Source organism: Clupea harengus, chromosome 1 (assembly GCF_900700415.2).
Source record: "Clupea harengus chromosome 1, Ch_v2.0.2, whole genome shotgun sequence".
In the NCBI taxonomy this organism is placed as follows: Eukaryota; Metazoa; Chordata; class Actinopteri; order Clupeiformes; family Clupeidae; genus Clupea; species Clupea harengus.
Genome location: NC_045152.1, coordinates 28,308,478 through 28,442,586, shown reverse-complemented (window position 1 = coordinate 28,442,586; position 134,109 = coordinate 28,308,478). Strand labels below are relative to the sequence as shown.

At 42.2% G+C, this 134,109-nt stretch overlaps 4 protein-coding genes across 8 annotated transcripts; 3 read left to right on the top strand and 1 right to left on the bottom strand.

Moving 5' to 3' along the window:
- The first annotated feature begins 12,483 nt into the window (after positions 1 to 12,483).
- On the top strand, positions 12,484 to 22,473 carry prr15la (proline rich 15 like a). Its single transcript, XM_012841852.3, has 2 exons — positions 12,484 to 12,756; positions 20,803 to 22,473. Exon 2 carries the CDS (start codon positions 20,835 to 20,837, stop codon positions 21,156 to 21,158), a length of 324 nt encoding a protein of 107 aa, XP_012697306.1. The 5' UTR covers positions 12,484 to 12,756; positions 20,803 to 20,834; the 3' UTR covers positions 21,159 to 22,473.
- Positions 22,474 to 31,043: 8,570 nt separating this feature from the next.
- Positions 31,044 to 48,351, top strand: LOC105912841 (oxysterol-binding protein-related protein 7-like). Of its 4 annotated transcripts, none has more exons than XM_031574843.1 (22): positions 31,044 to 31,164; positions 34,479 to 34,688; positions 35,634 to 35,774; positions 36,174 to 36,227; positions 36,405 to 36,518; positions 36,814 to 36,990; positions 37,439 to 37,574; positions 38,045 to 38,163; positions 38,736 to 38,810; positions 39,080 to 39,233; positions 41,485 to 41,618; positions 42,584 to 42,676; positions 43,288 to 43,462; positions 43,704 to 43,993; positions 44,265 to 44,402; positions 45,019 to 45,082; positions 45,251 to 45,329; positions 45,622 to 45,766; positions 46,104 to 46,254; positions 46,743 to 46,869; positions 47,249 to 47,371; positions 47,606 to 48,351. In XM_031574843.1, the coding sequence occupies exons 2-22, from the start codon at positions 34,557 to 34,559 to the stop codon at positions 47,712 to 47,714; spliced, it is 2,730 nt and encodes a 909-aa protein (XP_031430703.1). In that variant the 5' UTR covers positions 31,044 to 31,164; positions 34,479 to 34,556; the 3' UTR covers positions 47,715 to 48,351. The 4 variants fall into 4 exon arrangements, with proteins under 4 accessions (XP_031430703.1, XP_031430713.1, XP_031430719.1 ...); XM_031574846.1 differs by lacking the exon at positions 31,044 to 31,164 and adding an exon at positions 31,286 to 31,451; XM_031574853.1 differs by lacking the exon at positions 38,736 to 38,810.
- A 1,506-nt stretch (positions 48,352 to 49,857) lies between these two features.
- LOC105912824 (TANK-binding kinase 1-binding protein 1-like) lies at positions 49,858 to 65,647 on the bottom strand. Of its 2 annotated transcripts, none has more exons than XM_012841827.3 (11): positions 65,283 to 65,647; positions 58,648 to 58,882; positions 57,962 to 58,087; positions 56,656 to 56,760; positions 55,734 to 55,856; positions 55,122 to 55,197; positions 54,158 to 54,351; positions 54,005 to 54,066; positions 52,913 to 53,028; positions 51,406 to 52,100; positions 49,858 to 51,124 (listed from the first exon to the last, which is right to left on the bottom strand). In XM_012841827.3, the coding sequence occupies exons 2-11, from the start codon at positions 58,870 to 58,872 to the stop codon at positions 50,996 to 50,998; spliced, it is 1,851 nt and encodes a 616-aa protein (XP_012697281.1). In that variant the 5' UTR covers positions 58,873 to 58,882; positions 65,283 to 65,647; the 3' UTR covers positions 49,858 to 50,995. The 2 variants fall into 2 exon arrangements, with proteins under 2 accessions (XP_012697281.1, XP_031430694.1); XM_031574834.2 differs by having other exon boundaries at positions 58,654 to 58,882.
- A 9,611-nt stretch (positions 65,648 to 75,258) lies between these two features.
- Positions 75,259 to 84,261, top strand: LOC105912862 (pyruvate dehydrogenase (acetyl-transferring) kinase isozyme 2, mitochondrial-like). Its single transcript, XM_012841866.3, has 11 exons — positions 75,259 to 75,566; positions 75,922 to 76,063; positions 79,643 to 79,714; positions 79,839 to 80,023; positions 80,638 to 80,727; positions 80,849 to 80,926; positions 81,119 to 81,195; positions 81,290 to 81,388; positions 82,186 to 82,296; positions 82,614 to 82,727; positions 82,877 to 84,261. The coding sequence occupies exons 1-11, from the start codon at positions 75,449 to 75,451 to the stop codon at positions 83,018 to 83,020; spliced, it is 1,230 nt and encodes a 409-aa protein (XP_012697320.2). The 5' UTR covers positions 75,259 to 75,448; the 3' UTR covers positions 83,021 to 84,261.
- The last annotated feature ends 49,848 nt before the right edge of the window (positions 84,262 to 134,109 follow it).

The following is a 134,109-nucleotide window of genomic DNA, read 5'->3' as shown; positions in this document are numbered from 1 at the left end:
AAATGATTAATGCCGTTGACATTTCACAACTGACTACATTAATGCCATCTGTGACTCCCCCCCCCCCTTACCCCCACACAACACACAAAACTAAATGAAAAGTCAGAACACACAGAGATATAAAGATAGGAAATACACACAACCAAACTCTCAGTCAAACATGTGCATCAACCCGTGACAAACATACACGCACACACACACACACACACACACACACACACACTTACAAAGACATGCAGATCCTCACAGTACACACAAACACACTCCAACTCTAAAAGATACACAAACCAAAACACACACATGATGTCCTGTCTTTCGTACACGATCACACCCACAGGCACTTCCTCTCTGTAATCAGCCACCCAGGTAACTCTCTCTCTCTCTCGCTCTCTCTCTCTCTCTCTCTCCCTCTCTCTCTCCCTCTCTCTCTCTCTCCCTGTCTCTCTCTCTCTCCCTTTCTCTCTCTCTCACACACACACACACACACACACACACAAAGAGAGAGTGAAAGAGAGGTATGCATAAACATACACACAGACACTTATGCACACACACACATGCACGCCCCAACATACATTCACATACCTATGCTCACAATGCATTTACACACAAACATCAATACATATCCATGCACAAATGCATGCTCCCACATAACACACACATACTGTGTTCACACACACACACACACACACACACACACACACACACACCCTACAGACCGCTCCAGTCTGTAATCAGCAGCCCAGGTGTTGTGGGGTATCGTGTGACTCCGCTGCGTTGCCAGACCTGGGGCATGGGAATCCCCCCAATCAACACATGTCAGGCAGCGGGGTGACACAGCACACATGGCGCCTTACACTGGCACCTCCATCTATTACCGACGACCCGCCATTACGCCCATTACAACCGCTTGTGTGAGGGAGCTGCAGGGATGTGAAAGACATGACATGACACAGGACAAGTGTGTGTGTGTGTGTGTGTGTGTGTGTGTGAGAGAGAAAGAGAGAAAGAGAAAGAGAGAAAGAGAAAGAGAGTGAGAGAGAGAGGTTGTGTGTGTGATTTAAAGCTTTATAATGATATTTCTAGTGCACAAATACACAAAAATATACATTCTCACTGACACACACAGACATATGCACACCTCTCTCTCACATGCTCTCTTTCTCAAACACATACACGCACTCTCACACATGCGAACACACACACACACGCACACACACAGGAGTAAACTTACCGACAGCCTGATCGCTGTCAAATTAAATCCAATATCCTGTAAGACAGCCATACGGGATGTTGTATTTTAATTAGCCATTAATTAATGCAGCTGTTACTTCGTAGCCTGGTTTGAAGACACAACTGCAGCATAGCAAACCAAAGCCTCTGACCAGAATACAAAACTACCTCTCTGCCTAATCAGGTGGACCCTGGAGAAATTTCCAGAACATTAATCCAACAACTGCTGAGATGTTTAAATCCTATCTAGAAAGTCGAGAAATAAATTAGTCAAGAAATAAATCAGGAAATAACCTAATTTCACATGAATTCTTAAGGAACAATACACAATCTAAATAAAATGCCATTCAAATTGAACAACTTTTTTCTGTGCTTGAATGGTGTCTGACAAATATCAAATATCACTAATAAATTCAGACTGGGCTTTTTCTCCTGAGATGAACTCATGCATGTTTTCTATATTAATTTAGTCTAATTGTCTAATAATGTCTGTTTTGCACTGCAATAACAATGTTCTGACTCATTTCTTTTGAGTCAGTGGGACAGTATTTTTACACTTTGAAATATTTTTTAAATATCCATGAATAGAGACTTGTTCAAAGACTGAAGTGCAATGCTTTGAATCATTTCTCATTGAGGTAACAACATTACATTTCTTAAGACTATCATCACAGGAATTGATTCAGCACTTAAACACAAATACTTATAAGACGACATATGACTCAACATTAAGGTGACAAATGGCATATAGTAGATCCATGCTTTATTTCAAATACTCCAATAAATGTTTAAAGGCATGATTTTTTTACAGACAGCAATTCATATTTTATAGCTATGCCATTTTACAAATTAAATCCAAGATAAGTCTTTATCTAGTCATTTTTTCGCTGTATTTTGAATATGTAAAGACTTTCCATACTGCCATGTTTAAGGAACATTTATATTGATTCTAGGAGACAAAGACAGTCAGTTGCCACGACGTCTAATAGATTTTTCAAGAGAGGGAGGCACCGCAACGCGGTGAGTAATGTCACCAGAATACCCTATCTGCATCGCACTCGATCTGTGCAGACATACTCTACCTGTCTCCCGAAGCCGTGGGAGGCTATGATATTATTGTTTTAAGAGCCACTGACACTGGGTTTTAATATAAATGACGGATGAAGTGTTTTCCTGCCGCAGATAGATTCACACCACTTGCTGCTGATTGCCCAGATAGTGCGTTAACCCTGTCACTCGGCAGCTCTGTTATTAAACGTTACTGACGAGAGATGAACCGGCAGTGGAATGCACAGGATTATGTTTTTACCTCTCAAGCCACGTATCAATCTCCATGTATTAATATTTCAGCACGTGATTATATTTCTTTTAGCGGGTGAGTGTGTGGTCCGCGTTGAAGCTCCACGAATGGGATTGGGCCTCCGTTTATAGATATGGTATGGCACACACACAGGCCATAGTTTTGATTTAATGTATTACCCACACCCCCTCAATTATATTATAATATGTTATATCATATTACACTATATTATATTATAGTATAGTATAGATAATTTCTCACCATACAATAAATAGGCACTAGTAGGTGCCCAGTTGAGTGAATTTGTGAGAACACACCTCAAGGCTGCCTGATGTATGCCTAGGGCATTATCATGGTAATGGTGTCAGATAGCATGTAATGAATTCATTATGCTGCTTCATTGCTTTTTCATCTATATTTACATACAAAGGGACGTTGAAAGTGTGGCAAACATGATTATCACGTGTGACCAGTTTCCTAATAGTGGATATGTGCGGATCCATCTGTAGCTGTTTGTTCCTCTGTGTGTGTGTGTGTTTTCCTGAAGGGAGCGAATACGTGCTTGTATTTTAGTGTGTGTGTGTAATAAAATGCAAAGACGCAAATGCCCAAGTAATTTTAAAGAAACCCCTGCTATAGCCCTGTAAAATATGGCGTTTTACAAGCATGTCCTCCTTACATCACTTATACAGAAGACCGCTCTCTCTCTTTCTTTCTTTATTCTAATGACACACCCCACCCACTCCAGCGTCGATTACAAGAGATTTATCACATTTACATTAAGAGCTACGCAATATCATGGTATGTGAAGTTGGCAAGATGGCGGCCTCATTTTCTGCATATGAATGGTTAGCCTACTCACCTGAGGAACTGGTTGATGCCGTACAGGCTACAGCTCACCTGAGATGCAGGTGGCCATCACGTCACACGGCTGATGGGTAAGGACAAGCCTTAACCTCAACGTGGAAGTAGTTTCATATTTCTATTCAGAGCCTTATCTGTCAGAAGTGGCAGGTCGTCGTGCATCAGTATTGATTACCCTCTTCGTGTGGCCAGTAATGTGCCATTCATCTCCAAAAGAAATGTTTATTATCAGAATTGATCAGCTACACCAAACAAGTTGCGAGAACAATCTCACAGGCAGCAACAAATTATGGCGAAAGTAATTTGGTTTTAAACCCAAGTCAATCGTATCTGAAGGCATTGATTCAGTAAGAAAACACAGTGACCTTGCCAGCAAATCACAAGAAACTAATTCATTATATATCCTATCCTTTATTAAACTGACGCTTCCACGTCAGTAACATTTTTAACCTACTGGTTTAAAGTGGGGATTTGCCTGGACAAAGTGAGCTGTAATGTGTGAATGTTTATTTCTCGTCCAACTTTCTGCATCATGCAGCTTTTCTGCTGCAGCGCACCACGGTTCTACCGAATTTCTCGAGTTACAGCGGCACAGAGCGAGAAGGCAAAGGGTTAACGGCGATGGGCAGCCATCAGTTTAATCATAATCAGCCGGTTAAAGAGGAGTAATGGAACTCGAGGCCCGGGCGCGCTTGTGTTCCGCTGCAGATTAGCCCGCAATTTGCATAGCGCCTTCCTTCATCCTCGTCGCCGCGGAGACAGCTTGTCCTCCTCGGACACAGTCAAGCGTAGCCTCCGGGGCCGGTTTGACAAATGGATCCGCGCGCCGCTGTCTTTGGGCCTGGGACGGGGCAGCGCCTTGACAGTGATTGATAACCGACGTGGTAAATAGTGCAGAACTTTTTCTAATAGGAGTACAAGAGGTGTTTAAAAATCTACGTAATGGAGAAATATGAAGCCGCAGGATGGAGAAAAGGTGCTTGCGGGAAGAGTGGGAGGGGGGCTGGGCAGGATAGCGGGAAGAAGGGAGGAAGGAAGGAAGGAAGGAAGCGGTGACGCGGTGACGCGCGGCCACGGCCGAAATGAGATTGATTTGATATAAAAGGCATAGCTCTGCTCCCTAGCCAATCCATTCCATTTTACCTGGACAGACACACACATATACACCACATTAGGCTACTTACATCCCAGAAAAATGATTCTGATTTGCTGAAGAATGGTGACATGGTGTTTGCACCTTACCAAAGGCTATTACAGCCGTGTTGAGCTTCAAGAGTGAAGGAAAAAGGACTAAATATTTCTGGCTCATCTCAGGTATACATATACATGCTGACTATGACAAGACAACATACAGAATTCATGGAGAACCTGGTCAGTATTTAAGACCCACTTGAAGGTGGATGTGAGGGTGTGGTTTAGGTAAATGATACAGACAAAAAAAAAAAGGATGTTATTGGAGGGAGCTGTGCCGAGTGGGAGGAGCTTCCGAAGGAACCAATTAAATCCCAGGACTTCATTTTGAGCTCTCCCATCCAAGCCTTAATTATTTGTGTCAATGATGACATAGTTGTTCCTACATGTACACCTTTGATCAGCCATTTTAATGATGAGTTTAGTTATGTGTTATGCTGATATACTGTATGTCACTAGACAAAGAAGGGAGGAGAAGAGAAGAGAAGAGAAAAGAAGAGAAGAAGAGAAGAGAAGAGAAGAGAAGAGAACTGAAGCTCAGGGATGAGAAGTAACTTCTTTAGAACTAACTTTTTTAGTTACTGAGATGGAAATCTCCACAGCAGGGAACTAGGTTCTTTATAGACTCTACAGTGTGTAGATGACATCACATTGTGGATCATTAAATTGTAAGTTTTTGTCTTCCTCCTCCTCTTCGTCTTCCACTTCATCATCGTCGTCGTCATCATCTTCTTCTTCCCCTTGCTGTTAGCTTCTCGTCTGTAGAGTAAGCTCTGTGTCATCCACCCACTTGACCATGGTCATCACAACCCACACATAGGTGTGGTTCACATCGCAGTCTTGTGGTTTGTCATCAGCTCTGACCCATCTCACACACAGACTGTTACCAAAACACTAAATATGAACCCTTTTCTTTTTTTTCCTATCATATCCAAGATGCTGAGGCGGTAACCCAGGGAACAGGGGTTTATTTGTGGAAGCACAGTTTGACTGGGTGACACAGAGAGAGGAGAGGAGGATATAATCTGACTGACACCCTGTCCCCTTCATAACAGAGAACTTGAATGGAAATGGAAACGGAAACGCAACGTAACGTAAGCAAAACAGTGACATGGAAGATGCCTTATCAGAGAAAGAGAGAGTGAGGTGTGTGTGTGTGTGTGTGTGTGTGTGTGTGTGTTTTGGAGGGGGTGTGGTTTTGATGGATAGCTCCCATCACTCAGTGTCCCTCCTCCGCCGCACTTGATAACGAGTGGCTAGAGTGATGGGGGCTGGCGTATGTGAGAGAGAAAGCATGTATCTGTGTGTGTTTATGTGTGTGTGTGTGTGTGTTTATGTGTGTGTGTGTGGTGGGGATTTTTCAGCGACCAGTGTTGCCATGGCTGGGGGTCACAAGCGTCATGAATCAAGCCCTCTCTGCTGTGAAATTAAAATGGAGCCAGAGAGAGAGAGAGAGAGAGAGAGAGAGAGAGAGAGAGAGAGAGAGAGGAGTACTCAGCTTGAAGGGGCAGGCCAGTCTTTTAGCTCGTGTTTACAGGGCACATCACTCTCTCCTGTCTTCTTTTCCTGTCGTCTTTCCGGCACCCTCGTCCTGTCATCCCCTCTTGACATCCCTTCGCTCCTGTCTCTGCTCCATTTCTCCCTCCTTCCTTTTTGTCAAAGCCAATCAAACACCTCCATTCTCCTTTAAAAGGCCATGTGCTAATATCGTCACGGCGATGTGTTAATATGTGATGTATTAAGACAAACACGTGTGTTAACATACAAAACATTGTCTTGGTGACTGAATGTTTAGGACTCGTCCATACTGGCAGACATATGAATACAAATTTTGAGAACATACACACAGGGATAAGACCAACACTGACCACATAAATATATACATTTATTTTTTGAATCGCCATCACTCACTGTCTTCTTTGCAGCTACCTGAGTGTAAGTGCCTCGAGAGTGCCCCCTGCTGGTCTGGCATCTGTTTGGGTTCACTGTAGGCCTGGTGAGGTTCTCTTGAAACTGATCACTTGCTAGTGCTTCTCGAGAACGACCACAGGGTGGCGACCCTATGACTGACTGAGGGAGAAACAGCCAGGGTCAGCGCTGCAGGCAGGGCCTTGAATAAAGACCCATCAGAGCTGAATCGTGTCCCATTGAACCGCTGGCATGAACTGTGTAATGCATTTACTTCAATGGCAAATGAAGGAGTGGAAAATGAAAGCAGGAACGGAAATAATGAACTACTCTGCTTTGATTAGAGCACCAGGCCTGAATTAGAGTAAATATATACAATTTTCCAGTTTGTCTAAATGACTAAACAATCTTCCCACATAATTACCCATTTCGTGAACACATCACTGCACCCCATCCCTGAGAACTGTTTGTCAGTCGCTGTAACAAAAAGCATTTTTAAACCCTCAGTTGTCATGACTACCACTGACAATCTACATTTCGTGGGAACACACACACAGTCAGAGACACACACAGACACACAAAGACACACACACACACACACACACGCAGACGCCGTTCTCCAAAATTCCCTTTAATCAACTGATTGCTGGCCTGTAAAGGAAAGTGCCAGAAGCTGTGTCTCTCCAGGACTTGGGTGACCCTGTGTTACCCTACCCTACTCTCTGTTACCCTCGCTCACTGCCCCTGAGCCTGCCAGGTAGCGGCATGGGGCAGGGTGGGCATCTGTGCCAGGGTGCTGGTCAGCCTAATCGCTTTAGTGCCCAGTCTGGCACCAGCAAGGGCACCGGCTGCCGTCCCAGGCGAACGTCTCTCTATTTGCCAGGGCAGTGGGCCAACTGTGGCAGTGGAACTACCGGCCTACAAAGGGGGAGCAGTGGGGATCACTCTGCCATCTGGTGGAAAGATTGGGTATAAACATCACAGTGACATTCCATTTTGAGAGTTATTTAATTTTACTATGTGTTTCCTTTGGAATATATAATTAAATCAGCATTTCAATAAAAAAAACGAAACAATATAGAAATGGGTATTGTATTATTTTTTCAGTTCAGAGTGTAGGTATGTGTTAACTGGTCTGTATTTGACCAACAGAAGTGAAGACAAGCAACCTGAGTCCTTTAAACCCATGTCAAATCACAATGGAGCAGAACTAACATTTCCCATCTTAGATGACAATGGGGTCATTGTGTGTCTAGTTCATATTTCCCTAGTTCTTCAAATTTCATTAGCAAAATTGAGCATTAAAAAAAATTCATAATATATGTGGGTATTATTAGTTGTTTGGCACAAGACAAAGCACACTGACGGCGCACACAGCTATAGCTGGACACGTAGAATATTCTCCATTCAGGGAAATACTGAGAGAATCAGATTCAGTTCTTGTTTAGCATTGGATTGACCTGTGATTAATACAAGTATTATTTTTAATCTTTTTTTGGTTAATTCAGTTTATTGTAGTTTTAAATATATTTGAAATATAATTGTTCATACTTTCTGAATACAAAAAGCCAGAATCCTTAAATGATGAGGATGAAGTTACTGTTTGGTTTCTCTTTTTTTTAGTAGGAGTGTATTTCCATCCCAATCCAGCAGAGGGCGGTGTTAGGTCTATTAAACAGGTCATTTTACTATCTTAACTTTCAGCTGAATTCATAATAATATAGCTAGTAGGTTAACAGAGAGACAAAACTGCACTAATGATTTTAATTTCTTTTAATTCTTTTATCCACAGAGCACTGACATATAGCTGCTGTCTTTCGGGCTTCTGAAGTTAAAACCAAGAATCAAATGAACTCATTGCTTTTTTTTTGGTAACTATATCTCCAGACCAGTCCTCACTATCTGGAAGACATTTGCCTATCCAACTCCCCCTGGTGAGTCCTGCTTTGAATGGGAGTTTGGTTATGCCTGCTCAGTCTGGGCTGCACCAGGCTGGCTCGTGCGGTCTGGACAGAGGCTGTGGGCAGTAACGAACAGTGCTTTGCTTATGACACAGAAGGCACTGCTTGTATGATCTCAGGCTTATTACTGTAGAGCACAGTGCTTTGAGTTTGCTGTATTAGACAGTGTCTATAGCTCCAGTAATCAGTTCTTACGTATCTGCGTAGAAATGAGTGCCCACTGCTGTGGTTGTCTGCACTATGCTTTAGCAGCAGTAGTCTGCACTTCTTGCCATAGTTGATGGCAGTTTGGACTTGTAGGTATAGTATCTGTTGCATTGCTTGCAGTGTAGTAGTCATCGCAGGTCAGGGGTTACTGTTGTGGTAGGTTAGCGGTCACTGATCTGGTCCGTAGTGGTGCTCAGTGCTCTTGGTGCTAACACTAGTGATGTTCCTGGAGCTCAGCTGCTGGAGTAATGTGCTAACAAGACCAAGGTTATGGGTTTGATACATTATGAGTACACAGCCTGGTAGAAAATGTTTAATTGTGCAATACCGTAAGGTTTTTTTGGGACAAAAGCATCTTGCAAATGTAGTAAGTGCCTATTGCAAGTGCTTTGCTTTTATAACAGTGCTCAGTGCTTCGATCTGGCCACTTTTGAAAATACCCATGGTCCACCCATTAGAGAGTGTGTGTGTGTGTGTGTGTGTGTGTGTGTGTATGTGTGTGTGTGTGTGTGTGTGTGTATGTGTGTGTGTGTGTATGTGTGTGTGTGTGTGTGCATTAGTGTACTCTACACGCAAGCTGTTGGCCAGGAAGTCACTGACCTAGAGCAGGACACACACACAGGGTAGTGCACAGATGGCTCAGCCATTATGCCACTGGGTTCACTTTGACAGTCAGGAGCCGCTCATGTGGACATGATGGGAATAGAGAGAGAAAGTCAGACGCTCTGGCATGTGGACATGACGGGAATAGAGAGAGAAAGTCAGACGCTCTGGCATGTGGACTCGCATACAAGGATCTAAATTCACAAGGTGTATACAAATGGGATGACTCATTGTTTAAATGTTAGACTGGTCTAAGTTAAACAAGCTTTTCTGACCGTAAGAATTTACTGTAAAGATACCTTCTTGTTATTTCTTGTTATGATAGGTGTGAATATCCAGAGTCATGAGGATTTGTCATACAATGCAAAATAATGCATGTTCTTTATCTGTATAATGATCTGAACTGAAACTGAGACATTATCGAAGTAAATGATGTACGATGAGGTAAAGCTGCAGTATATGTCATGTTTGAGCAGCTGATGAAAGTTTGATGAATCAGAGGTTGTCAGGTTGGCCACCGATATCTGTTATGAAGTGTTAGTTTTGTTGCCACAGTCTGAATATCCTGGTTGAAAACATAAAACTGATGTAGCAGGTGGTCAAGTGTACCTTTGCATTCCACCTATTCAAACACACACACACACACACACACACACACACACACACACACACACACACACACACACACACACACACACACACACACACGCACCCTCACTGTCTCTGGCATGCACACTCACACATGGCATATTCAAACACACACACACACACACATGCACACACACACACACACACACACACACACACACACACACACACACGCACACACACATGCACACACACACACACACACACACTGTCTCTGGCATGCACACTCACACATGGCATATTCAAACACGCACACACACACTACACACACATCTATCTACATATCAATCTATCAATCTATCCATCTATCTATCTATCACACAAACACACACACACACCCTCACTTCTACACACACGCCTATGAGTGTTGTAGCCTTGGGAGTGTGAGTGCGTGGTCACGTGTGTTTGTGCAGGGTGGAGAGGATGCAGTAGGAACACTCTCGGAGTTTGTTTATCACCCAGGAAGTGGCCCAGACACCGCAGGAGGGTGAAACGGTGGCCATGAAGGGACACAGCCTCGGGCTCACACCTGTGGACATATCCCACACACTCTCTCTCTCTCTCTCACACACACACACACACACACACACACACACACACACATACACACACACACACACTCAAAGCTGCCCTATCCGAATATTCAGCTCCTCTCCGTCACTCATGGGCTTATCAAGATGTTCCAGCTGAACTCCTGAGCTGTTTTTCCCCTCAACGAACTACCTTGATATTTTAAACCACATAGTGCTAGAGTTTAGAGTTCAGTAAGCAAGTATATTTGACAGTGGTCAGCAATGGGTTGAAGAGGTACAATAACAACCATCACACTTATCTCTTTCTCTCTCTCTCTCTCTCTCTCTCTCTCTCTGTTTTTTGAGCAAAGAGGCCCCTTTTGTTCCACTGGAAGTCATTACGAGAGAAATGGTTATTATTGAACAACTCATAATCACCTCCATACCAAGGTATATCAAAGCATGTCCGCCAGCGATGCTTCTTCATTCGTAGAGCAGTAAAATGTAAAAACATGGAGATGTCAAATAAATATTGTGCTCACAAATCTGTTTCTGCCGTTTAACTACTGCCATGGCTCCTGCTCATTCTGTCATCTGTGCTCTGGAATCTGTTTATCCCAGGGTTATGGCAGGTGGTGCGTGACCATAATCAGCGACCAGGAAGAACACTGTGACATTTTTCCAGAGAGGTAAACGTGCACAACGGATGTGGAGACAGAGAGGTCAAACTGTGTCTGCCATAGTAGTCTGATGGTGATGGCAAATGAACAAAATCATTAACATTCAGTGTGTTATGGCTGCTTGTTTTCTTAGACAAGTGTGTGTGTGTGTGTGTGTGTGTGTGTGTGTGTGTGTGTGTGCGTGCGTGCGTGCGTGCGTGTGTGTGTGTGTGTGTGTGTGTGTGTGTGTGTGTGTGTGTGTGTCCGTTTTGTGTATCTGTGGTTCTATTGGCACTGGCAAAATAGTTGACTGACGCAGACATATTGCCAGGAGAAATAATTCAACCTATACTTATTACTTGGTCAATTAGGACTGCAGTGTAAACATATTGAGCACACGTGTCCCTTATTTTGCGTGTGTGAATCTGCTATATGTGTGCGCCTGGTAAACTGAACACGAGGAAGCGTCAGTGTGTGATGAGAGCTAAGGAGGAAGTCCGTCTTAAGGGGCAATAAAAGTCTACATGATGGAGATTAACAGCTATAATCACATTCCAGATGTAAGAGGCCCAATTACTTATTAACAAATGCCCTAGATATGAAGCGAAATGACCACAGCACGCCAATGATAAGGACAGAGACTGACGACAAATCATCTCACACAGGCAAACAATAACTTAGGGTTTCAGTGAGGGTTAGTTATTATTCTGGCCATGAATCACATGTGAGGTTTATCGCTAGCAGGGATTTCCGTTAATATGAACTTTGAATCAAAGCCATTTTAGTTTAAAAAAGAAGGGTTTATTATGTCTTTAATTATCTTGGATTAATTTAGGGTTAGGGTTAAATAATTGTCGAATGAATTCATATGTACGTCTTTTCAACAGAATAGCATACTAATGTAAAGAAATGTAATTCATGTCAAATGACATGTTAGGAAAGTGGTGTGAGTTTTTAGATGAAGTGAACACTATTCGGTTGCTATAAGCTATAGGTTGCCAATCTTGCTGTTTAATGTTTATGCATACAAACTAATTGCTCACCAGTAAACCAGCTTAATGAATGCATTTTAGTATGATTTACCGCATTAAGCTGTTTAAAAAAAAAAAAAAAAAAAAAAAACGTTTTTACTTATCTTGCAGTGGCATTAAGTTGTTCTCTGTACAACAGACATTGAGATGGATATAATAATGTGGTTGTTTACTGATCTCCCAGTGATGTTTGTTGGAGAACTGACACCGTTTTGTGTGTGCTCACATCAGCTCCAATGAGAAGGCAGATCTAGCTGGAGTATATCTATGGTACTGTTGCTCCTCAGTCAGCTCCAATGAGAAGGCAGATCTAGCTGGAGTGTATCTATGGCTACTGTTGCTCCTCAGTCGTGTTTATTGGAGCCAAGGTAGAGGCGGGGCCTGTGAGTTTGGGGAAGAACACCTGTGGCACCTCCACCTGACAGAGCCACAGAGAGAGCAGGAGCTGACCATTACTGTCGCTGCATGCAGGGAGGACAGGAACCACTGAGATACGGAAAAGACTGTTATTAAATTGGGAGAGGAGGATTTTGGGGAAATGGTCTGACCTTGTTTTGGAAGGGGTTTATTGCGTTTTGGACCACAGAAATCTCCTCCTGAAACGAAGACTGCCCTGCACTCTGTAAGACACATCCACAGGTGAGCCCATCAGCAGACACACATACTTTCAGTCATTTCCCCGTATTCAGTTTGCTTTGTCTTTGTTCGCCTAGCTATTCTTTGCCATCTGATCACGTAGAACACATCATTTATACATCAAACAACATACAACAGTCAATATAACAGTCTAGTCGGTGGTTCAACACACATTTAAACTGACCAAGTGTCTTGGTCATTGGTTTGTTCATTCTGCATACCACTTTGTAAATGCCTGCAATTGCTATGAAACACTGGGCTCTTCTTGCTGAAGTTGATCAATCTAAGTATTATACCTCTGCAAAACATAGAGCTGACATCAGTGTGTGAGGAGACTCTGTGGATCGATGGGAAATGCATTCGAAATGACCGACCATTACTGCTGTGGTCAGAGTGTGGGCAAAGGTAACACACCATTAGCTTAGCAGGGTAGATTTCGAGAGCTGATGTATTATATCTCAGGATACCTTTATTCAAATGTAGCAAAGTTAAGGCGTATATAACTAAACAATATAGCACTGAAAACTCCTAAATTCATACGTAAACATAACATGTAAACTCCACAATGTATGCTTAATTCAACAGTCAATTTATTCCAAACCTCTTACAAACGTGGCTATTTTAGTGAACTAAAATAAAATAAAAATCCTTTATGTATGTTTTCAGGTTTTACACAATTGTGCCAAATGTAAGTTAAGGAATGTTGAACATTCTCCTAAGAATTGTTTGCATTGGGATTTCTCTGCGTACTCCTAGTTAGGTGCGTGTAGCAGCCATGTTGCCACGATGGCAACTCATGAAAAGCAATGAAAAGCTTAAGGTGCATGTTCAGCTAATACAGAATTTCACAAGGAGTCCCATCTTACCTGAGTAGATAATACACATATTCAAATTTGCATTAGCAGAGCAGATGGACTGTAACCAAGAGACCACATGAGTCACATGGTTTCTTAATGTATTTAGGTGTATGTAGAGGTGTACAATAAGCATACACCTCTGTGAATGTTTTTATTCCATTGAGCAGTTTATGACCTCATGGAGGACTGTAAAAAAGGAGTTAAGTGACAACCGGATGGTAACTATGAGAGCCATTTTTCTTTGGTTTTGTTGCCATGGTGGCTCAGCCCAGTCATTATTGACACATAGACTTTTATGAGCTGGAGAGCTGCTGTTTAGGCATCATCTGTTGGATGTCAAGGGCCAGCCCATCCGCAATCTCTATGCACAATGAAAAGAAAATGTGTGTGTGTGTGTGTGTGTGTGTGTTTGTTTCCTGCTAAAGTTACTCTAAAAGAAAGCTATTGAATGTAGGTTAAGCGAAACAACACAGTTCAGAGTCAATATTTGTCTGAGAATTCTTTCAGTAATCAACCACTGTAAACTCAATGTTTATCAAACTAAAACGTTCCGATATCAGGGCTGGGTTGAAACTGCAATTGTAGCAACGTCAGTGTAGCATGATGACTGATGATGTTTTGCAAAACCACAGAAACTCTCATGTTACTGATATAGTTCAGGTGTATTTCAAATGCACTATGCCTCGGGAATACGCACCCTTTGAATCCATATATGTTTGCCTAGTGGGCTTTCATTGCATAACTCTGTGAATGCAAACATGTTGCATGAAAGCTCAGGTTACTCCATAACTTCTGTTTGCCAAGGCGGTTAGTTGTGAAAAGGTAGCAAAGAAGCCCCAGCTCTTAGTTTAGAGGCCTTTGCACTTACGTCCATAGCGAGGCAACAGCTCTTTTCGCATCTGCCCAGGCAGACCCACACAGACCAAGCTGATCCAACATACAGTGTGTTTAATATCATATGTGTTAATATGTGACTGAAAACTGTGATATACCCTACCTCTGAGTTGACCTGGCACTGACTTGCAGAGGTGTTGGATGCACCCTAGTCCTTTTGTTGGTGTCTGGCATTAAATGTATGTGACCGGCCACATGTTCTGCACATTTGCAATCTGGTTCCACACAGCTTTGAAGGGACTTTGCCTAAGCAAATGAAGGAGAGCTAGCGTTGCACAGTTATGCAATCTGTTCAGTCTTTCTTCATTCAGTCACCCAACGTGGACCCTTTTTTTTGGGCCCCACTTTCAGTAAATATTTGACTGAGACAAGTGAGGGTATCAGACGAGATAAGGGAAAACCCAAGAAGAAAACAGGCCGGAGAAATATTTCGTGCTCCTTATGTGTATGAGGACAAACACTGCTATCAAGGGTGAACGTAACCACACTGGCGCTTGGCAAAAACAAGTGCACAAGTGCACTAGCTTGAGTAAACACTCTTCAGGACACTCTTGAGTGATTCTTGGATGATTCTATGCCAAAACTGAGGCAGATCGTGGAGATGGAGAGTGGTCTTATGAGGAGGACCTTCTCAAGCGTCTGAGAACAGAAACATGCCTTAAATAATCCTCACACAGAATATTTAATGTGCATGGGGTCCACATGCGTGGACAGTTAATTAAACTCCATTTTATTCTGGATTATCATAGTAATATTCTCCAAACCACATAGGGGCAGAGTCAGTAGACTCAGAGCAATATAATAACAATATGTATCATCTTGTATTTGGAATGTTAACTGTGTAATGACATCATTAAGACAAAATGGCTGACGGTGCTGGGCATGTGCTGAATACTCCAGGCATATCTGTTAAAACCTTCTACCCAAGAAGGAAAAATCAGGCAAAAAAATATTAGTATGTAAGGGAAAGTGTGTTGAACAAATCTGTGTTTAAAAAAAATGAAATTTGATGTAAAATATAGTTTGTACACCCTAAAAACCAACTGTCCACATACGTGGACGCATGCATTAGAGGAATCGGATACCGTCCACATATGTGGACGTCATGCATCAGAGGAATCGGATGACATTAAATCTGATTATAAAAACCTGGTATTTTTTTTTATTTGCATTGTTCAAATGAAAGAAACAATCATACAACAAACATATCAACATAAATAATTACTAAATTACGTGAAAATAATGATTTTTAACCTTGGGTAAGTATTCGTTACCATCCCTTTGTTGCATGGTGTCCACGTATGTGGACAGTAAAATATATTTTTAATAAAACCATATTTTTTAAAAATTCAAAATGAATTTCAAGTTTAGGTTCATTTTGAGTAATAAAATCAATACAAAAAAAATCTAGATCATTTTTTTCATAATTCATGCATGAAAGGGTTAAACTAGAGATACATTTTCGCCAGAAAATGCAAAGTGTGATTGCACTGCAGCATCAGAGGATGGTGATTTTTCTTTTTTTTTGCTATGCAAGCTGTAGATGTGAATGCTTCAACCTACAGAAGATTTGATTATCACTAGTACCCTCTGTTGGACTGCAGGGCAGTCTCCTGTTCGCTTTGTATTAAAAATGCTTGCATGAGCCTTATGTTTACAATTGTGTCACAAGATACACAGCAACCATCCATTCAGCAAAGGTACAAGTTCACCATGAACTCAACCTATAGTTAACACAGATCATTATTTCAAAGGACATATTTGCATGCATGCAGCAGAGAGATATGTCAGAGCTGTATTGACAGAAAGTTTAACCACTCTTGTTGACTTAAATGGAACAATTGCTTTTCCAGTTTATGGCAGCCGGGGTGTTTTTTTGTGTGCACTGCTAATATGATAATATGTAATGTTACAACCTCAATTGTAACTTATCTTGCTAGCTAACTCACAAGTGAGCGTATTCACTTTTTCGAGTTGAATCACCATAAGCAAAATATTTAGGCTGTAAATAATTCATAGAGGTTTCTTAATTTCTTTAAAAATTACAGCAGATGAGTAACCATGAACTCAAAATGATAGGTGGATTTGCGGCAGCCATATTTTATGCTTTTGAATCTTGACAGTTGTCTGAAGCATTTCCCCATTCATTTCACTGGGAAAAAATGGGAACAAAAACGACTGTGGGGAGCACTGCACTGGATCTGGACGGACGTGTCAGAGTTGAAGGTGTTGATATGTCAAAAGCGCTAGGAGCCATAGATGTTGTACATCACCATTCTTTAGAGCAGCATTTGCTTCATGTCTTTCTGAACATAGACTTTCTGTGCACTCACAATACATTGGTCAGCAACATAATGGTATTTTTCTGCACATTGGCATTCAGTTGGTCACCAATATGATGCCATTCTTTGCATATTTATAAAATTATTTGATACGCTTTGGGTGTACATTGGCTGCGTTTTGTATGGAAAATAATGAACGCGCAGGAGTCAACTTTGGCTTTTTCATATCTGAGCTGAAGAGTTCAACTCCCACACAATATAAAGTGATAAAGTGAAGGTAGTTTACATGTGACTGAAGAACATATTTGAAGCCTGTTTGTGTGTAAAAGTTAATTTAGTATATTATGACCTGTTATTTTCTCACTAAAGTGTGATTGTGTGTGAGGCCCTGTAGGTGTGTCTGTGTTTGATTTGCATGATTTGAAAAACGTGACTAGGAAGTATTGTGGTCGAAACTCGAGCCGGAAACAGTGATTCTTTCAAAGTTCATCCAAACATCATTCATCTATATCAGCTATATCAGATTGTAGTGATATCAGGAGTTTCCCTCTCTAATGGACCTTAGAGAAGCTTCCTCCTCGGCCAAGGAGCTTCGGTTGTGAAAGAGCACGTTTCTTTCGCCCTTTGAGACAGACAAATAGCCTCCTGAGGCTTTATCTCAAAACCATTAAACTAGGTTAATGTGACAGGGGATTACACAGTAGATTGCCCTGTGTGTGTGTGTGTGTGTGTGTGTGTGTGTGTGTGTGTGTGTGTGTGTGTGTGTGTGTGTGTGTGTGTGTGTGTGTGTGTGTGTGTGTGTGTGTGTGTGTGTGAATCTGTGTGAGGATGTGTGCGTATGAGAGAGCTAGTATGAGTATGTGTCCAAACATGTGTGTGTGTGTCTGTCTGTGTGTGTGTCTGTCTGTGTGTGTGTGTGTGTGTGTGTGTGTGTGTGTGTGTGTGTGCCTGTGCCTGCTAGTTTTGTGTTAATATGGTGGCTTAGTGTCATAAATTAATACGTTTCTGCTGTTCTGCATCCTGGAACAGCACAGCACTATTCCTGTCATCATCCATGAGTCCACAGGCCCCACATACATCCGCATGATTAAATGGTGGTTTGCTGTAGTTAATCATCAGCTCATGTCCTGTGATGCAGTGATGGACTGTACTGGTTTTACAGACAGCTGATTCGCTGCATCAGCAAGAATATTGGAACATTTCTACATGACACAGACTTTAGGTAGCTATTACTTATATCTAGTCATCCCAATCCAAATGAATTATGGTTAATTGTTTGCTTCCATGTCAATATGCTCTTTTCCACATAGCTTGACTTGCACACATAAGTGCCCTTTATTCCATATGACAATCTTCTCCTGACTGCTGTTTTATATGACTGAGACCTTGGCTTAAGCCCGGTGTTATTTTCAGTCGCAGCTTGGCCTCTGGTCTGTGTTTGCTGATGCATGAGCCCGGAGCCCGTCCCAAAGGGACCAAAAGTCATCAGCAGAGACTAGTGCCATTAGCATATTGTATGGAAATGTCAACACTGTTGCCTGGTAACCAGAGGGAAACAGCCCACTCCTTCCTAGTGAAAAGAGGCACAATGCCATGGCCTTTGTGTGTGTGTGTGTGTGTGTGTGTGTGTGTGTGTGTGTGTGTGTGTGTGTGTGTGTGTGTGTGTGTGTGTGTGTTTGTGTGTGTGTGTGTGTGTGTGTGTGTGTGTGTGTGTGTGTGTGACAGGGAGGGGTTGAGACAAAAGGAACAAGTAATGTTGTGTGTGTGTATGTGTGTGTGTGTGTGTGTGTGTGGTGTGTGTGTGTGTGTGTGTGTGTGTGTGTGTGTGCGTGTGCGTGTGTGTGTGTGCGTGTGTGTGTGTGCGCGAGTGTGTGTGCGCGAGTGCGCGCGCGTGTGTGTGTGACATGAATCTTTGAGTAAATGTGTCTGTCCCTGAATATTGTGTGAATCCCTTTATTTGCACAGCTATGCTTTCTTTGTACTTCTGAACATGCAGTGAAAGAGGAAAGATGGTGAAAGAGGTTGTGTGTGTGTGTGTGTGTGTATGTGTGTGTGTGTGGGTGGTGGGGGGTTAATTAATTTGCTTAATTAAATACCAGCATGTGTTAGTATTAAACTGCTTTGGGTCTGCAACTCATCAGTCTCATTTTCTGTGGTAAAAACACATAGAAGTGAGAAACTGAGTTTCTCTCAGTGTGAAAGTGATCTGTAGAAGTAAATTACTATTCTTAATTACTAGTTATTTTGCTAATAGCCTTATCCCTTTGGTACTTAGTACTCATTAGCTCACCTACTTATTGGATAAAAATGGATCAACAAAGAATCCTGAATTACATGGGAACTTTAAATTATTCTTTAGATGACCAAAAAAACACACAGTTCCATAATATTTCTGCAAAAAGCCTTCCTCAAAATCGTTCCAGATTTTAGAAGCTATTCCATTTGGACCATCTGGACCTGGATAGAGCTATTTCCTAATGGTCCGTGTATGGCACAGGATTGATAGAAACTTCTGTACAGCGCTCACACTGAAATACTAACATAGCTGAGCTGTTCAAAAGGTAACTTTACCTGTACATTCATCGCCAACTAATGTCCACTAATCAGACAAAATACCATTTTGAATCTCTCTGAACTCTTCACATTGACAAAATAAAAAATGATAATGGTATAAATTAAAGTAATATTGTAACGGTTGTCTAAGAGTTTTGTGTGTACGTCTATTGGTGACTTGATTATGACCTGTCACTGGCCACTTCCCCTCACTGAATGGCAGGAGCTCCAACCCATCCTTGACCTCACACCTTGCATTTCTGTCTCAGGGAACAAGCCTCATCTTCCCACTCGCTAACGAGGATTAGCCATTAGGTCATCTGGCTAACTGATTCGGCTGCTTAGGAGGTTTTGTGAAATACAAGGCCGGCCTGAAATCCAACTCCTGCTCGGCCGCCATATGGTGCCTATTAAGTGACACTGAAAAATGTAGGAGCCCTCACCACCCCCTGGTGCAGATCTGTATGTCTAAGCCGTGTTAGCTTCTCCACGTTAGCTTCTCTGCGCTATCTCAAGTTTCACACATGTAATACAGTATTCCAGAGGCTCAATCCCCCCCATACACATTCTATTATCTATGAGGCCACACTGGCCTACTGCGGAATAGATATGACCCGCATCACTAGTTCATTTGAGGGTTTATATCAGCTTAATATGAGATGAGATGATGTCATTATTCTAGCTGACTAACTGTCCAATCCATGTTTAGCTATGGCATCATGTCAGAACTGATCGACTAACAGACCAATCCAAGCACAGCATGCTAACATGTTGTTTCACAGCTACTATAGCTACTACAAGGAAGCCAAAGAGCATTCTACGACTGTTATAATGGTTAAATGATCAAATAAAGGGACACAGTAATGCAAGGCTATGCCTTTCAAAGCTGTGCTAACTATTCCCAGTCACATTAACCCAGTTTAAACAACTCTCATTCGTGGCTCGAGGAAAGATTGTGTTTTATTTAGACATCAAACCTTTTCCTATTTACACATCTTACAATTCCCACACTGTTCATTCATATCACTCTCTGTTCCCTCTCTTTGACTGTTACAGTAAAGGTTAAATAAATTAGTAATGCATGGCTATGCCTTTTGAACTTTCATTAGCGACTCTAGGAAAGTTTATGTTTTACCTCGAGCTTCTCTATGCCTATTTACACATCCTACTATTCATATACTGCCTCTCATTAACACACACTCACACACGCACACACGCACACACGCACGCACGCGCGCACACGCGCACACGCGCACACGCGCACACACGCACACACTCACACACACACTCACGCACACACGCACACACTCACACACTCACACACTCACACATGCACGCACACACACACACACACACACACACACACACACACACACACACACACACACACAGACAGACACACACACACAGTCTATGTATCTTCTCACACGCTCTTTCTCTCTCTCTCTCTTTCTTCTCCATAGATCTCTGCTCTGCTCCGTCCCGGTGTGTGGAGATGACTGAACCGGCCCCCAGCTGGTGGAAGCTCACCTTCCTGAGGAAGAAGAAGTCCGAGCCCAAAGTCCTGTATGAGATCCCCACTGACTATGGCAGCAACACGGGCCTTGGGCCAGATGGCGACCTCCTGCCCAATGACAGTCAGTTCAACGCCCGCCTTGAGAAGATTGTGGACAAGACGGCCACCAAAGGCCGCCACGTGAAGGTGTCCCACTCCGGCCGCTTCAAGGAGAAGAAGAGGATCCGTGCCACACTTGCCGAGAACCCAGAACTGTTCCCCAGCACGCAGGCCAGCGATGAGAACCAGCAGAGATCCCAATAAGGGAGACTACAACGCACAGTGGACTGTCATGTCCTCACTTGTCCGCAGATATACACATACATATATGCAGAGATTGAAGAGAAACACAAACTACTCGGAGAAAGATAACTGGCAGATATACAAGCAGATCTGCTCCACACACACACACACACACACACACACACACACACACACACACACACACACACACACACAGGAAATGTGAGGGTGTAATACATGAAAAACCTTGCACAATTAAAATCCATTGAAGCCATTACAAACCAGAGGCACTATGTGTGTAGTCGATTTCAGCAGGCAAGATGCATCTAATATTCCATTACTGAGATTAGAACCTCCAGCTCTCAGAAGGATAAGTGACACACAAGCACGCACGCACGCACGCACGCACGCACGCACGCACGCACGCACGCACGCACGCACGCACGCACGCACGCACACACACACACACACACACACACACACACACACTACTTCATGTAGTACAGAGTGAAGGGTAAGTTCCATACATAATCAATGTCCCTCTGAAAGAAGATATATCCAGTTCTCAGAAGGCACCCCATGGTCCACTATATCCCACATAAACAGTTAAATAATTAATACCTATAGTCAGCGCAAGCATTTAGTGTTTTAACTAATCATAAGACCGGTGATTTCCACATACTCAGGCCTATTGTCAGCCATATGCAACTGGTGTGTTTTTGTAAAAAGTAAATAGTTTACATATAAAGTTTCCACTTCATGACAAAGATGGTACAATTACCTTGATAGCTTTTGTTGGACTGTGATTGGTTGGATGGTCTCTATGGTAACCATGGCCCATTATGGTTGAATCATACTGGTGCTCAGATCAAGGGAGTGTAAACATGAAAATTATATTAAAAATGTTAAAGAAAATAAAAAGCGAGCTATAATGTATGTTTTATCATTAAATTGTATTTGGTATGTCAGGGATTTTTTAACACTTCAACACTTTAACACTTCAATTTTTGAAGACCATTTGGACTGTAACAAGGAAAAAACCCATATACTCCAGTATTTTAATTTTGTATCATCTTATATTTGTGTACATACGAAATAAATGTTTAAGACTATATTTAGAGCTATACTTTCATAGCGTGGAGCTAACAGTAGTCAGTTAATCTTCAGAGTTGAATTGTTACTCTGATTTCCTTTCAAGATAAATGTCCAAATTGTTTTGTGTGTTATATAAAAGAAAACAGCTTTATATTCAACTGTACATTTTGGTTAATTTTGTAAAATATGAAAGAACTAAAGAAGTTTTGATATGTGTAAGAAAATAAACATGTTTGATTTATTTGCTTGGTCCTTTTCTGTTTTAATATAAAAAAAAACCCATTATAATTGCCTTTAGATATGTTGATGTTCGTGACAATACTTCAGTCTGTGACTTACCATAGAAGTCCACCCTATAGTGCTACAGTAGTATAGTGTATTAGTATAGTATAGTATAGAATGCACTATAATGCATTTGTTATTCTATAGGTAAGAAGCAGCCCAGCCATTTAGAGGCACTATAATGTAGTCAAAGTCTGAAAGGATCTATTTGGTTAGTAGCTACAAGCTGGGACTTTTCGTTGAAAGGCTCAGCAGTTGCGGAATGAGAGTTTTATACATGTAGTGGCCAAGGCTACTTCAGGGTGTCCATAGACCATGCCAGAACATAACGTAACCCTGACCTGGCATCTAAGGAGCATGAATGAATCATCTGACTGCTGATTGGAGGTAGAAGTGATAATAGCAAGTGTCTCTATCTCTGAACTGCAGCTCAATTTCTCTCTCTTTCTCTTTCTCTTTCTCTCTCTCTTTCTCTCTCTCTCTCTCTCTCTCACTCACACACACACACACACACACACACACACACACACACACAGACTTGGGTAACTCTGCTTTCATGAATATGTAATCAGGGTCTATGTTAGACTAGGTCTGACCATACTGACTCTGTCAAGCCTCAGGTAGGGAGCTGCTCTGGGGTCCGGTGGTGATGCAAGGGCTGGCGTCTGTTTACACCTGATCTGCCTGTTTGTTCTACTTCAAAAAGAGTCTGGTATCTCTCCATTTCTTTTCATGATTGTTTTAAGTGACCCTATGCAAAAATAAGACATATACAAGCACCCAATTACCACATTTTAGTCCAAATTACAAATCCCCATTATCATAGCTGTACCTTAAAATCAACTACCAGACTAAGTTACTTGTTAGATCATGGCCCTAGTCTGCATTTCTTACAGCTGAACAATAGCAGAATCCTTTGAATAATAACAGATTGATTACAACAATTGTTCATTCAATTAAGAATCTAACTGAGTTAATGGATTTGAAATTGCTAAATGTTTAGTTGCTGAACACTAGTTACCCCATATTAGCTAAACACTTTTATACTGTAACTAACAAAACTGGACTGAATATGCATGGCATATATTACTAGCACAGATGTAAACATAATGTTAGCCTCAATTGGGAACACCACACTAAAACCGCAAAATGGCTATACAACGTCTCAGTGCCTGTAGTCGATTATCGAAGGGAGGCGCTCTCCCTTGAGTGCCCACTCCAGCACTACACAGTAGGCCAGTCAACTAGAGGCACTGAATACGTCACAGACCAAAGAGAAAGGTACAAACAGTCATTTTCTACAGTTTCTTTACAGTTACTTAAGTAAACAGACACAGGAGTATCTCTGTAGGGATCCTTTCCATCTTGTCAGACCCTTATAATAACATTTATGAGCCTCTCAGTGGCTTAAACAAGCGGTTTATAGGATTCCAACAGTCGTTTAGCAGTTGCCAGTCTTAGCATTTTAACTCAGTACTGGACCGATTTTGAAGTTTTTAAGTTTCCCTTTAAAACACTTCAAAATGGCTTTATGCTGAAGGTTTTCCATAGTTGTGTCATTCACTCACATGACTCGTGAGCTGTGGAAATACTCTCTCTTCCTCATCCTCAATTTGAAAAAGGCGCCACCAGATGTCAAAATAAACACTCCTTTCAACAGTAGGCGAGTCAATCGGCCTTAAACTGGCAGTGATAGTAAATTAAATTTCAGGGTGGAATCCCTGGTAGCCAATCAGATATCAGGGGTATCCACTGAGGCACAGACCTCTGGCACATCCTTCCTGGCTAAAGCCCAAAATAAACTAAATGGGTGAGCCAACTTCTACTTCTCGTCTAGCTGACCTCATTTGATCATGATATGAAGCCAAAAGCTCCTACCCTTTCACCATCAGAATCATGATGCCCACTTCATTCGGATATTTTTAATTTTATTTTATTTACTGCTGCAACAGGCAAGCATCTGGCTGAAAATATTTTTTTTTGTTATTTGAAGAATTGATCCAAGAGTCACTACATTCTAAACAAAATTGCTCTGATACTATGCTACATAAGTCTGATATGTAATTCCCCCAAGGAAGCTAGAATCATCTTTACATATGAACGAGTATTTATGAGAATAGGGAACAATCTTTATGGCTCGGTGGGCTTTTACCCAATGACTTACCAACAGGAAACAGACCCTTCATGTACCACTTTTAGTGTGTTACTGCCACCTGTTGGACACTTATCTTACTGCCATGAAGACCTCAGACACAGGGACGTAGTGTATATCTCGCCATTACATGTTATCACCAGCAGAGGACAGTTCATTCCAACTCTCCAAATTCACTTCCTGTCTTCACATTCAGAAATGGACCTTTCATGACTGAACCACGTTCCAAATAGCAGAGAGAAGACAAAAACAAAGAACTTGAGGAATGTTGCTGTTAAAAAACTCTTAACCTTTTAAAGGTTTTTAAAAAACTTAAAATATTTTTTTTCAAGGCACCTTTACCCAGAGGTGAAATTTTCACAGTATACCTTGAGGGGACTGTTAAAGTGCCCTTTTGTCCCTTTATCGCAAAGGTGACAGAGGTGACAGGTGACCCTGGGCCTGGTGAGTGTGTGTGTGTGTGTGTGTGTGTGTGTGTGTGTGTGTCTGTGTCTGTGTGTGTGTGTGTGTGTGTGTGTGTGTGTGTGTGTGTGTGTGTGTGTGTGTGTGTGTGTGTGTGTGTGTCTGTGTGTGTGTGTGTGTGTGTGTGTGTGTGTGTGTGTGTGTGTGTGTCCTGCTGTAAGTGCTGAAGTCACCAGAGGTCAGGGTTTAAATAGTCACTTCTAACCTCATGTTCACGGTCAGGTGAGGGGAGAGATCTTGACCTCTGGTGTGACCTTGCATGGGCTCATCAGCTTGAACCTTAGCTTCAAGGATGAGTTCTACCATTACTCCTGTGGTCATAATGTGGGCAATGTTAACACACTATTAGCTTAGCTGGGTAGATTTTGAGAGCTGATGTATTATAACTCAGGATACCTTTACTAAAGTTTAGCTGGTGGTGTACATAAAGGAGTTAAGGTGTATAACTTAACAATATAGCACTGAAAAATGTAAACTTCAAAATGTATGCTTTTTAAAGAGTGGGTCAATGTATTTCAAACCTCTTACAAACGTGGATATTTTAGTGGAATTTATTTAAAAAAAATGCTTTATGTATGTTTTGAGGTTTTACAAATTTTTTTCAGTCATTCAGAAAGGTCCAACTCTGACAGGTTGTATAGCTCAGTCAATCACTTAACACACAACAAAAGAGGCGTAAAAGTAAGAGTGTGCGTAAGTGCATAGGGAAGGAGATTGACTCATTATGTAATGATCTGGCGAATGCTGCCATTCATCATGATTCATCAAGACCAAGCATACCTGTTGGCGTCAGTGACTCTGATGTGGGAGGCCCTGCTGGGATTCATGGCAGTGGCTGGTTGGTATCTGCAAGAGGAAATACAATGCCATGTAACATGCTACAGTTTACAAAATGTCTGAATTGTTAGTATGACACATTTTCAAATAAACATGTTTGGTTCAATCACTGGCCTTGTTGTGTGTGTGTGTGTGTGTGTGTGTGCGTGTGTGTGTGTGTGCGTGCGTGCGTGCGTGCGTGCGTGCGTGCGTGCGTGCGTGCGTGCGTGCGTGCGTGCGTGCGTGCGTGCGTGCGTGCGTGCGTGTGTGTGTGTGTGTGTGTGTGTGTGTGTGTGTTCAATAATTTCCAAATATAGCAATAACCTGATGGGATTCTTCATATTTAGCCATTCTACAAGAGAGAATAAAAAATGTAAATGCTACTATTTACATATTAACTGTGAATACTGTCATTTTAAAGAAACACTAATACCCTTCAAATGTAGAGAGAGATAGGGAGGGAGACGGGGAAAGACAGACAAAATATATTTCCTCAGTTCATAGATTTCCCTAGAGCTGACCTTGCGTAATGGTCATTCTGCAGGACAGTGAAGCCAAAGTCAGAGTGGAGGCCATGGAGATTCAGAAGGTCATATCTGACTTTCATTAACCTTTGACCCCCTTAACTATCCACCCATTATCCACTCACTTAAGATACAATGGGGAAAATAAGTATTTGACCCCCTAGCGATTTCGCAAGTTTGGCCACTTGCAAATAAATGCGTGATCTATAATTGTAATGGTAGGTCTATTTTAACAGTGAGAGACAGAATATCAACAAAAACAGCCAGAAAACAAACTGCATTTTATAACAGTTATGAATTGATTTGCCCGAAGAAAATAAGTATTTGAACCCCTACCAAACAGCAAGAATTCTGGCTCCTACAGACCAGTTATGTGCCCACGAAGCACACAGATTAGTCCTCATTAGGCCTGACAAGGTACACCTGATCTCAACTGGTGACCATGTATAAAAGAAACCTGGACAAAGAATCATACTTCACACCTTCAACCTCACCACCATGGGCAAGACCAAAGAGTTGTCCAAGGACGTCAGAGATAAGATTGTAGACCTGCACAAGGCTGGAATGGGCTACAAAACCATCGGCAAGCAGCTTGGAGAAGCAGACAACTATTGGTGCGATTATTCGCAAATGGAAGCAACACCAAACAACTGTCAATCGCCCTCGGTCTGGGGCTCCATGCAAGATCTCGCCTCATGTAGTATCGGTGATCATCCGAAACGTGCAGGATAACCCCAGAACTACACAGGGGGAGCTTATGAATGATCTCAAGGCAGCTGGGACCACAGTCACCAAGAAGACCATTGGCAACACACTACGCCGCAATGGTTTGAAGTACTGCAGCACTCGCAAGGTCCCCCTGCTCAAGAAAGCACATGTACAGGGCCGTCTGAAGTTTGCCAATGGACACTTGAATGATTCTAAGGAGGATTGGGAGAACGTGATGTGGTCAGATGAGACCAAATCAAGCTCTTTGGCATCAACTCGACTCGCTGCGTTTGGAGTGGGAAGAATGCTGAATATGACCCCAAGAACACTATCCCCACGTGGCATGGAGGTGGAAACATTATGCTTTGGGGCTGTTTCTCTGCCAAGGGTACAGGACGACTCAAATCGCATCGAGGGCCCAATGGATGGGGCCATGTACCGTGGAATCTTGGGCGGGAACCTCCTTCCCTCAGCCAGGACATTAAAAACGCAACCTTAAGGATTTGGAGAGGATCTGCAAAGAGGAGTGGACCAACATCCCTCCTGAGATGTTTGTAAACCCGGTGACCAACTACAAGAAACGTCTGACGTCTGTGCTTGCCAACAAGGGTTATTCCACCAAGTACTAAGTCATGTTTTGCTAGGGGATCAAATACTTATTTTCCGCAATCAAAATGCATTTTTCTGGATGTTTTTGTTGATATTCTGTCTCTCACTGTTAAAATAGACCTACCATTACAATTATAGATCACACATTTCTTTGCAAGTGGCCAAATTTGCCAAATCGGCAGGGGGTCAAATACTTATTTTCCCCACTGTAGTATGTCCCGAGGCAATTGCTCAGGTGACTTCACTATTTTAGCAGGTGCTAAACCTCTGACCTTTCAGAGGCCATTTTGGTTGTCACTATGATGAGCTCCTCTTCAACCTTTTAACAATACAAGGTTTTAAAAACATGCCTCCGATCAGCCCAAAAGTGCTTTGCATCTTAACAGCAGTGCTGTTATGTAAAGTGATTTCTCTGCCAAATAGATGCAATGTGAGCAGGCATATCACTCTAAATGGGCAGTTAAACTAAGTAAACTGGCATGCCGTGTAGATAATATAAATCGTCCCTGATTGGAGGAGGAGGAGGAGTCCAGATCCCCTCTTCTGGCTGCAGGAGGGCTAAAGTTGCATTCCATTCGTGTTTTTTCTCTGACTCTGCCACTGTCTCCCTCTCTGTTCATGCACGTCTCACAGACCTTATGCAACGTGGAGGCATGCAGAAAAACACATCAGGATGTGCAGACTGAAGATTTACCCCCTCAAGCAGGAGTGTAGAACGAGGGAGAAGCCCTGAAAGACACATGGGGCCCAGTAGGGCAATGGGAACATGTCAGGTAGTGTAGATTGTTGATATTTAGGCTCTAGTAGTTGGGATTTTTCAGGGATTGCACACTTGATAGCTACACTTATGCCTGAAAATCATCTGGTGCTTTCTTCTTAATGGAAAGGAATGATCCCCAACTAGGTGGAGATGTGGAATGACTGTCTGGTATTGTGATGAATTTTCCAGAGAACAATGGAACCCAAGAGAGCACTTCTGTCAAATCCGTCTCACATGAAGTATTCATTCTTTCCCCTTTTGACACTTTGACAATTTGAACAGTTCTTGCTGACAGATTTGAAATAGGTTCTCGTTATCTCTAACATCGATATCTCTGGGATATCGCACGGCAAGGAGACTCCCAGATTGACTTTTCCTGTTAGGTACTATAGACATAGGAACTATAGGAGTTTTGGTCTGAAACAAGTAAGCTAACAACCTTAAAGGCATGGTGGTAGTATATTCATCCTGAAACAGTTCCATCTTCAGAAAGTGGCTCATAATTCTTGGAAATACTTGTGGGATCTTTTGTCATATTGCTCTCAATATCAGTAAGTGGAATATTTCTACTCTTAGTACATTAAGTAACTCTCTGTCCTGTTATGGGAAAATATACTAGATGTGCATCTCTCTGTCCATTCCTTTCTTACCATTCTTTCTGCCAATCACTGTACAGGCTACCTGGCATACCACACATCTTAGTCACCCTGGAAAACTGCCAGGGGTTGTTCTTTCACTGTTCCCTCAAAGTGATGTGATGGTATTGTGCTTGAATTTGAAATATTCCGTCAGTATCATCTACAATACACCCTGCCGTCAACACAAATTAACCTTGAATAGTTTAGCTTAGTTGCACTCTCTCAAAATGAAACAAAATTTAAAGTCATATTAATGGTTCTATGGTTCTAGGTAGCTGTGGAAAAAAAGGGAAAGTTAGCATTATTGACATAAATTGACAGCAAGCTGCATATCTGTTGACATGTGAAACTGCAATAAAAAAAATCAAGTATTTGTTAGTGTTATACAATATTTTCTGTCCAAAACTTGAATAGATAAAAATGATTAATTTGATTAGATTAATTAACTTTTACTAATAGAAAGTGACAAAAATGTAGAGTGCAGGGCTGGAGTTGAATCTCTGAAAGTATAAACACACAAAGAAAGAGGAAAAAATAAATGTATCAACATGTCAACCAATGCTATGGATATGACCTACATGGTTTTGTTTTGGGATGTATTTCTTCAGCTTGTTTTCATGTGCAGCAGTCATGGAGGTGTGCCTTGGTAACCATGTGTGACCTCCTACATTACAGTGTGTGTTTACATGTTGCGGTTCACCTTCACCCTGAAGCCAGGCGGTCGTCCAGGGCTATGTGGCTCAAGGCCATCGATACCCGCATCACTGGCTCAACCAGAAATAGGGGTGAGAGAGAGAGCTTAAAAGATTCCTACCATTCTTAAGATGGCAGAGGTAGTTCTCATCGGTCTAGCCTTGACAGTTTCCTTAACTGAGTACAGATGATTGGGAGGGGAAGTGTGTCATACCAGTTTGGCGACGTGGCCTAATTCCATTCTGGACAGTGAAGTTGGAGCCTTGGACAAGATCATGGCTGTGTGGGTATGCTGTGTCTCTCCTCACGTTGTCCAGCTGGATTGATGCCTGTGGCTCCCTCGGGAGGAGTGATGGACAGAGTGGGGATCTGACATAAGAGTGTGATTCGGAGAAGGGGTCTGCTTGTTTGTTTGTTTTGTTGGTGTGTGTTTGTGTGAGAGTGAGAGAGCAAGAGAGAGAGAGAGAGAGTGAGTGAGTGACAGAGATGTTTTCAACCTAATGGTGTGCAAAGGTCTACATTCCAAATGTACTTCTGTGAACCACTAACTGAACAATGCAAATGAACTGCTCCAGTGCTTTCAACAACAGAGGACAAAAAAACACTGTGTTATACAAGCACAATTCTGATGCCACAAAAAGAGACCTAAATCAATCCTAAAACCCAAATCAGTGAATACTATGATTTCAGCATGATCATAGTTCTGCTGAAATCTACCATTAAATCAACTTTTTTCTGTGTAGGTTTATGTTATGATGGGGTAGATTAATGAAAGGAGGCATTCATTCATTACCTAGATTTAAAGAACACTCTATGTTCTATCTATACACACAGTGAGGTTTGGTTAGGGTAATTAAGAGGTTTGCTCAGGGCAGAGCCAAATTGCTTGGATGAAAAGAAAATAGCAGGCAGATCATAAATCTTTCAAACGACTGGATAGAATTACCAATATATGAAGCTACTTACTGAGTAGGCTACTTCTTAACAGTTATGTAAAATATTTAACCAATTATTGTTTACATCCATTGTTAGTTAAGTCTGCAGTTTAGAGAGCTCATCGGTATATCGGCACATCTGTAAACGTGGGGGAAGGGGTGGGGTTGAGAAATCACGCTTTGGTCTCAAAAACGAGATAGAGTCACACCTCCCCAACCAACAGGTGTGCAACCTGAAGTTTAGTGACGTGGGCGTTCAATTTCACACCGAGGGAAGACAATTGGTGGCTTGCACCTTGAATAGTTAGTTTCTCAGACTCACGATACAACAACACGTCAGGAATACAGATCAGGTAGTGCATTTTTTGAAATACTAAATGCTATAGATAATTGTTTAGTAAAGGCATACAACGCTTTTGGACTATTAATTATTATTTCGAAATGAAATGACTAAATAACGTTTTTCTAGTGATGTGCTCTCGGTTTGATGGGATTCGTTTGTGTTTGAATCCAATATTTTGAGGAGAAATTGCTAGACCCAAACTAAATTTGGTCTGTTTCGAGATGTTTTTCTGAAAATGGCAAACGGAGCATCCATCTTTTTCGTTCTTGGTGGCACAATGTCTGAACTACTAACCAGGTGATAAGAATTTCAAAGCGATGTAACTTGAACAACTATTTTAAGATATAATTGAATCAAACAGATTGTGAGATTCGTTTAAATATTGAGCACAAATTTGATCTAGTAGTTTGCTTTTTAATTGATTTGTTATTCCGTTTGAGTAGTCTGCACCACGTGTAGGCTAATCTTCATCTATAGGAGAGGGAGGACATGGACATGATGCTGGGGAACTTTATCATGTTTGTATACTGAATCTTACCTCAAAGGTCAACAACGTGTTCAACTCAAGACCACAGAGTTTTCTGCGCAGTTTGTTAACGTTACTTCATGAGTTGTGCAGTTGAAAATGATGTAGGCTTGTAGATACTCTCAACTTGTTTTTAACAAACTTTTAGAGGGCGTTAACAACTTGTCCAGCAGGTTTGGTGTGGCATGTAGTGAATTCGATGAGATTCATGCAAGTTTTGTCTTGTTGAGTGTATTGACCTGAAGTTAAAAATGACTAAATGTTATATGTTCGATTAGTCGGCCTAGCTCTGTGCCAACATAAAGAAACTCATAGCCTGCATTGAAAACTGGATACAGATTAAAATGTATCCAACGTCCCCGTCTGGTGTTTTAATTGCATTCAACCACCCCCCCCATAATAACAGAGGCTTTTCTGTGACCGTCGTAGGATATTTGTTGTTTAAATGGAACAGCAGTTCAGGCCAGATTTACACATGTGGGGGATGCAGGGAGTTCAAGTTCGTCATCGGATGTTACAGGGGGTAGCCTACAAAGATTCAGAGGCGGGAAGTAAGATTAGGCTAAACGTGCTTGGTAAGGAGTTGTGTTGATAATGTAAAAACGTGGGGCATGTATGAGCCTGACCGAAACTAGTCTGATAACTCACCACGGCTCCCGCTGCCGTCGTTGTTTACTTTCTTTAGCCGAAGTCAATGGCTGTGGAGCCCCAGTGTAACTTCCTCTCGGATATCTGCTTGGGATGTTTTACCATGGGTCATGTTTTGAGCTATATTTCCTTGACTGCTTCACCAAAGAAGTCTTGTTTGCGAGGGTCAATAGATTACACACGACAAGAATATGAGTTTCTAAGGAGGCCTCACATAGTCTGTCACCGTGTATGAAAATGTATGATCTTTGTGCAGTGTTTATCCTCTTTGCACCTCTCTTCTAGTTCCAAAAATAATTTAATCTGAAGTTCATGGCGTCAAACCAGCAGCTGACTGAACTGCTTTTGTTATGTAATTGCAGTTTATGTCAAGGTGTGGTGAAGGAATGATCACAGACCAATTCTTCTTCAAGTACTATGTAAAATTCCTTTTGAACCACACTCCTGAAGACCATAGAGATGGTAAATCACTGAACTCAGTGGCATTTTACAAAGCAAGATTTAAAAAGTTAAGCATATAAATGCAGATAAAAACCTGCCATCCATTTCCTGCCTTGAAATCCAAAATAAATTCCATCTTACTAGTGTTTTGTTTTTTTACTATGTTTGTTTTGCGCTGTAGTTATCTGGGTAACTCCTTCTAATCCTGCATTGCGTGGTACTCGAATATAGACATGTATGGTGTTTGTTGTATTCTTCCCAGTTTACTAGTAAACAATTTAGCGAGGGTATTCTGATAATTTACAAGAGCACCACCCCTTACACACACACACACACACACACACACACATGCATAAGCACACATCTCCATCACACCTCCAGCATTTGTATGTGTGACCTTTTCTTTAAATAGGTCTTACCTGGTTGCATATGACATGTAGCGATATAGCTCTTGTCAAAGTGGGATCAATGTACAGTCATCTTCCCTGCTTGAATAAGGTTTTGGTACTAAAAACATTTGAACCCTTTTTACCTCTAAAAGTGAACATGTTTTCCCAAATAATTCAAATTATGCTCACAGACATTCTGTTTTGATTGTGAGAGATGATCAATGGTTTCTAATGACACTGTGGCAAATGGACTGCATGTATGTGAGAGTCTCAGCACGCATCTAACTACAAACAGCGGTGGCTTCCATGCAAGGGACTCTATACTACCTTTGGTAGTAGTTGTAGTTTATTGTCCTGCTCAAGGAGACACAGCCAGAAAGTGTTTGACTTAAACCAGCCGCCTCCAATGCTTGGGTGACTTTAGTATGCTTTAGTTAAAACATTCTGTCTTTCTCTGGAAGTCATTTAAGGCAACATTATTGGCCCTATCTTATCTTTTATAAAGGTCTGACCTGAATGCCTTATGTAACAATGATTAATAGATTGGCTGTTAGCCTACTGCCGAGACAGTTGAGTCACACTGTACCCTCTGTGCAAGGCTCCTAAAGTGTTGTCTTTGTTTGGCATCATTTTAGCATCACCGGTTGGACCACATACCAGATCTAGATAATATGTCATTGAACTGGACATGTTTTACAACTTCTATGTGAAGCAGAGCGGTACTACAGTGTTGACTTGGCACGTACAAAGTATCTTCAATTACTCAGTGGTCTTTTTTATTTAGGCTACAGACCAGTATTGGGAAAGGGCACTCCTTATAGGTGGAGGTTATTAACACCACAGATTATTTATGGTATGTATTGTTACGTACATACTTCCACCATTTTCAAGTTCAGTTTCTTACCATAACATCTAGCTCAACTCAGTTTTACATAAGTGTTGAATTGTTGATCAAGTGAAAAATGAGGGTCTGATGTTGTTGGATGTTTTCATATGTTGTGAAGAGGATTGCTCTGATTTAGTTTCTCCTTCTGTAGAAGAGAGATTCACAATTTATGATCTACAAATACTGATTTATCAAATACAGCAAAGTTGTTTACTTTGGGTGATGGAACTAGCAGTAAAGCCCACCCACTGGTGTGGAATCAAATCATCAAATCGAACTTTATTTATAAGGTGCATTTCATACCAGGAGGTAACACAATGCGCCTGGAAAATGCAAGGAATGTTACAATCAGTTGTTTTGTTTTGTCTTCATACAGGTCTTTTCTTTTGGTCCCACGCTAATACTTCATTGACATTCTCCATTTGAATTCACAGATTTCTGTTCCCTGCAATGAGAAGCAGCTGACAGAGAGGATAGCTACCTGTCTAGAAAGCCATTGTCCAATCACAACCATGGAGTACCAGGGCGGAACCCTCAACAGCAGCCAATCGGTGATCAGTGGCCTGGAAACGCCTGGGCTAGCTGCGTTTAAGCCCACCCACTCCCGGAGCGGCAGCACTGGCTCCTCTCTTCACTCGCGTCAGGTGAGCGGGTGCATGTGGATGACATGGCTACTACAACTGCATCACACAGAGCAGCTAACACCAGGATGGATTGTGACGGACCGAGCCTCGGTTGCCGTCAACATGTGTGGGTTTGGCCCGAAAAGCTCAGAGACAGAGCGAGGGTTCAAATATAAAGGTTTATTCCATATCCAATATTCTGGAGAACTGCTAAGCCTCTCAATAGGCAGAGGACAAAAAGCAACAGTCTCCAGGAATATCACCTGCTCAGCCTCTAAATGGGGTAGAGGACAACATGCAGCAGTACAAGCTCTATTAAAAATACATGCTAAGCCTCTAAATGGGGTAGAGGTCACAAATCAGCAGTAAAAATGGTCTACAGCAAAACACATACCTGACAAGACTAGACTACCTGAACTAGACAGAACAATTAACCTATATACCTGGCGGCCAGCACCATTTCTACACACCGAGGTTGACACGAAAACAAAACAATACAACAATCACAAAACAGACCCTGAAACACAAACACAGTATTTTGTCACAATCATCAATCAAAGAAATAACCATGTCATAAATAAATTATGTCTCAAAAGTTTGTTAAAAACCACCTTATCCAAGTGGTGTGGCCCAGACCATTTTGGGTGTCCCCCCCCCTGCCAGTCTGGGCAATTAGCAGTTTCACTGGGGTAGGATCCAATTGTAATCAGTGGTATGAGTGTTTGTGTGTGCGTGTGTGTGCAAACCATGTCTGTTGGGTGCGCTAGTGGTTGCAAACATGGGGCAGAAGTGTGCAGTTCATGTGCGGTCGCACCACGACCGTCACATGGATGTAATATCTCTTTAGCAATGCTACGTTTTGAGGCGCATCAACCTTTGTGAGGTGTGTTAAGGTTCTCCTCTGTCACTTACCGTTTCAATCTGTTTCTCCTCCTCCTCTCCGATCCATTTCTCCTCTCCCTGTAGAACTCCAGAGACTGGGAGGTAATGAACGACATTCAGCCCTTGGTCCCAGTGCCTGCCCCTAACCTGGACATCAATGTGCCTGGCATCTGCGAGGGCTACATGATGAAGAAGAGGAAGTACCCCCTCAAGGGGTGGCACAAGGTGTGCATGCTACGTTTACTTGTGAATACGTTTATTTATGTATTTGGCAAATCAAGCTACAGTAGGTCAAGGAGAAGATCACCGATGGTGAGCACGATGGTTGCCACTTCTGGCAGGTCGATTACAAGTGCCACAGACAGTATGTTGAGTGTGATTATGGTGTTTAGCAGACACTTTAGTCCAAGGAGACTTGCAAAGCATAGTAGTAGTAGTAGCAGCAGAAGTACATTTACAGTGCACATTTTTTAGGATTTTTTTAGATGAGGGGGGGGGGGGGGGGGGCGGCTGTGGTGCTGCTCATTAGTTGGCCCTCTGTGTGTTTAATATGTGGTGGTTCTCATTAGTTGGCCCTCTGTGTGTTTGGTCACACTGATTTATTTCTGGTTTTGCTCATCACAGAGGTATTTCTACCTGGAGAAAGGAATCCTCAAATACACTAAAACCCAACAAGAGGTATGTATTAGCTATTGTTGACATATTTAAGTTATAACAACAATTTTGAGTGAGGAATCTTTATTTTTGTTATGTTTTTGTATGTGTTATTTATTTATTTCAATTCTCAAAAAAAAATGTTTTGAATAGATACATTTTTCTGGACTTGTTTTAAATGTTTTAATGAATTTTGAACAGATTTCAAAGGGAAAGATCCATGGGTCCTTGGATGTCAGTGTTGCAGTCATGTCCATCAATAAGAAGTCTAAACGCATTGACCTGGATGCTGGGCACAGTATATACCACATGAAGGTGGGTGAAGAGCCAGGAATAAGCTGAGCAAAGCTATGAGCATCACTGTTAAGAGTTCAATGTAAAGGCTCCTATTAAGTTGTCATGGCAGCAACATCTGTAAACTATGGCCTTAGTAAGGTCATTTGCTATTTCAATAGCTTTTTAGTATTGCACAGAACAATATAATTGGTTGGTTTGGCTGGCAGTGTTTTAGCCAATTCCTGTGCCCAGTTCTATATGCCTATACCCACTTTTGGCCTGGCCCCACAGAGGCTGAGCTTAATTTTCTTTTTGTGCGTGCGTGTTAAAACAGGCCAAGAGTCATGACATCTTCTACATCTGGCTGACCAAGCTGTCTGCCCACCGCACGTACAGGAAGAATGAGGCCATAACTGTCCACCAGGGGGTGCTGCGGGCACTATCCTCGGGCTCCAGTACGCTGCCCGCCATGGGCAGTCTCGCCCAGAGCGACAGGTCCATGTCCTGCATGGTGAGTGACTGATCTAAAGCAGGAACAAGGAACCAGGATCCCTCCTCAGCACCTTAACTGATCACAGTTTATGCAATCTGTTCTCCTTCGGCTAAAGTGGTAGAGCAAGATGCACCAGGGTCATGAGTTCAATGACCAGCAAGCACATATATTTATCCTATCTGTGTAATATAATTAGTTGCCGTGAATAAAAGCCTTTAAATTACTAAAAGTAATGTAATTATTTTATTTTGTATTTTTTATTTTTTTTATTAATCTTTGGACTTAAAATTTGAAATGTAATCTCACCTCACCCCTACCTTAACCAACTGCTTGCATCAGTTAAGATTCTCTTTTTAACTTTCCTTTGTATTTTTGTTTGTCTCTCTCTTGTATATCTTTCTATTTAACTTTTTTTTTTTTCTCTTGTCCCTCTTTCTCTGTCTCCCTCCCTCTCTCCTCCCCTCAGCTTCCTCCTTCCTATCAGAGCACGACCGGCCCCTCTACACCTGAGCATGAGCAGACCTCCCCGCTGTCATCTGGAGTGAAGAGTAAGGTGTCCGCCTGGCTCAAACAGACCACAGAAGCAGACTCCTGCACCCAGGGTATGGGTCATCTCACTTCTGCATCCGAGTCCTTTCAGTCTGACTAATTCAGAGAGCTGATTTGGTGTAGTTATTCTCTGAACATTTATTTATTTAAGACATTGACAGACTGAAGTTCATTTTTAGTTACAAAATGAAATATCTCCCAGTTCAACAATTAGCAAGACATCCTTTAAAATGTGTATCATTCATATAACACTGTGACTTGCCTTTTATAATCTGACTGATCTGTTAAAGTTTACATTCTGAAACTCTCGACTTTTAAATACTTTATCAATGCAAGCCCTGGTTTAGATCAAGCAGGGTTGGACTTAGCTGTCTGTTTCTTCCCCCCCCCCCCCCACCCACAAATAATTGTAGATTTTTTAAACCTGTTTGTTTATAGTGGAGCAAAGCTATATATCTATATTTCTTTTCTTTTTTTCCCCTTCTTTCTCCCTCGCTCTCTTAACCATAACCTGACCTCATAGAGCTGAGCCGGTGCGAACTGGACCTGGCCGAGCTGGGTCGTCTGATCCAGCGACTCCACTGGTTGGAGGGCGGCCTGCCTATTACCTACTCGGATCTGGAGCGACGCATCAGTATGCAGGTACGCCCAGGTCACAGCAGCCAGAACAGGGCTGAAAAGTCCAGTTCCAGAAAGTCAAACTCCTCCCTAGTCTTTCAAATCAATCACCTCAATTTGTTCTCCAAAAGGTGGAACCAAATGGCTTTGTCTGAAAAACTAATGTATGTGTCACACCAGAACTTGATCAAGAACGGGCAGACTATTTTGCTCTGGACATGCAAATATCTGCTATTGACATGCTGGGCCTTAAATACGTCCCCTCCAACCTCAGACACCACGTCCCTGATGTTCCATCAACCACTGCTCACTGTGGCATTACCTGTGGGGCAGGAGCCTTTGTCTTTGAGGGGAACTCAAGCCTCATCTTTGTTCTTTTAGCTTTGAATAGCCAGCATGGTATTTGGAGAATGGAGATGATCTCACCGCGAACAATTATAGGCTCCAGTCACTTAAGAATTAGTTTGACAGAGTACATATTTCTTTGTACCATAGATTTCAAGTGTCCTGCTGATGTGGTATATCTGGGGTCTGAAACGAGGTGCTACTTATTTGGAGGGAAGACATAATGGTAAAAATCTCTCGTTGTGTTCCAGAATCTCACTCTAGAAAAGCCAAAGAAAAAATCCGGGAAGATCTGGGGCCACTCGCGTTCACACTCTCACTCACCGGTATGTCTGACAGGCCGCTGTGCTTCACTTTGACCAGCAGTTTTGCTTCACCTGAGAAGGCAGATGTGGTTCTCGCTTTCAGTGTCAAATTTGGCGTTCTTGGATATTCCCATATTGATAAGTACTTTAACGTAAAGAGATTTTCTCAAAATATTCCAGGCACGACTTCCTAGTTAAAAAAAAGTTCAATGACAAGAACACCCTCACTCCCCCTTCTTTCTCACCTTACCTGTTTTTTTTTCTCTCTTTTTTTTCACCACACTCTTCAGATGTACTCCTCCAGTTACCTGGGCAGCACAGCACACCTGGGTGCCTCTGTTCAGTCCATCCCTGACTACGTCTATAACCAGCTCTCCACCCCAGCCACCACCTCGCCCGAGGGCAAGAAGCTCACACAGGACATCTGTGTCCTCTCCACACGAGGTAGGCTGGGGCTTAGTCAAGTATCGTACTGTTATGTTATATCAAGTGTTGTTTTGTTCGCTTGAACCACCCTGTCTTGTCACACAGAGTAGTCCTCTGTGCACCTTCACATCAGCATGTCATTCAGGCAGTGTTGTACAGTGATGGATAGTATATCTTTTTGTGGTTTGCTTGAACTGCCCGGTTTAAGGACTTTCTTGTTGTCACACAGAGTAGTCCTCTGTGTCCCTTCACATCAGCATGTCCACTATTAAAATGGGTAGTATAACCATTTGGAGCACCACAGGGGACCGTACTCTCACCTTTCCTCTTCACCCTGTATATCTTAAACGTCCAATACAACTCAGAGTCCTGTCATCTGCAGAACTTTTTTGGATGACCCTGCATTTGTGGGGTGTGTCAGTGGTGGACAGGAGACTAAGTGCAGGGAGCTGGTGGGCCGCCTTGTGGCGAGTGTGGGAACAACCATGTGGCCAAGACAAAGGAGATGGTTGGGAATTTTAGGAGGACCAGGACTAAGCTGAACACGAGTTCCATCCTGGGAGAAGAGTTGTAGGTGGGCGAGGAGGAGGGCTACAGATACCTGTCTGTTCACCTAGACGACTGGACCCAAAATGTAACCCTCTGACTGTCTACACAGGAAGGGACAGAGCCGACTCTACTTCTTGAGGAAGCTTGACTCCTTTCAATGTGTGTGATGAGATGTTGCATATCTTTTACCAGTCTGTTGTTGCAAGTGCAATTTTCTCTGCAGCCATCTGTTGAGGCAGCAGCATCAGAGCAAGTGACGCTAAGAAAACTGAACAAGCGGATAAAAAAGGTTGTCTGTGCTGGGGACTGCTCTGGAGCCCCTAGAGTTTTTGTTGTTGTTGTTGTTGTTGTTGTTGTTGAGAGAAGCACTGCACGACCTACTGGTCAGACAGCAGAATGTTTTTCAGCTGGAGGCTCCTTCAACTTCACTGTAAGGATTGCTACAGGACGTCATTCCTGTGCACTGCAATAGCAATATATAATGACTCCCCTTTGTGCTGGGAGAGGAGGTTTACCCTCTGAGTGGCAGTCCACGATGCACTTTGTACATTTCATTGACACGGTTAGAACTAAAATCAATTTTTTTATCTATTTATTTTTATCTAGTATAGTAGTTTTTATACACTGGTATACAAGTAACACTATGCAACAATTTTGACACTTTTTGAGGTATGGTTTTATAGGCAACTAGTTTTGGTACCATCCTCATTCATTTTGATAGCATATGGTCATGTGAAGGATATATAAACACCTCTGTCTTCCCCACTAGCCATCCAAGATATGCCTTACGTAGTTCTGGGTAGCGGGCTAGAACCCCCTGCAAAAATGGAAAAAAAGCTTTCACACGCATGAAATTGCCAGCTATACTGCTAAAAGACACCCGTTAGTGTGTTGGCAAGCTTCTATTAGTGTCAGCTGGGCTGTTGGTGGTGTTTGCAAGGTTTTTGCATGCCTTTAAGGTAGTTAGCTTACTAATTTTGGAACAGAAATCCATATTGCTGCTTTAATACTGTTTGTTGCCTACTTATGTGTCTGTTTTGTGTGCGTTGTGATTATTATTTATTTATTTATTTATTTTTATATATATATATATATATATATATATATATATATATATATATATTAGCCTGAATCACAAAACACACACACACACACATATATATATATATATATATATATATAATGTGTGTATATATATATATATATATATATGTGTGTGTGTTTTGTGATTCAGGCTAATTGCTGATGCAACACTGCAATTATCATGCAGTGATCATACAGTTTACTTAGAACTTTGTTAAAAAAAAATTATAAAAAAAAAAAAAAAAAACTTTTGAATTCTTCAACAGCTATCAAAAGTCTTTGTCATAGTACAAGGTGTGCATGAGTGAAGTGCCTTTGCAAGACTCTGTGTCTGTCTATATACCAAATCTGTTTTGTGGGTTCATATTGAAGGCATACACACCACCGTATGCTTTAGTGTGTGAGCGTTCGATTTACAAAATTGCAAGTATGTTTCTGTGGCTCAGCCGGTAAAGCAAGTGGTAGAATGTGGTTATAACAACGCCTAGGTCATGGGTTCAACCTCTATAGATACAACATGTAAACTCTGTGAAAAGTCTCAACGCTGCTCAGGGTAACAGTGTCTGCTAAATGAATCAATGTTATTGTACATTTCCGTGCAGATCTGTAATTTGTGTGGCGATCCTCTCCCTCTCAGTGCACTCCTCTCTGAAGTCCATCCATGATGTTCTGACTGTGGAGCGGGAGCGTGTGCGGCAGGCCTGGACCGGGCCTGATCTGCGCCAGTCCACCTCGGACCAGCTGGCCACACTGTGCTCCACCATGTCTGAGGTGAGCGAGGTCAACTATTCCACTTATTCCACTTATAGTAGTTCTCCCGCATGTACCAATGCTTCTTGCTTGCTTTTTTTTGTTTGTTGTCGTTGTCGTGGTTGTTGTTGGTAAAATGAGCATAAAGTTAACTTGTGACACACTTTAAACTCCGTACACGTTCCTTATTTGTTAGATGAACAATTTGGCATCTTGCTAATTCTGCCTCTTACTAACAGTAAACCGATCATGTACTTTACGTTTTCATGTAGGTATCTGTGTTAACTGAGAGTCTTAAATCAATGTAAGCTTTGGAATACAGGCTATTTTAAAAATGAGGGCGGTATGGTTTCAACATCACCTTGTTATTGTAGTGCACAAACAGAGATGCTGTCATTGGGGCTTCTCTCAACAAAAGAGAAGGCACTGGAACATTCTTTTTTTTTTCCTTGAGCTATGCCTCGCATGTTCACTGCTCTCAACTGAAACTGGGAACTTGTTTGGGCAGTTTAGGGCGCATCTGTCGGTCCATCACGGGGTGGGACAGGTGTGTGTGTGTGTGTGCGCGCGCGCGCTAAACTGTTCTTGTTGGCAGTCTGCAAGTCAAGAGACACAAATGAATTGTTCATACACCACAGGATATCCTCTGTTCTAGTTCCTGCTGGTTAATCAAAGCAATACAAAGTGACCCCATTGAGTTTCTGAATGTTGCGTTGAGGAGGAGAATGTCATGGTTGGCAAGGAGTGTTTTTGTAGACCGGTGCCACAAGGCTAAGGAAAACAAATTGGCTAACAAGTTGTCTAGTGACTTGCATTTTTTTTTCATTCATTTTTTTTAACCTTTTGCAAGTTTTATCTAATTGCTTAGTGAAATGTTTGCGTTTCCTCATAGCCCACGTGACATCAGCAGCAGTGATTGTAATCATCATCTTACACTGGAGGCCTTATCAGGCATTCTAATCTAAGTGTGTGTATGTGTGTGAAAGGTGGATCTGCAGACCCATCTAACAAAAATTCACTCCCTGTCCCTCTCCTCTGAATCGACGGAAGACTCCTTCTGCACTGTGCGCCAGAACCAGGTGTGTGGCAGCAATGCTCTTAAAAAGAAACTTTTTTTTTTTGCCTTGTCCTTATCAGAGAACAACTTGGTTCCATTTGTTTTTACCACAAACCCATGGCTTAAGAACTTTTAAATGTTATACTTGCAGTTCAATCCATGAGGGCTCTATATGATGTGGACAAAAAACTATGCGGGCCTAAATGCACTGCCAAGAAATGCGCTATGCTTCTAAAGCTTGTAGCCCCAAAGAATTCTTGCAGATAATCCTTCCACAGGCTGTGTTGGGAATCTGCCTTAGGGTCTCTACTATAAGGGCAAGCAAAAAATGATTTGTTTTTAAGAGGAGCTGGGGACCCATCTACCCCATAAGTATGTGTCTTTGTGTGTGTGTGTGTGTGTGTGTGTGTGTGTGTAATTGCACAACTCTTGTGTTTGTGGCACGGGCTACATGCATGTCTCACCCCCCCTTTTTTTTAAATAACATTTCTTTGTTTCTTATTTAGTTTCTGAGCACTGAGGGATCACCCCAAGCTTCTGACAAACCTGCAGCACTGCTGTTCTGGGTCACACTTATGAACCTCTTTCTTTTTTTATTTTAATTTTTTTTATTTTTTCTGCTCCCTCTGCCAGCCTGCCCGCTCAGCTGACCGGCAGCACATGCGGCAACTCTCCGTGGCCGAGTCCGTGACGGAATATTTCGATGCCAGTGAGGTGCTTATCTGCGAGAGCTCGTCAGAGAATGAGACGGACGAGTCGGGTGTGAGCGACATCACCACCAGCAACTCCGAACCTGAAGAGGGCCACGGTGAGCTTCAGCTAGCTGAAATATTCATTGTTCCTGGAATGTAAAAGTATATTAATACTTCTTAATGTAAAGCAGTGATCTTCTTTTCAATTCCTAATGAAAGGCATGGTGTAAATGTACCATGCAAAGGCACATTTAATATTGACAGTTAATTATTTTGTGTTTCTTGGCATTGCTGAATCAAGAGAGGCATAAATCTGAATTACATCTTTTAACATTGTCCTTGTTACCTATGCAACAGCTACAGCCACCATTAAATACCGGGAGAGTGTCTCTAGCGCCCCAGACGTCCCCAGCAGTGTCCCCAAGGACATCAGGCGGCGGACAACCCTGCCCGGGTCGTCTCTTGAAAACGGCCACGTCGGCATCCTCACCATCCTCACCAACAACATCGGGAAGGACCTGTCACGTGTGTCCATGCCGGTGGCCCTTAATGAACCACTCAACTTCCTGCAGAGGGTCAGTGAGGAGCTGGAGTATTCAGAGCTGCTGGACATCGCCAACCGCACGGATGACCTCTACGAGAGGATGGTAAAGACCACGCTGGGGCTACTAGCATGTTTAACAGACACAGGATGTCCTAAAGATGACATGTTTTTGACCTTCACTTTCTCCCATGAAGGACTAAGAGATAAATATTGACTTTCATAGCTGACCAGTGATGGGACACCCCCCCCCAAAAAAAAAAAAAAACGATTTGGCCCTCTGTTGATCACCACAACTAAGTGAAAACCAGAATGTGACTGTAAAGCTGTGTCCAGCTTGCATGTATTTTAACGGGTGTTCACCACTCTTTCTCCAGGTGTATGTGGCTGTCTTTTCCATCTCTGGCTATGCCTGGGCAACCTGGCGAAGTAACTACAAGCCCTTCAACCCTGTCCTGGGCGAGACCTACGAGAGCGTCAGAGATGACAGAGGGTTCCGCTACTCCAGTGAGCAGGTACACATACACTTCCGCTACTCCAGTGAGCAGGTACACACACACTTCCGCTACTCCAGTGAGCAGGTACACACACACTTCCGCTACTCCAGTGAGCAGGTACACACACACTTCCGCTACTCCAGTGAGCAGGTACACACACACTTCCGCTACTCCAGTGAGCAGGTACACACACACTTCCGCTACTCCAGTGAGCAGGTACACACACACACTTCCGCTACTCCAGTGAGCAGGTACACATACACTTCCGCTACTCCAGTGAGCAGGTACACGCACACTTTAAACTCTGACTTACCAACTGCTGAAGAAGGCTCCAGCTAACACACTTCTGCTATTGACTGCACATACTGCTTTTAAAACAACCTTTTCACCTGGACGTACCAAAGACTGCAATTAACTTAAAATATGCAAAGTCTTACAATCAGTTTGCAGTGCCAGGCAAATCTTTAATATGACCATTACATTTTTATGTGGCTTTTTATATTTGTAACATCATTATGTCATATATCTAATATAAGGTGTATAATGTGTAATTTCTTTTTAATCATTAGTCTACAATTATACAAAATATAAAATTATAAAGAGGTTGACATTTTCCCTGTTTTTCCTGTGTCAGGTCAGTCATCACCCACCTCTGTCTGCGTGTCATGCGGAGTCTGAAAACTTCAACTTCTGGCAAGGTAACAGGAAGCTTGTGGTGTCGGTAGCTGAATTTCGAAATAATGTGGAATTGGGTTATTTTGTCCTCGTATACTAAATGCACTAAAATACTATTGCCTTAAATTGAGCACTTGGGCCTGCCGAATGTTTTGCTCATATTTTTTCCTTTTTTGTCTCCCGTCCTGCAGACCAGCGCTGGAAGTACAAGTTCTGGGGCAAATCAGTAGAGATCATCTCCGCCGGACATGTCAATGTGTCTTTGCCCAGGTGAGAAGGACATTTTACTATACATCTTTTCATTTCGTTATGGCAAGATGAAAGGTACATTATAGAGAAGTAAAGCTAAAAACTCCTTTTTTTTCTCTCTCTCTCTCATTGCATATAATTCAATATTCTGTTTAATTGCTTTGTGTTTATCAGACGCTAAAAATCTTGATTGGAATTCAGAAGCAGAACCAATCCCCTTTTCCGTCCCAACCTAACTGCATATCGAGCCTTTTGGGCAACACTTACAAACTTGGAACTAAAAATAAATGTGTTGTGTTTTTTTCCCTCCCAGGTACGGAGATCAGTACGAGTGGAACAAGGTCATCACCTGCATCCACAACGTGTTCACCACGCACCGGCACCTGGAGCACTATGGAGATGTGGTGATCAAGATGAAAAACAGCGACGCGTGCACGTGCAAGATCTCCTTCCTCAAAGTGAGTGCGCAGCCCCCGACATTTGGATATTCAAATGGCACATTTTATTAATTTAGCAGATGCTTTCGTCCAAAGAGACTTGTAGTGCAGTGCACTTAGCCACTGCTAATTGAAATGCCTTTGATGGGCAACTTGCTCTACTAGTTGAGCTTCAGGAGCACATAAACAACAAAGGATCCTATAATATATATATATATATATATATTATATATGCATTGCATCTATAGAATTATGATCTCTGCAACCATTGCAGCAACTCATTTACAAAATGGATACCAATGTTAACCCTTGCCTTTACTTACGACCTGATGTATATCTCATCTCCCCTTGCCCACAGGCTCGCTACTGGAGCTCAGAGAGCAGTAAGAATGAGGTGCATGGCACAGTCCTGAATGCAGCGGGCAAGGTGGTTCATCGCTTTGGTGGCAACTGGCATGAGGGCATCTCCTGTGACACCCTGTCCAGCCCACAATTTATCTGGAAGCCGAGTAAGCACTGCCCGATTATACGCCTCTAGACAAGCTCATATTGTTGCAGTGCAGTAGTCGTTTCCCTATACTGTCACACTTTTCCCCCCTGTCCTGTTCAAGGACACTACTCCAGATAGACGTGGATTATGGGATGTATCTGGTCCCAATCTGCCATGGACTACTGTCAGATTATTTCCAGGATCAGCAGCTAGATCTCTTTTATGTAAATTTAGGTGGAGGAAAAACAATACATTTGTGAAAATGTTTCAGGAGTGTTTGAAGCTGAATATATTGAAGATGAGGGATTTGTTCGAGACACTTACATTTTTGGCACTCATTGTTCAGATAATTGGCAGGACCTCAGATAATTGCTGGACCTCGTTATTCTCCGTGGTGAATTTACATCCTTCATTTCAAAAAAAAAAAAGGCTTGCCTTTCACAACCCCCAAGTGTTCCATAAACCAATCTTATAAGCCAAGTTTTATTTGTCTCTTATTTACTGCAGACACTCAGCCTGAAGATGGTGTCAAGTACTTTGGCTTCTCGCAGTACGCCAGAGAGCTGAATGAACTCACCCCTGAGCTGGACAGGGTGCTGCCCCCTACAGATTCACGCTACAGGCCAGACCAGAGGTAAGCATCATCCGCCACTCAAAGGAGTAGGATTTCACATTTAGATCAACTCGACAAAAGTGTTCACATCCAACCCAAGTTGGTGGAAAAAAAGAAACACGTCCTCACACTGAATTTTTTTTCTTGCCTGATGATTCGGAACAGTACATGTAATAATAATATAATGAAGTGGCTATTGGTGATGTGGCGATAAGATAGATCTTGGGTGCCACATTTTTAGTCTTGTAAGTGTGAAGGACCAAAAAGGCCAATCGTGTCACAATAGCCGTGGTCACTTAAGTCATGTAGAGGTCGTTCGGTTTGTCAACTATGATGTGGTGCACTGCAACTGTTGGTTGACACTTGGATCTGAACTCATCACACCCCTGTCTTCTCTTAGACTCCTTGAGGAGGGAAAGGTGTCTGAGGCCGACAAAAAGAAGGACGAGATTGAAAATAAACAGCGGGACAGACGACTATTGATGACCAAGAATGGCGAGGAACATGTGCCGCGCTTCTTTAAGTGAGTCGAAGATGCTTTTTTTTTTAAGAATATCCCCCCCACATTTTGTCCAGTCTTCAATGATAACCGCACTACACACAGTATTTCGGAGGCGTTGCCCTTCCAGTGCTTGTGGAAATAATAGTGTGAGCCCATTATCTAAAGCATTTATACCTCCGAAAGTATTGTAGATCCAAGCATCCTTCGTCTTGTTTCACCGGCACTAAACTAAACTCTAATATCTTGTTTGTCTAGGAAAGAACTGGACGAAGCTGGTAGAGAGGTGTGGGTGACCAACGGAACCTACTGGAAGGTTCGGGAAAACCCAGGTTTCGCCAACACAGATAACCTGGATCTTTGGTAGTCCTGTTTGTCCAAAAAAAAAGAATAAACAATAGTTTCTCTTAAGAGACATGACTGCTGGTAGGCACCAGTGATCCCGTATCCAGTGTTGCTATGGGAAAGAGACCGATGAGGAAGCGTTTCTGCAAGAAATGAGCCACTCTGCCCGCATGTGAGTGGGGATTATGCAAACCCGGAGTACATGAGGAACGGATCGGAATGCCACCCGTCCATCTAAAATGCCGATATTCCAGACATGCCTGTCTGCTTCACTCATCTCCACAGCACCAGGTCAGGTGACTTAAATAGAAATTACTTTTATGAATACGATGTACACTCCTTTACTATTATGACTATTACAAATGTCAGGTACTTTTATTAATGAAGAATGAATGATGATTCATGTGGGAATGAAATGTTGACATGAAACGCAGATCTGATAAGGTAGTGTGCAGATGTGGCTGTGCGCGAAGTGAATGAGAAGGTGGTGGTTATTGGTTGCACTGGACAAGATATGTTCCCACTCCTGTGGGTCTTAACTCTACGCTTGCCATATGTCTAATGGATTGTAAATGTTACCTTTACATTGTGGTGTGTGTGTGTGTGTGTGTGTGTGTGTGTGTGTGTGTGTGTGTGTGTGTGTGTGTGTGTGTGTGTGTGTGTGTGTGTGTGTGTGTGTGTGTGTGTGTGTGTGTGTGTGTGTGTGTGTGTGTGTGTGTGTGTGTGTGTGTGTGTGTGTGTGCATCTGTAATGTGTCTGTTCATAGTATGTTTCTTTTTTTTTTTTTTTTTTTTTATTCTTTTTTTTTTTACTTTTGACTTTAGTGTTGAAATGCTATTCTTTATGGATGTTTCAACGGTTTTGTGTTTCGAGGAAAATAGAAGCATTGTTAACATTCTTTTAGATTAATTTGGAAAGTGAGGCTCCATGTTTAGTTTGATGGAAATAAATATTAAAATGGAAAGAATAAAATGTGTCTCTGTTTCTTTGGAAAGGAAGGAAGTAACAGTTGTCCCGAAAAGATACTGTATGGTGTAACGACCGGCAATCACTCTAACCAGACCGGTTCTTGGGAATGTGGCCCATTTCTGTCAGTCAGGCGAAGCCTGCCGCCTACCCACCATAACCAACGAACAAACTGTCAGGCCATTATTTACATCCAAGTCGTACAGTGGGATTGACAGAAACTTGTTCAGAGCAATGCTATGACAAATCCTGTCTAAATGAAAAACAAGTGTACCTTTTTCTGTTGTCAATTGGTCTGTGGTTTCATATTTTTTCCTAGGCACGAGCACTAGTGTAAGGACAGAGATGTGTCACTGGATTTGGTAACATCCTTAGTGTTCAAATTGTTTTGAATACCATTTCAAGATATTTTTAAAGCAATACACGAATGTCCCCCTTTTGGGGGTATCTCTTCATAGACAACTAGTTTTGGCATCTTCATATTCATTATGATGCTTTTACATTTACATTTAGTCATTTAGCAGACGCTTTTGTCCAAAGCGACGTACAAGGGAGAGAACAGTCAAGCTAAGAGCAATAAAAAGCATGGTGTAACAATAAATACTACTTTACATGAGAATAAGAAAAACAACGACCTAGAAAAAAGGAAAAAGAAGTGCAGGAATGTAACTGCTGAAGTGCAAGTTAAGCGCTAGTCAGGTGCCAGTTAGGAGGGGAGGTGCTCTCTGAAGAGTTGGGTCTTCAAAAGCTTCTTGAAGGTAGAGAGGTGATGTGAAAGGCTTCTGGTCATTGTCACTAGCCACCCAGGCTATGCCCTGTATAGGTCCATGGTCCGGGACAGAGTGTGAAAATGTTTCACAGCACCACATTGCCAAAACCAGATACCAGGTGTTTACAGCTGCTTACTCCCGTGGCTGCATTTTTTATTTTTTTTTTTTTAAAGCATTACCTGGTTGATGATTTGTTAGGTAAGTCCTTTTCTGTCATGTATATTGTGCATTTCAATTGTGTTTTTGTTGAAGTTTGTGTCAACACCCCCAAGTTATTGATTTTTCTTAATCCCCAGATGGCGTTGTATGCATTACCTGCTCAAATTCATATACTCCGAAATGCTAAGCTGCTTCTCTAATATCATTACTGTTTTGCAAAATAAATGTTGTTCGACGAGCATTTAGAGAGACACACACACACTTGCATGGTTCATTTTAATGTTTTATGCTATACAGTAGCCAAGAATCATGTGGAACATGCCTTGGTTTAAATGGCTTAAGAAATGTCATATGGTTTCCACTAGGGGAGATGGGAGTCATTCTAAAGGGTGTCATGTATGTACACAAAAATCTAACACAAATCTAACACCGCTATCGGATGGCATATTGACACGAGGTATTTTAAGTTAAGAATCACCAGGTGCTGTGCCCTTTCCACGGCACAAAGATTAAATACCAGCATCAGTAGTTTCACATAATGTGGGCCTTCAGTCCTCAAAAGCGTTCTGCAAATATGAGTTCCTATGGCATTTACTGTCTGTTCACCCGTATTTAACCTTTCCTGTGGTTGCCTTAAAACACAGCAGAAGTGGTGGCAAGAATTCACATCCAAAGTTAGTGCAGAGACTGCTCAAATCATGAGAGTTTACAAAGATTCTAATAAGAGTGATTGATTTTGAGCCCTTCATCTTCTACCTCTACGGGTATATGTCCTACCAAGCTACCAAATGGAAAATGTCAACATACTGGCAGCTTGGTGTCAGTGCTTGCCAAATGGTGTGTCCATGTGGTCGCATCCAAGAAACTATGGTAATGGCCTCTAACGACAAAATGGACACCACTACCAGAGGCCCCGTAGTCTTTCAAAATAATGTCCTCTCCCTATGGGGTAATAAAGAGTAGTTCCGCTTCAGAGTCTGGATGAAACAGCCCAGTTCTCCAGCATCCTCAATGCTCAGTGAAGACTTTCTATCTCTCTCTCGTTCTCTCCCTCTTTCTCTCTCCTTCTGACTCTCCTCTTCACATCATATCTTTACAGTGTAGGAAAAAATGATTAGGAAAAACTATATAGTTAGAAATGCATTACCAAGCTATTAAGCTAAATCACCCTTGAGGAGCACTCCCATTTCATCAGCTGAGTGCCCTAGTAGGGAGAATAAAATATCTGGTTTTAAAATATGGCTCAGGTATCCCAGTGGGACATACAGGGCGGAGGGAAGAACACTGTACAGTTGCTTTAGTAAGGAAAAACAACCTGGGTCTTTTTCCCAAAGATGGTCCTTTCCATTCCTAGCCTGGCCAGCTGCTGTGGTGAAATTACCACTGTGACCACTAGGAGCAGTGTTGCTCAGATCTTGCTGTTCTCCAGGTGCGTGTCGATGTGTTTGATGAGGGCGTCGTCCGGGTAGTTGGTGGGGAAGGTGAGCTGGCAGAGCGGGCAGCTGCGGGCCGCATTCTCCTCCGTCTCCATCCACAGCTGCAGGGGACACATGCAGGGGTTAGTCACAGAACCACACGGCAGCCAACTCAAACCGATTCAGTCTGGGACCTGGCACAGATCTGACCCAGAGGGAACTTAGTTAGCACGCTTGAGTCTGTGGTGTTTCAGTTTCAGTTTCTACATGGGTTCAACTGCATTTAGGAGAGACTTTTAGTGATGTGTGTCTGTATTTGCAACCAATATGATCAGTAATGAAAACGCACAGGTAGACACTATAGCATTTCAGATTTGAAATGGAGTAACTACACATGACTCACATTGATGGAGGGCCATGACTGGCAATGGTCGGCATGGAGATGCCCCTGTAGGTGGCAAGTCAGGGTGCTGGGTCCCTCCGGGGCGGGGAATGGCGGGCAGGGGGGCAGGATAGCGCCCAGCGTCCTTGGTGGGCTTTGCACGGGCGACGGGCAGTGCCAGTCCTCCTCCTCCTCGTCGGAGGACTGCGGCGGTGTGACCAGCGGGGTAGGTGCGAGCGCGGCCACCATGGATGGGTTCTCCAGGCGGCAGAGGTGGCGCATCTCCACCAGTGGGAACCCCAGCTCCAGGCCGTGGTGGCGACGTGCCGGACTGCCGCCCAAACTCCCCCCCAAGCCTCCCCCTAGGCTGCCTCCGTGGGCAGACGCAGGCCTGGCACTGCCCAGAGATGCCCTGGGCAGCCACTGGTATCCCCCCGCCTCGCCCCCACCCATGGATCGCGGCTTGGGGAGGGTGGACACTGGGTCGCACAGCAGCCGGGCGTGGATGGGCTGGCGACCGTGAGACGAGGGGTCAGACATCTCGGAGTAACTACGGCGACCCTGGAAGCGCTCTCGCAGCCACCTGGTTGGAGGGCGGCTTGTGTAAGAGGTGGGGCCTGCCGGGGGGGAGATGGGGGGTGAAGGGCGGAGGCGGTCTGGGGAAGGGCGTTGAGAAGAGGGTGAGCAGCGCTGGGAGGCAGGAGAGTGGCGAGAGACTGTGGAGAGAGACAGGAGAACATCTACCATTACAACAGAGCATGAAGGGATAGTCAGGGCTTTAAACTTATGAAAGAACTTTGGGGGATGTAATATAACTAGTGGTGATCGGGAGGCTCTGGGGGAATGTGAGCTGAGTGTTTTAGGTAATGGAAGGTTGTTATACAAGGCATTTCAAGTAAGTTTATGAGGCATTTTTGGAGAAGGTACTTTAGGTTATGGGGGTATGTGGACGAGATACATTATAGAGAGTATATGATGGGGGTATTTAAGGTTGCGATGCCTGTGGGGGTGAGAGAGAAACAGTGACTCATACTGCTATTTCTACCCAGTTCATGCAGAGATAAGATTGCAAATGAGAGTGATTCACTAATCCATCTGATTGCAGCACTGAGTCTAACATGGAAATCCTTTGCGTCAACAGCACACCCCCGCATCGACCATACGTCGTACATCAAACGTCATTGGAATTCAACATAATTCATAAATAAAATAAATATTTTGATGCTCAACTAATTATTGCGCCAACCCTGAATCTAAATTAATGATGACTGTCAGGTATTGAGCAGATGATGAATTAATTATGAAGTGAATTTAGATGCTAGAGGATGCAAGCTCAGTAGGTGTGTTGTGTGTGTATGTGGAGGTGATGATTGAGTAGGGGTGTGTATGAGAGAGAGAGAAAGAGTGTGTGTGTGTGTGTGTGTGTGTGTGTGTGTGTGTGTGTGTGTGTGTGTGTGTGTGTGTGTGTGTGTGTGTGTGTGTGTGTGTGTGCCTGTGTGTGTGTTTTGGCTTTATTCACAAAACAGACCTGGGCTCTGCTGCTCTTGGGCAGATTGCCTAAGGATCTCACTCTGTTTGGCAGCCAGAGAGCGAACACGGCCCAGCTCCTCTGTGAGCTCAGTGTAGGCAAGAGCCAGATTCACTCTGAGAGAGAGAGAGACAGAGAGAGAGACAGACAGAGAGACAGAGAGAGAGAGAGAGAGAGAGAGAGAGAGGGTGCAGGGAGAGAGGATAGGCAGAAAGAGACGGGGAGTGGGATAGAGAGAAGGGGAAAAAGAGAAAGAGAGAGTTAATCAAAGAGAAGAGATAGATAAAGAAAGAGAGGTAGAGAGAGCAGAGAGACAGTTGGGTGCAGAGAGGAAGAGAGGAAGAAAATGGGATTACCATAAAATTATAGATTCAAAGAAAGTTCAAAGAGATGATCAAATTGATGAAAGAGAGAGGGAACAATGGCAAAAGGAAGTAGGGAGACGGCGGACTAAAAACGAGAGTTCTCCCATCGCTGCGTTTGATAGCAAATCATTGGGTGTTCTCTGCTAAGTGCTCTCTGTTCCATTTACTGAATGTGAAACACTGTTAATTGCAGATGGATCCTGCATCAGGGAATCAATTGTCCTTAATGATTCAGTGAAACTGTAGAAAGCCGGCAGCTCAAGCTTCTCACCAATCAAACTAATGAAGCACTTTCACTGGGCTCAGAAAGCATCACTTCAGCAGTGGGGATGCCCTTTCAGTGGGGCAAACCTCTCTAGCCAGCCCACAATGGCCTTTAATGATGGCTGCTCTATTTATAGCTGTATAGGGGCATTTGCTTAAACGCAAGACAGTGACTAGTGCAACCCAGATGGTTTCCTTTCCATTTTTATACTAGTAACACGTGTGATGGAAGACTGCTGCATTTGAGAGTGTTATTTTGTGAATAGCACAATTGTTCACAAACAAACAGCCCAAGCAATCAGATCTACATTCAGAAATGTTCAAAAAAGGCAACCAATCACTGCATTATTTCCTATTCTAAGACTGGAACACAGAATGTCACAGAAGTCTTAAGATATCATGGGGATTAGGATTATCCCGACGTCATATCCAACACCATTGGACTTTAAGTACCATTACTCACTGTTCATCTCCTGCCTTCTTGATCCATTCCACATCACAGTGTTCACAGGTTGCTGGCATTTCCTGAAAGACAAATCATGTGGTTTAATAACAAACGCTGTCTTTTTTATATATAGGTAGTGAATATGTGTCTATTTTTCTATCTATATCTGACCTGTGTCTGACTCTCCTGTAGCTGCCGAATCTCTTCCTGAAGTTGCTGTAACTCCGCCTTCAGCTCCTCCTCCCTCTGACACGCGTCCTGGGCCTCATGCCGTGCCCCCTCAAGCTCCGCCTCCAGCCTCTGCACTTTGAGGTCAGACAGAGCATCCAGGCTGCGGGAGCTCTGCAGAGTTGGCCCACGGCACTCTGGGGCATATATAATAGACATCGACATAAAAACATAGATACATACATATGAATTATACATAATTATGTATAATAAAAAATAGAGAGAGAGAGAGTGAGAGAGAGAGAGAGAGAGAGAAAGAAATGCACACAGAATTGGGTATTGGGTAATAGCAACAGAGATCTTCACAGTACACATATATGCAAGGAAAGTGATTTGAAGTTGCAGGGGGTTAGTCATAGCAAAATGTGTGAATTTGCTTTTCTCACTCAACCAAAGCAAGCCCCACTCACAAAGGCTAAAGGGTGAGAACGGCACTCTGGGGTGTTAGCTGGGTTTCATAACGCAGCAGTCAGAGAGGTGTGAAGACTTAATTAACCTTGAGAGTTGCCTCTGCCTGGCGGCTAGCTTAGCAGCAATGTCAGTGAGTATGCACAGGCTAGTCTACTACCAAGGGACTGTGTGTGCATTCATGCTTCAACACTATGACGTATAGGACATCTCTGCTGGTGAGTATCTCTAGGCATTGTCTGTCTTCGCTATGCAACTGTTGCTGAGACTGTAGGCAGTTTATGTGTGTGTGTGTGTCAGGAAATGTGCGTGTGTGTGTAAGTGTACTGAATGTGTGTGTATGAGTTTTGTGTATATGTGTGTTTGTCTGTGCATATGCATGCATGTGTTTGTGTATCTGTGTGTGTGTGTGTGTGTGTTTGTGTGTGTGTGTGTGTGTGTATGTGCATGCGCGTGTGCGTGTGTGTGTAGAGCCGTGCGTGATGGCACTGACCCTTACCGCGGTACACGTCCAGGCTGGTGTGTAGCTGCAGGTGGTGTGTGTCTTTGGTGCGCACATACGGCTGCTGCTGCGCCTATGGAGAGTAGGAATGCATCCGAATACATTATTCGGAAAAGCACAAACAATGGGATGGAAACAGATATTTCTACCCGAAGTTCCTTGTTATTATTCGGGGTGAAAAAAGTCAGCTCCATGATTGTCATGTCTGTGCGTCAGCCATTGTTTCTCCAAATTCATTCTTTGTTCAGTTTTTTTTCAGTTTGAATGTTGGGGTTCAGACAGTTCATAAAAATGAGATAAGTTAAAAATAAAAATAGGAAAAAGAGAGATTAAAAGTACAGTAAAAGGAAGGAGAAATATATTTCATGATCAATTATACGCCCATATTAAATCAATGTAATGCTTTGAAGGCACAACAATTGCACTGCCAATGAATATTAGGAAAATACAACATTTGTCCGATCTAACGTGACCTTCAGTATAAACCAGCACTTCTGGTCCTCTATTTGAATACAGATACAGAGACAATATTCATATAATTAACAGATCATTTTGTTGGTTGGACAGATACAGCTACAGACACCGGCAGATAATGTATCTGATGTACACCTCTAGTGGAGAGTCTTTGCCACTGCGCAGGCGAGAGCTGAGCTTTTGCAGGGAGTCGTCCCTCTGTCTCACGGCTGCCTCCAGACCACAGATACGCTCCACGTGCTGCTCCGCTAGAGTGGTCTGATCACACACACACACACACACACACACACACACACAAACACACACCCATACACATATTATGATGTGTTATAATTATAATAGGCATCATTGCTGTTCTTTACACATGCCAGATGAGGACTGTTGATTTGAATGTCATTATAGCCCAGACAAATCCTAAAACCATGCCTGAGGAGGGGATGGATGATGAATAATATATATAAGGCTCTGGAGCTCAGCACATGAATAATACAGATTGTTTCCTTTGTGCATCAGTGAAAATATGCTTCATTTGGATAATAACAGTCTATTACATGTATATCTTTTCCATCGAAGATGGTTAAAGCTGCTGTAACTCAAATTAATTCACCCTCTCCATTCACTTAGTATATCCACAGTGCATTATGTGTTTTCATGATGGGTTGATAATGTATTTTAATGTATTGTATATCATAATGTTTGACAATAGTATCTGTTATATAATAATATATCTGTTTCCATAACATATCTGTTTCTAAATAGTCATAATGATAGTCATAAAACATGACACAGGGATACATTGCTTTAAGCATGAAGTAGCATAATAATGCATAATGATAGTCATGACTTATGTCTCATATAATTATTATTACTCATGGCAAAGCTTATTTTTTTGTTTCTGATTAGAGAGCCCATACGTTTTGAAATGCGAAAAACTCCTTACTAAACTACTGCAAATTGCAGCTTGTATAAATGGTTAAGGTTAATGATATATGTGCCGTCTGACGCCTCAAAGGTGTTTTGACACCAGGTGTGTCCAGGAGGAGGCGCTGTGGCTCACCATCTTATCCAGGTCTCTCTGCACATTGCTCTTTTCCAGGTGGATCTTCTCATATGCCTGGATGACGTCCTCCAGCCTCTCCTCCCGTTCCTTGCTCTTCAGAAGCTGCAGTCATGCAGAGAGGAGAGGCACATATATCAGGGGAGTAAGGAGGGGGCACCTCAACAGCTCTTCAGAAGCTGCAGTCATGCAGAGAGGAGAGGCACATATATCAGGGGAGTAAGGAGGGGGCACCTCAACAGCTCTCTATTGATAAAATCACATCGCAGGTGTGAACACAAAATTAGAAATTTGAGACAAGCTACTTGATATCATGTACTGGTATTTGAGTAAAGAGGGATGGTGCAGGGAATGACTGAACTTACCAAGGAACCTCTAAGGGGCCCACGACCCATACGGATGTAGTTTCTAATATTGCAGTAATTTCCCTCAATGCCCTTTGGGATCAGCACAGAGGAAAGACGTCTAGAGTGATCGTAGATAATTCCATTTAGGTTTTTTTTTTTCATGGGAGCAAAAATAGAGCGGATCCGTCTCCCATTATATCTTATCTTCTTGTTCTCCTGTAGCTGGTGCTAACAACACTGAGGTCATGAGTGGGATCCCCAGGGAGCACACCTACTGATCAACATGTCTATGCTGTACTGTACTATACTAGAAGTCACTTTAGTGTGTCTGCAAGATGATTAACTGTAAATAAATGTAGCTTCTGCTGGAGTAAGGTGAAATAGTTTACTCCAGACTTAGGCTAGGATTTCCAGAATCATTTCTGAGAGTTTGAGTGGGAAGTGTGTACTGTGTGACAGAGGTGGTGCAGAGTTGGGATGAGTAATATCTCTTTTCTCAGGCAAGTGATACTGAGTGGGTCATCCATTCTGATGTAGAGTTTGAGTGGGGGGGTACGTCATGTGTGATGAATGGGATGGTGTATCAAAAAATAGGGGGTACCTCCTGCATCGTGGAAATTAGTTTTGAGGTTTAATACCTCCTATGTGATGGAGTTGATTATTTATATGATTGGCTGGTACCTCGTGTGTGTAATATGTCCTGTGTGAGGAAGGTGATTTTGTGTTTCATTGGATTGTACTTTTTGTGTGAGGGAGTTGATTTTGTGTTTGGGGGCGCAGCAGTTACCTTCTGTGTGAGGGAGTTGATTTTGTGTTTGGGGCGCAGTTACCTCCTGTGTGAGGGAGTTGATTTTGTGTTTGGGGCGCAGTTACCTTCTGTGTGAGGGAGTTGATTTTGTGTTTGGGGCGCAGTTACCTCCTGCGTGACGGAGTTGATTTTGTGTTTGGGGCGCAGTTACCTCCTGTGTGAGGGAGTTGATGTTCTGCTGCAGGCTGCTGCTGTCACTCATCATGAGGCTGGACTCTTTGGGATCACAGGAGCAACAGGGGCTTCGCTCCTCTCCAAACTCACTGATCATGGGGAACTAAAGAGAGAGAGAGAGAGAGAGAAAGAGAGAGAGAGAGAAAGAGAGAGAGAGAGAGAGGTTGATGGGGTACGTAATGAAAAATTGACTTTTCATAGCAAAAGTATGAAAGTACTTTTGGACTAAGAAATTATTGGTTGGAATGGAAACTATGCGAAGAGAAGAGAAGAGCAGAGAGGAGAGAGAAAAGACAAGAGATTCAGGAGAAAAGAGGTAAGGGTGAGGTCAGGTGAGTCTATCTGAGAAAAGGAGGGCTAGAAAGAGACACAGGGATGAAGTAATGGAGAGGTCAAAGTAAAAATAAAACTGGAGTCAGATTTAGAAGCGTCACAAATTGATTTCCGACGTTCAAGGTGAACATTTCATCTTCCATCTTTTCAGCAAAACTTCTTCCTTAACAATAGGAGATTATTTAGGGTTAACAAGCTCTCATTGCAACCCATATCTGTGTAATAGAACATGTCATCTTGTTTCTCTACAGAAACAAGCTCAATGGTTTCAAGAAACCCAAATGGTTCTAAATAAACATACATTTTGGCTAAGCTGTGTAGCGTTCTCACCTTGACCTCGTAGTTCTTGAGCTTGTGCTTGATGCTGATGTTCTCACGCTCAAGGCTGGCTAGCCGGCTCTTGATGTCGTGGTAGGCGGCCGCCAGGGCGAAGTGCGAGCTGGGGTACATGTCTTCAGAGAGCGGCGAGCTGGGCCAGCCCATCCCACAGCCGTCCTCCCGCAAACCCTCCACGCTTCCCAGAAGACTCAGCTCGCTGCTGAAGAGAGAGTCCATTACTCAGCTCCTGAGAGAGAGTCAGAGAGAGAAATGGAGAGAGGAAGAGAAAGAGAGTTGAGAGAGAGATATGGGGGGGGGGGGTAGAGAGAGTAGGGAGGACAGGGAGGGGGTGAGAGGAGGAGAGAAAAGGAGAGAGGTAGAGACATAGAGTGGGGATAGAGACAGAGGAGAGATATAGAGACCGATACAGAGAAAGGGGGAGAGAAAGGAAGAGAGAGAGAGAAAGAGAGAGAGAGAGAGAGAGAGAAGGAGGAGAGATGGGAGGATAAAGACAGACAGCAAAAACAGTAGGGACAGTAGGAAGACAGACAGTGATCAGAGTAAACAGAGTTGGAAAGAAATGAAGACAGGGAGATGTAAGAAAAAGAAAGAAGGAAGATAGCCAGAAAGGGAGATAAAATAGCTTTAGTGAAACTAGTAGTGTTTGACACACCCAATAATCCAGTCATTTTGTATCTATTTCACATGGAAACAAACTACTCTCAATCACGCTCACCTTTTATAAAGGAAGCAAGAAATAGGTCACAGCGATGACTGTGCTGTTGTCACGCAGTCACTCATGCCAAACCCTGAACAGCATTCTGGGTAGCCTGCTTCTTTTACTCAGGAAATTTCAAACATGCCACAAATACATTCCTAACACACAGTATTTCAGCATGGTGACTTATTTTTGTAGCACACCGTCAAGGTGAGTATTTTTCTAAATATATAACCACAGTACTAAGAAAGCCCCACATCACCCTGTGCTGTCCTTCGCTCTTTCAACAGATGGCTCTATGGGACTGAGCCAGTGACCCAGTGTGACCCTGTGCCAGTGTGGCTGGGGAAGAGACAACTAACTCCTCACCGTATGGTGACTGACGGAGATAGGGGGCAATGACCAGCTATGTTTTGGGCAAAGGGGAAAATTGATCCCCCAAATGCATAGCAATATCTCGTCTAAGGTCAACAGCAAAAGAGTAAAATAAGCATATTTGTCCACTTAAAAATATATTTTTGTAGAATATGCAAGCTCAATAATTAGATGTGGGAAACATAGACAATCTTAAAACCAGAAATGTTGGTAAAGCCATTTATGTAAATCACAAAAAAGCTAGATTTGTTTCTATTTCTGGGTAAATTAAGTTCTACCTTACTCAGTTGTCTATAAATTCACTTCTACCTTACTCAGTTGTCTATAAATTAACTTCTACCTTACCCAGTTGTCTATAGATCAACTTCTACCTTACCCAGTTGTCTATAAATTAACTTCTACCTTACTCAGTTGTCTATAGCGCTCCACCCCCATTACATTCACATACAATTGCACCATTTTTTTGTTTGCACTGCCACACATATTTGCACTGTATATATAATTTGTTTTTGTATTATTTGCATATTGTCTGTATATCTTCAATTGTCTTTATGTAATCTTTAAATTGTATATTGTCCTTGCCTTGTATATTGTCCTTGCCACCAACCAACGCCAAATTCTGTGCATATATCAACATACTTGGCTAATAAAGCCGATTCTGATTCTGTTTTAAGAATGAAGAACTGTGCTTCAGCCCTGTACTCTGTACTCTGTACTCCCCTGTCTAGTGTTCAGGGGTTATCCAGCACCAGTACTAGCACACTCTAGACCAGAGGTAGCCAACACGGTGCCCACGGGCACCTGGTCGCCCGCAAGGCATGTTCTAGAAACACTACTCGCAGATGATAACACTGGAGAAGTTGGGCCAAGAAGCACTTCTTTAACAACTAGGCCTAACCCAACAGCTTTAAACAAAGACTCTTTCAGCTTCTTATCATCTGATGTGAGACTAATCGAATAGTGATCTTTGCAACTTTGTTATTCAGTTTGAATCAAGCAAGTAGCCCTTTGTACTACTCAGTACCCTTGAAGTAGCTCTCAGTTTCAAAAAGGTTGGTGACCCCTGCTCTAGAGCGTTGCTGACAGACCAAAAAGCCAAATCTCATTGCTTGCTGGTGTCACAAACACTCCTTTTTCCACATGTCTGGACACTTCCCTGACTGCATGGCTGCTTCTGAGCCCAGACAGACAGAAGACAGACAGGGAGGCTGTTGTTCTGGCTCTGCTACCACTCCTGCCACCATAGGGGAGTAGTCTGTTTCAGAACCACGGCCAGTTCCGCCACAGACCTGGCCGCAGTTCTGAAACAAGGGCACAAGCAGCTTGTGTATGAGGCTGTGATTCTCCATCTCACAGCAGGGAGGCACTAATGTGGCTCAGATGAGCAAACGCCGAGCCTTGGCACAGCTAACAACTTATTAGAGTCGCACTGGGGTGAGGTGGGCATGGTCAATGTACCAAGCGACGACATCAAATCGCCAAACACGCCCACTGATGTCTTACTAGCGGCATTAATGCTGCATCTGCTTCTGCTCCATCTGAAAGGGACTGAGTGATGAGTAATGTGATTTTAGAGGCTAGCTTTCAAGGTCTTCTCAACACTTGGATCAGGCTTTTCATTAGACCTACTTCTTTTTTCCTTTTACCTTTCAGTTTGCAGGAATAATACCTTGAATAAGAATGCACAGCAGGGTATGCTGAAAGTGTGCATTATTCTGTCAGTATGATAGAGTTCAGCAGTGATTTATCTCGCATCTTTCTCAAACGAACACAGAAAGCTTACACTGTCTCTGTAATGTGTCACAAAGCCTGATAGCCAAGGCTGAGAACCTAACCCCAGACATTCATCTGACCCTTTGCCCAATCCAATTCTGAACATTTCTTCATCTTTTCATCCCCTTAGGGCTGCTGGTGACCATAGAGACCCCTATGGCACCATGCACCCCCCCCCCCCATCATCACCACACACACACACACACACACACACACACACACACACACATACACACATACATACACACACACACACACACATACACACACACACACACACACACACACACACACACACACACACACACACACACGCGCGCGCGCGCGCGCGCTAGAACGCCCCGGGCCCTTCTCGGCTTTGACTCGAGTGGGCGCCACCTCCTCGTCCGCCCACGTGCCCACTGAGAATGCCCGCTTTCAAGAGCCGGCATCAAATGCACCACGTAAGCACCGGCAGGGAGCGGGTGGTGAGCAGCGAGAGGGCTAGATGAACGGGATGCTCATGGCAGGCTGTGTGTTTCTGAATTCTCCATGACTTATTTATCGCCTGTGGGGACAGAGACAGGGGAAGCAAGGGAAGACAAAGGGGGAACTCTAGGGCGCTAGAGAGGATGTTCAGTGGAAGAACCTGGTCTTTAAGAGAGTGTGTGTCCATTTGTATGTGTGTGTGTGTGTGTGTGTGTGTGCGTGCGTGCATTTGTGTGTGTGTGTGTGTGTGTGTGTGTGTGTGTGTGTGTGTGTGTGTGTGTGTGATTCCGCATGTATTGCGCTTTGGCTATGCAGATTTTGAGTGGATAGCGTGCTAAGGTTCTGCAGTGGTCGGTTCAAATGGACGATTTGAAGTGGATGATAATTTGAGCTGCATATAAATGACTGTGATTTAGATCTGTGCCGACCGTGTAGGCTTGTGCGCTGCAAGGTTGGCCCTTTCACTGGACTGCTTTTGACTGCTGCCATAAAAGTGTTTTAAGATTTTGGCAAGCTTTAACACTCTTTTGATTCATGAGTTAAGATTGTATAGTGCAAATGGATTTTGAATGTTGGTAGACTAGGAAGAAGTTGTTGGGTTCTGGGATATGAAATTAACAGGGAGAAATTAGAGACCAGGCTTTACTTCCAATGGCCTGCACACCCACACAGACAGACACACACACACACATACACACACACACACACCTACACACATAGACACACCAGTGAGTACACACATACACCGAGTAAAAACAACATCCCCTCTGACCCACATATAAACAAACTTAAACGGCAATAACAATGTTATACACACCACTAATATATGAACCATGACAAAAAATTACATAAGCTAAAAACACACATGCTCCAAGCACCCTCACTTTACAGACAATTACACAAGAACCACAGCATCAACAAACAAATAGCCACATAGCTCTAGAAACAAAGGTGATGAAATGTAGGGCCGGAGTTTGTGGGTCTGGGTAAAGAGGCCAGTTACCCTGAGCACCATCAGCCTGGGGGAGAGCACTGAGGGCCCATATGTTAATGTCACATGGCTAATCCATATATTAATGTTCTTGTGGAACAGGAAAATGGACCGCATGTGCTCGCTTTGATTCTCTCTCCCTCTCTTCTCTCTCTTTCTCACGGGTTCCACTCTCTATTTCTCTCTCTATCTCTCTCTCTCTCATTCATACACGCACACACATATAGCCATACACACAAACACATAAACATGCACAAACACACACACATTTTGCCCGCGAGCAAGCCTCTCTCCTCCTCAAAACCGGATCTTTCAGTCTCATGACATATCAATAAACCATTCCATGGCCACTGGATGCATAGTGCACGTCATGCACAAAGCCAGCTCTGTTTACTGCAGCCGAAGCGTCCCAGCACACAGAAAGGTAAATGAGGATCAGTCTGTCCTGTCCTTCCCAAAGCTGTTGAGTGGCATCAGGTCAAGGCGGCACAACATGAATCTCTCTACAGAACCACCTGGGCAGTCTGACCCGACCAGTCACCTTGAAATAGATTATTTCCCACTTACAGAGGGTGTCTCCTTTGGCGAGTTAAATGAAAGAGGGTCTTTATGTCTTTTCTGCCACCATAAAGTATTCAGTCAAGGCCTTTGATATGGCCCATTGCTTAGAGCCCATTTATGGCTTATCCATGACCTTTCCTTGATAGAGAAGGAGAGAAAGAGAGGGGGGAACTTATTATTGGAGTGCAAGCTGCAGAAAGCAATTTGGTCAACGTTTGCGAAAAATGGCACCTTTTATTCTATTTCATAAAATGTTTCCAATTATGTGTGGTGCCAGACTGGTGGGAGAAGGAACTTTGTCATGACATTTTCAATTAAGCACAGCACTCCGAGCAGGTGGCAGGGGCATGCATGGGCACGAGTGACGCAAAATCTCCTCTCCCGTAGGATGGGTATGTGTGTGTGTCTGTGTGAGAAAGAGCGATTTTTCAGATTAACAAAGAGCAGCTCAGCTCATGGATTCAAAAATGTATGATGCTGACAATCACAGTACAGATTTCGATAGATAAAAAATCTTCAGCCATTCCTTCTCCAGTCGGAGAAACTTTAACTATTCCAACCAAGGTTCCTTATAGGTTATAACACTGGAACGGATGAACATTTCTGCAAGGAATACTCATAAATGTAAACCGTGATAATCATGTATGCAGAAAGTCTTTCACAAATAAGTGGCCTTCTGGAAAGTTGTTCCATTGTGCTTTTTTCTATGCATGTCGTCTGTCGACAATCATGCAAGTAAGATTTCTCCAGAGCTTTTTCTAGTCAGGGTCATGTTGTCTGTGTAGTGCTCCGAGTCATAATGTGGGTTATGTTTGTATTTACTCGCTCTGGTGGAAAGCGAATTATTCACGGTCAGCTGTGAAACGATCTCTTCGTGAACATGGATACATCCTCTTTTTGCAGTAACCATGATCGTCCCGCGCAAGCATAGAAATGTTGTGTGGCAGTATAGTCTACAGCTTAAAAGATACAATTGTAATACAGCCCATAGCTATAGCACTTCAACACGGTGTCAACATCTGTATCACACGCCTAAATGAGTTCAGAGCCCCGGCCCGCGGGATAACACCTCGCTGTAAATTAAATAAATAAAACTGTGACGCGAATTTGTTTAACACAAGAGGTAATTAAACATTAACTTGCATCCGCTGCATCAAAACTTCTAGTCCGACGGCAACCTAAGGTTGAGGAGTTGGCACAGGACAAAGTAGCTGTCCATAGATATGTGGTGCTGATCTATCATTCTTGAGTGCAGCTCCTATGGACATTGCCTACTACAGCTAAAGCAATATATCACCTATACTGACAACATTTCGTATAGATGCGTGGTTCAGTCTGGGTGGACTGTGATCCAAACGGTTAATGTGCAACGAGGACTGATCAGAAAACACAACACATTAGCTTAGGCAGGACAGAAAAGACTGGCCAACATAACTCATCGTGTCAAAGGCGGGATGTCAGGGGTAGCAAACAGATAAACATCCGAACGCTTCTATCAGTCAGACGTCGTTGAGTCATTTAATCCTTCATGTGTCAACTCGTTGTTTTTTCTGGTGTTAAGTAGTGTCATTCATTCACACAACATGGCTGAGTATAGGATATGTGACGCTCGCTTGGCTGTCCACCACGCTCGCTCGTTAGCTCGCTCGCCCAGGTCCCTTATAACCACAAATCCCATGCGCTTGAAATGCCATTAGGGTGAAGACAATCCCCTGATAACAGATGCACACACACTCAAACGCCGAACCATAGTGTACTCACGTTTCTTGGCGGGAGAGTCTGCGAGATCCATGACGAGAAAGCGGGTCCGTGTTCTTCATTCGCGATGTGTTCCTGCACTGGCTCGGCTCTCCCAGCTAGTTGTGACGCCCCCAACCCCCCAGCTCAACAATCTACGCCTACAATCAGCCAGACTATTCTCCAGCAGAGAAGAAAACGCAGGCTTCTCAACAGCCCTTTGCAGCGCAAAAGCGAGTTTGTGGCTGCGAAGTGCATAAAAGCAGAAACGCGTTCGGCGTACAAGCTGCCCTGCAGTCGCTCGAGAAACAGAAGACAGACAGCACATTTCCCTCATCAATGGGTGTACGTCGCACGTTGCATAACTGTCATCTTAAGCACAAATATTTAATTCTTGCCACGGTGAATGATGACGTCACGCTGTAATTTGATTGTCCTTCAAAGAGAGATGTATGGCTAATTTATGGTGAAAAATGACACTGCAGCTTATATATTATTTTTGTATGTATTCGTATGTATGTAAAGGCTAGCTTATTCAGAGTTTTATATTTTGACTGTTCATGGTGAATATGTTCAGATAATGCAAATTAACACGGAACTGAATGTTGTTCACAATGTATTAGTTTCTTATCATCTGACAATACACACTCAGAAAAATCCTCTTCGCATTAGCCTATTTAATGAACACTGAACGTAACACTTTTGTACACAAAACAGGGCAAGGGGGGGGGGGGGGGTGCGGTGATCTTGTGAAGAGGATAAAGCATTGACAAATAAATTATCAGTTTCAATGATACTATGCATACTTGCGCGCTTTTAAGTTGATGGACAAAGGCAATGAGCAGAAGGTTGAATAACAAAAGTTGTCTGAGCAATTAAAACTCTTATTTATGTTTTAATAAATTAATTTAGAAATGATCAAATCTGCAAATGGACTCCCTGACCTCCAAAGGGCCAAATGGCATTTTATGAGAGGACCTGTCTTTGATCTTCTCGCACCAGAAGATCTCCATTGTGTGAATTCACAGCAACCCCACGCATTAAATGCTATCAGATACACTAGCATGGCCTGGCCACTGCTTAAGTAATGACCATATCCTGCATTCCTATCACCTGGTTGTTTGCTACAACCTCTTCCATTGTCCCAGAAAGGATGTTTGTGACTTCCAACTTATGTGCAAATGTATATGAATGTAGTATATTCATGTTTGGTCTTCAATTGATCCTTGTGATGTTGGAAGCAGGGATGGATTAATGAACGGGCCTACCGGGCCCAGGCCCAGGGGCCCATGAGCTCAGGGGGCCCCTAGGCCAGAGCCTCTGCGTGAAGTCGCTGTTATGTATCTCTTATTTGTGGTTGAAAAAGGTGTATTTTATTCATTTGCTAATGGCTTTAATTGAGTGTACCTGTGCTGTGTTAGAAAAAAGCTAGATTAATGCGACAGTGATCAAGCCTAACTTTTTGGGACTGCTCCGGATACCTTATGCTACATATCCCCTCAAAATGGCAAACCTGTCTCTGTCATGGTTTTCATCATTTTTAGGGGGAATCGTCAGTAGCAATCTATAACAAAATTATACTGTATGCTTATCTTACATACACTATAGAAACTATTAAACGATTCAATTAAATTAATAATTTCTTATTTTCTTTGTTATTTTTGTCATATACAGATATGCAATGATGATTGCTGGGTAATATGTATCTTGTCCAATGTCAAGTCTCTATTTGATCATGTGATGAGACGATACGATATAACTAGTTTAGGCGCAGAATCTGAAAGTCAAGACCTACAAGCAGGCACAGTAGGCTACACCTGCTGGACGACGCCTTTCAAACATAAAAGTGGTGATGCATGATTTGATGTTTCAGTGGACAGGATAGCCAGCCCATTCAGCCTCTCCTGCCCCATGCTGCCCCTCAGGTAGGTCTTAATCCGTTTCAAGTTGGAAAAGAATCACTCGGCTGTTGCCCTGTCACATGTAATGTCAGAAACCAGGGGCGTCGTTAGGCCTATTTTGGGGGGGGCTGAAGCCCCCCTAAAATGTTCTTCAGCCCCCCCAAATCATTTGGCATTATTGGCTTAAAAAAAAAAAAGAATAATTAAACTATTGTTTCTGACACGGACAAGTTATTTATAACTCTAACATGCTACTTATGTGCGTGCGTTCTGGTTTGTATGTTTACTCCCCCTTCAAATTATAATCCAATAGCCTTTCATCATACTTTACGATATAAACCCCGGGCACTAGTACCGTCTCTCGTCAACGACAGCCAGTATTATAGACAAGGATTTCAAAGTAAATGATGCACGGAGTGAAATTGTAAGTACAAGAAGTTACAGAATGTGGCTATCTGTAGTTGTTAACGAGTGTTACCTGCTTTAGGTTTACTTGATATGAGGCAAATGAAAGCAAATATTGTAGTGGGCTATATGAAAACTAAGCTAGCTTGCTACTTTGTTAGAAACTGTCACCAGTTAGCAAGAGTGTGAACGAGCGAATTCGAAACACAAGAAATAACTATCGACATCTCTCTATTCTTTGCATTGATATATCTCTCTAGTATTTCAAAACAATATTATCAGTCCCTATAGAATGTTGTTATTTATAATCAGTTAATGCTAGTGAAAACTAAATGTCATAGTGTCCCTCATAAGTCATAACGCTATTGTCCGGTATATCATCCAATTCATTGACCAGATGGATATAAGAACATTCTTTAGGAGAGGTGGAAGCTCCGCCCAGTCAGATGAGAGAGAGAAGCAGGAGATTGACAGGGCTGAAGGAGCCGGTGTGATGGAGGTTAGTGGTCTACAGGTCTAGAAGGGAATGAGTGGAGTTTTTTTTATTTTCTTCTACTGTGGTAGAAATGTATAGGCATTTGTTGTCAGGCCTAGGCTACTCCAAGGGTTAGCCTAAACTAGATTATTACATGATATTTGTATGCCAAGTCATACAATTGGCTTCTGGATATCGATCAGTTAATGTTTCAATGTTTGAACTTATCTTAAATGGTCATGCAGAAGGAGAGGCTGAGGCAGAGAGTCAGAGAGAGGAAGAGACAGACCAAGCAGCTGCAGCAACTAATGATTTAGGTGAAAAAGACACAGGGCCCAGACAGGTTAAGCTGAAGAGCTACCCACAGGACAGCTTTGGTGCTCAGAACAGGTCATTTCACCACAGCTGGTATATTTGTGTTGTCAAATTTCACTATGACCCTGTCATTCTGTCTCTTGTGTTATCATATACTGAATGCAAGCAAAACTACAGAGCAAAATCACACTCTTTCTGATTAAACCAATCTATGAACTGTCTGAAACAATGGATATCCGCGACCCCAAATGGGCCTTAAAAAAGAAAAATTGCCGCGCACAAACATGCCACTCCCCTTGGGGCTAAGCCCCCCCTTTCTTTGAATCCTAGAAACGCCCCTGTCAGAAACAATAGCAGGGCAGTGCACACCTCACCGAAGGTGGATGTTACAGAGTAAACTTTGACCTGTTTACTTTCCCAATACAATATCCAAAGTATCTAATTCGACCGTAAAATCCAACACATTGGGTTGTGTTTGTGTGTGCGTGTGCGTGCGTGCGTGTTTTGCGGGGGCACATTTTCTTTTCTCGCGGGGGGGGGCCTTCAAAATATTCAGGCCCAGGGGCCCGTGGTTTCTTAATCCGTCCATGGTTGGAAGCAGTCTAATCATGGTTGGTTTTATTGCAATCTGAAGTACCTGCCATAGTTGTATTATTTGAATAGAGTTTTCACTTTAGTGCTGCATATTAATCAGCTTCCAGGCCACCTCTGTGCTATTCAGCTGCAAACAGCCAACCAAAGGGTTACTTGAGCCGATGATCATGGCCCTAAGACACAGGACAATACCATTAGATTGGTTGGTGGAAATGAAGATTATGGCATTTAACCGACCATTTTAAGATATCTGGTCTCTAATTCACTCTTACTATATCACTCTAACTCTTTCTATCTGACTCTGGTTCCTCTCTCTCTCCCTCTCTCTTCATTTCCCCTTTATCTCTCCCCATCCCATCTCTTTGTCTCATTCATTCATTCTGGTTGGTTTTCATTGCTCTACAGTCGATGCATTAATGGTTTATCATGTTTATTTGGTCATTCAAGTGTATTTGGTAATTGGCATCCAACCTGTTTATTCAGTTGTTATTTTTTACAGTTGCACGTATCCATTTGGTTTACAGCTTACATTCAGTTTGGTTGATACTTGTAACATTTAAGCTCGCAGTTTATTGTAGTAATAAACTGTTCATTCATAAACCATCTATTTAACTCCTTGTGTGCCATGCCATTACTGTGCCACTATCTAATATACTGCTTGGTAATATTGGAGGTCATTTAATAATTTAAAGGAGTCTGATTAATCTTATTTTCCACAATATTTAAAACTCTCATGCATTATTCTATTGCAGGCCTTCCAGCCTGGTGTTTTCCCATTGATTTGGTAACACTTTTGGCTGTCTTGCAAGGTCCATCTGTATTTGTAAATACGCAATCTTCAAATTACTAGTAAGTTGAAAGTTGCCTAAAAGTTCAACTTACTCTACTAGTTCGTATACTACTGACAGATTTCATGCTACAGTTCATCTGTACATAAGATGTGTGTAGTTGCATGACACGCTATCTAGCTAGCATAACATTTGCATTTTGCATTCTAAATTATTAGATCATGACATCTTATAATTATCTTTAACATTTCTTGCTAATGAACCCAATTTGCTAAGCAGCATAATCTGGAGGGTTTAATTTTATTTATGTAAATTGCACCTGTAACGAAGGACTTTGCCTCAAGGTGCATTTCACAGAATCTGAGACCTAAACTCCCAACAGTAAGCATACAGGCCAGGGGATACAGTAATAGCAAAATGTCTGCCAGTGATTTTCTTTCAGGATCCAATATGTCTCTGGTTTCTGTTTCCTATCTCAAGCAAAGTATAATACCAGTAATATCAGGCAATAAAATGAAGATCGTACTTGTTCTTTCTTTTTATATATTAATATTTCTGAAATAAAATTCCATGTAATTTTTGTCTATGACTCAGAAAAAAATCCATTTAATAACCATCCATAGAGGACTTGCATCACTGATATTGTATTGATTGAGCTCTCACATTTATTATAATGCAACCCCAAGTTGTGTCACAAGGAAGGCAATTCAGTTTTGCAACCACTAGGTGGAAACATTAGCCACTAATACTTTTTTTTGTCAGATGCACCATTCAAACACAATAAGAAAACTGTACATTGACCTGTACACTTACAATGTTACATTATAATTTGTAACGGAGCAGCCAAATTAACACCACGATAATAAGCATTTTTTTCTCCCTTTCCTGCTGTTGTAGTCGGCAGTCATCCATATCTGTCCAAAACAAAAACCTGATGTTGATTAGAAAGACACTCATTTTTTTCTTTTTCAAAATCAATTAATATCTTGTCCAATCATCACTCTGTAACAGAGATAACCTGACGTTATCATCATTTAAATATTTGTTGCAATTAAACAGTTGATCGCATTTTGAAATAAAAAAACTCTAAAACTCTCTCAAAAGATAGGTCTGCTAAAACAGCAAGCATGGTCTGTGCTTTCTACTCAAATGAAGTTAAACTCAACGTTGTTATGTTGTCAATGTTTTTGGGCTATTTATAAAGTTTATGGTGGTGTTTGTGCCATGTAGATTGCTGTGCTTAGGCGACTATGCACAACACCTTGAAAAACAATGTCTTTCACTTTAAGATTGTTTTAGGTGACTTCTGTAGTTCAGTGCAGTGTCACACCTTAAGTCAAGCACAGACCCAATTTAATGTAGATTTGAGCAAGAATTAATCTGGTATATCTCTGACATTAGTCATCATTTTCAACAGATGCAGTGACCAAATGTTTTCACTGTTTCATTTTCATCCAGCAGAGGACGACATGTACTCGTACAGATCTTAAGCTACGGTATGTATGGCATGTATACATCATTCGGGTCAGTGTCAAATACAGCCTGCAGTATGCTGTAAACAAAGTCATCTCGTGACCTCAGCTCATGTGTACCGCAGTGGAAATATGTCACACGAGTCACAAACACTTCCTTGCTGCACTGGAAAACATGACCCCTAAAACATCATTGCCTTGAAAATGTGTCAACATAGCCATGCCTTAGCCATGTTGTGGAAATGAATGTCATACAAAAGTAAGCAGTATTCCTGTGAATTTTCTGTGAATTTCTGCTATCTGTTCTGGATGCTTTCAGTCATTACGGTACTGTACAAGATCACGCTCACATTCAAAAACAAATTATACAATGTTCCCATAAAAATAGATGAGTGTTTCCATCGCTCTTCCTACTCTCCCTTAGTCAACAACCATGTAGCCAAGCATTCAGCTATTTAGGACGTTTCCACGTCCTGACATAAATGCTGTTCCAATGTGATCAACTCATCTCATTAAATGAAGCTTCTAGATAGTACCAACCCCACGGTGTGTTGTGCTGAACCATAGATTAGGTAGGATTACAGCCGTGTGATACACAGACAAGTGACAAGGATGAGGAGTGGATGCCTGTGAAGGCACGTAATGTGCCGGTGACTGGGTAAACAGGACACTTGCGCATCACACACCTACATACTACTGTGCCAGTAGTTGACAGGGTAAACACTGACACAGGCACATCGTCTGGCACCAGAACACAGAGGTCTCTGCCCCCAAATATGTGGGTATTTACACATATTTTTATAACATACTATAAAGGTACAATATGCATTTTTTTTTTCATCAAACAAAAATCAGAAATATTACTTGTGTGTAATTCTTAAGGCATGATTTTTAAAAAATCAGTAAATCCCAGTGTTCCTGTGCATTCTGTTCCTCTGTCCAAGGCTCTTTACTGCATTTGTTACATTTGTTAGGCCCTCACAAAAGAAAATCAGTGCACACATCACCAGAAACAAAGAGCCACTATGCACAGAATGACATCTACATGTTCAAATAGAACAACTCCCACGAGTCTTTTATTAATATTGTTGGGAAGAATTTTGAATTAACTCATACCAAGAGAGCTAGGGAGTTGTGACAGAAAGGTTATGAATGGTTCTTTCCCTTGTTCGATGAATCATTGAAAGCCATGGACATACTTAAGGAGAACAATTATTTAGGGCCTACTCTTCGTCAGGTCTAATCAGAGGATGATCAATGCAGAAATTCCAGGACTTTGTGGTTGTTTTGTGTTAATATTGCTGTATTAAGAGAAAATCGTGGGAAATCCTTTGTTAAAAACCTTGTGAAAACGCAAGATCACAAAACCCTGGCGGGACGGCCTAATAGTAATTGTACTCTAACTAATTACAGTTACCCATCAAGCGCCTTCCAGTCAGTCCAGCTCAGGAGAGTGTCATGTCATCAACTGACCTCCCCTGACTTGATTTCTCTGTAAGTGTGACTTCACAGTGAGTGTTGAGAACTGGCAAACGTTCATGGATATCCAAAACAGCAGACTCGTGCTGGGAACAGCATGTCTCCAGCGTCTCTTTTGTTTTGTGGTTTGGTTTTGTGCCAAGTAAAATAACTGTTCAGAACCGCAACTATTTGTAGTTTGATCGGCCCTCTATTTACTAATGTCCCACTCTCCTTCTTTCCCCTTTCTCTCTCTCTTTCTTTCCCCTCTGTCTCTCTCTCTCTTTCTTTCTAGAAAGAGTTAATGTGCCTTGTTTACTGTCCCAGGACATTTTGTAGTCATTCCCGGCAGTATCAAAGCATCAAGTTGGCAATTGGCTCGTTGGCTCACGATTGCAGTACAGTTCCTGGCCCGCAGCCAGGCATAACACTGCTCAGCAAGCGGGTTGAGGAGACGGGCAGCGCTTAATCCACCATTTTGGTTAAGTAATCTCAGGATTCCCATCACAGCTGATCTCTGGTGCGGCACCTTGTTGACTTGTTTTCCCCCCAGCCACCACATTGTGTCAGTGACCCTGTGTCACGAATCCCACCCTTTTATTACAAGGCCCATTCAAGAGGGCTACAGGCATTGATGAAGTCGACAACAAACACACACACAGGGTTTTGGAAACCTGCTGTCAGACCAGTGTGCCCGCATTCTGTATTTGGTGTTAGCATGGGCAGAGCTGATACTACAAAACCATCAACATTGATTGATATCTGGATAGTTGGAGCAGTGTACTGTAAACTCATTTTTGCAGAATGGAGTCCATATAAGAGATTATGTAATCCAGTTCCCCGCATACAAGATGTACATCCACGATACATACAGCATTGATTGTGGATAAAAATGCAGACAGCCAGCATTCAAGTACTTGTTGTAGAACAGTTTAGTGGGTAGACAGCAAATGGCATTACAGGTGGGGACAGGTGAGATATGTTCGTGGTCATAGGTGAAATCTTGGTCTTGGTGGGCAGTAGGGGTCAACCAATTCCTTGAGGTAATTTGGAGCTAAGCTGTTGAGGGCTTTGTATGTTAGAAAGAGTACTTTGAAACCAATTCTTCTTTTGACAGGGAACCAGTGCAGAGAGGCAAGTACAGGTGAGATATGTTCATATTTTGTAGTTCAAGTAAGTGTGTGAGCAGCAGGTTTCTGTATAAGTTGGAGGCTCTCTATTGAGTTGTTGCTCCATCTGGAAAGAAGAGTATTGTAGGCTAGTCGCAGCGTAATTTAAGTGTGGATTGTTTTTTCTGCATCTTGGAGGGAAAGGACTTTTCTGATTTTGGCAGTATTTTATAGATGAAAAAAAGTATGTCTTTTAGATTTGTTTCATGTGTGAGTCGAACGTCAGGTCTTGGTCAATTGTTACACCATGTAATGTTAGTGGGATGCAATCAAATGCTTCCCAAATGCTCTCAACTGCTTAGTGCCTGCAATCATAGCCTCAGTTTTATCTGTGTTAACGAGCTGGAAATTGTTAGACATCCATCAACAACTTTCAGGCAAGGTAGTTGTATAATTTTGTCAGTTTTCATGGATAGGTATAGTTGGGTGTTATCATCATAGCAATGGAAGTTAATAGCACACTTACCTATTACAGCACCTAAGGGTAGCATGTACAAAGAGAAGAGCAGGGGTTCAGCCACGGAGCTCCATTACTTACTTTTGTATGGCTGGATGATTAAAGCAACAATTCGCCACTTCTGAGAAATGTTTTATTATGAGCAACTACTTTTGGTATCATCTTCAAATTAACTGTGATGGAATATGGTCACGTGAAGGATAGTCATTCCCACAAGCTGTCCAGCCTATGCACTATATAGTTTGAGTTGGAAAATGTAAGAAAAGCCTTCACAGCAGGACGATATCACCAAAAAAGACGTCAGTTTGCATGTTAGCAAACTTTTATCAGTGTCAACTGGGCCGTTGATTGTGTTCACAAAGATTTTGCATGCTTTTTAAATCTTCATAATGCTTCTTCACACGTTTTGTAAAGAAACTCATACATTTCATACTAAGATCGCACATGTCCTTCTCTCTGTCCATTTCTAATCTGCTTTTCCCTGTTTCATATTCTGCAGGCATTTATTCCAAACACCTCATAGTTGAAAATCATACACACTGCAAATAAGACTAATATCACAACTTATCTCAACACTACTGCCATGTATGCATGGTTATGAAATCAGTTGCCCACTTGTTATTGTATATGCTTTGGAAAATATTCATGTAGAACGCCACGGAGATGAATGTCGCGACCTCATGGTCAAGTGTTTCTACTGCCAACACCAAAGCACTAAAGCGGAACAGTGGTGTTGCTGTCAGATACACTTAAAAGTGACCTTGTTGTGAGGTAGCTTACAGCACTAACTTTCCATGCGGTCTTTTGGACAAATACATTATGTAAAATCACGGTTGCGTTTGTCTGTCACAACTGCACGTTCTCCAGAGTTGTTTACAAGAATTCTTACAGGGCGTGTTTAGGCGTCATCCTCGTTCGCCTCATTGGACGGCTTTGGGGACAGACGTGTTAGAATGGGCGTTCCTTCTTTGCCGAGGTAAACTTTAAGACCTCGGCGACTGGTGATATCTTCAGAGAATTGTACACAGGTTATCTGTACTGTAGATTGAGAACTGACAGGAGTAGCAATCTTAAGCACACTCTTTGCTATCTGAATATCGGGGAAGCTTGTTTTATTGTATCGACTTGAAAGGTTTATCTTTACTGAATTTGCACCATGAAGTTCGTAAGATTTCTCATGAAGAATGCTGCGCTGGCGAATGTACCCAAGCAGATAGACCATTTCTCAAAATTTTCTCCATCTCCTCTGTCAATGAAGCAATTCTTGGATTTTGGTGAGTTGAACATGCTGTTGCAAATATTAGGTTACAGTTTTGTGCTGTTGTTTTCAATTAATGTCATAGTTTTGTGTGTGTGGTGTCTGCTTGCTTAGTTGATGCTTCTGTGGACAATGTTATTGTATTTGACGATGATGGTGGTGATAGTGATAATTCATGATGGAGATGCTGATATGTTGTCAATTCCATTAGTGTTCAATAGCGTTTCACTTGACTATAGCCTACTATAATCATGTTTAAACACAGAATAACTCGACATATCCCTGCATTGTTATTTGACCATCACAACCGAACATAGCATGCTAACATAGATGGCATCCTACATTGCTGATACTCTTTAAATGTTTAATAGGCTCCACGAACGCCTGCGAGAAGACCTCGTTCGCCTTCCTGCGACAAGAGCTGCCCGTCCGGCTGTCCAACATCATGAAGGAGATTAGCCTTATGCCAGACCGCCTGCTCTCCACCCCATCCGTGCAGCTTGTACAGAGCTGGTAAGCGCAAACATCCGGTAGTAGTTACTGTACATACCATAACATCAGTCCGAAGCACAAAAACGAACGTTATACCTTTAAAAGATGCTTCTTGCTGTATAGTATGTATTGTCAATAAGTTATTTAGTTAGGGGTAAAGTAGATTTTGAAAGACCAATACCATTGTTATGAGTGTACCTCTGTGTTATGTCATGGGAAGTGGGTTAGAGTTGTTGAACTTTGTCCTAGATTGTTCCACCTTGCTTCTGAGTTCTGGCAGTAGTTGCACTGCACACATATTTGAAGGTTGCTGTACCTAAGTTACATAGGACATACAAATAAATAGGGATGGGTATCGTTTGGTTTTTATCCGATACCGGTACATAACCGATACTTTTAAAACGATACCGGTGCCTAAACGGTGCCGGAACCGATACTTTTATAAAAAATAAATTAAAAAAATTGCGATTGACGACATTTAAGAAAGGCTTTTTTTATTGCCAAATATATGAACTGTTTAAAGTAGATTATATATATAAATAAATACAAAACACTTTTTAACTTAAAACTTAAATAATATATGAACTGTTAACAAAAGTTTAGACTATACTTAAATAAATACAAAACACACACACACACTCTGTACACACACTACAGCTTCAATACGTCAGCAATTCTTTTGTAGAAATATCAGCATATTTGCCTTCTCCGGCAAAATGCGACACCTTTCCTGACTAAACGCATGACCTACACAGGAGAAAACCCTCTCCGATGGTGTCGATGAGGCCTGTACACACAGATATGTATCTAAAAGTACAGACAATTAGGGATGGGTATCGTTTGGGTTTTTTCCGATACTGGTGCTAAACCGATACTTTTAAAACGATACCGGTGCCTAAACAGTGCCTGAACCGATACTTCTTTTTTTTAAAGCACAAAGCGACGATTGACGACATTAAAAAAAGGCTTTTTTTATTGCCAAGGCAATTTTTTTTCTTCAAATTGAACAATATATTAACTGTTTAAAGTATATTATAAATATAAATACATACAAAACACTTGGCTTCCAACTACAGCTTCAAACTTTTTAACTTCAAACTATGAACATTATATTAACTGTAAACAACAGTTTATAGTAGGCCTATACTTAAATAAATATAAATAAATGCAAAAAACAGCTTCAAACTTCTTTTACAAAAATATGAGCATATTTGCCTTTGGAGTCAAAAATGTATTATTTTGTTTGCATTTATTTCATGAAATTTCACCATTTTATGATTTGTTTATACCTATCTTTTCTATCTTGTTCATAGTGAATCTTGTTACTTGAACACACTGAGTACGAGAAAATGTGTACTGCCCCTTTAAGAGACTACCGTTGGTAATCTCCGTTTATTTTTCAGTCTTCGGTTGCTGATCTGCCGTTGACTCTTGCCTTCTCTCCTCTCTTTTCACGCAATTATTTTGTTGCATTTGCTGCATGTCGCGATGTTTGAATCTTTTTGTGCGAAATACAGCCACACTTTTGACCGTTTTACCTTTCCGTATTTTCTCTGTTAAAAGGTTGATGGCTAGTTCTGTTTGTGCTTGCCTGCTCTTCACTGTCATAAGACTGTTGCTATGAAAACACCAATGAGCGTGAGCGACACAGGACAAAGTTTACATTGGGAGCTGGGGCAGTTTTACATGTGCCCCACCGAATCTGCCTAGCGACCGTGTTCAATTGGCTCAGGCACCGAAATGAAGCACCGAAATCTTCGTTGCATTTCGGTCCGGGTAGGTACCGGTTGTATTGGAACCGGTTCCATATTGGTACCGGTTCTCGGTACCCAACCCTACAAATAAAGCATTTTCCTCTTTGATGAATATATAACCAACAGTTTTGGCCATTAAGGCATAGGTGGCATATAGTCTGCATGCAACGTCCGGAATAACCACGCAGTCTATAGATTCATGAAACTGGAGAGTTGGAAACGAAATATGAAACATAAATGAAAAAGTGAGCTATTTTAAAACCGCTGGCTCGTGTGCATGTGCCTTGTTGTGCTGCGATCACGTGTCCACAGTACTTGCTTTCGAGTTATAGCCTGTACTGTATCTGTCGCTTTGAGATGTGAAATTTGAGACCTTGGCCGTGCGTTGTCGTCGAGTTGTTTTTTTCCGCAGATGCAGCACAGGGAACAGGACGTTCTAACGGACGCTGTTGTTGGCTACGATTGCAACAGTCTGGGCCTCTATTTGGAACAATGCTGAGATCATAAAACTGCTGTAAAATTAAACACTAGACACTATACTACACCTTTTATGACGTTATATTACATGACATTACGACTTTTCAAAAGTATTTTTTTTTACCTTTGAGTGACCTTTTATTTTTTTAAGGAAGAGGGAAAATGTAGACCATTATTAAAAACAATGGATATAATGAGAATGTTCTGTGGCCCGTGTGAAATATGATCTTGCAACCATAGCAAATTGTTATTATTTCACAGTGGCAAGTCAGCAGGCACTGCCCTGAAAAACATTTGGAGATTTTTTTGGGGGTGTGGGGGGGGGGGGGGGGGGGGGTCTAATTTCATAACATCTCCAGTTTTAGTGACGTTGTTCTCACACTACCTTGGCCATGGGGAATGGGGGATGTGGGCCATGCTGGGCTTCTAGGAACACTGTGCTCTGATTGGTGGAGAAAGGGGGCTGGTATGTCTGACATCCTGTGTTGTGCAGTGGTGGGTGGGAAGCAGCCGTTAGATTTAGATGTTTACCACAGGCTGCCTCTGTCCCCTAGAGCCCCAGGCAAAGAAAGAAAACTGACATTGCCGCAAACTGATAATGGTACATATGAAAAACTTTACAGCTTTCAATGGGAAGCTTCTACTTCCCATTCCTCCACAGCCTGTGTATCTTTATGAAATAGCTATACCTACACATGGACACATTGTCCCTCATGCAAAGCACGTTAGTCTGATGTTCAAATCCTGATTGCCTACGTATACACCTGAAATTGTATCTGCGTCTCCACACGCACACGCACACGCATGCACACAGACCCTATTTACAGTACATGAGTTAATTGGGAAGGCCCATTCGCTCGTGCTGGCATATGACTTGGTCACTGATGGTAATAAGCTGCTGTGTCTGTCTGATTAGTGTGTGAATCAGCTGGTTGCACATCAATGGAGTTCTTTGCGCAGGACTAATGCCAGCCTCTGCTGCTGCTGCCATGTAGAGCTGGGGACTTGTTTACCTCATGGAGGCACGAGCCTGGAGGAAAGGCATTGATTGCATGTTGGTGGGTGTCAGATGAAAGAATGTATGGGTGTGTGCATAGCAATGCTCTGTGTGTACGTGTGTGTCGGGGGGGGGGGGGGGTCTAAGCTGGTATCTTAGTTAGGGGGTAGGGGGGATGCCTGGCTGGTGCACAAACACTGGAAAAGTACCAGTGGAAAAGTACCCCTCCTCGATGGCCGGCAGCTGGCCTGTCCCAGCCAGTATTCACTCTGCCAGCTCAGTGTACCGTAATGGGCTGTGCATCTGAGGGGAAGGGAACGGCGGGGTGATGGGACAGCATCTCATTCCTCCGGTGTGTCTGTGTTCCTGCAGGTACATCCAGAGTCTGATAGAAATCCTGGAATTCCTTGACAAGAGACCTGACGACCACAGTATTTTAGATGCGTAAGTGTCCAGTACAGGCAGCTCCACCATCTAACAAAAAGTAGTGCTCTTCATATGGTTTGTATTAAGGCCTTCACGTGCTTACTGAACCTCCCTTTTCCCCCATATTCATATTCATTTAAAGGTTTAACGATGCCTTGGTGACCATCAGGAACCGGCACAATGACGTGGTGCCCACCATGGCTCAGGGGATCATTGAATACAAAGATGCGTTTGGTCCGGACCCCGTCACCAGCCAGAACATTCAGTACTTTCTGGACCGCTTCTATATGAGCCGCATCTCTATTCGTATGCTCATCAACCAACACAGTGAGTGTTTTGTTCTTTCCTTTCACTATTAGCTTAGTTAATCAAACATCAAACATGTCTATAATTTAAAGTCATCCTTGAAAAAGCCTCTTAATCACTATGGTATCAAAAACCAATCCTGGCCCTCAGTAGACTTTTGCAAGTGACAGTCATTGACAAACGTTTTGGCAGCAAATTCGGCCCATTGTTGAACCTGCTAAGTAAGCATTTTCCATTTCCTCAATTCACTCTCCTGCTGAGCAAGCGGAAGGCCTGAGGCAGTCTTTTGAACAGAGGACCTTTACCCCAGTATGAACGAGGCAAGGGTGTTAGGACAGCTGTGCTGGACAGAAATTAGGTCTAATCTGGCCCTCCCTTCCGCCCTACCTTTTCTGGCTTGATATCAGTAGAGCCTGATCAATCCACCTCAATACGTGGTGACTCATTTTTTTGAAGCACTGGAGGTTAGTCATTGAAAGTGTCGAGCCAGGCTGGCTCTTTCTGGCTTGTGTAAATTATTCACCTTCGTCCCTGGCACAAACCTTGGGCTCCGATACGCACTATGGCTAGCCAACTCCTCGCCCCTCTAACTTTTTTCCACCTCTCTTTTCTCCTCTTGTCCCTTTTTCCTGCAGCTCTTGTCTTTGATGGGACCACCAATCCAGCTCATCCTTACACTATCGGGTGCATTGACTCTCAGTGCGAAGTCACTGAGGTTATCCGAGGTAAGCAGGAGCCAAAACCAATGAACCACCTGCCTCATCGAATGTCTGTGTAACTACACTAAATGACTTATTCCAATGTCGACTCCCTATCCTCACGTTCCTGGCCTGTTCTGTTCCACAGATGCCTTTGAGAGCGCCAAGATGCTCTGTGAACAGTACTACCTGGGAGCTCCTGAGCTTGAGATGAGAGAGATTAATGGTGAGCTGCTGCCCAGATAAATGTTTAGGCCTGGCCTTAACAGACGTTGATTTATACCCTATCTCTCTATCTCCCTCTCTATCTCTTATGTGTTGGTGTTTTTCTTTGCTCAGATTGCAGATCGTACTTGTTTGAACCACATGCATGGGCATGATGGAAACTCATGGCTTTTTTTTATTTATTCTGTTGCAGCTAATACCAGGAACGAGGCAATCTCCATATCTTATGTCCCCTCCCACTTGTACCATATGTTGTTTGAGCTCTTCAAGGTAAGATCGCATAGACATCAAATGCTCCATGTTTTTTCGTAGTTTGAGGTGAATAAAATGAACGAATCCATAAATGATAACTTTTGATTTACAGAATGCTATGAGGGCAACTTTTGAGAACCATGAAGACAGCTACAATCTTCCTGCAATCCAAGTTACTGTGGCCCTAGGTGGAGAAGACCTTACAATTAAGGTTAGTCACAGCAACACAGAAAATAATTCAGGCATCCAGACACCGAGCTCGTCAGAAAGAAAGCAAAATAGTTTTCACGCTGAAATTGAAGATGGAGTTACGACCCTAAACTTTTATTTGGTCGCAATAAAGATGAATACCACTTTCTTTCAAACCTGTGTGGCACTTGCCGAGTATATCCTGAGCTCACATACCCATAAGCTGTGCTTCCACTGGAAGTCCTCAGCATAATTGCAACAACTTACAGCAGGCTTTCTTAGTGGGACAAGTCACGCAACGAGGTGCTGCGTGCTGCTTCTCAGTCTTTTGACCTAGATCACACAAAAACATCTTACATAACCCTGTTAGTGCCACCAGTCATCCATCTGTAGTAAACTGCCGTTCATGGCTCATATTAATCAGATTGGCGGAACATGCACAGCCGTAGTTAGCAAATCAAGTTAGCTTGGCACGCCCATGCTGACCGACCTTTGCTCCAATTGGAGTCCAAAGGGGGAGATCCAGACCACTTGGCTAAGGGTAGTTGCCAGAGTAGTACCCATGAGAAACTGTGCCTCTCAGCCGTGACCCCACAGGCTCCGTCCCCTTAAGTAAACGTGAGCAGGTCAGTCTGTGAGCCCAGTGCTGGGTCTGCAGGCCCCAATGGCCACGATCCATTGAGTTCAAATGCTCACCCTGTACTGGCAAGCCCAGTCTCTGGGTTGATCTGCTGTTATGCTTTCATTTGTCAGAAGGGGAAACTGAATGTTGCTTAACAGTGTTTTGTTTGTACTTTTTCTCTCTCTGTCTCTCTGCAGATGAGTGATAGAGGTGGCGGTGTTCCCTTCAGGAAGCTCGATAGACTCTTCAGCTACATGTATTCTACAGCTCCAAGACCAAATATCGGGGAACACCAGAGAGCCCCACTGGTAAGTGGGTGACAAACACAAACACAAGAACAAGAACTCCTTCTTATATCCACATATAGTATATTCAGTCCAGGGCTGTGCAAGCCAGCATCTTAAATCTACTTATGCTGCCCCACCTACTCAAGCTATACAGGCTCTGTTGAAAGGGCTAGATTAGTCCACTTCTCCTGGTTCAGCTACAGACTACACCTGTTACCAACCAATCCAAGAACCTAATCTTAGTTGTAAACCCCTTCAGCAATGTGAATGCACAAATGCCTTAATGCCTTTATACTTTTACATCATCATTAATGTACTGTTCTTTTGTTCCCTCACAGGCTGGGTTTGGCTATGGGCTCCCCATCTCTCGCCTCTATGCTCGCTACTTCCAGGGAGACCTACAGCTGTTCTCCATGGAGGGTTATGGCACAGATGCAGTTATTCACATGAAGGTAGGTCCATGTTACTGTGCTGCTTCCCTTAACTGTTAAACACTACACTGCAGGCTACACCATATGAATCACCTACATATAAGATTGTTATGTATGTTATTTACACCACTAATAATGTTATATTATATGCAATGCTCTTTTTTTATCAGGCTCTGTCCACTGATTCTGTGGAGAAGTTGCCGGTGTTCAACAAGACTGCCCTGCGGCATTACAAGTTCAGCCAAGAGGCCGATGATTGGTGTGTGCCCAGTAAGGAGCCCCTCGACCTGGCAGTGTACCGCGTGACCAAGTGAGCTGTATGTCACTCTGTGCCATGAAGACATGGCACTTGGCCCAGAGGAAAAGAAAAAAAACAAAGTGGGTGAGATGGGACCTGCTGCCAATGGAGGCTGCTGCTAGAGGAGACCCAACCTGCTGGAGAGCCTTCGCCTCGGAACAGAACTGATGGAAGTCCGCTGCCCGATTGAGGGTAGAACAATGGATGTGATGTCACAATGTGACCAGAGTTCTGAGAAAAAATGGACACGACAAAACAAAACATGTAATGAAAATACCAATGCATGCTGATGTCACAAACCAAAAGCTCTTCCAGAATGACGTGATGACTAGTGCTAGCTGGCCCGGTCATTGGTTGTGAGGAGAACTCTGAGGGTACAAATTGATAAGTCAGTGGGGAAAACAGATGCATAAATCTCATCTTTTATTGATGATGGCTGCAGAGAATGGAAAAGATACAACAACCGTCCGAAAGTTGATAGTGACTGAAGTGCTGAAAGTCATTGGAAGGTGCAAATGATGAAAATGAAATACATTTCAGGTGGAGAGGCACATTAGAAGGAGATATCATTTCAACGCGGCATGCATTTTGTTAAGTAGCATTGCCCAAATATGCCAAAGGTATTTTTATAATTTCAACTCCTTTAAAAGTAATAATATAATACATTGTTGTCCATTACATTTTAATTATTTAAATACTGGCACATTCTCATGTGGGGGTTCACCAGAGGCTCAGAAGTTTTTACATATCACTGTGTTATGAACAAAGACCATTGCCTTTGCACAGACAAATATTTCTTAATAGATTCCTTAGTCAAAACTGGCTTTGCTAGAGTGATCATTGAGATGGAGATTTTGTCTAGGGCTATTGTGCAAAAATTGAAAGTATACTCAATTTCAATTGTTCTGTATGATCAGAATGTCTGGTTTGCAGTATTTGGAGTTCTTGTTAAGTGCTTTGTGCAGATCATGTTTTAATGTAGTATGCGGAAAAAATGCTTGAAAATGCCTTTTCCACATAGAGGCTATATGCCCCCATAACTTGACAGCTGGCACCAGAATGGCGTGTCAGTCAAAGGAGTGATGTGATAATCCGTATTGGTCCAATGTAAATTGATTATTTTTTTTTACAAATGACTGTATGGTTTGTATTATGGCTTGTGTAATATTTTACTGAAATGAGATAACCATTTCTAAGCAACTTTATTTTTATACAAAACGAAACAATTCTGAATAAAACATTTGTAGTTTTCAGAAAGGTTCTGAGCCATGCTTCGTTCTTTCTCTAAAACTGATTGTACTTTCATTTCCTTCATGTTTTAAATATGATAATATATTCATATTTAGTATAGCACGCTTGTTAACAGACTAAGGGGCCATTTTGAATCATATTGAAGGAGTGACATTCAAACTGCAATGTCTGAAGACATCTTCATTACAAAGAGCATCTCACCATTAACCCCCTAACCCAGTGAGATATGAAAAACATCCAAATGGGTGTTATGTACGTGTGGCCATCCCTTATGTGATGTCTGACACATGTTCCAGGGTGAAATCTACTGAAGTTGAATTCCAAAATGGAGGCTGCTTATGTAGCTAACCAACAGCGGAAACTGCTGAGCACGACTATTGGGTATTTTATTAAGATAGCAGCCACCGTTAAGACAAGTAGATAAGGGGAACATCATAGTTACGGAGGCATTTGTTGTTTTGCCAGTTGGAATCAATTAACTGAGCAGTAAAAGTCAAGATAACCACTGACTCTTGATCTGGAGTAAATCTACCTCATGTGAGCACCAGTGGGGAACATCCTGTTAATGAATAAATGAGTGCGTGGATAAATGAAGTGTGTCACAGAGCATCGCAAGTTCGTTCGTCATCAGTGATGTACATATTGGTGTGATACTTTGACTCCGTGTCAAGTAAGGACATGATACAAATGTGTCATGACACAACTGTCTCTGTTTACTTTATTCTCTAAGGGTTTCTCTGAAGAGGTACAACACCATCGAAGAAACTTTCCTTTCAGCACTGTAGGTTGCAGGCCAGATAGCAGTACAGGGTAGGGTAATTCCTTGTAGGGAATTTACTGACTCCTCACAGCAGATCAGCGGAGCTGGTGATCGTGTCGGATAACCACCCCCATTCATTTCAATGGCCAAAGCTGTGCTAGCTACTTCAGCCCAGGAAGCCTCTAAAGCCTGAGCCCCTGGGCTAGTTCAATACCAGTCAGACGTTCTCCGCAGGGGCACTGGAAATTTGACCCAGATGAAACGTTCAGGAACTGGATATCTACTGAGCACATGTTCCCCTACCTTTGCCGAGGACACTGGTTCAGTAGTACCCACTGATGAAATACATGCCTACATCACGGCTTTCAATAACATTTTCCACTGAATTTTTCAATAAGCAAGTATGTTTAACACTATATTCATTCTCTGCCTATGTTCAGTGCACAGTCAGTCATTTCAGATACACAGAGGTAGTGAATCATTTTATTATGGATCATTAGAAATGGGTGGATATTCTTTTATCAGTAAACACACCCTACTCCTCCTAAACACACCCTACACCTTACTGTATGTATAGTGAAACTTTTGAAACTGATAAAAGTGCCCTGTGCTGTTGGGTTGTGCTTAATTGATCTGTTGTGTTCAGCTGTGGCTGATTGTGGGGCCTTTGATAATGTGGGCTTGAGAGCACTGCATTGTGTTTAGCTCATAAACAAGGGTCCATGTGGCACACTCCTGGGAGAGATAAGGTGGGGAAGATATGCAGGGGGAGAAGGGCGCAAACAGGCGGGTCGACGTTGCAGTCAAGAACGTTTACATAAACACACACGTGGGTTGTTCTCAACCACTGAAGCAGGCCAAGGTTGGGCACACAGAGAACCTGATTCAGTGCCAGCAGTACAGTCAGAGGATATGTCAGAACAGGGGCGGTGTGTGTGTGTGTGTGTGTGTGTGTGTGTGTGTGTGTGTGTGTGTGTGTGTGTGTGTGTGTGTGTGTGTGTGTGTGCATGAGCGTGTGTGTGTGCGTGTATGTGTCTCCACGCATGAGAACCGACTTAGTTTAGGCCACTATTCACCTCTGAAGAAAAGGTGAGAGAGCAGCCAACCAATCCAGCCAAACCCAAGCGAAGAATGCACACCAAAAACATTAATGGACCTCATCGTCTATTTGAAAATAAGGATAGAACATAGAAAACAGAGCATTTATTTATAATGAATTCCAAAAATGTCATTATGTTATTGGTGGTATATTGTTACATTATTGGATTAATTATTACATTATTGGGTTCTGCAAAAACAAGGTTAACCCAACAAACTAATAACTTGCAATATTGTAATAATTTGTTACATTATATGTACAATTATTATTACATTACATTCTATTACAATTTTGGAAGTTTCTTACATCATTAGGTTTTTTTGATGGACTGACATCATTGGGTTTTACAATTGTTCTACCACTTCTACCACTTTAAAGATTCCAAAGCCTTGAGGGTTTTTTGAACTAGGCAAAGCCAAAGAACCCCGCTAGCTTCAGGGTCCAAGACCATTTTGCAACATGAGTATGTCTAACCTCATAGACCTCATTGTGTATGTGTTTGAAGGTTATTCTGCTCCACAGCAGTGGGTAGCCACTCCAGGTCAGGGTTGTTACTGTAAATCACAGATAATGCCACAAGAATGCAAGAAAAACTGGTTATCTGTTCCTCCGCTTTGAGGAGAAGAATCAACAAACTCCTCTGGGTTCAAGGTTCAAATGTGAGCAGGTAGATATGTGCCAAACTAAGGGCAGCCCTGGACACATAATCTACTATTATTGTTTCTGTTATTCTTGTTGTTGTTACCATTACAATTTCCCCTTGAGTTTACACATCTGTATGCTCTTCATACTGATGTACGCATGATTAATGCATTTTTTTTGCATTTGTAATGTCTGTTTTTGCCGCACGGGCTGCTCCATGTGCCCAAACATTTACATACATCTTCATAAGCCAAAGACCTCAGCTCATTCTTCCATGTTCTAGGACAGGGTGGAGATGCATCGGCTGCTGAATCACTGATTGCACCACAGTGGTCAATCTGGAGGAAACAGGTTTGATGGGGAAGAGAAGTGCAGGGGGTGGGGATATGAGAAAAAGAGGACAGGGAGCTGTCAGGGCACAATTTCTCAGTGTGCTTCGCACGCTCAGCAGAGTGGAAATGTGTATCCGTAAAGCACACGTGATAACAATACAGCAGAGCTGTCGGAAAACTATTTGAATCACATTCACATGTAGTCATTAAGCAGATGCCTTTACCGACTGTGGCTCACAACCCAATACAGATATTTGTTTTCATCAGTACGTGTGCTAGATGGGAACAGATAGGATGGAACCCATCACCCCATGGTGGTGGTGGCACCTAGCGCTATCAGCTGAGCTGCAGAAACACTGTATGAAGACAAATCAGTCCTGAATGACGGTGGTCACCACAACTCAAGGTGATGCACAAGGTGGGAGTTGCTTCATACAAATCCCATTGCAGAAATCCCTTTTTCCACAGCTGACGGACCCATGGCTGATATTCACCATCACTCTGTGTGTGTGTGTGTGTGTGTCTGTGTGTGTTTGTACAGTGGAAAGAAGAAGTGAATAGTCTTATTATAGCCTAACACTATGTGGATGCAGAATAGAATATTTGTGTGTCATAGGTCTTTGTGGGTATGCAACCCTGTGTGTGTGTACAGGTGAAAGGAGTGTGTGTGTTGTAATACATTCATTTCGAGTTACTGTTCTGTTAGCTCTGTTAGTATTTATAAGCCTTGTACAATAATTTCCAGACAATTAACCGTGGTTTATACATTGATTTTTCTGCAGCCCTGCAGAAAATACTCAGGTGTGTCCTATGCGCAGGATCAAATTTTTTCTGCCTAATAGTAAGTAACGCACACAGTAACTGATAAAACGTAAATGGGTCTCTCTCCCTCTTTCACATACGAAAAACAACATTGGATCGATAACACATTTTCATTCACACTTACGGTAGTCACATTCAGTCTTCCATAATGATAAATGAAGGGCTGTCCTGTATTCTTACCTGAATGTAATTAACGGGAAGCTATGGAGCGGGTACCTCTGGAGGAGGTGTGCGAGGTCTCATAAGTCAAAGTCAAAGTCAAAGTGTTTATCATGTCAGTTAACCTGGCTCTGAACCATCCTAACTATCCCCAGCTCTCCTTTGACCTGAAAATCTATAGTGCCAAACAATAGTGAAATCCATTCAAATGGATTTCATGGTGACATGGCAATGTAAGTGTGAAAGGTATACACATACATGGAAGAACCTATACAGATCATCCTTTATCATCAGCCTTTTATTCAACATTTATTTGCATATTATATTATATTATGTATATTTCTATATAACTGGTGAATAGGGTTTCTCCTTCAACAAACCCTGAACACTGTCTTTTAAGAAAGTAGAGGACTGAGCTTGAGATTAGCATGATTCTAAAATTAGGGTAAACTTGTTTTCTGAATGGGTGGGTTATACTGCCTGGGGCCAAATGTTGTAAAAACCCTATAAACCACAAATCCTTTACAAGGAGAATTACTAGGCTTTAATGCTCAGATCTTAATACCTGTTTTGCAACAAGTGACAAAATCTCTCATTACACTATTACTCCAGATGAATTATAAATCCGTACAAGAGTCTATTAAAAACCTTAGGTAATAGTTAGCCAAGTCCACATTTACCTTTGTACAGCTCACTCTTAAAACCCAACAAGCCACAAAAACTGTGTTTTAATGCCTTAGCAGACTTTAACTTGGACCTCTCGACCTGATGGACTGCTATGGACCTCCAAAGTTTTATGTTTTTGTAGGTCCAAGCAAGTTCCAGAAGCATTGTAGCAACAGCAAAAAGTTGAATCACTCCACATAAATGCCTGTCCTGATAGGCAACCTGAAATAGGCATGTCGTCAATGGGTGTTTGTACCATGCCAGACCGGTGCACCGACTTTTAGGAATTTTCCGGAAGCCCCCAATCCCCCGGGGCCTCCACTCCCAGCATGCCAGCTGTCACCCCCTTGGCTGAAAAACAAAGTTGATCCATTCGTCACTCCGTCACCACTTTCCAGCCACTGTACACTACTACGTGCCATTAGAGAGAGAGAGAGAGAGAGACCGAGACACATAGAGGAGAGAGAGAGAGAGAGACAGAGACACAGAGAGAGAGAGAGAGACAGAGAGACGGGTTGGTTAGAGAGTAATGACAAAAGTGGGGCCATAAATATTAGGCCACTTGATACTACTCCAGAGTCATGGTTACGCACTTCGCTACAGGACGGACGTAGGGCTGGCTTGTTTACCGGTAGTGATGCTGCACAGATGACAAAACAGTACAGGAAAGAATCACAGATTCACCCTCACATAGAGGACAGGACATCAGGCACAGCTAACGAGTCAACAAGTTACACATGCAACTACGTGCAGTACATACAGTGCCCTCCACAATTATTGGCACCCCTGGTGAATATGAGCAAACAGGCTATGAAAAAATATGTCTTTGCTGTTTATCCTCTTGGTCTTTCACTCAAAATATTCAAAAAAATCGCACCTTTGCATTGAAGTAAAATTATTGAAAGAAAAAAAACTGTTGACATTAAATAAATATTTTTCCCCAAAACATGTGTGCCACAATTATTGGCACCCCTAGAAAAATCTTATAATTAAAATCTAACTGAAGTATATTTCCAGTCATGTTTTACATTTTTAAGTTCACCTGTTTGATAAGGAACTCTTAAGAGGTCAACCATGACTTCCTGTTCCACTGGCGTACAAATATGAGGTGACACAGGCCAAATTCCATTAGTCATTCATCACTATGGGAAAGACCCAAGAACACAGTGACGATGTGCGACGGAAAGTTGTGGAGCTGCACAAATCAAGAAATGGACACAAGAAAATCTCTAAACAGTTGAAAATACCCATTTCCACTATCATGGAAATAATTAAGAAGTTTAAAGCGACAGGAGATGTTAAGAATCAGCCTGGAAGAGGACGTGTGTGTACATTGACCCCACGCACCGTGAGGAGGATGGTTCGACTGGCAAAATAATCTCCAAGGATCACAGCTGGAGAATTGCAGACATTAGTTGAGTCTTGGGGTCAGAAAGTCTCCAAAACTACCATCAGACGCCACCTACATCACCACAAGTTGTTTTGGAGATAGCCATACAGAAAAGCACCTCAAACCCACTGTGAAGTATGGTGGCGGATCTTTGATGTTGTGGGGCTGTTTTTCTTCCAAAGGCCCTGGACATCTTGTTAGAATACATGGTATCATGGACTCCATCAAATACCAGCAAATATTAAATGAAAACCTAACAGCCCCCTCCAGTAAGCTTAAAATGGGCCGTGCTTGGACCTTCCAGCAGGACAATGATCCGAAGCATACCTCAAAATCAACACAAAAATGGTTCACCGACCGCAGAATAAAGGTTTTGCCATGGCCATCACAGTCCCCCGACCAAAACCCCATAGAAAATCGGTGGGATGAGCTGAAGCCGAGTCTACAAGCGCTGACCTCAGAATCTGAAGGATCTGGAGAGATACTGTATGTAGGAATGGTCTCAGATCCCGTGCCATGTGTTCACCAACCTCATCACGCATTATAGGAGAAGACTCAGAGCTGTTATCTTGGCAAAGGGAGGCTGCACAAAACATTAAATTAAGGGGTGCCAATAATTGGGGCACACATGTTTTGGAGAATAATATTTATTTAATGTCAAAAAAAATAAATTCTTTCAATTATTTTACCTCAATGAAAAGGTAAGATTTTTATGAATATTTTGAGTGGAAGACCAAGAGGATAAACAGGACATATTTTTTCATAGCCTGTTTGCTCATATTCACTAGGGGTGCCAATAATTGTGGAGGGCACTGTATGTAAGCACATTCATTACTGAAGGCGAACGTCCGTGCACATGTCAAACAGGAGAAGAATAACAACTAGTGTGCACCGTATGATATATATATAAGAAGAAGGTTTCATTTAAGGTGTTGTGCAAAAAATAAATCAATTATTCTGTGTCATGCTGGACAGATGTTTTTCATGCTGTCATTTATATAAATCTGAGTAATCAACAGAATACTTTAAAAATACACATTACGCGTCATTTAAAAACAGTGTAAACATGACTCCAATACTTAGTTGATGTACAGTATTAATAGGTAGGGTGAAATACATTTGAATAGCAGGGCCTTAGGTGCTGCGACAGTATACTTGTCGTATAAAGTTAATTATGATGGCCAGTGTGGCTGCTGGGTCAAGATCAAGTTGTTGATGAGATTTTATATAATCTATAATATAGATCATATAGATTCTATATCTTTATTCAAATGACCAAACCCAATGACATTCTTAATGGCAAAACTAAAATATAAAGTCAGTGCCTACAAAAATCACATTTATTCATATACTGGAACACTAACCAAATATATGAATAAATGACTCAAGGTCAAGAATGCTGTACTGGCACAGTGTATTTAGGATACATTTTGATCATGGACTTCAGATGTTTGCAGATTCCTCTCCCTAGTGGCTAACTTAAACACTGCATCTCTGTGGACAGCACAGCTGTGCAAAGGGGAGTTTCATGTTTATTCTAAACTAAATAGTGCTGTTATTCTAAACTAAATAGTGCTGTCTTATCATAATCAACAGAAGTTTGACAATAATCATGAATATAAAATGTCCTGTTGAATATGAATCTTAGTTGTTCATACGATAAGATAAGAATGTCTAATGTGTGCAAACAAGGTACATTTTTCTTTTCATCATAACGAACAACCACACACACCAACGCGAACACAGTACAATACAAACTTTTCAAAAAGGACATCAAACTTGACAGAAAGATTTGTTTATTAGTGATTCAGAGCTCAGAAACCAAATCATTTTTTAACTTTCAGATTCTGACACCGGACACCAGATATTTTTCATGAACTGTCATTTGAATAGATAGTGTCTTCATTGAATGATAGGATGGCAACAGTGTGAATTTTAAATGCAAGGCAAACAGAATTGTCTAAACATCATGTCTACTTCAACCACTAAGCAGTTCTGCAAGCATTTCACAAATGTGGTCTGACGAGGGTAGTCAACGAAGTCTGGCTAGATTGACCGAAACTCATGCAGCAAGGACCCTGAGAAAACTGTGCTGCGGCTTGTTGGATTCGCCCAGGCAACGCCATAGTGCTGCTGCGCGTTGACCGCGTCACCTTTCATGAGTCTGGCAGTGTAAAAACTTGAACACAGTTGAAGTTTTGCGAGCCTGGGAGCGGCAGATGGCTTCTCTCCATCCATTGACCTGCAGGTGCCAGGCGTTGTTTTGGCCATCCTTGTAACTCTGGAAGGAGAAGTAGAACTAGTAGATCCCTTCAACAGGGACAGTGAAAACTCCAGTTTTGCCACTGAACGCAGAGCCTTCATTCAAGATGACATCACTGAAGAGGATGTAGGAGGAAAAAGGACATAGAGTTTTAGTGTTTTAGTGTTCTTGTTCATGTGATTACATTTAAAATAGATGCATTTAGGTGTGTTTACAGCAAACAAGAACATTTTAAATCTGAGTCTTATTTAGTCACTATTTAGGTATGATACACAACGCACACAGCCTGCAAAATGATGCATAAATCAATTTCATAAAATGTTTTTATGTGAAATATACTGATACTGATGCAATGGGCCATGCAGATGACTAATGCCATTAAAAAGATGAGAAGATTGGCCATCTAAAAACACAGAGGAGAAATATTAAAACAATTTGTCCCATATACAAACCAAAATGGTATAGACTCAGGAATCAGGACTCAGGTATCAGGAATGTGTTACTGTATCAGTATGTGTTAAACAAATTGCAATGAATAAACAGTGGTACACAGTCACAGTGAGCCTCTCCTTGGTCTTATAATTGTATGTGACTCACTATTAATTCATTGCTTTAAGTATGTGTGTGTGTGTACTTCATTCCCTCTCTGTAGGTCACCCAGGTTGGGTTAGACCTGATTGTCGGATGATGTGCACCTGGCCAGGTGATTAAGCACTTTGAGCTGCATTGTTTTGTATGAAAGTCGCTATACAAATAAAGTTTGTTATTATTATTATATTATTAAACAGCAGTTCAAATCCCCAGGTTCCTGCTGCAGAAGGAGAGGCTTCTAGTTTTGGGGACAGCTGGTCTTGCTGCCTCTCAGCTGGGGATTTTGTGTTGCTGTTGTGTTTTGATATTGTGTCTTTTGTAGTCTTGATTTAGAGTCTTGGGTTGTTTTGTATGTCTATGTTAATAAAGGTGTTTTCCTGTAGTTAATTTTGGTCAGTGGCGGACCGTTGTTCGCCCCATAGGGCTGCCTAAGGGTGTGGTGTAACATTACATTCAAAATGCAATTAGAACTCTGTGCAAGGAATTAACCCACTTGTTAAAGATTACAACAGAATTCATGTCAAAACTACCAACCGCACTTGCCTCGGCTCTTACTGCTTGCACTGAAGGTGGCGTAAGTACATCCCCACCTCACCTCAACCCTTGACACTGTTGCATCACAATGACTTAGGGGCATCTGGAAAAACTACAAATCTCCATGATACAATAATAACCAATAAGGTTACAGCCTACGTCGAATTCTTATCTACATAACATCAGCAGGGATGTTTATGATGAAAACAAGCGAGTCGACAACTTTCCTAACACAGCCAAACATCAAGCAAGCGCAACACAAGACATAGCAAGACAACTAACAAGTTATTATCGACTAGTCCAACAGAAAGAAGGCCAGCTTGGCCATCATGGTCACATGGTCAAGTCATGGCAAACGAGTTGAGCCATTGTGGCCATACGTTGTATAATCAATGTAGTTGCCACCATGCACCTCATTTGTGGCCTCAAGGGAATGCGATATTAAAGGTGTGGTCGCAACACAATGCCAAGGCATTGAAAACGAGAGTACGGGAAACTGGCCTCCTAGGCAACCATTAAGGTGCAGTACAAAGGTATGTGTTATTGTCAGCCGTTTGTCAGAAGCATCACAGTTTCTTCAATTATTATTGATGATTAATAATCTGTATCATTAATTGAACACATTCACTGACAAATAACCAAACACTGACAAATTACATTTCTTATGGCAAAGGTCACATGCCAAATAATACAGTACCTATTATTATTAATATTGTGTGCATTTGGTAGTGATTATTGATAGTGTTCATACATGTAGCAGTCTTCATGTTGACACACTGCTGTGCAAAACAAAAAGGCTCATGGATATGTTTCAAAAATGTTCTCTAATGTTCTCCCAATCACTCAGCCTCTCTGTTAGTCGCCAACCACCCAGGTTTGACTAGACTGACCTAAACTCATGCAGCAAAGACCCTGAGAAAACTGAGGTGTGGCTTGTTGGAATCGCCCAGGCAACGCCAAATTCTGCCTTATAGAGGCACCTTTTTGTGAAGTCTGGCTGTATAAGAACAGAGACTACCTATGGTGAACCCATTGGCAACCTGGGAGTGCCAAAGGGCTTTTCTCCATCTGTTCACACTGAGGCAGCGTTTTGCCCATTTCTACCACTCTGGAACGAGAATAGGAACTGGTGGGAAAACATCCCAGAGCTACTATTGTATGTAGCACTTTTAGATTACATGGCAGATGATTGGGTCTCTTTTCCCATCAACAGTTGCAGTATGCACCGCATAAGTGCACAGGGTACATAACTGTAAGGAGGAAATAATGATGCTGAGCTGTATCAGGCAACATTTATAAAAGTATAAACTATGTCACGGTGTTACATTTTGAGTAGACAAACACTGATTGGGTGTATTGGAGCAAACACATTTTAAGTCTTAAAGTTAAAATCTTTGCTGTATATGATGTACAAAGCACATAGTCTGCATGCACAGTTAAATTAATTATGACTAAATAAATGAAGTTTACTCTATGGGGCGTGCTTAAATAACACATAAAAACACTGACACACACCATGGGCACTGTATTAGCAGATGACTAATGCCATTCCAGTGAAGAGGATGAGAAGATTAGTCATCAAAAATCGCAGTGGAGAAATCATGAAACAATTTGTCACACAGACACCAAAACTGAATTCATGCAAAATGACCGCCTTTTTTGGCATCTCAAATAATTGATATAGAGTGGACTGTTTCATATGAATCAGGTAGACTTATATTCCATTCATCACTTCCATGTGTACTATGAAACTAGACTTGACCCATGGCAACCTGTGGGTTTGGTCATGTTGGTACAGCACAGTTCATTGTTTGGATAATGTTTTGTTGTATGGTTACTGAACATAGAATCATATATAATACCTGTGGTGAAGGACTTACATTACTTCAGAAAAAACGTCCAAGAAAATGAGGACTGCCCTGCCTTTCCCACAATACACTTCACTACACTTCACTAATGCACCGCAATGCTTCCAAAGTTGCAAAGTTTGCAACGTTTTTTTTCCTGTACAATCTGAGAAAACAGTAGCCTGACGATGTCATACTCATAATTCTAGTCAGAATATGAGTCTGATACCGCTCCATTGGGCTGTGATTATGGGGCGTGTTTCAACCAAACCAGGAAAAAAAATGCATCTTCGCTCAATTGGATATACCTACAACCAATCAGAGCAACGTAGTATGACCATAACGTAGACCATCTGGGCCAGCTGATACATTAGACTTTTACCGGATCCCGTAGGAAGGACGGCAAAAACATCTTTTCGATCAACAAATGCCTTTATCGCGTTTCTCTGTTCCTCTTTCAAAATGAATGTGCTGTCAATGTCTTCTAAAACAGACTGGAATCTCCACATTTCAGCTCTCCAGCGGCAGCCATGTTTTTTGAAAACAAATTCAACCCAAACGCTCTTTAGTGACGTGGTTGATTACGTTACGGTTGATCATCTGTCCATCATCGTATAACGCCCGCCCTGACAATTTGATTGGTCTATCTATTTCCTCACAGATTTTTGTGAGGAGATAGTTTCTCCCCAACGGAGCGACTGTCGCTACACGATGGTAGTCCTTTGGGGGATAGTAGTCCCTCACATTGCGCATGCTCAGACACAAACGGTTTATGGCATAAGGCTCAACATAATCGCGCATGCTCAGACAACAAAACGGTTTACAGCATAAGGCTCAACATCAACATCAACATATCTGGCTTGTCTTAACGCATAATGTAGGTTTATTTAACGTAATATTTAATAATGTTGTGAACGGTTTAAACGTCAACATATGGGGCTTGTCTTAACGCATAATGTGGGTATATTTAATGTTATATTTAATTATGTTGTAAACGGCTAACAGCATAAGGCTCTACGTCAACATATGAAACGAAACTGGGGAGAGACTTTTTGATCCTCCACCTCATCTGTTTTGTCCACTGTGACAACATCTTCTTTGTTTTTAAATAAATGGTCATGTTTTCAAAAAACTGGCTTTCGTCGCTTTTCTCCATGATTGAAAACGGATCTGTCGTTGTGACGCATGCGCGGCTTCGCTGTCGACAGCAGTCGACAGTGTCGCAAAATGACGCATGCGCAATGTGAGGGACTACTATCCCCCAAAGGACTACCATCGTGTAGCGACAGCGACGCCAGACCGAACTTCCCGACCTAACATTTTGTGGGCGGGGCTAAGTTCGTCTGGCATCCAGGCTAAGAAAACTGTAATTCCACTAAAATGATAAGGGCTCCTCAAATCCCTAGAGTAAGGATCATTAAAAGATGTTTAGCCCGTAATTAGGTGACAGGTAGGCCACGTTTCGCAGTAGGTGATTCTGGCAATGCATGAAGGGAAATATCTCCTTGTCAAGTATCCATCACTGGTTGTTGTCAACACATCCAATGCCTCTGGCTCTTGTAACTGCCAATGGTTTCACCATAGTTGGTTCCTGTTGCCATGTTGCCTCTTTCAACATCTGACATTTCTCTAACCGTTGAAGACCCAACGGCCACTGTCTCAAAGGTTTTATTTCTTAATTTTCCTTCATACATGGGTGAAAAGATTTGTCCAACAGTTTAACCACAGCAAGTTTCCTAAGAATTAAGAAAGAATTAGCAAATAATCAGGATATAAAAGTGTTGTTCTTTCCTTCAAAGCCATGTTTAAGAGCTCAATGTTTACCACACTGTGATAAGGCTAGAGAAGGTAAGACTAAGACTATGTAAGATAAGACATGAAGTACTTTATTAAAGTAGCATTTTAATATGGTTTCTGTATTCTGTTGAAAAAATACATTTTCAGCTTGTTCATTTTAGATGGCGGATCGGATTTTTCTGTTGGCTTCAGTTGTACTGCTCTCCTACCTGGCTGGTGTCACTGGTATGCATCTGGGATTTATTCTTTAAATGTATAAAGGTTTTAGAGGTTATCTAGTCTTAGGATAAATTGTTTAAATCTAGCTTTGAGTTAACACACAAGTCAAAGGAAATTCATCGCTGATAACTATTTATGAAAGAATTGTCGGCTTGGTGGGATGTTTCTTAACTATGCCCAAGTTGCAAAAAAGAGATAGCTGTTACATTACATTTACATTTAAAGTAGGTGTCCATTCAAAAACACATCAGTTCAATTAAATCAGTTCGTATAGCTTATGTGCAAAGCAGAATAACTAAAACAATACAAATCTGTCACATTCATATGATATGAACCAAGATAGAACTAAGAACTTGTTTTTTTTGTCTGTCTAGCCCAGTCACCTGTGCACTTCTATGCAGCACACCCTCGCAACATTGATGGACGAGACCACATCACCTACAGTGATGTCATATTGAATGAAGGTTGTGTGTTCAGTGGCAACTCTGGAATTTTCACTGCCCCTGTTGACGGGATCTACCAGTTTTTCTTTTCTTTCCAGAGCTGTCGAGGAGGAAAAAACAATTCCTGGTGGCTGCGGGTTAATGGCCAGGACAAAGTCGTGTGTCACTCCCAGGTTGACAAATCTTTCACTGTGGGAAGTTTTTGTTCCTACACTGACAGACTGAAGAGGGGCAACGCTGTCTCTGTCCGGCAGCATGAGGGCTGTTCCTGGGCAACTCCTTCCAGCCGGACCACCGTCTTCTCTGGGTCTCTGCTGGATGTTTTGAAGTAGTTCTGACTAGTCTAACTCATTTACAGAAGCGTAAGCTATATACTGTGTTAACCATCACATTTACAGTATATTACAACAAGTTACAACAAAGATTAATCATTAACTAAAGGCAAGTGACATTCATCTGTAAAACAGTAAATAAATGAATGCAAACTGCATGGAAAAACTGCTCTGATGATTGTGTCGTGAATGACAAAAACAGCCTGTATATGTTTGTATGTAAATAGTAATGGTCTGCATAACAGTTCCATTAATTAACCTAAGTTAACACATTAGTGAGACATAATACACTATTGAGTCTGAATAAATTAGCCTTAAGCACTGATACATGTTGGAACTTATGTCCTACTACTGAATGTTCTGCTCCAGTGTGTGTTTGGCAGTTACATAGAAATACTCGCAACACAGTTCAGGTTTCCAATGGAAAGGATTTTATTTTGAACTCATTACAGAGCAACATCATTACAATACTGACACACGTGGCTCCTGCCCTTGTGCAGTCCGTTATGATCGCACCCTCAGCCCAGAGGGAAGGTACTTTGAAAGTGGTCAGATCAGTACGCTCACAAGCCCCTGGGCCCATTGCAATTGGGATCGTGGACTTTGGGTCTTCAGGCCCAAAGCAAAACATTGAAATTAAAGGAGGTTCAACTCCTCTTCCTGCCACAAGAGGTCAATCCTGACCTTTACCACAGCAGAAGAGTCTGCAGATGCCAGAGGCTATGTGAGATTACAGCGATGGCCTCCTGGTCCTCTCTGGGGAATGGGTAACAGGCTTCTCCACCACTGTAATACAGAGCACATCACTACTTTACACCTCTCATGACAAAACCCTCATCTACCTTCAGGCCGTATAATAATCAATAATCATAGGTTAGGCACAGGACAATTCTGTACTCATACCTGGCGCTGGAGCTATAGATCTCTACGTTGAGAGGGTGGAAAGAAGATGGTATTTATTATGTGAATGCAGCAACATAGACACCTAAATGATACACGATATTAATATTTATAATCTTATGATGTGAAATTTCTACTAACTTTAGATTTCCAGTGGATTGTAAACAACCCTTTTCTCTGCTGCTTATCCTCTCGTCTTGAGGACTTCACAGTCGCTGAGTCCTGAAAAATAAACAATTACGAAAGAACAAACTTTTTTCACGACTTTACTGTAGGTAAAGTCATTTTAACTGAAAAGACAAAAGGTCTTTGTATGTATTGGTCCATGCAGAAGTGTAATACATGATGTATCTCTTAACTACTGTGAAGGGAATAAACACTGCTGAACACTAAGCAGCACTGAGACAGTGACACACACAGTTTACTGAATGATTTCAGTAATCAGTGACCTCCCATAAATACTGGACCTGAAAAATACTACTGTTGACAGGTTGGTGCTTGAAGTATTGTAGTGAGGATGTGGGCTGACCTGCACATCAACACTGCAGGTTTAGTTTTATTTCTTAAATATTGTGGATGACTGTCACGTCTGCGCTGAGTCCTGCTACTGCCACGCCCCCTTTCGACTCTGCACACCTGCCTCAATCACTATGGTTGCTTATGCTGAAGGCTGACAATTTAGTCAAAAAGGTACTTTAGTAGGGGGGCACTGTGGCGCGAGCCAATAAGCCCCCCATTTAAAACAACTTTAGTCAAAAGGAAAGACGTGTCTTTTTGCAATTTCACACGTTAACAGTATAGATGATGGGTGGCGTCTATAAACCCTATGTTGCCGTATTTAATGCCGTATTCTTTCATTATCTGCTCAAATACCAGCAGATATTAAATGAAGACCTAACAGCCCCTTCCAGTAAGCTTAAAATTGGCCGTGGTTGGACCTTCCAGCAGGACAATCAGTGTGTTTACATGATGGTATAATTCGAATCTTTGCTTAGTCGGACTATGCTTTCTTTCGAGGGTAGGTGCTATTATCCCAATGTACATGGCAGTGAATAAATCGAATCATTGGCCGAAAGCATGTCATATCCGATACGATAGGTGGCGCTGTTTTTATTACAACTAGTGGTGATACAGCCCTTTCCGCTTGACCTCTTCACCACTACCAATAACAACAGTTGATTGAGCATGAATCGCGTCTGTTCATCGGTCCAGAAATGCGTGTTGCCTCTTGGGTTGTTTGTTTGTTTGTTTGTTTGTTTCTGCCAGGCCGATGTGTTTATAAGTTACATTATTCAAAGGTGAAAGATAAAAGGCGAGAGAAACGCATGCACATTCACACACACACACGCGCGCAAATAATGGGTTACAGCCAAAACGCATTGCCCTTCTGCCAGTTGCATCAAATTGTTTAAGTACTTCTTCGCTGTCGATTTCCAAATCTGTGTGAATATTCATAAGAGCAAGTCCAGTCAGTCTTTTGTCAGTCATCGTACTTCGTAAGATATGTCTTAAGACGCCCCATTGTACTGAATGACCGCTCAGCAGACGCTGTGGAAACGGGCAAATGTGCCGAACTTTCCAGGGCTTGATAAAGCTCACTGCATTTGGGCTGTAGGTCATTTAGCTGTTTCCAGCTCTATATCTGCATCGTCAACGCTGGGCATTAGTTGTCCGTACTCCGATTTTATAGTTTCCCCATCGTAATAAATATGCATTCATGATATTTTTCTATGACCGAGTTTGACAGGTATTGGTCAGGTAATAGTCGAGTGACAGCTGATTTCACAAGCATTAACTTTAAACCAGAATATTATAACGTGTCGGCATAGTCGCCCCGTAATGCCGTGCAGCGGGCGCATACTGTTATACTTTATGTTATGCATGACGTTCCCTAGGCTATATGTTCCTTACCGTTCTAATTACATGTCGTTGTTCTGTGTTGGGACAGAGCTTATACAGGTGGGTGACGGTAGCACAGTCTGTTCGTGGGCATAAAGCCCATGCCATTGTGACAGTGTGTTGTGTTTAATAAAAAGCCATAACAAATATACCACGCTTCCGTGATTTGTTACAATATAATGGTCTTGCTTCTATAATGTATAAACACGTAGGTTACAGGGTGGGTGTGGCAGAGAGAGAGAGGGAGAGCGATGATGCACACGGATATATCAGATTTAGCGACCGGAGCAAAGTTATGTTGCTGTAACGTTGAACTCTTTGCAATCAATAAATACAGTACTTAATAGGCTAATTGATACAATATCTCCTCGTTTGAGTGTGGTTGTTTGAGTGCAATGGGAGTGTATGATCGTTATTGTCTATAAAGCAGTGTTTCTCAAACTTTTTCAGACCAAGGACCACTTAGCCAATAAAAATTCGCGGACCATTTAACTAAATATCCCCGGAACAACATGCCTCCTACCCAAGACCTGGCGCCAGACAATTGTTAGCGCACACATGATTTTCGCGGGCTCTCCTTTTGTACGTACCAGTAGGCTAGTTATAGATATGACAATGCGCAAGGCAAAGCATCTGGAACCCTGCTCCATGTCGCAATAATGTCGTAGAAATGTCGCAATAATTTACTTGTGGCCGTCGCGGACCACACTTCATCATATTTGATAGAATGAAGAACAAATTAGTTGTGAATACTATCACCGAGTTTGAAAGGTATTTGGTCAGGTAACAGCCCTTTAACAGCTGATTTGCTTTCTGATTTGACAGTACTGCTGTGTGTTTTAAGCAAATAAAATGTGGACTGTTTACAAGCGGGCACCTGCTATCGTTGATTATACAGTAAATACGTTGTGAAATGAAACAAAAACACATCACAGTTAAAGATGTATTAGTATTGATTGATTCACATCGATATGAATGGATGACATGACTAACAAGTGGTGGGAAATTAATATGAAAGTATTTGTTCGGTGAATTAGCGCGCTCTGTCCAAACAGTCGCAGTCAACGTTTTTGTCAACACTGGCACCACATAAGTATCGTAATTTGAACGTCCTTATACGTTTTTAAGGAGGGGTTGTAAAGGTACTCATATCTTCGGACCTCTTCTGTTATGTTTGTTCATAGTCAACAAGAATAAGCTTGTGAGACAGTCTGCAGGATATTCATAAATAAACGTGTCATTAGTATGAACAGCTGAGACAACGTATCGTCTCTTTCGTCTTCCGGGTCACGACCTGGCAGGGAGGGAGGGAGGAGGGCGGCGGGATCTCAAGCATGCGCAAAGACGCAAAGTCCAGTTCCTTATCCAATTCACCGTTACATGCCGCAATAGTCGAACTATCAACTGGATCGGATCGAGTTATCCAGGGGTGTTAGTCCGACTATGTGCGGTCCGACTACGATCCGACTAAGGTGCTTACATGAAACGGATAATGCGATTTCAGTCCGACTAAGGCAGTTATTCGAATCCATGTAACCACGGTCAATGATCCGAAAACATACCTCAAAATCAACACAAAAATGGTTCACCGACCGCAGAATAAAGGTTTTGCCATGGCCATCACAGTCCCCCGACCAAAACCCCATAGAAAATCTGTGGGATGAGCTGAAGCCGAGTCTACAAGCGTTGACCTCAGAATCTGAAGGATCTGGAGAGATACTGTATGTAGGAATGGTCTCAGATCCCGTGCCATGTGTTCACCAACCTCATCACGCATTATAGGAGAAGACTCAGAGCTGTTATCTTGGCAAAGGGAGGCTGCACAAAACATTAAATTAAGGGGTGCCAATAATTGGGGCACACATGTTTTGGAGAATAATATTTATTAAATGTCAAAAAAAATAAATTCTTTCAATTATTTTACCTCAATGAAAAGGTAAGATTTTTATCAATATTTTGAGTGGAATACCAAGAGGATAAACAGGACATATTTTTTCATAGCCTGTTTGCTCATATTCACTAGGGGTGCCAATAATTGTGGAGGGCACTGTATGTAAGCACATTCATTACTGAATGCGAAGGTCCGTGCACATGTCAAACAGGAGAAGAATAACAACTAGTGTGCACCGTATGATATATATATAAGAAGAAGGTTTAATTTAAGGTGTTGTGCAGAAAATAAATCAATTATTCTGTGTCATGCTGGACAGATGTTTTTCATGCTGTCATTTATATAAATCTGAGTAATCAACAGAATGCTTTAAAAATACACATTACGCGTCATTTAAAAACAGTGTAAACATGACTCCAATACTTAGTTGATGTACAGTATTAATAGGTAGGGTGAAATACATTTGAATAGCAGGGCCTTAGGTGCTGCGACAGTATATTTGTCGTATAAAGTTAATTATGATGGCCAGTGTGGCTGCTGGGTCAAGATCAAGTTGTTGATGAGATTTTAAATAATCTATATCTTTATTCAAATGACCAAACCCAATGACATTCTTAATGGCAAAACTAAAATATAAAGTCAGTGCCTACAAAAATCACATTTATTCATATACTGGAACACTAACCAAATATATGAATAAATGACTCAAGGTCAAGAATGCTGTACTGGCAGTGTATTTAGGATACATTTTGACTTCAGATGTTTGCAGATTCCTCCCCCTAGTGACTAACTTAAACACTGCATCTCTGTGGACAGCACAGCTGTGCAAAAGAGAGTTCCATGTTTATTCTAAACTAAATAGTGCTGTCTTATCATCATACAGCATAATCAACAGAAGTTTGACAATAATCATGAATATAAAATGTCCTGTTAAATATGAATCTTAGTTGTTCATACTATAAGATAAGAATGTTTAATGTGTGCAAAGAAGGTACATTTTTCTTTTCATCATAACGAACAACCACACACACCAACGCGAACACAGTACAATACAAACTTTTCAAACCTCAGAAAGGACATCAAAACTTGACAGAAAGATTTGATTATTAGTGATTCAGAGATCAGAAACCAAATCAATTTCAACTTTCAGATTCTGACATTCTGATATTTTTCATGAACTGTCATTTGAATAGATAGTGTCTTCATTGAATGATAGGATGGCAACAGTGTGAATTTTAAATGCAAGGCAAAAATAATTGTGTAAACATCACGTCTACTTCAACCACTAAGCAGTTCTGCAAGCATTTCACAAATGTGGTCTGAGGAGGGTAGTCAACGAAGTCTGGCTAGATTGACCGAAACTCCTGCAGCAATGACCCTGAGAACACTGTGGTGCGGCTTGTTGGAGTCCCCAGGAAATGCCATAGTACTGCAGCACATTGACCGTGTCACCTTTCATGAGCCATGCAGATGACTAATGCCACTAAAAAGATGAGAAGATTGGCCATCTAAAAACACAGAGGAGAAATATTAAAACAATTTGTCCCATATACAAACCAGAATGGTATAGACTCTTCTAATTTTGATCTTTAAAATCTTACCTTAGGAGTTTTCGGAGTGCTGCTGAGAGAGTTGTGAGGGAGTAGAGTGTTGAGTGTGAATCAAGGATGCTTTTATATCATCTTTATCTCTTCCTTGTGTCATTAGTTTGGAGGCTTGGCATGTGGCTTCCATTGACAAATTGATCTAGTTAAGTGAAGTTACTTCTGCAAACCATTCCATATTATTACCCTCCTTGTTCTTTGCGACACCCTTAAAGAGAATGCTTTGTTATTTGATGTTGTACCTCTTTGTGGCCTACTTTTCATTAAATTGAAAGTGAAGGAACCGGAATTAAGATATTTATAGTTAATAAGGATATGCCATAGTCAATAATTCCATCTTTCTTATACCTAGTTGAAATTGTTACTTTTATTTGGATTTAACTAGTATGTAAGCATTTCTGGGTGAATATACTTTGATGGTTTGGCCTGAGTAGGGAGTGAAGTGTGACAAGTGGTCTCTCCCCTCCAGGTCAAATCAAAGCGCCTTGTCTCCAAAGCCTATTTGAATAGACGGTAACACCCCTTAAACTCAGTGTATTTAAGAGACAATCCTTCAAATTGAAAATCAGATAATCTTAGGTGAAGCTCGGTGAGTGAGTGAAACTTCAAGCTCTGTCTCACAATGGTTGGCCGCCATCGTTTCAAGATTAAACCTGAATCATGACTGACCAAAATCTAAGACTGGATCTCCAATATATGGTATAAAATTAAATACTATCAAAAGTAAGATAAATGCAAAGGAATCAGAGGATCAGGAAGACAACATTGCCCTAGAAGAGACAAACAGTAAAAGACTGAAGAATGGTTTGGTTTAAAGAAAACTAAATGGACTGGATAGGGCCAAAGGAAAAGATAATGTTGTTTTTCTACAGTTGTTTGCAAACTAAAACTAGACGATGAAACCAGAATTTGACATTCAAAGCTCTGCATTAAGTCTGCAAAACTACATGTACATATTTGGCTTTAAATTCAGTTTGAACTTCCTTCATCCATTTTAGCTTACAAATAGTTCAATTCAATAAAGCCTTGGAAGTTTTCGACCTTGAAAACCTAACTCCTCTAGCTTGTAATAAATGACACTGTCCAATGTATATTAAGCATGTCGCCAACAACATTTTCTTAAATTACACATACTCCACATTGAAACGCTTAGAAAACAATGTATATGGGCTGAAAAGGCGAGCAGTATTTCAGCAAAATTCAAATTTGTCATTCTTTTTTTTGTTATTCTTTTGTTCATCTCGATAAAACTATGCAGTCATATTTGTGTAAAATCTTGTGATATTACTCCACCATGTCAGTCTACATGCTTCTTTGGCTTCTGGCATTGTCTTTGTCGGTTCCATACCCTTCAGCTTGTCAACAAATACACGTGTACACTGTCCATTAGGGGGTCTTGAGGCGCAATTTGTATTTACGACAGTGGTGTAAAAGTGAGCTACACTCCGCAAACTTTGGGGGGAGCTCAGTAGAAAAAAATACGAATTTTCGTGGAATGAGGCTTAAAATCACATTTTCTTTTCCTTTGCTTCCATCCAGCTTCTGTAGCGAAGGGAGAGAGCAGTCACCCGACCCGGCCTTGAACCCTGGTCTACAGGGTACCAAACCTGCACGCTGACTGCAACGGCAAAAAGCCAGGCTCGATGGCATGGCAGTCAGAGCACATACTCATGTGTAGGAACGGCACATCGTCACACCATCCGAGTCTTTTGTGTTTGTCTTACTTTCACTGTCATTCAAAGCTAAGCAACAGAAAACTGCACCCTGATACAAGGACATTTGAGAGAATGCCACAAACAATGAGGATAGGTAGAAAATAAAAAACAAAATATGACATTCTACTGAACTGACTCGAGAACTATTATTTGGATTAAATTGGCTTAACATAACTTGGTGACATGTCAATTGAAGGGCCCTAGTGCACGCTAGTTACTAGTTAAGAGGCGCGCGCGCACACACACACACACACCATTAGACGTATATATATACAGTATGATAGTTAAACTTCCCTATGTTGTTATTATGTATAATCCATTGTATGCTTGTGTAAGAGACACAAGTGTAATGCTGAAAGAATGTGTTCTGTGAAACGCTCTTGCTGCAATAAACACATACTGATTTCAGGCTTCTGCACGAGATATTCTAAGCTAAAGGCCAGTTGTGGTTGAAACCACTTCTGCAAATCGATATTGTGAAGAATCATGGTTATAATACAGTGGTTTGGTGAACATGAAGCCGTTTTTGCAACAACAAGTGTCATTAGGCCTGTGCGCAGAGACTAGTGTCTTGCACGCACAGACATTTGCAGAAGGGACACCACTCTGCCTAGAATGTACAGAATATGAACATGCCCATATAAGCTTATGTAAGCACTTAAAAGCTGTATAAAAGCTGGCTGCGCCAAGCTGCACTTTGGAGTCATGTGCATGATCTTGTTCGTGTCATCTCTCCCCTTTTGCAAAAAAAAAAAAATTCTGATCGCTGGTCTCTGTCTCAGTAATATTAAGGTTTTCATATTATTTGATCTAACAATATATATTACCAACCACGTATTGGATTTTAGGGTCAAATTAGTTACTTTGGCTATTGTATTGGGGAAGTAGACAGGTCAAACAGAAAGCGATCAGAAACATGGATAGCACTCTGACACACTAACGTAAACAGACGATCAAAGTGCTGAAAGGTTCTTTAGAAACACTGATGAAAGGCACGATTTGTTGCGGCGGCACACACAGCAGCTTTACCCACATCTGAAAAACACATACACAATCAAACAGGCACTCGGCGGCGACCTGACTTCGAAATTATAACAACCTGTTAAATAGGGGCACGGCAGCTTGAATGATAGCAGCTGTGCAGGAGACGTTATTGCTATGTCCCTGTTGTTGTGGTCATCAGCCCGTAGGTGATGATGGGCTATATGACAGGGCAAAACATCTGTCTGACCTCTACAACAGGGACATAGCAATAACCTTTCTTGCACAACTCCTATCATTCAGGGCCTGTTTTAGAGCAGATTGCTCAGCAGTCGTCAGTCTCCCAATTTTCCAAGATGCTGATCGTGGATTATTACTCCGTAACATCCACCTTCGGTGAGGTGAGGTGTGCACTGCCCTGTTATTGTTTCTGACATCTGTGACAGTGGCAACAGCCGGGTGATCCTTTTCCAAATTGAGGGGGGGGGGGGGTTTGGATGGATGGGTAGTGTATAGCACAGTGGCGTAAGGTAGTTACGACAGGCCCCAGTGCATGCTATTATGAAGGGCCCTAGTGCACGCTAGTTACTATTTAAGAGGCGCCCGCACACACACACCATTAGTCGTATATGTATATGAAACGCTCTTGCTGCAATAAATACATACTGTTTTCATGCTTCTGCACAAGATATTCTGAGCTAAAGGCCAGTTGCGGTTGAAACCACTTCTGCAAATCGATATTGTTGAGAATCATGGTTATAATACAGTGGTGTGGTGAACATGAAGCCGTTTTTGCAACAACAAGTGTCATTAGGCCTGTGCGCAGAGACTAGTGTCTTGTTAGGTCAGTCAGAATGGCCCGCGTGCAGAGGTGGGTGTCTTGTCAGGTCAAGCAGAAAGGCCTGTTCCCAGGGATGAGACTTGTTTTCGAAAAACAGGCCTACAGGTACAGGCCGATGGAGACAGCCAAGCAGTCAATGGAGGGGTCTCGGGATGAGAGATGCAGACAAGTCAAGGACAGGCAAAGCCTCCCAAAAAGTTGTAGATAGGCTATTTGCCATATTGGCAAGGACACCAACCTGCTGTCACAAGTTATCATTGTCCTAAAATGTTTCTCCACAACAAGTAAGCGAGAATATTCTGATTGGCTGAACGTGGATAAAATGTATAGGTTTGAGAGAATATTCTGATTGGTTCAACTTGGATACGTTTTAGGTGTTCAATTTGGATACGTTTTAGGCTTTTGATTGGAAAAGCACAATGACGAAATATGTCCTTTAAAAAGTTAGTTTACAAGGTTTTTGACAGAGCTGCTCCATGGACCACCACTCTGATTGAATGAAATGTCTGCAAGATTCAAAAAAACTTTTTTCAGTTCAAACAGTTCATCACATTCGGTCTTCTGAGTCTCATTTAAGTATCAACTCTGATATTTGAAGAGGTTGTGTTCGCTACAACAATATCTTGCACGCACAGACATTTGCAGAAGGGACACCACTCTGAGCAGAATGTACATAATATGAACATGCCCATATAAGCTTATGTGAGCACTTGTATAAAAGCTGGCTGCAACCTGACTCCGAAATTATAACAACCTGTTAAATAGGGGCACGGCAGCTTACATTTAGTCATTTAGCAGACGCTTTTATCCAAAGCGACTTACAAGGATGTATACACATTTTACATTTACACTGATGGCACACTGCACATCAGGAGCAATTAGGGGTTCAGTGTCTTGCTCAAGGACACTATGACAGGGAATCGAACTAGCAACCTTCTGATTACTAAACGACTTCTCTACCCCCTGTACCACTGTCGCAGCTGTGCAGGAGACGTTATTGCTATGTCCCTGTTGTTGTGGTCATCAGCTCGTAGGTGATGATGGGCTATATGACAGGGCAAAACATCTGTCTGACCACAACAACAGGGACATAGCAATAACGTTTCTTGCACAACTCCTATCATTCAGGGCCTGTTTTAGAGCAGATTGCTCAGCAGTCGTCAGTCTCCCAATTTTCCAAGATGCTGATCGTGGATTATTACTCCGTAACATCCACCTTCGGTGAGGTGAGGTGTGCACTGCCCTGCTATTGTTTCTGACATCTGTGACAGTGGCAACAGCCGGGTGATCCTTTTTCAAATTGAAACTCATTAAGACCTACCTGAGGGGCCGCATGGAGCAGGAGAGGCTGAATGGGCTGGCTATCCTGTCCATTGAAAAAACATATAATGCATCACCACTTTTATGTTAGAAAGGCATCGTTCGGCTTGCATGTGTGCTTTGCATCTGGCTGTGCTCAGTCAGCCTGTCGTCTTGACGTTCAGATTTTGCGCCTAAACTAGTTATAGCATATCGTCTCCTCACATGATGAAATAGAGACTTGACTTTGGACAACTAGATATATATATTACCCCGCAATCATCATTATACCAAAGAAAATAAGAAATTATTTATTTAATTGAATAGTTTTTTTTTATGGTTTCCATAGTTTATTAGGATAAGCATATAATTGTGTTATAGATTGCTACTGACTATTTCCCTTCCCCAAAATAATAAAAATCATGACAGAGATAGGTTTGCCATTTCGAGGGTATATATAGCATAAGGTACTTTTTTTACCTATAATATAATTAATCTTTGATCATGGGTGTATTTCAGTAGCAACACTAACAGGCAGCCACTTCCCAGAAACACTAGTTTGTGAAAGACCCAGAGAAATGCAACACAAATATCTGACGAGGCAAAAACCCGGACGAATTTGGAATCCCTGCCGGACGAATTTCTTAGGTCTCAAAAAGAGGACGTCTGGTAACCCTACTAATTACTTTGTTTTTAAACGAAATAATCGTAAATTAAATACTAGGAAATTAATGGAAAAAAATGTTTTGTCTTCAGCTATTTTTTGGCATTAATTCACCAGGGGTTGGGCGAGCCTGAAAGACAGATCGTGCTCTGCGATGAACGTGCACACGCGTATTCTCAGGTCACACACACGGCCAGTTATTGATGCCGGTACATCAGCTGTGGTCGTTGCTCCCGGTAATAGCGTTGTGTGTTGTGCAAACAGCTGCTCTATGAGAGGGATCTAACTCATGACGTGGAAGCACTTTTTCCCCCCTAGTTGCATATAGTAGCTTTCTCCGAACAAAGTGCAGAAGCAAGCACCTTCTTCTCCTAACTTCTTACACCAGCTACCAAAAGGCTTAGTGCAGGGGTACTCAATAGGCGGACCGCGGTCCAGATCCGGACCCAGACGCAATCAAATTTGGACCGAAGCCAAAATCAACATTCTAATTTAATCATGATCCAAGCGAGTTTTCATTGGTGTGTGATTTTGCGCTATATATTTTTTTCCTACTCGATGTGGTTTCTATCTTCCGTGTCCAATCCTGAGGTCCAATCAGGAGCTGTAATAACAACATCACTATGACAACTCACTCACTCAATGTTGGCCGCGAGCTCTGTGGGTCACGCATGCTGTGTGTGTCAAAGGCAACAACGCGGGCAGATAGATTTGTGAACTTTATCTTTTTCTCAGCAAACAAAAATTATGGCGTGCTTTAAACCCGACAAAAAACGAAAAGTTGATTCCAAAAATCGCTAATTTAAGACAGAGTGGACTGACAAGTATGCATTTGTGCTGCCTGTGGGGAGCACAAAACCGATGTGTTTAATCTGCAACGAGACGGTTGCCCTTGTCAAAAGTGGTAACGTGAAACGTCACTATGAAACAAAGCATGCACACTTCGAACAAAAATACCCTGCAGAACTCTGAGGTAAGGGGCAGAAAAATAAACAATCTGCAATCATACCAAGCAACATGCAGTGTAATAGTTAGATCAGCCACACAACAAGAGCGTGCATACCTCAACATACTGTTGTGAGTCTGCCTTTTCAACCATGAATATGGTGAAAAACAAATACAGGAGCACACTCACTAATGAACACTTACATCAGTGCCTCCACCTGGCCTTCACACCTTTTATGCCCAAGTTTAAACCACCAAAAAGTGTCACCTTTCACACAAATAAGGCCACATCACCTTTTGTGCATAGTTCGAATGTTTTTGTTGGAGTTATGTTTTTGGATTTTGACCGTCACTGTTCCGGACCCTGGACTGAATGGAAAATTGGCGAGTAGACCTTTTGGGTTTCTAATTGAGTACCCCTGGCTTAGTGCCTCTTCTATCCATGCCCAGCGCCATTTATTTTCCAATCGTTTATCAACTATCTTCCCCAGGATTCACTCGCCTTCGGTGTGATGTCTCTCTACTCCGGCATCTACGCAGCATAGGCAGAGCGATAGAGAAAAGACGGTGTTTGAAGCACATTTTACCCAGACCCGCCCCAATCTACTTCTGATTGGCTAATAATGTTATTTTGAGAGCGGGAGAGTTGTGCTCATTTCATATCATTGGCAGAGGAACTCATAAACTCGAAATTGATGGTGATGATTTTTTTTTTTTTAATATAAGCCTTTTTTTCGCAGCCAAACGCCGCGCGCCGGAAATCCGGCATGGGGCCGGAATACTTTAACCCCTGTATAAAAGTGTTGTTCTTTCCTTCAAAGCCATGTTTGAGAGCTCAATGTTTACCACACTGTGATAAGGCTAGAGAAGGTACGACTAAGACTATGTAAGATAAGATATGAAGTACTTAATTATTGTAGCATTTTAATATTGTTTCTGTATTCTGTGGGAAAAAAATACTTAATTTTTCAGCTTGGCGGATGGCGGATCGGATTGTTCTGTTGGGTTCAGTTCTACTGCTCTCCTACCTGGCTGGTGTCACTGGTATGCATCTGGGATTTATTCTTTAAATGTATAAAGGTTTTAGAGGTTATCTAGTCTTAGGATAAATTGTTTAAATCTGAGTTAACACACAAGTCAAAGGAAATTCATCACTGATAACTATTTATGAAAGAATTGTCGGCTTGGTGGGATGTTTCTTACCTATGCCCAAGTTGCAAAAAAGAGATAGCTGTTACATTACATTTACACAAGTAAAGTAGGTGTCCATTCAAATTCAAATTCATTCAGTTCTTAAGGCTTATGTGCACAGCAGAATAACTAAAACAATACATTTGTATTCATATCTGTCACGTTCATATGGCATGAACCAAGATAGAACTAAGAACTTGTTTTTTTCCCCTGTCTAGCCCAGTCACCTGTGCACTTCTATGCAGCACACCCTCGCAAAATTGATGGACGAGACCACATCACCTACAGTGATGTCATATTGAATGAAGGTTCTGCGTTCAATGGGATCAATGGAATTTTCACTGCCCCTGTTGACGGGATCTACCAGTTTTTCTTTTCTTTCCAGAGCTGTCGAGGAGGGCAAAACAATGCCTGGTGGCTGCGGGTTAATGGCCGGGACAAGGTCCTGTGTCACTCCCAGGTTGACAAATCTTTCACTGTGGGAAGTTCTTGTTCCTACACTGCCAGTTTGAAGAGGGGCAACGCTGTCTCTGTGCGGCAGGATGAAGGCTGTTCCTGGGCAACTCCTTCCATCCGGACCACCGTCTTCTCTGGGTCTCTGCTGGATGTTTTGGAGTAGTTCTGACTAGTCTAACTCATTTACAGAAGCGTAAGCTATATACTGTGTTAACCATCACATTTACAGTATATTACATCAAGTTACAACAAAGATTAATCATTAACTAAAGGCAAGTGACATTCATCTGTAAAACAGTAAATAAATGAATGCAAACTGCTCTGATGATTGTGTCGTGATTTTTTTGTATTATTTTGTCGACAAAAACAGCCTGTATATGTTTGTCTGTAAATAGTAATGTTCTACATAACGGTTCCATTAATTAACCTAAGTTAACACATTAGTGGGACATAATACACTATTGAGTCTGAATAAATGAGCACTGATACATGTTGGAACTTATGTCCTAACTCCTGAAGTTGTCAAACTTGTCAGCTTTTAATGTTCTGCTCCAGTGTGTGTTTGGCAGTTACATAGAAATACTCGCAACACAGTTCAGATTTCCAATGGAAAGGATTTTATTTTGAACTCATTACAGAGCAACATCATTACAATACTGACACACGTGGCTTCTGCCCTTGTGCAGTCTGTTAGGATCTCCCCCTCAGCCCAGAGGGAAGGTACTTTTGAAAGTGGTCAGATCAGTACACTCACAAGCCCCTGGGCCCAAAGCAAAAAATTGAAAATAGAGGAGGTTCAACTCCTCTTCCTGCCACAAGAGGTCAATCCTGACCTTTACCACAGCAGCAAAAGAGTCTGCAGATGCCAGAGGCTATGTGAGATTACAGCGATGGCCTCCTGGTCCTCTCTGGGGAATGGGTAACAGGCTTCTCCACCACTGTAATACAGAGCACATCACTGCTTTACACCTCTCATGACAAAACCCTCATCTACCTTCAGGCTGTATAATAATCAATAATCATAGGTTAGGCACAGGACAATTCTGTACTCATACCTGGCGCTGGAGCTATAGATCTCTACGTTGAGAGGGTGGAAAGGAGATGGTATTTATTATGTGAATGCAGCAACATAGACACCTAAATGATACACGATATTAATATTTATAATCTTATGATGTGAAATTTCTACTAACTTTAGATTTCCAGTGGATTGTAAACAACCCTTTTCTCTGCTGCTTATCCTCTCGTCTTGAGGACTTCACAGTCGCTGAGTCCTGAAAGATAAACAATTACGAAAGAACACACTTTTTCACGACTTTACTATAGGTAAAGTAATTTTAACTGAAAAGACAAAAGGTCTTTTTATGTATTGGTCCATGCAGAAGTGTAATACATGATGTATCTCTTAACTACTGTGAAGAGAATAAACACTGCTGAACACTAAGCAGCACTGAGACAGTGACACACACAGTTTACTGAATGATTTCAGTAATCAGTGACCTCCCATAAATACTGGACCTGAAAAATGGGTGGGCCGAAAACCCCGGGCCCCGCGATCTATGATTTATTTATTTTTTCATAATTTCTCTTTGGCAACAAAACGTTGATTGAATCGATGGTAGACAATTTTACTAAATATATATACATTTTCAATTTGTTTACATGACGTAGTAGACGTACAGTAGGATAGACGTTGAGTAAACTAACGTGATTTACAGTAACGGTTAGCGCCGCTCCCGTACCCCATGTTAAACGACAATAATATTAAATATGATGTGCAAATATGAAGCGGACATATAAATCTGGTGCATGCAAACGAAGAGAAAGGTTAGAAGAGGAGGAAGGATTCTGTAAAGTTTAGTTATACAGCATCCTACCATTTCTCAACGACATGGACCGTGCTTTCCCCAACCTTGCCATTCTTTATCGCATTTACTTGACAATTCCTATAAGCAGTGCTAAGGCAGAGAGGACTTTCAGCCGTCTGAAATTGATAAAGAGTTTCTTGCGATCAAGCATGGGAGAGGAGCTGCTGTCAAACTTAGCGCTGCTGTGCATCGAGAGGGACATCGAGATTGACATTTACAAAGTAATCGCCAGATTTGCTATAGATAAGAACAGACAGATGATGATTTAAATAGGCAAGGGCATTTGTTTCATGTCTGCATATATTCTGCAGTTTAATAATGTGTTTGTGTTTTGACCTGTGTGTAGGCTATGAGTTTGCTGGTTTTGAATATCCCAATACATGTCAGTTCGGAAAAGAAAATGATTATAGTCTAATGGAATTTTAGTTCAATCGTAGCATGCCTGTAGGTGGCCTACTGCAGTGCGCGTCACACGTGTGTGTGTTGAGCACTTGTTTTTTTGTTTCTCATGGGGGCTTGGTTCGAGTGTAGCTCGCCCAAATTGTTGCTGAAAGAATTGTTATATAGGCCTATGGTTGTTTATTATAAGTTGACACTGTTAGAGGCAAGTTATTTAATCCTCTTTGATTGACTGGTTTTGGCCTATAGGCCTACCTACAGAATACGAAAGATCAGTTCAGAAAAAAAAAAACGTATGGAATTTTATATTTTAGCCTATAGCCTAGGATGACTAGGCTACTGTCTTTAACTTCATTTTGGGGGGATTATGACCTCTTATCGTTGAATTTGAATGTAACGTATTTGGTAAATGGACAGATCATTAAACCCATTTTATGCATGGATTTGTGTAGGCCTACTGTGTGTGAGATTCTAATGAATGCTGAATGCCAGGCTACTGGCCTAGGCCTACATTTTGTTCGCACATTAGGGGCTATGATGACTGAATAAATGTCAGGGATGCAAACACATGTATGGTCAAAAAAGAGAGAGGTAATTGAAGCCCTCGCCCCACGGGAAATATCCATATACTTACATTGCCACCAACCCCCCGACATCCCCGGCCCACCCCTATAGGCACATAGAGTAAAATGAAATTCTGAAAATTCTTCTTCCTGGCCACCTCCTGCAACGTATCCAGGGCTGCATTCATTTTCTTAACATGTTTGAGACGTGTCTGCCTCTCTTTGGCCAGAGCAGTGGGTCTTGGCCTTCTCGGCACTTTCACATGTAGCACTACAGCCATACTCCGCCTGCCTCTTCTGCTTTGCCTCCGTCCTCCTCCGTCCTCTTCCCTCATGTCTTGTCCCTTCTCCCTGCAGCCCTAATGTTCTGGCAGAGAATTTTATCAACTGGCCCCATGTTGATGTCATCTCTTTTAAACATGCCAATGCCAGTCTTGCCCCTAGACCTCAGCACATATTTCAGTCTGCACTGCATCAAAGGTGGAGATCTTCATGTTAGATCTTTTAGTGTCAGTTAGATCTTTTAGTGTCAATCACATCTCCCATGAGACTAAAGGAGGACTCTACCAGTGGCCCATGAAAGATGGAGAGGGCACCTCTGATAACCTGGCTGAGAGCTGGATATTTCCCCAAACTCATGACATGGGCCCACCACTTCACAATGCAGTCCCCCCAGGATTTCGCAGATTATTTTCTCTCCAAAAAGTTGCGGTATTTTTTAGGTGTTTGTTGCCATGCAATTGCGGGAGCAAGTGGAAGTTGCGATAGAGTTGCGAATTTCCCTCTTTGTAATTATAATTGAGTTATTTGTTAAAAAAAAGTTATTAATAAACAAACATTCATTAAGGAACAAAACCATTGAGAAATGGTCCTCTAAATAACCTCACCAACATGCCAAACAAAAGATGAACGGGACTACAAAAATGTAGCAAAATAGGCTGTTCTGCCCTCTGCTTATTCAGGTCAGCAAATTTATATTGCTTGTATTGTTGTTATGGAAACGAACACAGTATAGTATTGGACTTTTACTTTGACATCATTAAAATGTTCGTCTCTTGGGAATGGCAACAGCTGTTATCTAGAAACATAGTTATGCTATGTTATGCTAAACACGTAGTGAGAACAGTACATAGGCTTTACTTATCCACAACGAAGTGCACCTGTTGGTATTACAAAAGGACCACCAGTAAGACTGAATACAATTTTATGAATATCTCAGCCTTCACATATAACGGAAAAAAAACAGCCTGTCCCTGATCTGTCTCGTCGTCTGACGTCCTGCCTGCCTTTCTGCCGCTCTCATTCTGCTTATCAATCGATTTTGCTATCCTTGTTGATTTATTTTATCTGTAAAGGTGTTTATGTTGTTCAATTTCATATATTAATTTAAAGTCGTCCAATTTCAAGTAACCCATTCTTCAACACTATCTGCTATCTTATCTTCAAACTGAAAGTTACGTTAAATCTCAATTGCAACAGTTTTCGAGGGTTTGGGAAATAATCGCTGATGATTTGCTTATTTCTTATTTACTTGTTTGGTGGAGGCAATCCAGAATTACTGTTGATAAAATTATAATCAGACCCCCCTCCCCCCTAAAAGAAAACTCTTCGGATCTGCACGAGTCAAAAAAGCGGGAGGCGCCGAAAAGCGCGCTGTTTGCATCCCTGAAATGTATTATATTGGCGAATATGTGCTGTTCACAATAGAGGTTGCCATTGGTTACTTTTTATTGATATTAATATTAATAACAGGGGGGCCCCCAATCAGTTTCCGCCCCCCCCCCCCCCCCCCCCGAGACACAACCCTTGCTCCTGGGTCCTCTAAAACCAAAACACCATTACATGAGACATTATCCATCACTATTTCGGAATTTGTGGTGCCCTGAACAGATTATGGACGATGCGTTTCGAAAGTAAACACAGTTACTTCAAGAGATGTGCCAGGCATTTGAAAAACTTTAAGAACCTTTGCCTAACTGTTTCTGAAAGGCATCAGATGTTTCAGGCATATGTCTCGGCAGGATCAGCATGTACTGTAGTGTGGTTTTGCAAATTAAAAATGGTTGTGCTTTTATCCCCAACCTTTACAGTAACACAATCAATCATGCTGTTAGTGATTTTTGATTTTCAGAAAATGATACCATTGTCTCCACAGAAATTCAGTACATACATCATACGAGAAGGGCAATTTCCTAGTCTTGAAAAATGATGAGTCCATGGAATTTAGGGAGCTTGTCATCATTTTTATTCAGAATAATGCCACTGTATATTTTCTAATGGACAGGCATGAATCTGAAACCATGAATGGTATGCGCACGTGTTGTCACAATGGCATTCCACATGGCAGTTGCGCCCACTGAGTGGCAAAAGCATGAAATGAGTGGCGGTTTACATTGAGTTTTCTTATTCTACCTGTAGGCAAGATCCAGATTTTTTTGCCTGGGAAGTCCAGAGATGCTCAACATTTACCATGTTTCATTTAGTCTCTGTGAGACTCTCTTGAATTTAGAAAATCGGGAGATCCAACATTACTATGCAGGAGAAGTAAACCAGCTTAAAACTGGACTAGACCATATTCGTTCATGACAGTCTCACACAGGCTACATGAAACATTGTAAATGTGCTGTGAACCTCCCATGAGAAAATGTGGGGTTTAGGCCTTATGCATTGGCGGTTTGGGGGGGGGGGGGGCAGTGCCCCTGTAACACTGAGCTTGGACCCCCCCCCCTGTGCCCCCACCTCCGAACGAAGATTCTACAATAGTAAAAACTATTGATTTTTTGCAATAATATTGCGCTGACGCGAAAGGCGGAACAAATGCGGGTGGTTTGACATTCTAATCGGATCCCAATGAATTTGAAGTGGTGAATCCATTAGGCGCTAAAAAAAGCAATACACAAAGTAACTGCCTTCTATTTTACAATTGGAAATCTAGGACAAAAATACAATCCCAGTTACACCTGTGTCTTCTAATAAGATACCAGCTCTGTCAGAAGTACCCCCTCAAGGACATTCTCCGTCCTCTCCTTCTTGATCTGTAACAACTATACACAAAAGGAATTGAGATTTGTGTGAATGAAAGAAGTCATTTTTTGAAGGGGGCCCTAGCAATCATTTCTACAGACAATTTATCCGCCCATAACTTGGCTGGATTTACATGCTGTTTTAATAGTGGCCGGATGTGCAGATTTTGGATGATTACATACAGCAACTTAAAAGCACATGTAAATGAAGACAGTTTGCAAATTAGGTCTTCAGATGTTCACAATTACCATCTTGATGCACTTAAGGAGAACGATCAACTCTCAAAACAGACCTATGGGTTCCTAAGGTTCCTTCCTGATTAACAGGGAGTTTTTTCTTGCCCGTGTTGCCAATGTGCTTGCACTAAGGGGGTTCAGGCTCTGGGCTCTGTAAAGCGCCTAGAGACAATTGTATTGTTAGGGCGCTATATAAATAAAATTGAATTGAATTGAACCTATGGAGTAGTGAAAGAATGTCCATTTGCTGAGCTTCATTACTTTGATGTCACCCGAGCATTTCCTCCAGACCTAATGCATGATTTCTTAGAGGGCAATTGTTGTTTGTAAAGTTATCACTGCGCTTCATCAGCTCAAAATTGTGACACTGAGGGCCTCATTTACTGACAGAATTGCGCCCACTTCAGGCGTAATTTCTGCGCAAATTAGGGTTTAAAGACATGGAACCGTCTTTACTAAGGCAGCGCACTTGCACTTGAGTAAAAATGCGGATTGCCCGCTGCTGGGAGGGTATAAGGGAAAGTGGGTGTTCGTCGCAAAGAGACGGGTGGAGATGCATAAAGTGCGCCTAATTATGTATTAGTAACGAAACAAGAGGTGTTTTAGCATGACATATCAGCTGCTAAATGAAAACTACGTGCATGTGAGACATTTGACACAATTAATAAAAAAAAATTAGAAATGTTATTTGTTTAAATGTTTATATTTGATATATAATTTATTATAGGCATATCAAAAAATTGTCCCACTAGTTAGCTGTTCTGCCAGGTCTTACCCAGAATCGCCGCTCAATGTTTGGTTTAAACCGTATTCTTTGCCTTTTCCACCCATCGTTCAAGCACACCGAGTACAGTGCTCGCCTTCTGCGTAGGAGTAACGCGTATCTATTCAAGAAAAGAACTTGTACCTGAAGTACACTAACTAAACTAAGTAAATTGTAGAGACAGAGCAGCATATTCATTTCACCTTCCATGTTTATTTTGACGTTATAGCCTCTCGAGCGCAAGCTACCCCCAGTGTCATGGCAACGTCAGCATATCTGAAAACCTCTGTTCCCCTGACAACGTAGTGTGGACTGGTGGTCGCCAGTGTAACGACCCTCAGTTGTGCAGGTGTTGGGAGATATACAGTCAGACCAGGGATTCCACAAAATGGCTTTATTTCTGCATTCATAATTAAAAATACATTGCATGAGTTTTTCAGCAATCGCCACAGCATTCCAGATCTGAAATGTAAAAACAATATCAGGACCATGCTCTCTATAACTCATGCGATTATCGTCAAAACTATTTTATTGGTTAAAACCCAAATTGCTGTATAGCATTACATTTCGAGAGCATCAGTTGACTCAAATTATATGTACATTTATTCAATCAATAATTTATAATACAAATTGGTTAATTCATTAAAATATCAAATAATTCATGGAGCGCTCCCAAAAGTTAAGTTTGCTGTAAACTCGTGAACCAAAAGCTCTAATTCTAACTCCTCATCCATGGTGGCAAGAACACGCAGGCCCTTTCTTCCCTATTTTAGCGGCACACTATTAACACTAATGCAGGGGTGCAAACTCATCAGGGATGAAAAAGGTGACAACGATGCAACCCCCTAGGAGGGTCCAGGGCATGCTCCCCGGGGGAATATATTTTATATATAAGAACATTTTGCACATATTAAAGTTCAATGCATCAATCTTGTGCACTTTGACAACAAAATGATGAGGCTAGATCTATGAATAACTTTGTTGTAAACAATTCTGTGCTCTGGTTACAGTTTCATCATAAACATTCCTGTGTTGAATGTTGCACGGGCACAGGCCAACCCAACCACCCACCCCAATACCCTCCCGACCACCCACTCCAGTCCACTTCACCAAAGCACATTACGTCACAGATCTCCATCAGGTATTAAGCAAAAAAAAAGGGCCAACTATAGGAACAGAAAATCAACAGAGGCTGCATCAGGCATGGCCTAGCTTCTCCGTGTTCTTGAAAAACTGTGACAGTGGGAACACATATTCTTTTCCCTTTACATTACTCTTTGAGTCTAGCTTGTCAGGACAAGGCCCATTTGCACCTGACTCCTAGTTGAGCCACAGTAATGGCATCCTCCTCCTAAAATTCTCTCATTCTGAAACCAAACTGAAATAGGAGAGTGGTAAGTTTGTTCAGTTGCAGTGAAGCGCCCGGCAGTAGAAAACGGGTCATACACATACCTCATGAAAAGTAAAAGTCATCATGAAAAGTAAAAAACAAATAATGATAAAATCAATATTAATATGTATCTACTGATCTTTGCTTTAAATTATTTTTTTTTGTATGATTCCGATCATTTTTATAATCAAAATCGCTGAATTTGACCATGTCCTGTTCAAACAGAGGCGACTCGCGAGGTGAGGCAGCGACGAGCTGCGCCTCATCTCAGATTGTGTAATCCCTCACACACTGGGTTGAGCGCATGACTTTTGCTTTCTCATTGTTTGTCATCACTGAAATATTTGTAGACACTTTTATTATATGTCGTTTGTATCCATATAATAGGTAATGTAATGTATTTCACGTATGTGAAGAAGCTTTTTAGTCTTGCTGATCTGTCATAAAACCACAGTGAAAAAGCACATAGGGGAGGCAAACCTAACCTCTGCCTCAATGAAGGGGGCGTGCGATAGCCTGGAAAATGGACTTCCAATCCAGTGAAGTGATAGATAAATACATAATGGGAGACCAATGCCAGAGCTAAAGGGTTTGCTTCAAACGACAGGACAGAAGATAACTTTAGCAGCTAAACTCCGGACCAAACTCGGCTGACGGCCATGTCTTTTAAGTAAATGTACATTTTTCGGCGTTTTCACGCTTAGATTTTTCAAAAGTTACCGAGAAAAAGACACTGTACTATCCGATAACACCGTTATTGTAACCAGCAAAAATAGTTGATGTGATTTGCGAGGCGTCTGTCAGCCAACTGTCTGACATTAGCATGTTAGATAGTATAACGTTCTTGCGGCGTACCAACGCCACACGTTACTGTAAATGCCATATTAAAAAGGCCGCTCGAAACCAACGCTTTCACCCGAAAGACATGTCTTGTAACCCACCTGTCTATTACGGCATCGAGGCAGAAGACCCGTAATAAAAAGCGTGCCTGTCATGGTGACATGGAGTTGGCCAAACGAACAAGCTTGAAAAAAATATTCATGACAGCTTGCGTTCGCAGATTACTTGGAGGACCAATCCCCCCCCCCTCCCCTAAAAATATTTTTATTGCAGATCTACACGAATCACACAAATGACCTATTTTGGATCAAAAACGGCGAATTTCGCCGAAAGGTGACGAATTTGCACCCCTGCTAATGGGCAGGGTTAGGCGCTGATTACGCACCAAGGTTCTTGTTTGATAAATACTACGCAAAATACGGAAAAACACAATGCGGTTTGGCAAAGGCGCTGATTGCGCTGCACTCGCAAATGTTAGTAAACGAGGCCCTGAATGACAAACTCAGAGCTGGACGCAATCACTTTTGGAAAAGTCCCACAGACATTACCACAGAGTGTACTGAAACGCAAGTTAACTGGATCAGAAGCACAAAACTTGTGTTTATTCAGAATCTTACCATTCCTTATTGGACATTATATTCCAGAAGGCAAGATACACTGGGATATTTATCTCAAATGCAGAGAAATCGGTGATCTAATCCTCTCTCCGTAGATCAGAAAGAGCATCATTTCTGTCCTCAGCTTCCAAATTGGTGAATTTCTCTCCTCTTACCAGACTGTGTTCCCTAATACATTCACTATCCGCGTCTGATGTTAGAGGTTGGCCCACTGAAACATCTGTGGTGCATGCGATTTGAGGGTAAACACCAGTAGCCTACTGTAAGAGATTGTCCCACAACACTAGTAACTTCAAGAATCTTTGTTACACCCTATCCAAAAGACACCAGTTGCGGCAATGTTGGGAACTAACATCCCTAGACATCCTCCACCAGCGCTCATACACTGAAGGTGAACATCAAGTCCCATTCTCCTCTCTTCCCTTTGACATTCAGGAAGGCATTGCATTAAAAAGAGTGAGGTAGGACCAGAACAAATTGGTTGTTGTTCACCCAGGGGAGGAAAAAGACTACCCTGCATTGGACACCTATCTTCATGATGAGCATATGTTCCTTATGCGTCATCATAGTGTCCAAATGTAAAGCCCAGCTGTATTTCTACCATTGGTTTAAAGAAAGAACAAAAATACAGTTGTGAAATATTATACTAAGGTCCTGTTTAAATGCAATTTAATGTACAGAAAATGTATTGTTGTTCTTACATTAACAGAACAGCAAATTGATGGGGAAGCTCTGCTGGGATTGACCGAGAGGATGGCCGAAAAACGTTTTCCTCTAATGAAACACCAGGTTATGTTTTTGAGAGAGTTGGAGAGGTTGCGAAACACATCATTGTTGGCTCAGTGAGTACATTACGTTATTTTTCCTGTTAAAAATGAGAATTTCTTAGTGTGAAAGTCTTGTACGACCAATTGTTATTGTGTCTGCCTATAGACAAGCAGGACCGTGTGATGCATCACATGCAGAGAAAAGTACTCAGTAATTTCACTTTAGTTTTAAATGCCACAACCCCTCTGAGAAAGGGTATCAAGGTTTTCTGACAAATGAGAAAGGTCTAATGGTGTTGGAACTGTGCTGTCTATGTTCTTTTTTATTTCTTTACATAGTCAAGGCATCCAGGAGTCATGGCCAGCATTATACACCCTGCCTGTTCTGCCTCTAGAGCTACAGGAAGCTCTACAAAGAAGGGATCCATCTTTTAAGAAAAAGGACAAGTCCCATTTGCGAGCCCTGCTGATCTAAGTGATGTTTGACAACATTACAAAGTACACATGGTATTGTTACACCCTTGATTTATATTCTAGTTTATGGTCAGGAACATACAGTACATTGAGATTGTTGTGTTACTTTAAAGGTTATATCATCGATTAGTTTTGTAAACACTTTTTATAATGTTGAGCTAATATCTTCTCATGATCTGCTAGCTCCCCATTACCTACATGTACTGTAAAAAAAAACATAAAAAAGCAGTATCCTGCAGCGTCGCTGATACAACCTTAAAGTAAGTGAATTACAATTTGAGTAGGAAAGTTCTATTTACAATGGATGATCTTTCAGGTACCCAAACCATAAAAAATATACGGATGTTCTGGGATGTCTCATCACCAGATTTCCGTTTCTTGGAGAACACAGCTCCTCTGGATAGGTATGTTCTTTCCCAACCGTTATGCAAAACATTATTCCTCAGTTCAATTTCCATACTACTTTGATTTTTTGTGAGCCTCATAATTTATGTCTATACCCACAGGTGACCCTATAGGAGTGTCTGAGGAACACATTTAAAAAGGAAAGGTTGGTCAACTTGACGACATTCCAAGAAATGAAGAGGAAGTTTGGTGCTAGAAGAATTGTGAACCATGTGCCTCTGGAGGAACCACCTGGACATTAGGTTCCATTTTTTATAATCTTGCTTGTCTTTAGCCCAACTGTGTGCCCATGTCTGTATGTCTATCTGCTTGTTAGTCACAGTTGTCATAAACTCCTCAAAAAAAGTTCGGAAATGTTATTTCGGTCGATTATTCCTCCCCTTTAATAATACCAATACCATTGTATAATATTGTAATTTATACGATATAAAATACAATACCAATTGGTATTATTAAAGGGGAGGAATAATCGACCGAAATGGTCACTCTGTCTACTACCGAGCACTTGTGCACTTCGAGCACTGACTTTTAGGGCTTAGGGCGTTCACACTGACAGAACCAGCAGAATTCAGGGCACTGAAAGTACCCGGATGGCGCACTGCAAACGGTCAAAAAATGCAGTGCAAAACAATGGACACTACTCGCCCTAAACGGGCGCCATCTTGGCTACGTAGCAGAAGAGGAGGAGCCCTTTTGGCAGCTTTTCATTTTATTTCTAAAACAATGGCGGACGAGATGGCTACGGTGGCAGAAGCTGAAGCTCACGAGGCTACAGCCCGTAAATGTAAGTATCAGCGGTAATTAAACACTTTACAGATATTAAATGTACTACTAACATGCCATTCTCAGATTAAAGCTAGCGACATGAGTATTTGGTGGAGTTAGCGATATATAGCGACAGTTAGCATACCTAGGTAGGTAGCATTAGATGCCATTGGATCTGCATGGCAGTTATGCTAAGCTAGCTGGCTAATATTTACGTGTATGCTAACTGTCGCTATACATCGGTCCGACAAAGGTGCACTTTTATCGGACACTTTTCGCTTGACAAGCGGGGGTAGGTAGCGGGCTCGAGGCGCTCGCTCCAATGGCCAGTCAGACGACAGATAGCTATGTCAGTTATCAGACAACGGCTGTTCTGTTAAACAATCGAAATGCTAAATTTAATAATGGATTAACAATCGATATGCTCAGTTTAATAACAGGTTAACATGATAACGCCAACGTTTGCCGTAACACACGCCGTCTGATTAATAATACCGTTACGATAGCTATCTAAGCTAGGATCCGCAATTTGTCCTTCTAGAAATAATTGTAGCTTTCAATCGTCGTTGTGTTTTTTTTTTCATGTCGTGGTATTTCACATGTCTAGGGACAGACGAGGACACGAGGGCCTTAATACAGTGGCGAGAAGCGAACAAGTCTCTCTTCACGGGGAAGAGGAACGCCTCCTTGATGGGATATGAGTAAGTAAAATGAGTCATATGGTAGCTAATAGTCAAATGGCTTTACTGTAAATGGTTTTCTTAGTTGCTAACCTTACAATGATCAATGTGGTTCGATGTGGTCATTACTGTGTCAGGGATGTGGTTGAGGCGAGATGTTAAAGCAGCATATGTTTTCATCAGGGTCTTCTTAAAGGACAAAGGGCTTGGGAGCTTGGATCCCAAGCTTGTGAAGAAGAGGTGGGAAAACCTCGTGCACAAGTACAAAGTCAGATTAAGCCTAGTGTCCAATCTTTCTTGATCATAACTTTGCCCCTGTAGAGTGACACACTTGCACAATGTAGAGATGGCATGGCTAGTGAGTATTTATATGCATGCAATATATTATGATTAAGGTGATGTTACTCTTGTTCTTATCTATGTAATGTGCTCAAGTTGTGTAAAGTAATGTTATGGTCAGCCTTCAGTTCAATAACCAATTACCAGACCAGTTGAAGGCGCAATGATGTGCAACTCCAGTATGGTAAATGGAATCCATTTCTTAGCATAAATGTATACCTGCTATAACTCTCAATCTGAGCATATATTGCCATCATTTCTTTCTTTTGGCTGTCTTTTCATCCGCAGGAGCTCAAGAAACCCCGGACGGGTGTCAGCACAGAGGGGGGTGGGGTCACTGCCGCTTCTTGGAAGTGGTATTCCCTTATGGATGAGGCACTGGGGACCAGGCCGTCTGTGACTCCGCCTGTCCTCTTTGCCTCATCCAGCCGGGAAGTGGCAGGGACCCCCTCCCCGCCCCCTGTCGTGACACCCCTCCATTTAGTCAGAAATTTGAGTGGAGCTTCCTCCACAGTGTTAAACCCGAAAAGAAGGAGGGTAGACACTGTGGAGGTTGCCGAGCTCCTTAAAGATGCTGACAGGCAGATGACAGAGGCATGGAAGGAGATGGAGGAAGAGCAGAGGAGAGCAGAGGAGGCCAGAGAGGCTGCAGAAAGAGACGAGCAATGGTATAGGGAGGCCCTGGAGAGGGAAGAGTCTCGCCACCGGGAGATGGTGGAAAGAGAGGAGAGGAGAGAGAGGGAGGCAGTCGCCAGAGAGGATCGGAGAGAGAGGGAGGCAGCTCCCAGAGAGGAGCGCCTCCTCACCCTTTTAGAGAAGTTTGCCGCTCCAAAATGATTAAAACCTGGTCACTTCAGAAATTATGTGCATGTCTGTTTACTAACACTTAACCCTTAGAGGGCTGATGCCTGTTTGACTTTTCTAGGAAGTCAGTAGTGATCACTGAATTACCATACCCTTATCATATGAGTAGCTGTCATTTGCTAATGGGCGGGCTGTTAGGAGCTCAAACCTCACTCAAAGACTGAAATGTGCAAGGGGTTAGTTCTATTCTTCTCATAAAAATGCTTATTTATATTTTAGTTTTAAACTGCATACAATTTGGAAAGTAAAGGGTTAAAGGTTTCTGTGGATGGTCTCTTGTGGAGTTTTATATTGACAAAAAAATTGGTTAAGAAGCACTATGAAATAGTTACAAACTCATAGATTGTTTTCCAATTATTCTGGTGTTCCCCCTATAAACATTTATTGTATTAATTTAGATGTAATCGTGGTCAGGAACATAGCACTGAATGGCTATCCTATTTCTGTTTTCTGCCCCAGAGACGTTTCCTGGAGGTGCTGGTGCTGGCTGGTCCGCTACTGCCCTCCCGACATCTGCATCTGGCTCCAGCAGGTCACCGTTGGTGAGGCAGATGTTGTGGAGCACAGTGCAGCACACAATGACCTCTGGCACAAACCTCACATCCACCTCCAGGGCCTTTAAGAAGATCGACTTCCATCGCGTCTTCAGTATCTCGAAGGACCTCTCCACAACACACCTCGCCTTTGACAGGCAGCTGTTGTAGCGTGCTTGGAGGTGGTTGCGGAGAGGCTGCCTGAAGGGGGTCATGAAGCAGATGGGTTGGGACAGGCAGGGGTAGCCACCATCCCCAAGGATACAGTATCCTGGTGGAGGGTAAGACTGTGCATAAAAGATCGGGCTGTTTTTCAGGACCCTGGCATCATGCACTGAGCTGGGGTAGCCCACACACACATCTAAGAACTTGCAGGAATCATCACAGATGGCCTGCAGCTGGATGGAATGAAAAAGCTTCCTGTTGAAATAGCAGGCAGCATCATCCGCTGGGGGCTTCACTCGGATGTGGCAGCCATCAATAGCCCCCACCACTCTGCTGAATGCTGCTGACCCAGCTAGACGGGCGAAGCGGGCACCTAGGTGTGGGAGTTCCTCTTCTTTAGGGTGGCAGACAACTGTGTACAGGAGCGCAGCGATCTTCCCACTCATCCTGTGCACCAGCCTGTGAACGGTGGCCCGGGGCATGTCAAAGGCTCTGGCCACCACCCAATAGGAGGTGGCGCTGGCAAGCCAGAAAAGAAAAACGAGACAGGAGATCTCAGGGCCCCAACCATGGTCACAATCAGTGCCCAGCACAGCCATGAGGGCGTTAAATGACTCTCGGGTGAGCCGGAAGTCCACCCTCAGGTCACTGTGGCCATCAAAATACAACGCCAGCAGTGGCATTGAGACATTGATCCGGCACCGCCGGGGAGGAGAAAGGGGTAAACAAGTGACACGAGGAGGGCAAGATGCAAGATGTGCTCCAGAGTAAAGCTGGAGAGAGAAAGAGAAGAGGTATAATTCAGGGTGTATATGCTTTTGTGTGTGTGTGTCTGATTATGCATATGATAGCCCAATGAGATTAGCCTGACGATGTCATACTCATAATTCTAGTCAGAATATGAGTATGATACCGCTCCGTTGGGCTGTAATTATGGGGCGTGTTTCAACCGAACCAGGAAAAAAAATGCCTCTTCGCTCAATTGGATATATCTAGAACCAATCAGAGCAACTTAGTATGACCATAATGTAGACCATGGGGCCAGCTGATACATTAAACTTTTACCGGATCCCGTAGGAAGGACGGCAAAAACAGCTTTTCGATCGACAAATGCCTTGATCGCGTTTCTCTGTTCCTCTTTCAAAATGAATGTGCTGTCAATGTCTTCTAAAACAGACTCGAATTTCCACATTTCAGCTCTCCAACGGCAGCCATGTTTGTTGAAAACGAATTCACCCCAAAAGCTCTTTGGTGACGTGGTTGATTACGTTAGGGTTGATCATCTGTCCATCATCGTATAAAGCCCGCCCTGACAATTTGATTGGTCTATCTATCTCCTCACAGATTTTTGTGAGGAGATAGTTTCTCCCCAACGGAGCGACACCAGACCGAACTTCCCGACCTACATTTTTGTGGGCGTGGCTGTTCGTCTGGCATCCAGGCTACAATGAGATGGGAAAAAGGGGGAAAGTGTGCTCTCTTATCAGCAGCCCATACTACCCACTAAGCTGATAAAGATCCATATGGATGCTCCACCTTTTCCAAAGCTTCCCACAGATAACTATCAGCTTTCCCCGACAGACATGAGCTCACAGAAGAAGAAAATTTAAATGTTACTTTTGAAATTGCAAGAACGATTGAGGTGGCGACCAAAGAGCAGGCTGGAAGTTCAGAGTGGCATCAGCTGCGCAGGCCTAGAATAACCTCCTCCCACTTTAGAGGTGTGCTTTGTGAGGGGAAATGGTTCAGCAGTCTCTGGCTGAACGCATCCTGAAAGGAACGAGGCAGACAGCGGACATGAAAAGAGGTGCACACACACATAACTGTCCATTTCTAAATTAAATTAACTATTACCTTGCAATGACATTAATTTCCTAATTACAATAATTGTCATTATGATCACTGTATTGCGGTCAACTCAAATTTAGAAACATCTTTTACTCAAACAGGTGCAGATATGGAGTTTACAGCAGCCCAAGAGTGCAGCAAAATCAGGAACGTAAACTACATGCCCTGTGGCCTAATTGTTCATTCTGACGCCCCATGGCTTGGCACCTCACCAGATGGCCTTGTATTCGACCCCTCGCACAGCCACTTTTTGGCCTAGTAGAGATCAAGTGCCCCAACGTCACCAGCTATGTTGACTGCAAGTACCTTAATATGAAAGAAGTCACACTGGTCTTAAAGGAAAGTCACATCTATTACTGGCAGGTGCAGGGGCAACTTATGCTAACAGGAATGACATGGTGTGACTTTGTAATTTGTGCCCAAGAAGACATGCTAGTTCAACGAATCACAGTTGACCCAGAGGTGACAAAAGTGATAAGAGGCAGACAGGTTTTCCCCCAATATTTATATGCCCAGGTACCTACTTCTAACAGACGTTAGGTACTTGGCACAATTACATTTATTTGACCAAATTAAAATAATTTTCTGCAAACATGTTACAATTATACCAGTGGCTTGTTTTGGTAATTTGATAGAAGGCAGGCTACTGCAACAAGCTGGTTGATACTACCAGCAATATTCAGAGGGATGATGGAATCAAACTATTTATTCTGTTTGATGCGCCTAATCACTCTCTCCACGTGTATTCTCAGCTAAAACATCTTCACGAGACAGCTGAGAGTTCTTTCCCAGAAAAGGTGGTGTGTGTACTTTGCCCGGTACTAAATCATCAATTGTAAAGCCTTTATCAACCATTACAGCGATGTCTTCATCTAGTAAAGGGATGATTCCAGATTGCTTAAAACAGTTCTTTATCACTAATAGAATGTGAGTACAGTGTTGACACAAAGGTGACAGCACCGTGTGGGGACACACCAATCATTCCCTTTACTGTGATATGAGATTTGTACTGGGAGTACATCTCACTCTGCAAAAGGAGTGAGGAAGGAGTTTGATTTTTTAGTTCAGTGCAGTCTACCATCACCTGTGTGTCAGAGTACCTTTCAAACTCGCTAGGCATCATGGCACGGACTGCATCAGGGGCCATCCAAATGCCCACAGGGGGTCAGCCCTATGGTCCCACATTTCCTGTTAAGCCCCAGCCGTTTTCGGGACAAAAAACGCCTACAAATGCATGCCTAAAGTAAATGATCAATTCCTCCACAATTATATGGTCAATTTACATGTTATTGACATTTACCAACATCTACATAGCCTGGGCTGAGATGGAGGCTGAAATTCTCGCTCGTAGCGAACAGCTGCCTCAATGTTTGGTTGCACGACTGCTTAGTTTTGCAGTTCACAAAAGTTGTGTAAAACAAAACATGACATGATGACAAATAATCCAAATGTAAATTCATTGGTCTCCGGAGTGCACCAAAGCGCGCCTTCAATGACCATTCTCGCTTTACAAATGGACAGTCCAAAGTACTGCTCCTGGGGTGTCAGTCCACCGCTTGCATACTCCTTCATGAGGTATGGCATCAAAGGATATGCTGGATCACCCAACAAAAAAACAGGGACTGGGTTTGGACATGGAGGAATGCAGGGGCGTAGCAAGCTGTTCAAAAGTGAGGGGGATGGATGTGATTTGTTTATTAACAATAGAAACGATGGATACAATGACAGAGGTGTACAACATGTATAACATACAAGATATAAAAAGCATCCCATTTAAATGAGTGATACTAGAAAAGTATAAAAACACACTCGGAACACATGAAAAATAAGTCAAAACTCTGGTGAAAATACACAAGGGTAGACTTGCTAAAGAATCAGAAATACTTTAATAATCCCAGGGGGAAATTATTTTTGTTACAAACTACAAATATACAAACAAAATATATTAAGAACAAAAAAATAAAAATTAAATATATACATATATATATACCAACCAACAACCAACTGACCAATTGAACATATGACCAACTACCTCTATCTTATATAAAAGAACCAAAAGTGCTCTTTCTGCCCTCCTTACAGGAGACAAACTGTTCAGCAATCTTTTTTCTGTTTACCCTGTCCAGCTTGTCTTTATGTACATTGCACACAGCAACACTGTTGAGGCGGGTTTGGGTCATGGTGCTGCGAAGCCATGTTTTCAGCCTCCGGAGGCTGCTGAAACTCCTTTCTGACTCTGCTGATGACACAGGCACAACTAGGAGGAGTCGGGTCACTGTTTCGACTTGGTCAAAGAGACCACGGACCTCTGGGGTCATCCCTTGAAGAACAGCAACAATTTCAGTACTAGACTGGAAGCTGTACTTCATTCTGAACAATGCAAGCTGAACTTTGAGGATGTCTGGGTTGATTTCTGGGTACTGTTGGACAACACCATGTATCTTTCCAGTTAAGAGAACTTGTTCCAGGTGCCTTAACATTTGCATTCCCTCCTGCTCAAATCTTTCTCTAAACTGCATGTCAGCAACATCCAGAACTTTGTAGAATTCAGTCCTGTAGTAGTCAGAAGGGTACCTGTGAAGCGCTGAGGTGGGATACGGACACGAGGATAGGCAATAGGAGTGAGATGGAGTGTCTCACACATCCTTGTTGCTTTTGTGTAAAGAGCCTGAAAACTCTGTGTTTCTCTTTTTTCTGAAACTTTCCTTAACACAGGCAACAGCTGAAAGCATACCATCTAGGGTCTGTGTTGTGCTCTGGAGGGACATATTCAAAACCTCCAACTCCCCTGTGATCTCCAAAGCACATACAAGACCAAGGACAACCTTTCCCTGCTGAAATGTATCATACAGCCCCTGTGCCTTACTAGCCGCATCAGACTCACTCACTGCCATCTCAGCTAAAGCCTTCATTATGCACTCGTACTGGATTAGCACAGTGCGGACTGTCCACCTTGTTGGACAGAGGTCTTAAAGTGTGACATGGACCCTCACCCTCCTCAGACCTTGAAATTCCCTTAAATATGTCCTTCAGTTTCCCAGACTGCCCAAACAACACTCCCAACTCATTGACCCAATCCAGAGAATTCCGACGTAACGAGACATATTAAATTGTGAAATTGTGTTTAGAACGACCCGAAGAAGTGTGGTCAGCCCGACGAATTGTGGCATAGTCCGACGTAACGAGACATATTAATACTTTGAATTTAAATTGTGGACGTAGGCCTAGGTGACTGTTAAAATAGGCTATTTTGTTGTTTGGACAGATACTGCATAGCCTATCCAGTCAGTGACATACTGATATACTGATATTAAAACGAGCTTGTTGTTGTTGTTGGGTGTTCAGAATGGAAGATTTTATTGTTAAATACATCGCAAAACACGGCTCACAGGGGATGTATGACGGGATAGAGAACGCGGAGGATACGCCTTATGAGTGGGCTGGATCCCGGTTCGATAATTTTTCTAAAATGCCAAAAGACAAAAAAGGCAAAGTTGCCAATGCTCTTCAAGGGCTTTTTGCCGCACATAAAGTGTCGAATAAGAGGTTTGACGAGGTTGAGGCGGAGAGAGACATATTGGCAAAGGAGAATATTTCACTTGTATCGCGCCTTAACAATCTTCAACTTAATGACACACTTTTGAAAATGGAGAAAGTTCAGTTGCAGAAAGATATGGGAACTCTTACGACTGATAAAAACATTTTACAATCGACAGTGGAAAAGTTGTCAGATGATTTACAGGAAGTAAAGACTGCATATCATTACATAATGAAAACCAGCGTGCATAAAGATAGCCCGGTCTCAAACTGGGTGTGTGATACTAGCAGTAATAACACAGAAAGTGAGGAATGTTGGGAAAAACGTTCAGATTTACAGGAAAGTCAGAGCCAACATTCTAGTGCCACCGTGAAATACCCAATGGCGCCAATCCACTCCACGACTGTGCGTACCGGAGCCGGTGGAGAGGAGGTCATGTCACATACAGTTAAATGCCTTAACCCCTCAGAGTTAGAATCAGTGGTAAAGGGTGTAGGGAGATTTCAACCCGGCACACATGATCCTTTAGAGTTCCTCACCAGTCTTGAAAACTGCGTGAATATTTATCGATTGACCGATTTTGACTCATGTGTTGTGTTGTGCATGTGTCTTCCGTCCACATTATCCAGAGCCCTATCAGACAAAGTGAAGACTAGAATGGCTAATGCTCAGGAGAGGAAGAAAACATTTTTAGAGGTTTTGGGAATAGTATCTGTCAACCCAGAAAAATTAGCTGAAGTCACGATGAAAAAGGGTGAACACCCTGTAGCGTTTGCTGATAGATTAATGGATGCTTTTAAAACCTACAGCGGGTTTCCTGACATCACAACTGAGGATGTGGTCTTTAAATCCGCTTTGATAACCAAATGTGATCCTCAAACTCGTGCCGCCATAGATATGTTTGTCACACATGTTTCAGAGTACAGCGCCATCATTTATAAAATGACACAGTTTTATAATAATCAGACTAATGCTAAGAAACCCCACCCAGTTGCTGCTATAGAAAGTAAGTTTTCTCAACAGAGAAATGTGTGGAAGAATGAGGGATATCGGCCCAGAGAAAGAGAGAACACTCACAGACCGCCCCCGTACAACCCTGATGAGCCCATAGTCTGTTATTCATGCAACAAGGAAGGGCACATTGCCAGAGATTGTTGGGCTAATGTTAGGAGAACAGGCCCTCGGCCATCTCCTTATTCTGAGGTCAATAAGAAATTGAGTGACATGCAGGCAGCTATGGACAAACTGAGCAAAGAAAATGGTGAACTGCGGGTGGCATTGACCAAACCAGACCCTAAGTCTGTGTCCTTTTCACCATAGGGATCACAGGCCTCTGTAATACATGTAGCACCTCTGTCACGAGACAGCTATGGTAGACCAATTGTAAACGTTGCTGTTGGAGGCCGATGCAATGATTGGTTAGTAGATTCGGGTGCTTCATTAACAATTCTTCATGCAGATAAACTAACACATACAGACAAAAACACAATCACA

Coding starts and splice junctions, on each gene's coding strand:
- prr15la (XM_012841852.3), top strand. CDS start 20,835: ATGACTGAACCGGCCCCCAGCTGGTGGAAGCTCACCTTCCTGAGGAAG.
- LOC105912841 (XM_031574843.1), top strand. CDS start 34,557: ATGGAGTACCAGGGCGGAACCCTCAACAGCAGCCAATCGGTGATCAGT. Junction 41,619..42,583: donor TGTGCTCCACCATGTCTGAG/GTGAGCGAGGTC, acceptor TGTGTGTGAAAG/GTGGATCTGCAGACCCATCT. Junction 46,870..47,248: donor CGCTACAGGCCAGACCAGAG/GTAAGCATCATC, acceptor GTCTTCTCTTAG/ACTCCTTGAGGAGGGAAAGG.
- LOC105912824 (XM_012841827.3), bottom strand. CDS start 58,872: ATGGACTCTCTCTTCAGCAGCGAGCTGAGTCTTCTGGGAAGCGTGGAG. Junction 55,857..56,655: donor AGAGAGACCTGGATAAGATG/GTGAGCCACAGC, acceptor GTGTGTGATCAG/ACCACTCTAGCGGAGCAGCA. Junction 52,101..52,912: donor CCAAGAGCAGCAGAGCCCAG/GTCTGTTTTGTG, acceptor CTCTCTCCACAG/TCTCTCGCCACTCTCCTGCC.
- LOC105912862 (XM_012841866.3), top strand. CDS start 75,449: ATGAAGTTCGTAAGATTTCTCATGAAGAATGCTGCGCTGGCGAATGTA. Junction 75,567..75,921: donor GAAGCAATTCTTGGATTTTG/GTGAGTTGAACA, acceptor AATGTTTAATAG/GCTCCACGAACGCCTGCGAG. Junction 81,389..82,185: donor GAGAAGACCTTACAATTAAG/GTTAGTCACAGC, acceptor GTCTCTCTGCAG/ATGAGTGATAGAGGTGGCGG.